This window comes from Podarcis filfolensis, assembly GCF_964270895.1.
Source record: "Podarcis filfolensis genome assembly, chromosome: 10".
NCBI lineage: Eukaryota > Metazoa > Chordata > Lepidosauria > Squamata > Lacertidae > Podarcis > Podarcis filfolensis.
Genome location: NC_139612.1, coordinates 757,895 through 902,073, shown reverse-complemented (window position 1 = coordinate 902,073; position 144,179 = coordinate 757,895). Strand labels below are relative to the sequence as shown.

The following is a 144,179-nucleotide window of genomic DNA, read 5'->3' as shown; positions in this document are numbered from 1 at the left end:
TATATCTTCAGACAGAGTAAAAAAGAGAGGAGTGGTGATCTATGCAAAAGAAAAGTTGCAACCGAAACAAATTTTTAAAGATGATCAAGGAAGATATTTGGCAATTGAAATTCAATCTCAAGGAGAGAAGTACTTGATAGTGGGAATCTATGCACCAAATGAAGGGAAAGCTGAATTTTTTAAGAAGTTGCATGAAATTTTGATGGACCATATGGATTACAACTTAATTTTGATGGGAGATATGAATGGAGTAGTTTCAACAAATATGGACAAAGCACAAAGACAGGTAATAACAAAAGATGGAAGACTACCAAAGACTTTTTTTGAAATGACTGACAATATGGACTTGATTGACATTTGGAGAACAAAACACCCATTAGAAAGAGAGGGAACCTTCTTTTCTGAAGCCAAAATGACATGGACAAGGATAGACCAAATTTGGGTGACTAGCAGTATGGCGCCGAACATAAAAAAAGTAGAAATCTGCCCAAAAACTTTCTCCGACCACAATGCAGTAAAGATGGTGATGAGGCAAACAACAACTGGTTCCTTCAGATGGAGAATGAATGACACCTTATTCAGAGATGAGGAGATCTGCAAGAAGGCCCAAAAAACTTTGAAAGACTACTTTGAAATCAACTTAAGGTCTAAAGTAGAAAAAAGAATAGTATGGGACGCAAGCAAAGCCGTGATGAGAGGGTTTTTGATTCAGCAAAATACATTAAAGAAAAGAAAGCAAAATGAGAGGAAGGAGAGAATTTTGGAAAAGATAAAAGAAGGGGAAAAACAATTAAGATCGAAGCCAAAATCCCAAGAGATTTTAAGAGAAATTAAATTTCATCAAATACAATATATGGAACTGATGAATCAAGAATTAGAGTGGAAAATTAAACAAATGAGACAAAAGACCTTTGAATCTGCTGATAAATGTGGTAAGTTATTGGCTTGGCAAATAAAGAAGAGACAAAAACTCAACACGGTAACAAATATAGAGGTGGAAGGAAAGAATATAAGCAACCCAGTGGAAATCAGGAACTGTTTTCAGAACTACTTTAGACAACTCTACACACAAGGGCCGCAGAATGAAATGGATATACAACAATTCCTCGAGAAAAATGGGCTGAAAAAGGTTTCGCAGGAAAGTAAAACAATTTTAAATCAGGAGATATCAGCACAAGAAATAGAAGATGCCATTCAAGGCATGACGCTGGGCAAATCCCCCGGGCCGGATGGACTGACTTCTAAATATTATAAAGTCTTGAAGGAAGGACTGATACAGCCTTTGAAGGAAGTCTGTAATGAGATTATGGAGGGGAGAAGGGCACCTGATACGTGGAGTGAGGCCTATATCACACTTATACCAAAGACAGAGACTGAAAAGACTCAACTTAAAAACTACCGACCCATCTCGTTATTGAATGTGGATTATAAAATCTTTGCTGATATTTTAGCAAAGAGACTGAAAAGAGTTTTGATGGAGGAGATTCATGGGGACCAAGCGGGCTTTCTCCCGAAAAGGCATTTGTCGGACAATGTAAGGAATATAATTGACATTTTGGAAAAGTTGGAAGTGAATATAAACACCAAGGCGGTTTTGATTTTTGTGGATGCCGAGAAAGCCTTTGATAATATTTCTTGGAGTTTTATGTTGAAGAACCTCCGGGGGATGGGGGTAGGCCAAGGGTTCGAGAATGGTATAGGTGCAATATACTCTGAACAGAAAGCGAAACTAATTGTAAATAATGTGGTTACAGAAGAGTTCAAGATTGAAAAAGGGACACGTCAGGGGTGCCCTATCTCCCCACTACTTTTTATATCGGTCCTGGAGGTTTTGCTTAATATGATTAGGAGGGACCAGTTGGTTAAAGGGATTCAGGTCGGAGCTAAACAATATAAATTGAGAGCATTTGCAGATGATTTAGTACTTACATTGCAAGAGCCAGAAGCTAGCACGAAAAGAGTTTTGGAAATAATTCAAGAGTTTGGTCAAATGGCAGGATTTAAATTGAATAAGTCAAAGACAAAGGTTTTGGAGAAAAATTTGACACAGATAGAAAAAGAAAGGTTTCAGAACGAGACAGGGTTGACTGTGGTTAAAAAAGTGAAATATTTGGGTATAAATATGACAGCTAAAAATGTGAATTTGTTTAAAGATAATTATGAAAAAACTTGGAGAGAAGTGAAAAAAGATTTGGAGATTTGGTCCAATTTAAAGCTTTCCTTGTTAGGCCGAATTGCAGTTATAAAAATGAATGTATTGCCAAGAATGTTGTTTTTGTTCCAAGCATTGCAAATAATGGATAAAATGGATTGTTTCAAGAAGTGGCAAAAAGACATATCTAAATTTGTCTGGTAGGGCAAAAAGCCCAGAATTAAATTTAAGATATTAACGGATTCAAAGGAAAGAGGGGGGTTTGCCCTGCCAGACTTTAAATTGTATTATGAAGCGGCAGCTTTCTGCTGGCTGAAAGAATGGCTGCTTCTTGAAAACACAGACATTTTGGATTTGGAAGGTTTTAACAATATTTTTGGGTGGCATGCATATTTGTGGTATGACAAGGTTAAAGCACATAAAAGTTTTAAAAATCATATTGTCAGAAAAGCACTATTAAATGTCTGGGTTAGATATAAAGACTTGCTGGAAAATAAAACTCCAAGGTGGCTGTCGCCAATGGAAGCTAAGGCAGTTAAAAAGTTAAATATGGAGTCCAAGTGGCCAAGATACTGGGAAATTTTGGAAAAGGAAGGGGACAAACTGAGATTGCAGAGTTTTGAGAAATTAAAAGGGAAGGTGAGAGACTGGTTGCACTATCATCAAATAAATGAAGCGTTTAAACTGGACAGTAAAATTGGCTTCCAGGTGGAAAAATCAAAATTGGAGACAGAACTGTTAGAATCCAGTACTAAGAATTTGTCAAAAATGTACAATTTGCTGCTGAAATGGAATACACAAGATGAAACGGTTAAATCGGCCATGATTAAATGGGCTCAGGACATTGGTCATAATATTTTGTTTGCTGATTGGGAAAAGTTGTGGACCACCGGGATGAAATTTACGGCATGTAATGCCTTAAGAGAAAATATTATGAAAATGATATACAGGTGGTACATAACCCCAGTCAAGCTTGCAAAGATTTACCATTTGCCTGACAATAAATGTTGGAAATGTAAAGAAACTGAAGGTACATTTTTTCATCTTTGGTGGACTTGCCCGAAGATTAAGGCATTCTGGGAAATGATCTATAATGAACTTAAAAAGGTATTTAAATATACTTTCTCCAAGAAACCAGAGGCCTTTCTCTTGGGTATTGTCGGCCAAGGGGTGTTAAAGACGGATATAACTTTCTTTATGTATGCTACAACAGCAGCTAGAATACTCATTGCGAAGTACTGGAAGACGCAAGAGTTACCCACACTGGAAGAATGGCAGATGAAGGTGATAGACTACATGGGCTTGGCAGAAATGACGAGCAGAATCCGAAACCAGGGAAGAGAAGCAGCGCAAGAAGAATGGAAAAAATTCAAGGACTATTTAAAGAAATATTACAAAGTTAATGAAAGTTAGAATGATGTTGGACTGGAAAGTAAATGGTTACTATTAGCAATGGTTAAGACAAGGAGAACAAGGAAGATTAGTTTAAATCTAAATTAAAATAAGAGAAGATTTGCTGAGTAATTGATAAGAATTTGGAATACAGAAAAGGGAGGCATGAGGAAGTCGGGGAAGAAAGGTACAAGAAATTAGGATATGAAATGGTACATGTTTTTTTTGTTTTGTTTTTGTCTTTGTATGTTTATGTATGTTATGTTTACATGGAAAAAATTCTTGAATAAAAATATTTTAAAAAAAAAAAACAGAAGCAGAAGACATCAAGAAGAGGTGGCAAGAATACACAGAGGAATTATACCAGAAAGATATGGATGTCTCGTATACCCCAGGTAGTGTGGTGGTTGACCTTGAGCCAGACATCCTGGAGAGTGAGGTCAAATGGGCCTTAGAAAGCACTGCAAATAACAAGGCCAGAGGAAGTGATGGTATTCCAGCTGAACTATTTAAAATTTTAAAAGATGATGCTGTTAAGGTGCTGCACTCGATATGCCAGCAAGTTTGGAAAACTCAGCAGTGGCCAGAGGATTGGAGAAGATCAGTGTACATCCCAATCCCAAAGAAGGGCAGTGCCAAAGAATGCTCCAACTACCGCACAATTGCACTCATTTCACACGCTAGCAAGGTTATGCTTAAAATTCTACAAGGCAGGCTCAGGCAGGATATGGACCGAGAACTCCCAGAAATGCAAGCTGGATTTAGAGGAGGCAGAGGAACCAGAGACCAAATTGGAAACATGTGCTGGATTATGGAGAAAGCTAGAGAGTTCCAGAAAGATATATACTTTTGCTTCATTGCCTATGCAAAAGCCTTTGACTGTGTCAACCGCAGCAAACTATGGCAAGTTCTTAAAGAAATGGGAGTGCCTGATCACCTCATCTGTCTCCTGAGAAATCTGTATGTGGTACAAGAAGCTACAGTTAGAACTGGATATGGAACAGCTGATTGGTTCAAAATTGGGAAAGGAGTACGGCAAGGCTGTATATTGTCTCCCTGCTTATTTAACTTATATGCAGAATTCATCATGCGAAAGGCTGGGCTGGATGAATCCCAAGCCGGAATTAAGATTGCCGGAAGAAATATCAACAACCTCCAGATATGCGGATGACACAACCTTGATGGCAGAAAGTGAGGAGGAATTAAAGAACCTTTTAACGAGGGTGAAAGAGGAAAGTGCAAAATATGGTCTGAAGCTCAACATCAAAAAAACGAAGATCATGGCCACTGGGCCCATCACCTCCTGGCAAATAGAAGGGGAAGAAATGGAGGCAGTGAGAGATTTTACTTTATTGGGCTCCATGATCACTGCAGATGGTGACAGCAGTCACGAAATTAAAAGACGCCTGCTCCTTGGGAGAAATGGCAAACCTAGACAGCATCTTAAAAAGCAGAGACATCACCTTGCCAACAAAGGTCCGTATAGTTAAAGCCATGGTTTTCCCAGTAGTGATGTATGGAAGTGAGAGCTGGACCATAAAGAAGGCTGATCGCCGAAGAATTGATGCTTTTGAATTATGGTGCTGGAGGAGACTCTTGAGAGTCCCATGGACTGCAAGAAGATCAAACGCATCCATTCTTAAGGAAATTAGCCCTGAGTGCTCACTGGAAGGACAGATCGTGAAGCTGAGGCTCCAATACTTTGGCCACCTCATGAGAAGAGAAGACTCCCTGGAAAAGACCCTGATGTTGGAAAAGATGGAGGGCACAAGGAGAAGGGGACGACAGAGGACGAGATGGTTGGACAGTGTTCTCGAAGCTACAAACATGACTCTGACCAAGCTGCGGGAGGCAGTGGAAGACAGGAGTGCCTGGCGTGCTCTGGTCCATGGGGTCACGAAGAGTCGGACATGACTAAACAACTAAACAACTACAACAGGAAGTAGAAATGGCTGTGATCAATCAATAGATTTTTATTGTTTATAGCCAATGGCCATCACAATACAAGCACAAATCACACAACTAGAGAATGCACCAAACCAACATTAAAAAAACATTCCTTCTGGTCAGCATCCCTGGGGTTTGGCACTTGCACTATCCTTAAAGGTTGCCCTTAGTGCAAATAGTGCCACCCTCTAGCTCAGGCTTCCTCAAACTTGGCCCTCCAGATATTTTTGGCCTACAACTCCCATGATCCCTAGCTAGCAGGACCAGTGGTCAGGGATGATAGGAATTGTAGTCTCAAAACATATGGAGGGCCGAGTTTGAGGAAGCCTGCTCTAGCTGATCTAGCTGAGGAAGCCTGCTCTAGCTGATTTATCAACATCTGCCAACAGCCATTTAATTTTAAAGACAACTAGCTGACCTTCTAAGTTGGTCTGAAAAGGGGAGATAAATTTGGCTCTGGGTGAATAATACAATGGGCAATATAGAATATAATATACAAGATCCTCAATAGACCCTGATCCACATATACAGAGGCACTCTTGCAGGTCTGCTAGGATTCTTAGACATCAAATTTTGAGTCCTTTAACCAGACTGATGCATCTTTGTTCTATAACGGGTCTTGCCCTGCCCACACATTAGTACAACTCCAAGGCTTCAGCCAATCTTAATCTGTCCTGGTCATTGCATTTTTTAGATCCTCACATGCCAGTAAAAAAGATAAAACCCGCTCCCACTTTCCAATGCTCTGCACTGGAAATAAACATGCCTAATGAAAAGCATATCAGTCAAAGAAAATGTAAAAGCCGTGAGTTTCACTGGGCATTCTGGCAGTCACATTCTGTCTCTCACACACTATTGAGAAATAGAACAGATCCTTCTCCTCTTCTACAGCAAAGAAGAAAATGCCAAGCTCACTGTGCAGCAGCAGGAGACAGGTCATGTGGACAGGCAGACACGTGAGCACATGTTATGATCATTGCTGCGTACTTGCTTGCTTCAGATCCAGAACAAGAAATAAAAATGATTCAAGTCTGAGAACAGATTCAATAGGGAAAATTTGCACCATTTAAACTACTCTGATTCTCAAATATTTAGGCTGCAATCCTAACCCCTCATACCTGGAACTGTCTTCTGAGTGGAGGAAGAAGAAAGGAAAAAGTAACCCCTCACCCTTGGCACTTTCTCCTTTTCAAAAGGGCAAAGCAGCATATCACAAGGAAGCAAACAACCACCAGCACCCCTCTTTCTCTCTCCCACCTTCAAAAGCCGCTGCTCAAGAAAGCAGAAGGACACAGTGAGGCAAAAACCTACCCACTTGCCTTTTGCACCCCCCACTTCTTCAAAGAGGCAAAGCAACAGATCACAGCATGGCCCTTAAGAGAAATCACCTACCTACATGTATTTTCTCCCCCCTCCACTTCTCAGTGAGCAGGAGATCTGCTCCCCAACACCACCAAGACATAAACAGAAGGAAACAAAGAGGTGAGGTGGGAAGGGACCCACAAGATCATTGCTTTTCTTGCTCCTCCTTCACACAACACACAAGCGAATGGGTGGGGACTAGGTTAAGGCAAGGAGGAGGCCATCTCTGCTGCAGTTTTTCTGCTCCCCTCTGTTCAATAGCCCTTCTGCGCAACAAAATACAGTCCTGTTGCTACACACCACCTAAAAACCAACAAAAGACAGAGGCGCAGGGTTGGGCTGCCTACGGGGCAAAGTAAGGCAACTGCCTGAGCCGGAAGGATCCACAAAGACAGCAGACCTTACCTCCCAGGAACACACTGTCCATCGTCGCAGTGGCAGCAGCATACTGCTTAGAGCCAGATATGCTGCCTCCTCAGCACCCCTGCCATGCCATCTCCACAACGGCCTCTCAGCTGGTCTCCACTTACCCCTAGGGAAGAATTGGTGGAGAGATCTCCTGGGGTCTGCACCAACCCAGCATGATCCCCCTACCATGAAGGCCTTTGATTTCCAGTTCAGCGTTGGGTAAGACTGATTTTATTCCCTCTCTTGTTCCTGATGTAGATATTTGCTCCTCCCTTGTTCCTGATGTTGATTCCCCCCATTCTTCCCTGATGTGGGATGCACCATTTTGGGTTCGCCTCAGGCTGGATAGGCCTACCTTCCATAAAGACTCTTGGAGTTCCATCCAAAGAGAAAGGAAGACGATTATTCCACAGCCAATTAGAGAAGGAGAGTAGTGGCCCTTCAGACTTCTGGAAGTGCCCTGCAGAGTGATATGCAGCCAGTGCCCCATGCTTCAGAAAACTTTTATCTCCAGTTAGGTGCACATTTTGATTCATAAATTGCCTTCTGGAAGGGCTAGATATCTGCTTTTCTAGAACAACGACGCTCAGACTGGGGCCCTTTGAAAAGCATGGGCCCTGGTGCAGTTAGTCCAACCAAACTGTGTGTCATGGTCCAGCTCATGGGTGATCAAAGTCCCGGCAGGGGATGTCAGGACCAGTGGCGTAGCGTGGGGGGTGCAGGGGAGCCGGCCGCACTGGGCGCAACATCTGGGGGGGCGCTCGCACTTGCAGCTCTCTGCCCCTACCTGGCTCACTCATTCTAGGGGGCGCAAATTACTTGCCTTGCCCCGGGTGCTGACAACCCACGCTACGCCACTGGTCAGGACCAGGGGCAAGATGGCAGGGTGGGAGCAGGAACAGGGGTCCAGAAGCCAGGAGTCCGAGGGTCAGAGAGCTGGGAGTCAAGAAGCCAAGGGTCTGAGGGTCAGGAAGCAAGAAGCCAAATTCAGCAAGGCAGGAAGCATGTTGCTGTGGTAAAGAGCCAAAGGGAAATGCTGACCTTATATCCCTTCCCAGCTCTTGCCAGCAGGTGCTGTCAGTTACCAATCGACCTCACCTGTGTGGTCGCACCTTGCCTCACCAGAACACACTTAGGAGGGCCCCAGTCCTGCAGAGACCTATTGGTCACAGGGTCTGGCTCCTGCATGCACACCTGACACTGTGGATAATCCACCCATGCTAAACAGCCTGGGCTTCAAAGAATGCCAAAATTTTACTGGTAATCAGAAGTGTCAGGAACTACACTGTAATTTGATAATCTTGTGCAGAAAGGTGGCTTTGAAGATAAAAGGCATTACTCCTTTGCATATTTTTGCATAAAGCATTGTGAAGAATTTGGAGAATTCTAGACATAGATCTAGGCATGGAGTGTTCTTTAGATGAATAGCATGCATGGAAGGGATTTGTGCTACTGGATTCAATTAGTTTTCTTCTTCTGTTAAATATTTGGTGTATCTCTAGAGCTGGGTGAATATGAACACTGGATGAACTCTGAGGGGAAACTGGTCTAATCAACACAACAGATGAGAACCAAAACAATGTGTATTTCAAAGGGGAAGGAGGACTCTTAGAGAAAGATCTTGGGAAGCTGGCACAGTAGGAAGATTTATTAAAATAAGTATATGAAACTGCCAGATTTCTGATTCATAAAATCAGTAATTTGTAGAGTTGGAAGGGACCCCTAGAGTCATCTAATCCAACCTCCTGCAATGCAGGAATCTCAATATGTAGTTCCCCATCCAATCTGAAACCATACCAAACCCTGCTTAGCTTGCAAATGTGCAGGCAGCTTTTGTGGCTCTTTCTTTCTAATCCTGGAATTTGCTGCTTGCTTCTAACTATCCATCAGAAATTTTCCTATAAAAACACTACTAGCTTTGTGGAAGTTGTAATAATAATAATAATAATAATAATAATAATAATAATAATAATAATGTGGAAGCTGTAGTAGCAGTAGTAGGAGTAGTAGTAGTAGTAATGATGATGATGATGATATTAATAATTGTTGTGACATGGGGTTTGTGATTTCAGCTCTCTTGACATAATATGCTGGAGACAGTTCTGTAGTAACACTTCTTTATTAAAGCAAACAAGACTGAGAACTGAGGAGGGGAGAGCTACATTTATAGGGACAGGGAACTAGCTAGAAAGGATACATTTTGGAGGGAACAATATCAGGCAATCACAGTCCTGCCTTTTGGAGGAAACCAATAAGACAGAGGATCCAAATACAGCAGGTTAAATGAACCAATAGTAGCTGTACCCTCTGGAACCAAAAGGCAGTTACTTTACCCTAATGCAAATACAGACAACAATAATATAAAATCCTTGGAAGTTGTAATAATAATAATAATAATAATAATAATAATAATAATAATGTGGAAGCTGTAGTAGCAGTAGTAGGAGTAGTAGTAGTAATGATGATGATAATAATAATAATAATAATAATAATAATAATAATAATAATAATTTATTTCTATCCCAACCATCTGGCTGGGTCTCCCCAGCCACTCTAGGCAGCTTTCAACAGAATATTAAAACCAGAATAAAACTTCAAACATTAAAAACTTCCCTAAACATGGCTGCCTTCAGATGTATTATAAAAATCAGATAGTTGTTTATTTCCTTGACATCTGATGGGAGGGCATTCCACAGGGTGGGTGCCACTACCAAGTAGGCTCTCTGCCTGGTTCCTTGTAACATCACTTTTGGCAGTGAGGGAACCACCAGAAGACTCTCAATGCTGAACCTCAGTGTCCAGGCTGAACGATGGGGGTGGAGATGCTCCTTCAGGTATACAGGGCCAAGGCCATTTAGGGCTTTAAAGGTCAGCACCAACACTTTGAATTCTGCTCAGAAATGTACTGGAAGCCATTGTAGGTCCTTCAGGACCAGTGTTATGTGGTCTCGGTGGCTGCTACCAAGCACCAGTTTAGCTGCCACATTCTGGATTAGATGTGGTTTCCGGGTCATCTTCAAAGGTAGCCCCAGGTAGAGTGCATTTCAGTAGTCCAAGTGGGAGATAACCAGGGCGTGCACCATTCTGGCGAGACAGTCCGCGGGCAGGTAGGGTCTCAGCCTGCGTACCAGACAGAGCTGGAAGACAGCTGCCCTAGACACAGAATTGACCTGCACCTCCATGGACAGCTGTGAGTCCAAAATGACTCCCAGGCTGCTCACCTGGTCCTTCAGGGGCATAGTTACCCCATTCAGGATCAGGGAGTCCTCCACACCTGCCCACCCCCTGTCCCTCCAAATCAGTACTTCTGTCTTGTCAGGATTCAGCCTCAATCTGTTAGCCGTCATCCATTCTCCAAACACTCACACAGGACCTTCACTGCCTTTACTGGTTCTGATTTAAAAGAGAGGGAGAGCTGGGTATCAGCCACATACTGATGAACACCCAGCCCAAACCCCCAATGATCTCTCCCAGCAGTTTCATATAGATATTAAAAAGCATGGGGGAGAGGACAGAACCTGAGGCACCCCACAAGTGAGAGCCCAGGGATTTGAACACTCACCCCCAAATACCACTTTCTGGACACGGCCCAGGAGGAAGGAGCAGAACTGTATAACAGTGTCCCCAGCTCCCAGCTCCTCTAGACAGTCCAGAAGGATGTCATGATCGATGGTATCAGAAGCTGCCGAGAGATCCAGCAGAACTAGAAAACAGCTTTCGCCCTTGTCCCTAGCCCACCGGAGATCATCGACCAGTGTGACCAAGGCAGTTTCAGTCCCATGGTGAGGCCTGAATCCTGATTGGAAGGGATCCAAATGTTCTGCTTATTCCAGGCGTGCCTGGAGTTGTACAGCAACCACCCGCTCAATCACCTTGCCCAAGAATGGAAGATTTGAGACTGGGCATATTCGGCCGGGTCCAGAGATGTTTTTTTAAGAAGCGGTTTAACGACTGCCTTTTTCAGCGGGGCTGGGGAGACTCTCTCACAGAGGGAAGCATTCACCACATCACAGAGCCCATCGCCCAGCCCTTCCCGGCTCGCTCTTATTAGCCAGGATGGGCAAGGATCAAGGAGACAGGTGGTTGGTTTCACTTGTCCAAGCAGCCTGTCCACATCCTTGAAGGTAACAGATTGGAATTGATCCCACGCAACAAGACTAGACAGGACTCTGGCACTCTCCCGCCCTGGTCCTGGTCCTGCTCCCACAGTGGAGTCTACCTCTTTCCGAATCTGAGTGACTTTATCTGCAGAAAACTTTGCAAAATCATTGCAGGAGATCTTGGGGGCCTTATCAGGCCCCGATGGCGCAGGTGGTTCCGTTTAATTATGAACTACCTGAAAAGAGTCTCCTGCTGCTGTTTTCTGCAGATGCAATAGAGGTGGTGAAGAAGGTCCTCTTCGCCATCGCTATTGCCACTTGGTAGGCTCAACGTTGAGCTCAGACCTATGTCCAGTCAGATTCAGAGTGAGTTTTCCCCCACCAGCGTTCTAGCCTATTGCCACTTGGTAGGCTCAACGTTGAGCTCAGACCTATGTCCAGTCAGATTCAGAGTGAGTTTTCCCCCACCAGCGTTCTAGCCGTCCCAGCAATTGTTTCATCGCCCTCAGCTCCGGGGGAAACCACGGGACTGTCCGGGCTCCATGCAAGCGGAGAGGGAGCCAGACAGTCGATACCCCTGGTTAACTCTGCATTCCAGCAGGCCATCAGGGAACCAGCTGAAAGGCCATCAACATGGGATAAAGCATCCCCTACCACTCTCTGGAAACAATTTGGATCCATTAAGTGGCGGGGGGGGGGGATCATCTGAATTGGTCCCACCTCCTTGCAGAGAGGGAGGGTCCCAGAGAAGTCCAGTTGCACCAGGAGGTGATCTGACCATGGCACTTCTTTTGATTCACTTCTACTTAGTGAATCCCCTTAGATCACCCACGTCCATAGAGGTGAACACCAGGTCTAAGGCATGTCCACAATTATGAGTTGGGCCAAACTTATTCGGGGACAGCCCCATGGAGGCCATGCTTTCCACTGTTGCAGGAATTTATGTATAGGGTGGGGGGGTTGCCCCTCCAGCAGATATCATGCACATGCACCTCACTACCAAAATCAGCACAATCGCTTTTGTGACTTTTGTGACTTGTCCCCACAAAAGAATTTATACAATTAAGATGGTCGCCCTACCAAAAATGCTATTCCTTTTTCAATCTATTCTGGTTCTCAATGGCCTTAATTATTTTAAGGAATGGCACAGGTACTTGGCTAAATACATATGGCAGGGCAAAAAACCCAGAATTAAATTTACTAACAGAAACTAAAGAGGAGGGTTTGGAATGCAGATTTTAGGATATATTACGAAGCTGCCTGCCTTGTCTGGCTCAAGGAATGGATGATTTTAAAGAATACCAAATTATTGGACATCAAGGGCTCGGATAATATAGTGGGTTGGCATGGTTATTTGGGTTACAATAAATTAAAAATTCACAGGGGATTCTTAAATCATATCATTAGAAAAGCATTATATGAAGTATGGGAAAAGAATAAAAAATTATTAGAACGAGAAACCCCATGATGGTTGTCACCAATGGAAGCAGAGGCAGTAAAAAGAAAAAATATGGATTCTAGCTGGCTGACGTACAAAGATCTTTTAGAGAGGAAGTAAATAATAGATTACAAATGAAGAAATATGAAATAATAAAACATACAGGAATAGGCTGGTTACAGTATCATCAATTAAACGCAGTTTTTGAGGAAGATAAGAAAATAAATGGATTCAACAAGAAATCATCTGAATTAGATAAAGAATTATGAATAATGAAAAAAATCTGTCCGGATGTCAGGGATCTGTTGGCTGAGAAAGGGGGAGAAATCGGAATGTACAGGGAGCCGCCTCCTCTGATGAGCAGCTGCACTTCGTCAGAAGGAGAAGGGGAGGGGCTGTCAGGAAACAGGGAAACAGAGAGAAAGGAACAGCCTCCGACGCTCCGGTTTTCACATAAGGAGAAGAGGAAAAGGGGGGGGGGTGTCTCAGGAAGTTTCTATGCTGGAAGGGGAAAAGGCACGAGTCACTTCCGGCAACTGATATCGACTGAGGAAGAGCTCCGTACTGTACATAGTTTTTGGACTTAATAAATCTTGTAAAAGCTGGCTGGAATCCCGGGTTGTTATCTTGGCTAGCACCCACATAGCATCCTGACACCAAAATGTATAAATTATTATTAAATTGGCATTTAAGAGACGAAGAGGTCAAAGTTGTTATGGTCAAGTGGGCACAAGATTTCAGTTATACAACTGAATTAGAAAAATGGGGAAATTTATGGAAAAGAGACATAAGGTTTATAGCATGTTATACAATAAAAGGATTTTTTTAAAAAAATGATGTACAGATGGTACCTTATACCTTCAAAATTAGCCAAAATGTATCAAAATAACAGTGAAAAATGTTGGAGGTACAAACATAAAAAAGGGAATCCCTTCCATATGTGGTAAAGTAAAGGGACCCCTGACCATTAGGTCCAGTCACAGCCGACTCTGGGGTTGCGGCGCTCATCTCGCTTTACTGGCTAAAGGAGCCAACGTTTGTCTGCAGACAGCTTCCGGGTCATGTGGCCAGCATGACTAAGCCGCTTCTGGCGAACCAGAGCAGCGCACGGAAACGCCTTTACCTTCCCGCTGGAGTGGTACCTATTTATCTACTTGCACGTTGACGAGCTTTCAAACTGCTAGGTTGGCAGGAGCAGGGACTGAGCAACAGGAGCTCACCCTGTCGCGGGGATTTGAACTGCCGACCTTCTGATTGGCAAGTCCTAGGCTCTGTGGTTTAACCCACAGCGCCACCCGCGTCCCTGCCTCCATATGTGGTGGACGTGCCCTAAAATAAATAAAAAATGGGGATACTATATATGAAGAATTAAAGAAAATGTTAAGATTCACTTTCCCCAAAAAGCTAGAAATATGTTTATTGGTTCTATTAACAACAGACATCCCCAAAGATAATAAAGGAATATTTTTGTATGCATTAATGGCGGCCAGGATAGTAAACATTGGAAAAGTAACATAACACCAACAAAAGAAGAATGGGTCCTGAAGTTATCAGAATACCTCAAATTGGCCAAACTTACAGGTTTAATAAGATATTATTCCAATGAGAAAATAAGAAGAGAGTGGGAAGTCTTCATAAATTATATGAAGAGAAACGATTCCCAGGTTCATATTTGGCTTAGCTTAGAATAAAAATCTTACAGGTAATTAGAATATTTTTCTAAAAATGTAATCATTACAAGCAGTGATAGGAGAAATAAAGAACCACATGGGAAGTCATCTTTTTTCTTTTTTTCTTTTCCTTTCTTTTCTTTTTTAGGAGAGTATAATGCTTATATTTTTGATTGCAGTTTACGTTTGTATCTTTGTATCTCTGGCTTTTTTCTGTTTTGGTATTATTTGCTTGTTTTATTTAGTGTTTGTTTGTATGACACATAACTATAAATAAAGTAAAAAAAAGAAAAGGCCAGCCCAAACTTCTCCCTGTTTAATACCGTTATAGATTCAAGAGGGGGACCCCCCAACCCTAAAAATGAATAAATGCTAGGATTTTGATTAATTGGGATATGGATTAAAGCACAAGCTTCAGAGCTGTGGCAGACAGGGCATTCCTGGGTTGGTCTATGCAAACCAGCCTGGCTGGCTTCATGAAAAACACACCTGTTAACATTAGAATATTATTTTTTTAAGATCAGATAGAAATGGGTATTGCCCCCACTTCAACACAAGCTTTCCATTGTGAAAACGTGAACAAAGAGCTTTGGTGGCACACACTGGGCCAGGAGGCGGAGCAAGCAGCACTCCCATCACAGTACAGCTGGACCTTGGTTTTCGAACCACCTAGTCTTGAAGCCACGCTTTGGTTATCGAATGCTTTGGAAGTCGAATGGACTTCCAGAAGGGATTCCGTTTGACTTCCAAAGTACGACTGTAGATCACAAAGAACAAAGTATGTATTTTAGGGTGAAGTGAAAGAACAGGGAGAATAGGGGAGTAAGTTCTTTAGTTACCTTCATGGAGTGAAGAAGTTAAAATGCAGAATGAGGATTTGTTTGGACATGGTTCCTCTGTGTCCAAGAGGACTTGAGAGTTATGTGTGCAATTTAAATTCATGCAACATCTGAGGGATAGATGTGGACAGAGGCCCCTAGAGGATAGCAGCACTAATTCCAGTGGGAGATGTGGTGGACATAGGGAGGACATGCACAGATGGTGAAGGAAGAGAAAGGAGTAATTGCGGGGGGAGAGAGAGACAAAGCACAACAATTCACCAACATCCCATCAAGTATTGCTCACTACTGTGGGCAGGAAACAGTGATATTAGAGGCAAAAAATTATAAAAAAATAAAACCCATGTGAGCGCTAGTGCCTCAGAATGGACATTTGTACCCCACTTTTAAACATGTGCCAAAGGGGCTAACAAAAAATAGTAAAAAGTATATAAATTTTAAAATGGAACAATTTAAAACAGGCCAGCAGAAGAGCATAAAACACCAACAAGAACAGCTAAAATCAAGCAAATGCTTGACTGGGGAGGGGGGGTTTCCTCTGTTGCCACCTCAGAGAAAGGCCTCCCAAAGCAGAACTTAATGCATGGCAACTTCAAAATCCCCGTTGCATTTAGTGGGCTGATTGTATCAGACAGCTGACGCCTGTGGATTCTAGGATTTCCTGGATGAGGTTGTACGAAATTTCTCACAGTAAGGCCATGTCAGGGAACTGCCATCAGTGCCGGAGGGAGAGAGCAAAAGCCAGAGGGATTCCAGAGAGCGTCCAGGGATTGGGAGCAGAAGCCCATCTTCTGGGGAAAAGAATCAGCATAGCACCAGTGGAGAAGGGGGGGCAGATGGGGGAAGCGGCGAGGCGGTCCCATGACTCCTTGCCTGGGACCAGCGGGGAGAGTAGGGGTCCTCCGTTGCCCATGCCCTCCCTGCTCAGAAGGCTTTCGCGCAGAGAGGGTAGGCGGAGACTAGGCGTCAAAGAGCTGGAAGAAGTTTAAGAAACGCCCACTCACTGATTCTGCCAGCGACTGAGTCAGCCATGGATGAGTAGCGTCCGGACAGATAAAGTTTACTTAGGCAGCCCAGCCAGGTGTTTGCACCCGGCCAAGGAGATAGTTGCTTGCTTGCACACGAGCAACCCCTTAGAAACCTTTACAGCAATCTGTGAGTCCCTGATGTTGCTTGTGCGCAGCCCGGGGAAGGCAGCACGATGAGCCAGACAGGACCAGCCGGAGAGACAGAGCAAGAAGCCATGGTGCGAGGTCTGGTCGAGAGGAATCGAGACCTAGAGGCACGTGTCGCTACCCTGTCAGCACGGCTGGAGGAGAGACGGGCTCAGGATGCGCAGGTCAGAGCCACCCCGATAGGGAGGAAGGTCCCCGGGCTGGTAAATAAGTTTGGAGGAAAGCCCCAAGACTACAATGCTTTCCGAACGGAAATTCAATACGCTTTGGAATTACAGAAAAATGACTTTGCTGATGACAGGGAGAGGGTGGCGTACATTATTGGACATCTGCAGGATGGGGCGTGGGAATGGATCAGACCCTTGATGGCGACGGGGAATGATGCATTAAAAGACCTTAAATTTTTTTATCAGGCAATGGACGCGATGTTCTCCAGTGAGGTGGAGCAAAGTGTGACACGGAGGGAGCTGCTGGGGTGCAAGCAGGGGAGCCTGTCCGTCAGAAGCTACTGGTCGCGTTTTGTGATGTTAGTGCACAAGCTCGGTTGGGACTTAGATTCTGAACCCGTACAAACGCTGTTTGAGGCAGGTTTGAATCCAGAAGTGAAAGATGAGTTGTCCCACGCGCCCCGCCCGCGGTCGATGGATCAGCTTACAAAGACTGTGCTTGCGATTGGTGTACGCCAGGAAGCGCAGGCTCAAGAGAAGTGGGAGATAAGGGGGGAGCGTTTCCATGGCAACCGCATTCTTGAGATGCCGAGGGAGCCTTCCCAGGCCGCAGAACCGATGGAAATCGATGGAGCGCACGCGCGAAGTTTAGAACGCCAGTGACGTCCGGAAAAAGGAGTGGAAAACTACCAAGAAGTGTTTCCTTTGTCAGGGGCCAGGACATTTTGCGAAGGTCTGTCCCCAACGAAAGGCCTGGCAAGGCATGATGGGGACAGCAGACCACGATGAGGAGGGGGAGAAGGGGCCGGTGCAGGGAAACGAAAAAGCCTGGCTGCCGACCAGCAGGGGCAGCAGCCAGGCCAGCGACCAGTAGAAGTGCCCCGGCCTGACCCTCCCAAGGCAGCTATAGCCATTGAAGTGGTGCTAGAACTCCCAAATGGGCACCCAGTCAAGGTGAATGGTCTGCTGGATTCTGGGTCCTCATGTAACTTATTCAGTAGAGACTTCGCCCTGGAGCACCAGCTCCACCTGTTGCCCCTAGATTTCCCCTTGCAGGTGACCACCATTGATGGCAGGGAACTACTGGGGGGGGGGGAGTGACACACCAGACACCGCCAATGCGGATGAGTGTTTCCAGGCACACGGAAACCATTGCCTTTCACGTGGCCACGCTGGTGGGACCCCCGATAATACTGGGAATGAGCTGGCTGGCACTACATGACCCAGTGGTGTCATGGCATCAGCGGTCGCTCACCTTTGGGTCAGCTTACTGCTTAGAACACTGTCTTGGAGGGAAGGAACCAAGAATGACTGTGGCCAGGGTGGCTGGAGTGGCCCTGGAGGAAAAAGGGCGGGTGCCACCACAATATGCAGATTTGAAGGAGGTCTTCAGCAGGAGAGAGGCAGACAGACTGCCCCCCCCACAGGCCATTTGACTGCCAAATCAACCTGCTTCCAGGGGCCCAGTTACCGGTGGGTAAGCTGTATGCCATGTCCGACCGGGAGATGCAGGAGTTGAGGCAGTTTATTGACAAGAACTTGAAGAGAGGTTTCATAAGGGAATCGAAGGTGGTGGGGGGCAGTCCAGTGTTCTTTGTGGACAAAAAAGAGACTAATCAGCCCAGATTAGTCGTGGATTACAGGGCCGTAAACCTGGTGTCAGAACCCGTGACCTTCCCAATGCCCAGGATTGACGATATTTTGACACGTGTGAGGCAGGGGAAGATTTTTACCAAGCTGGACCTCAGGGGGGCATACAATCTGATTAGAATAAGGGAGGGGGACGAATGGAAAACGACCATGTTCACCCACCTGGGGGCTTTTGAGTATTTAGTTATGCCATTTGGATTACAATCGGGGTCCGCCTGCTTTCAATCCTTCATGCACCATGTGTTGGGGCCCCTGCTGTACAAGAATTGCGTGGCCTTTTTGGATGACGTCTTAATCTATTCGGAGAATGAAACGCAACACGTCAGAGATGTCAGGGAGGTGCTACAGAGATTGAAGAAGCATCAGTTGTGGGTCAAGCTGGAAAAATGCCAATTTCACGCCAGGGGGGTCGAGTTCCTGGGGTACAGGTTGTCAGACAAAGGACTGGCCATGGACCCAGGCAAGGTGAAGGCAGTGCTGGAATGGAAGGCCCCCAAAAACAGAAAGGATGTGCAGAGGTTCCTAGGCTTCAGCAACTTCTACAGGAAGTTCATAAAGAACTTCGCTCACTTGACAGCGCCCATAACGGATTGTCTTAGTAGCAAAAAGAAGTTTGCATGGACAGAGGATGCGCAGCAATCCTTTGAGAAACTGAAGAAGGCATTCGCCTTGGAAGAGCAGCTCCTGCACATGGATCCGAAGAAGCCCATGAGACTGGAGACGGACGCATCCGACCACACGATTGGAGCGGTACTTTTGCAACCCGGGTCCAAGGAGAACTGGAGACCGTGTGCCTTTTTCTCTAGGAAGCTGAGCAAGTCGGAGCAAAACTACACGGTGTATGACCGAGAACTGCTGGTGATCTACGCAGCATTTCGGCAATGGAGACATCTTTTGATAGGGGCACGGCACTAGATCCAGGTCCGAACTGACCACAAGAACTTGGAATACTGGCGGACCGCGCGAGTACTCAACCAGAGACAGATCAGATGGTCCCAGGAGTTCGCCAAGTTTTTCTTCGAGATACAATACATGCCGGGAGGGGAAAATGTGAGGGCAGATGCACTCTCCAGGTAACCGGAATACATGGAAGGGGAGGGGCCACCGGAGACCAGGCATGTGTTCCCCGAGGACCGGTGGGTGTGGGGGGGAGCGTTGGTAGGGAAACGAGAGCTAGCAGGGCTCACCAGAGACGATGAGTTTGCTCAGACTAAAATCAGGGAGCTCAGAGGCGGAAAGGAAGACAATGGGGGGGTTGAGGAAAAGGAAGGGCTACTGTACTACAAGGGGGCGCTGTATGTACCAGGAGAGACTTTGAGGGGGAAGATACTTAGACAGCTCCATGACTACCCAACAGCTGGGCACTTTGGACAGCACAAGACCATGGTACTTGTCACCAGGCAGTTCTGGTGGCCAAAGGTGAGGGAAGACGTACGAGAATATGTACGAGGGTGCGACTGATGCCAGAGGGCAAAGGGGGAAAGGACTGCCCCGCAGGGTTACTGGAAGCCTTACCTACCCCGGAAAGGCCCTGGGAGGTGGTGTCCATTGCCCAAGTCAAGGGGAAAGACAGCGGTCATGGTAGTGGTCGATCTACTGACTAAAACGTGCCATTTCGTAGCTTGCTCGCATGCAGTGTCGGCAGAGGAGACAGCCAGGCTGTTTGTGGACCACATTTTTAGACTGTGTGGCACCCCATTGAGGGTAATCTCAGATCGCAGAAAACAATTTACCTCCCGGTTCTGGCGGAGACTCATGAGCTTGCTGCAGGTCGAGGTGAGCTTCTCGACTGCAAGGCACCCAGAAACCAACGGACAGGCCGAAAGAGCGAACGGTATACTCCAGCAGTACCCCACGCTGCTATGTCAGCGAGAGGCAGAACGATTGGGTAGAGAAATTAGCTTTGGCTGAATTTGCGTACAATAACGCTGAACACGTGTCCACGGGAATGAGCCCTTTTATGGCCAATTACGGGTGTCACCCCAGGGCCTTCCCGGGGCGGGGGGAGGAAGGATGGAGTGTACCTGCGGCTGAGCAATTTGCTGAGGAAATGGAGGCCTTACACCAGCAACTCAGGCTGAACTTGGAGCAGGCCAAGGAAGTTTACAAGAGGCAGGCAGACAGGCACCGTCGGGAGGGGGAGGCCATACGGGTGGGAGACCGGGTGTGGTTGTCATCCCAAGGGTTGCCCCTAAAGGGAGGGTGCAAGAAGTTGCAGCCTAGGCGGCTGGGGCCTTTTGAGGTAATACAGCAGGTTAACCCAGTGGCATTTAAACTCAAGTTGCCCGACAGCATGAAGATACATCCGGTTTTCCATAGGTCCCTACTTTCACCTTAAAGGGAGGGGAGGGAATTCCCGGGACAGGAGGGAGGGGTTACCACCCACCCGTGGGTAGAGGAGAGGGAACAATGTAACGAAGCTATGGAAATACTCGATTCAAGGTGGCGAGGTCAGCAGGTAGAGTACTTGGTAGCCTGGGAGGGAGAACCCAGGTCTGAAAACACTTGGGTCCCTGCTGAATCAATCACTGACGGGTATCTGGTGGAAGAGTTTCATGGTTTGTTCCCGGGTAAGCCCAAACCATTAGCTAGATTCTGGGAGGAAGAATTTGGACCCACAGACGATGAAGGGGACTTTGTGGGTTTTCCTGCCTCCGAAGACGAGGGAGTGGAGGTGTCCGAGGGAGAAGAATCAGACTGGGAGGTTCAACCAGCTGGAAGAGATCCGAGGGGATGGGAGGCTGGTTTTGAATCATCAGAAGAGGATGACAGTTCTTTCAGGGGATTCCCCGCATTGTCGGTCGAGGAGAGAGAGGAGGATGTATCGGAGGATCGCGCCGGGGGTGAGGGGGGTCCTGAGGAGGGGGTGGATGTCAGGGAACTGCCATCAGTGCCGGAGGGAGAGAGCAAAATCCAGAGGGATTCCAGAGAGCGCCCAGGGATCGGGAGCAGCAGCCCATCTTCTGGGGAAGAGAATCAGCGTAGCACCAGTGGAGAAGGGGGGCAGATGGGGGAAGCGGCGAGGCGGTCCCATGACTCCTTGCCTGGGACCAGCGGGGAGAGTAGGGGTCCTCCGTTGCCCACGCCCTCCTTGCGCAGAAGGCTTTTTGCGCAGAGAGAGTAGGAGGAGACTAGGCGTCAAAGAGCTTCTTTGCTGGAAGACGTTTAAGAAACGCCCACTGACAGATTCTGCCAGCGATTGAGTCAGCCACGGGTGAGTGGCGTCCGGACAGATAAAGTTTACTTAGGCAGCCCAGCCAGGTGTTTGCACCCAGCCAGGGAGATAGTTGCCTGCTTGCGCACGAGCAACCCCTTAGAAACCTTTACAGGCCATTTTCATTTAATTCTTGCAAAAAGAAACAAGTGCTTGTCACAGCAGACCTGACTAGTGAGAGCAGATCAGGCTGTTTTATGGATCTATTGTGTGTTATCAGCTTGAGGTTGTCTTCCTTCATAATGGGAATGGCCAACTTTTGTATTTGGGGCACCACTCCTCCATTCTCTGTACAGTGAACAAGGTGCATGGGCAATAGTGCATTTTCCATCACAAATCAACCCTTTTGAGAGTGGCAGCACCTGGTCTGTTGAGAGTGGGGACACAACACGTCTGGAAATCATTTTCCTTTGCTTAGAAGAATAAGATGACAAAATTTAAAATACATGAAACCTTGATTCAGATTCAATATGGGCATTCAGAGCCATCCAGAATTATTGTGGACTATGGTATCATGTAGCTAGTTCTGGCTTTAAAGGATCATGTAACAGAAACTAGATGTTGCCCATGTGCCTTTGCTAGGCTGATGATTACACAGGGCTGGATCTTCTCCTTGGTAAAGGAAAAGGACCCCTGGACGGTTAAGTCCAGTCAAACTTGACTATGGCGTGTGGTGCTCATCTTGCTTCAGGCTGAGGGAGCTGGCATTTGTTCACAGACAGCTTTCCGGGTCATGCAGCCAGCATGACTAAACCGCTTCTGGTACAACAGGACACCGTGACAGAAGCCAGAGCGCACGGAAACGCCATTTACCCCTTACCTTCTCGGTGGTGGCTTTACGTGTATAGGAGACTCTGATTTTTTTAGCATCAGCATGTAATTTCAGGAAGCTTGCCAATACTTTTCTGTTCACTAGGCTATTGGCTGATATTGAAGTATAGTTTTAGGTGTTGATTGATTGTAAGCTTTGAGTGGGAAAGTAGGGAGGAAGGTTCAGAGGGTTTTTTTATATTAAAGATGTATTGTAGAGGCAGGATTGTTTAGCTATAGACTCAATTTTTGGCACCGAAAAGCTGTAAAAATGTTCTTATTTCCAGCCCAGTGCCTTGAAATGGAGCCTTTGACTTGAAAACAGGCAATGTATAGCCTTGAAAGCATTACAAATTACAGGAAAATCCTGTCAGATTATCTTTCTTTCTTTCATCAACATAAAAAGTCATAAAATCTCTAGGTAGAGTATTTTACATGAGGGCAGGGAGGAGATTTCTTGGGAGAGCAGTTTAGTTTGCATGAGTCTGCTAAGGAGTTTAATTTTTCATACCCTTCATTAAAAAGGACCACAGGGAGTAGCAAGTATGAGGCAGCAGAGCTTTAAATATGTTGCAGATGTGCTCACAGTGCGGTTTGGGGAGCAGAGTCAGAAATCATTTGGCTGCAGAGCTGTCTGCCTCTTGCATTAGTTTCCTGTTAAAATCTCTTCCTAAAAAGCTAGGTCTTCTAAGTTACATGTAGGAAAGGTTCACACAGGGTGCGTTTTTTGTATGATGTACTTTGAAGGAAGCATGATTGCAGGAGCAGAAATTGTGTTTTATTAGCTAATTGAAAATCCACAGTCTCCAAATAATTTTAAGAGTGAGTCACCATCTCATCAAAGGTATTCAACCTTCTCAGACCCTGGAAGCACCTTTCCTTCTGAACCTGTAATTTTAATTTTCCAATATTGCTACTACTAATCCTGCCGATCCTCCATCGGACATCAGCACTCTGTGCATGGTTGTGCCCCCATCCCAGTTTGATCCTCAACAGTTCCTGTGGTAGAAAAGCAAGCAAGCAAGCACCTGCCAGTGTGGTGTAGAGAGCCAGTGGAGTGGTAGACTCGTAATCTGGTGAACCGGGTACGCGTCTCCACTCCTCCACATGCAGCTGCTGGGTGACCTTGGGCTAGTCACACTTCTCTGAAGTCTCTCAGCCCCACTCACCCCACAGAGTGTTTGTTGTAGGGGAGGAAGGGAAAGGAGAATGTTAGCCGCTTTGAGACTCCTTCAGGTAGTGATAAAGCGGGATATCAAATCCAAACTTTTCTTCTTCTGCCTCCTTCACCAAGTATCAAATAATATGGCATCTGAAAGTGGTACCTCACTCCACTTTTTGTTTTTTGGGAAGGAGCAGCATTGTGTGAGAATTAAGTGACTGTCCAAAGGCCTCCAGGTGAAGCATCCATGGCACACATTACATTTGGTATGTGTACATAATGTACACTTTTTCCTCCAGTACAGGACTTGCATCCAGAGCCCGGTATGAGCTAAACAGGGACTCAGTCTCTCTCTTTCTGAGTAACATCCTCTTGCATAAACTATGTTGTTAGTACCAATGTACTCCAGATTCTAAAATACCCTCAGCAGGAATTCTGCCCTCCCATTGGCATGAAAATCCACTGGGAGGTTATCCTTAACGGCATCCCATATGAACTGCTTGCGTAGGAGATTTGATGTTTTGTTGCCCTTAATTGCAGATGTTGTCACCTGCAAACAAAACTTCTCTCTTTGACTCCAGAGCTAATCTAGAAGGAACATGCAGTTGTGGTTATATTAAGCTATGTTTCTAGAAATCTCTAAGCAGGGCTTCTGCCCTGAATAAAAAACAACCCTAGATCAGTTCTAGAGCACAGCCCTCAGCCAAATTTAGGGGTGGTTACACACAACTGTTTTACCATACCTGATGTGTTGTAACATTCTCCTTGCAGTGAAAGAGCTCACCCTAAAATAATGTGGCCATCTTATTGGTTCCCAATAAGCTGTTTTTAAAAAAGAAGAAGACATCTTTCCTCTAGCCCCTTTAGCTTATTCATGGATTTCTGAGACTAGCAAACATTGTAAGATTAACCATAAAACAACACTAATGCATTTTTTAAAAAATCCAAAATGATAGTGTCTTTGCAAACCTTATTATACTATAAGTATTCATGGACTTTCATAGATGTGTTAAAATCTTAGATGGCAGCTATATAAAAGGAGAAAACTGTAAGGTAGGCAGACAATGGCATTGAGAGGCAGTGCTTACAATCAGTGATAATTAGAGCTCAAGTGTATGCTAAATAGACACACTTTGTACTCTAGCAGCCTAGTGATAATTGACTGTATAGCATTGAGATTATTGTATTTATACCTATAGTGCACAGGGAACTGCTCTCAAGAAGCAGTACTAGATAACAGATAGTATGATTAAAGAAAAACCCCTTGTCTCAATTTAACCCAGAAGTGATGACATTGAACTTCTTGTTGAATTCAGCTCTTTCACATTACTCTCCTGTAGTTCCTTTGATCTGGGAAAAGCATCTTAAGGACAAGTTAAAGAGTGCCTTTGAAGATTGAAATATTCTCTAATGGTTTATGGCTCTTGCCGTTTTTGATGTCAGATTTGTGTCCATTTATTATTTTGTGAAGTGCATAGACTGGCCTGTCTGTCCTATGTAGAACGTAGCAGGATAGTGTTGGAAGATAATGGTATAAATCACATGCCATTGGAGGATGAAGAGGTGGACAAACTCCTGAGGTTGTGGAGGGCATTGCTTAGTCCTTTTTTTGTTTTGTTTTGTTTTATTAAATTTGCTTAATAACATAACATTATTTTATATATTCTATAAAACAAAGAATACAAAACAAAATTCACTCATACTACAATGTATACTACATAACATTAATATATATGGTTTCTGAAAAAGGCTTACCGTACATAACAAAATCAATTCAAAATACCATCCGGTTTACCTTATTTATTTATTTATAATTCCCCCCTCCCCCTCCCCTCCCCCTCCCCTGCTTGGTCCTGTTATAATGCTACGAGAGTACAAAGTTGGGATTGGTTCCCCATATCTAAATCTATGTTACATGACTTGTTGTATTTGTTTAGACAGCTACTCACGAGCAACAAACTGCCTCCCAAGCAGTTGTGTGCACTGAAATTTTTCGAAGAGGAACAATCAAAACACTAGAGAAATAATGACACTTGGACAAGTTAAAGACCAGAATGCAAGGACTGGCCCTTCTGCTCCTCCAATGCTGCTTTTTTCTTCCCCAAGGGAACTCGGCCTGGTTTTATTTGCTGGGGGGTGGTGGTGATGGGGCAAGGGAAGACCAGTGGGTGCTGAGAACAATCACTATCAGGAAGAACCACTGGATGAACTGCCTCACAGCCATTTCCTCCCCTTCCCCATATTCCTTGCAAGCCCCACCCCCTCCCTTCATCAGTTACCCCCCCTTCCCATCCCTCCCAGGAACATTCTCCCTCTTCCCCTCACCCTTTAAACACATCCTCCCCACCTCCACCCTGCTCTCCCTGTAAGGAGAACATCGCCTCCTCCCACTTCCCCTCATGCAACTGCCACCCAGGGGTGCCCTAGTAACCCTGCCCCCCCCCCACTCACTGGGTGACACCTCCCCCCACTTACTGACAGCAACAGCATTTCTGTGCAGCACTGGTCTCCTCACTACTCTGTTGCCTCACAGCTCAGTGGCACGTGTGCAGATGCATCCTCTAAGGAGGGAAGCATTTCTTCAACTGAGTCCCTCGTCATACTTGCTAATTAAAGTACAGACACACGGTATGGTCTTTCTGTTCACCTCACACTTCACTTGCATGCTTTTAATTGCCACAGAAAAAACCTGTGTGGTGTTATCTTCAGAACATAAGGAGACACATTAAACATCGGCCCAGTATACTTGAAGGAGCGTCTCCACCCCCATCGTTCTGCCCGGATGCTGAGGTCCAGCGCCGAGGGCCTTCTGGCGGTTCCCTCATTGCGAGAAGCAAAGCTACAGGGAACCAGGCAGAGGGCCTTCTCGGTAGTGGCGCCTGCCCTGTGGAACGCCCTCCCATCGGATGTCAAAGCGATAAATAACTACCTGACATTCAGAAGACATCTTAAGGCAGCCCTGTTCAGGGAAGTTTTTAATCTGTGATATTTTAGTGTATTTTTGGTTTTCTATGGAAGCCGCCCAGAGTGGCTAGGGAAACCCAGCCAGATGGGCGGGGTACAAATAATAAATTATTATTATTATTATTATTATTATTATTATATTATCAAGCACCGAATGCCCGCAATTCACGTGTAGTTACTTTGCCCGATGGACCAGCTATTGTTTTGCTGCTCCTCAGCTCCAGTTGCTCCCAGTGGGGACTCATCAGCCATAAGCGGAAGCCAACACAGGGCTGCACAAAATGCACTTGCAATGGGTTTAGCAGGAAACGAACCAAGAGAACAGTCCTCAAGCAGATTGTCACCAGAGAGATAAAGATCATGATATAAAAAGTGAACGAGTTGGAGTAAAAGGCAACAACACCTAAAGAACTCTATGTTGCTGACAATCTGGAGATATCCAGCACCAAATCTACATCTGGACCTTTGCCTAATGTTCCAAAAACTTATCAGATTGATCAACCTTCTCTACTGTACTCCTGGCGAGACAGGATGGACAGATCTTCTGAATTTGAAGCTGGCTCTTTGTTGACCAGTGATCCACATTTTATAGCAAATACCTCATTAATACTCCCACAGCCACAGATAGAACCAACAATCCTCCAATCAACCCAGGATGGAGAGGGGGATTGACAGTTAACGAAACACCATGGGACTGTCCTCCCCGCTTGGGTGCAGTTGGTTGGGTTTTATCTTCTAGGGATACTTACCCTATCAAACCTCCACCTCTTCCCCATACCATTTTGACCCAGGAGTCCTGGCCCAAGGATGACTTGTTATTGAGGGGGTGTTACCCCTCTATTGGGGAGACTAGTATGGGGTCTGGGATTTCCACTATTAAAGGGCTAGGGAGGAATGGCGGTGGGGCTAGATATCTCTATCGGTGAAGGGTTTCGAGATGCAGTGATCCTCGAACCCCTTCCATTCTATGCCCCATCCCAAGGGATGAGGGTAGGGAGAGCAAGGATTACCCACCTCCGCCATTGGTGCTGTGCAATGCCAGGTCCATAGGCAACAAAACCACCACCATGCATGACTTTTTTGTCTCGCAGGGGATTGACCTGGCTTGCGTGACGGAGACCTGGGTACGGGAAGGCGAAGTAGTCTCCCTACATGAGATAACACCTCCGGGTTTCTGTCCTCCATCAATCGCGGACTGTGGGTCGGGGGGGGGGAGTAGTGTTGTTAATTTGGGGGATTGCTCTTTCAGAGCTCTGCCATCACTGGCGATCTCCGGCATTGAATGTGTTGGTCTCGTGTGGGGCACCAAGGAGAGATTGACTGTCTGGCTGGTGTACCGACCACCCAGCACACCGGCAGCCACCCTGTCAGACCTGCTGGAGGTGGTGGCGGGCTGGGCCTTGGAGTTCCCAAACCTACTGGTTTTAGGAGACTTAAATGTCCATGCCGATGCCGCTCCCTCCTCACAGGCTCTGGACCTAGTGACTTCCATGGCAACACTAGGGCTCTCCCAATTTGTTTTGGGCCCCACTCATCAAGCAGGCCACACGCTGGATCTGATCTTTGGGGCTGGCATAGATGTGATCATGCTCCCCCCTGTGGAAGTGCCATGGTCTGATCACTACGCTCTGAAAGCCAAGATTGACTTCCCACTCCTCCCCTGCTCGGGTGACGAACCTATTTGGGCTCGTCCGCGAAAACTGATGGATCCTGATAGATTCCGACAAACCTTGCGGGACCCTGTTCCTCCTGGCGACTCATTAGATGACCTTGTTGAGGACTGGAATAACTGGCTCTTGGCAGCCATTGATGAGATCACGCCTAAGCGCCCTCTGCGACCCCGTCGAAACTGGGGCCCTTGGTTTACTGAGGAGCTCCGGAAAATGAAGTGGGATCTCAGACAGCTAGAGCGAGTATGGCGACGGACTCGTGACGGAGCCTCAAGAACATCTTATAGGACGCTTATGAAAGCCTATGAGATGGCTATGAAAGCTGCTAAGAAATCTTACTTTGCAGCTTCCATTGCATCAGCTAGCTCTCGCCCGGCACAACTTTTTAGAATAATTAGGTCAATAACGTCCTTAGGAGGACAACCAAATTTAAGCACAAATTCGACCCACAGCTGTGAGGCATTCGCGAGTTTTTTTGCGGAGAAAGTCCTGTTGCTCCGCCGTGACCTCCCTGCCAATTTAGATACAGTGACTGAACTGGAGGTCCCTTGACTGACTTCAGGTCCAGTGTTGAACCATTTCGATCGGATACTCCCTGCTGATGTGGATAGATTCCTCCAAGTTGGTAGGCCCACCACCTGCCTCCTTGATCCGTGCCCATGTTGGCTGATTAGGGAGTGTCCAGATGTTGCGCGGACCCCCCTGGTTGAAATTATCAATTTGTCCCTTGACACAGGGACATTCCCAGGGGCACTGAAGGAAGCAGTGGTGTGTCCACTCTTAAAGAAAACTTCATTAGATCCCTTAGACCTATACAATTACCGCCCAGTTTCAAATCTTCCATATCTGGGTAAGGTAATTGAGAGAGTGGTTGCTGAACAGCTTGTTAGGTTTCTGGAGGAAACATCGGCTTTAGATCCATTTCAGTCCGGTTTCCGTCCTGGTTTTGGGACCGAGATGGCTCTGGTTGCCCTAACAGATGATCTCCATAAACAACTGGATCGAGGCGGGTCAGGACCGGTGATCCTTTTAGATTTGTCAGCAGCCTTTGACATGGTCGATCATGATCTTCTGGACTACCGCCTTGCAGACGTGGGGATACAGGGCATAGCCCATAACTGGCTGTGCTCTTTTATCTCTGGTCGGGGACAGAGGGTGGCACTAGGGAAGGAAATGTCGTCACGCCATTCCTTGGTGTGTGGAGTGCCGCAGGGCGCAATTCTCTCCCCGATGCTTTTTAACATCTTTATGCGCCCCCTTGCCCAGATTATCCGCAGCTTTGGGCTGGGCTGTCACCAATATGATGACACTCAGCTCTATCTGCTGATGGATGGCCACACCAACTCGGCTCCGAACACACTGACCAGATGCTTGGAAGCTGTGGGTGGATGGTTTCGTGGGAGCCAATTGAAACTAAATCCTTCGAAGACAGAGGTCCTATGGCTGGGTCGGGATGGCATGGGGATGAGGGACCAACTCCCTTCTCTTGCGGGGGCCCAATTAGTGCCACTGCCTTCCATTAAGAGTTTGGGTGTAACCCTTGATGCCTCTCTTTCCATGGAGGCGCAAGGTACAGCAACAGCCAAGGCGACATTTTTCCACCTTCGCCGCATCAAGCAGTTGGTCCCTTACCTATCCCGCCCCAACCTGGCCACAGTGATCCATGCAACGGTCATCTCCAGGCTTGACTACTGTAATTCGCTCTACGCGGGACTGCCCTTGAAGCTATCCCAGAAACTCCAGCGGGTGCAGAATGCTGCAGCAAGGCTCCTCACGGGGTCTCTGCCATGGGAGCATATTCACCCAGTGCTTTTCGAGCTACACTGGCTCCCGGTGGAGTACAGGGTCAGATTTAAGGTGCTGCTTTTGACCTTTAAAGCCCTTCAAGGCCTAGGACCCTCGTACCTACAGGACCGCCTCTCCCGGTATGCCCCACGGAGAGCCTCAAGGTCCATAAATAGCAACACCCTAGTGGTCCAGGGCCCTAAGGAAGTTAGATTAGCTTCAATTAGAGCCAGGGCCTTTTCAACTCTGGCTCCGGCCTGGTGGAACACTCTGCCTCATGAGACCAGGACCCTGCGGGATCTGATTTCTTTCCGCAGGGCCTGTAGGACAGAGTTGTTCCGCCTGGCCTTTTTGGAGCCAATTTGATTCCCTCCCTCTTTTTCTTTTTTCTTTTCCTTCTCCTCCTGCGATGAGGCTACATTTTAATATTTTAATGTTTCGATATTTTAATGTTGTATTTTAATTTTGTTTTTAAGTTGTAATCATTCAACTTGTTTTTATTATTGCTTGTAAGCCGCTCTGAGCCTTGGCTGGGGAGGGCGGGGTATAAATAAAAATTATTATTATTATTATTATTATTATTAATAATAATAATAATAATGGGGTAGGGTGGAGAGAGAAATAATGGAAATGAGATGCAGATAAAATCTATCCATCTTAGACTCACTTTTTCCTCTAAATTTGTTTTGTAATTATCTTTGCGCTTCTGTGCTTTTGATCCTTAAGGTGCAGGTTTTTATGGTTTGCTGAGGAAAGGGGTATACCCTCCATAAAACAAATAAAATTCTCTTGCATGCAATATACAGGTGTCAGGTAGTAGTAGAAGTATATTGAGTCTTTCTCATACATCAAATTTTTCCAGGCAACAAACAACTCAATTATCCTAAAATAGTCATCCAGTATGTTTCACTGCAGGAAAGCATAGCAAGCTTCAGTCAAAAGGATCAGAAAATTCATTCTTTGTTTCATATGTGAACCTTACCCTCTTGGATTTGCTAATAGCAGACTATAAATGTCAGGGAAGAAATCTCAGGGGGAAATACATTAAAATACCACAGGATAAATATTTAGAGTACAGAAATCAAGCCATTCTATCAGAGCTCAAGTGCAACGCTTTGGAAAAATGACTAATTCATGTGGGGTTTTTTATTTGCACAGCAAAATGTCAAATATCTATGGGGCTCATGCAGATCAGGCCACAGTATCAGTTTATGTGAATGACCAATGGTGAAATAATTCTTAGCTGAGATGAAAGTCATGCTCCCATGATGTTAATGGACACTCACTTGCTGATTCACAATGTTTGCACATACACAAATGACTGGATTTAAATTTCCTATCTAAATGCATCATTTGCATTCAACGCTATGTTGGCATGTAGGACTTTTCATTTCAGCTGCAGTTCTACTCCCAGACTGGTAATAGTGGAGACTGTAGTCACCACGGCATCCTCAGCCCTGCCATTTGTGGGCCAGGAGGGGGAAAAGTGCTTGTTTGCTGCACCAGATCCCAGACTGGCACAGTGAAGAGGCTCAATGTGCGCCCACTGCCATCCCGTGCCAGCAGTAGGACTGGCTCAGAATCCAGCAGATCCTGTGCTGGCTTCCCCCTGCCTCTGAAATGCCCCCCTGTGATACTGCTAGCAGTAGCTTCTTTTTGTTGCTGGGGTGGGCACATCAAGGCACTCTTTGCTGGTAGAACTCCCCCACCAGAAGAGGCTGGCAGCATGGGTGTAACCAGGATTTACATTGGGGGGCAGGCTTCATGTTAGAGGGCCCTGAACCTCAGTTAGTTGAGTATTTTTATTGATTTACCTGTTTGGAGGGCGGCAGCTGCCCCCTGCCCCGCCTCCCCTTGGCTAGACCCATGCTAGTAAGGGAGGTGGATCAAAGAGGTTGGCAGGCAGCAGACAAAATGGCAGGTAAATGCTAACAGAGATCAGACATGCAGGCAGGGAGAAAATGCACACTATCTGGAGCAAGGCCAGAAAGTGACACAGAGAAGTCTGGAGTCTGCCTCCTGCCTCACGCTTGACCTGGAAGCATTTACAGACGCATCAGGTCAGGTGGCATTAAAGGGCTGTCTGCAAGGTGAAGTTACGCAACCTTGAGGAGTATCAACCCAGAGACCTGGAGTTTCTCGTTTGGATCTTAGGAATTCAATATGTACTGAATATTCAGACAGGGTCAGAACCATGCCTACTCACTCCACCCCAGATTTCTCTGCATTCAGTGTTAATGTGAAAGGGACAATTGCAGTAGGGCCAGCAGACAGAGATTTACTCTGCCCTCTGCACACTCACTGAACACAGTAGGGTGGAGAATGTGCATGTAGACTTAGTTTGGCTATCCATTCTGAGCGGGAGCTGTGGGGGAAAATGAGGACATGACCCATATCTGTGATATGCTGAGATGGAGTAAGTTCCCAATTTTCTGTAAGACCAGCAAGTTCAGAACAACTCAAGCCAATAAGCAATGTAAGATGGGTGACATAGACTTGCTGTCATCTAAAGGTCTACAGAGTTCCAAATGCCCTGTAAGTTTCCATGCACAAGTTTCCTGTTTCCCACTCCCTAATAACAAAGAAAGCAATGCCCCCCTGTGAACACAGTCATATGGGAATCCTAAATACAGACAGAAGCAGGCTGTATAGATTTTCCTGCCTACAGAAGCATAATTTATTATTTATTAACAACCTTTAAGTGGCAACCTCTGAAATAATGGGCAGAGCAATCCAACACTCCATACATTGTACTGGAGGTTTGGATTGAGCAGACAAGTAACTCTGCCAGCCATGGGCGTAGCCAAGGGGAGCATGGGGGCAGCTCCCCCCCCCCCCGATCAAGTAAGACAATAGAAATAACTGACAAATCAGGTCGGTTCTGCGCCCCCAACACCCCCCCCCATGTATTACATGGTCGAAAAACAAGTCTCTTTTTGTATTTGAGCATTCCCTTGGTGCATCTAGGCCTTCATTTCACTCCTCCATATTCAGCGCTGTCTCCCCCACCCTTGCAATAACTAACCATCTTGCTATTCTGTGGAATAGCATTTGGTGCTTCAAGCCACAGAACCCTTTTAACTCAATGACAATAATTTTGGCACTGTAAATAAGTATTAGTTTGTTTAAACCCCAATTGGGTGCAATAAGCTCTGTGGAATAAAGATCACCAAATATCACATACCTGTGGCATCCTTGCAAATACTTGAGCTTGCATGTAACATATGACTGGTGACCTGTGTAGGCTTGGTAACATGATAGTTGGCGCTGTTTCTGTACTGACTGTCCTATTTTAATTTGACCTGGTGCTGGATATAGCCCTGGTTCTCGCAGACTCAGACCTTGGTTGCTGTGTACTCAGTGGTCTATGGTGAGGGGTTAGGCATGGCAACTTCTTAAAAAAAAATCCACTACTGTACACATCCCCTCCCATTTCCCTAAATGTCCCTTTAAAGAACTCTTCTACTAAAACCTCAAAGTTATTTTTAGATTTGGGAGATTAAAATGCAATTCACAAGTTCCCTGGAAGGAGCTGAGGAACAGGATTCCCCCCCCCCCAAATTAAGATGTATGTGTGCCATCTGGATTGCAGCCCAGATCTTTTAAAACTTGTATATGAAAGCAAAAGCAATTGAAGGTTTGTGGCATCCTAAGAACTAATTAATTTATTATGGCAAGGGTGAACTAGAGACCATTTCAGGAAGTGACCACTGGTAACTGCTTGAGGTTCTAGCTCAATAATCAGTTTTTTGGGAGCTGGAGTTGGAATCATTCCAGATTTAGATTTGGGTATGGCCGCTCTCACACCTCCACTGGCCCTAACATCCTTAGTCAACATTAAGTGTACATCTCTCTTTCTGCCTCTGTCTCTATCCTCCAACATTCTAATTGCAGATCATGACCCACCAGTTGAAGACCTGTGGATTAAGACAGAGGGCATGAATAAAATTTTCAGATGGGTTGTGGTGATAGTCTCCCTTCATGTAACCACTGTTCTGCTTTGTAGTACATGTTGAGTTTTTCATGAAATACAAGTTAAATCTGCCCACATTCAAGAGCTAAAAAGTATAAGCTTATATCCAGATTGAATGTCACTGCACATTTTGAACTTGAATGACAGAACAATTCTCCCACACTTACAAATTTACCCTCAGAGCAGTACAGGAAATAATTAAAAAGTTAATGTTTGCAAAGTGGAAATAAATAATAATAATAATAATAGTTTATAAGTGAATAATGCCTGTTTCTAATCTAGCAGATTTTCTCCTGCTTCAGTAGTAGCTTTCCTATTTAGCAGTACCTAACATGTTGAACCCATGTTAGGTATTTTTTAAAGTAAAAAGGAATATAACTCGTGGGACACATATTTCCACTGTGACTTCAAACGTGAAAGGCTCACACCTGGTTTACCTTTGTAGTTAATGGTACCCACCATGGGCGTTGCCAAATTTTTGTTGGGGGGGGGGGAAGAACCGACGTGATTGGTCAGTTAGTTAATTATGCTTATCGTTTTACTTAATCGGGGGCGGACACGCCCCCCCTTCCTGGACTTCTCCATCCTCGGACTCATTTTGGAAGGTGGAAGAATCATGACCCTGACGCAAACCCCATGTGTGCTGCATGTGCAGTTGACCCGGCCTCACAAAATTTCCGCAGGGTAAGTAAGCAAGGCTTCCCCTGAGACCCGCGTCTGACGGGCTGCCCTGCGGGGAGGAGGCGCGCAGCGAGGCCAGCGCGGGCCGAGGCGCCCCAAGTTCTGCCGGCGGCGCTGCCGCGCTGCTCCTTCTCCCGGGGAGCTGCAGGGGGCGCGCTCTGCGGCACGCATCCGCGGCACGTGCGAAGCCGCGCCGAAGCGGGCCGAGCCGAGGCGTCGTGCGGACGGGCCCTCCCCGGGCCGCTGCTTGCAGGGCTCCCACAATGCCGTGCTCGCCTCCCAGTTCCGTTACGCAGCATCTCTGGCGGAGCAGCAGCCGCCGCGCGCCCAGAGCGAGCGGGCGGGCGGCGCAGCAGCAGCGCCCGTGAGCCGCGGAGAGGAGGCGCCGAGGGGCGCGGGAGGAGGAGCTCCGCCCCGGCCGGGGGAGGGGAGAGGGGCGGCTCGGCGGCGCCCGGGGCTGCCGGAGGAAGGAGACGCGAATTTCGGCGCCCGCCGCGGGAAGCCACGGGGACTGCCTGCGGTGCGCGCCCGGGGCGGAGGCGCTTGGCGCGGAGAGGAGGAGGCGGCGGCGGCGGCGGCTGCTGCAGTGCTCCCGAGGTGGATCCCCGGCCGGGCTGGAGTCTGCTGCAGAAAGGCTGTAAGTCGGAACTTGCGAGTTGGGCCCCTGTCCCGGCGCGCCCTCCCCCCCTCCAGGCTGGGCTCCTTCCGCGGCCCCCCCCCTCCCTTCCTTCCCCGCAGCGTCTCCTCTCCCCGAGCCCGACGCCTTGCCCTCTTCCGTTCTGCGTCCTCTCTCCCGCCCCTCCTTCTCCTGCCTCTCGCCTTCCCTCCCAGGGAAAGGAACAGGGGCCGCCCGCTCTCGTCCGAGTTGAGGGGGCGCCTCCCCGGGCCGCGCGCCTGGACTTGGACTCGGGCTGCGTCGACGCGGCAGGCTGCTCTTTCGGTCCTGGTGCGTCGAGAGGTCGCTGCTCTGTAGCGTAAAGAAAAATCCCCCTCAAGTATAAGTGCACTACCGCCTTGCCCCTCTCCGCTGCGAAGTGGAGAGCTTGTGCAGTGAGGAAAGACGAGCCCTGTGGGCACCTACCTGGAAGACCTGCAGAACGGGGTAGAAATACTCGGAGTAAAAGCACGCCTGGGATCCAGCCGAGGGGAATAAATCAACTTTGCCGCTGCAGGAGTGGCTCAGGGGTTTTTTTTAATAGGAAGGTTTGAATCAGTCTAGTTTAGTCTCACAGTAGAAAGGGTTGAACGGATGGGTTTTGGTTTGTTGGTCCATGCAGCAGCAGCAAGCTCCTTTCTAAAGATCTGTGGTGACTGTTCCTATGAGTCACTGATAATGGTACACAGTTGCCTTATGTGTGTTTCAAAACTCCTAATCCTGGGCTCTGCAGTTAAGCGTTTCCATGTCATTTTGATAACGTCAGCAGAGCTTTTGCTAAATTGCAAGTTACTATTGCTTATGGGTTTGAGTAATGTTTATAAATGAAAATGCAATATTGGGAAGGGAACTTTCGGAAGATTTAACACTTGTCACATCCTGCATTGGATGGCAGAAGAGATAACATGCCTGTGCAAAAATGGGAGGGTTGAGGGCAGGAATGTTGAAGGAAAATAAATGCATCCCTGACCAAACCATGCTGTCTGCCTAAGCTGCAGAGTTACAAAGTCTGACTTGTGGTTTTACCCAGTTTTGGCAGCATCACTGCTAGTTAGAATTGAATGCTCACTGGACTGTGAAGAGACAGTAAATAAATCTCTGTCCATTGATTTGGGCACCAGAGTTTTCAGATGATTGTAATAGAATGCTTTTGCTCTTGTTCTATCAAGGGTTGAAGCTTTCTAATCTGGCCAATTTATGCAGAAAATGTGAATGTTTGTGGACTTGAATTGGGCTAGCAGTGGAATAGCTTGCTCTCTTCCAGTATATAATCTGCAAAAATCTGGTTTTGTTTTGGGTAGTGCTGCTGTCTGTTTCGCAGATTAATCTGAGGTTGCCATTTCTGCCATTTACACACACATTTGTAGGGCAAATTGATGTTTTCTGGAGTTCATTTAAATAAGATTGTGAAACTGAAAGTTTTTCTGGCCCATTTCCAGACTGAGGTAATATTTGTGCCCAATAATATCCACATGAGGTATTGATTGGGGATGCACACTCCCATTTGTAGACTAGCCTACAAATGTTCATTTCGTTTATGCCACAGTAGCGTACATCTGACACCTTGTTTATCCACACTCTTGAGTGGACATGACAGCCATCAAGTGGGAGAGGGAGGATGGTGCTTACAGTATTCTTTTAATGTTTTAAGAGATTCTCAAATTCTGGATATTAAAAGGAAGGTCTCCAAAATGCATTAACATTTACATAGTTAGTTTGCCATGGTAAATGTGGCATCCCAGAACCTTTCATATAACAGGATTGTACAGGCAGTCCTGCAAAAAATGTCATCTTGCGAATGGAGTGTTCATAAGCATGCTGCTGGGGAGGTGTTGCTAAAAAATAATGAATTAGGTTGCAATCCCAATCCCATTTGCCTGGCAGCAAGTCCTTTTGAATTCAGTGGGATCTATTTCTGTGTAGAAATGGTTAGGATTGTGCTGTTAGGTCTGTTCTTCCTAGAATTTTGATATAATAGACATGTTTAACTGTGACTGCAGTTGCTGAAGTGGCAACATAATATATGGTCTTAAGAGTATATATGTATATATATACTGGTATTTATAAATATTAAATTTTCAAATGACTTATAATGGATACTGCTGAGGCTGAGCCCCATTTATGTTTGTAATGTACATTAACAATTGCCACTTCCCTCGCAGCAGCACGAGACGCCAAGCTGCCGCTGAGGGCATGGGAGCAGAAATGCCTCCCCGCCTGACTCCAAAGTTGCTGCCTTCCAGCGCTTAAGTGCTGTTTTGCCTCGCCTCCCCCCCACCAATGAGCTCGCTGCTGGATTGCTGGCTGCTGCCCTCCGTGCGCCGCTTTGCCTCTCCTCCCCACCCCAAACATGTAACTTCAAATCTAGCACAATACATTACATAACACATATAGTTTACCACACCAACACCCAGTATTTGTAAATATTAATTATTCAAATGACTTGTGGTTTTGGCTGCTATTGCAGGGGCTGAACCCCATTTATGTTTGTGGTGTCCAATTAAGAATTACTATTAAAAATGTGATATTAACCATGTGTCACTAGTGTGAATTATGAATTACTTCCTGCGTTTCAGAAAAATAAATAGAAAGTGCCGCTGAACTGGGGGTGGGGGTGCGAAATGGTGACTAGCCATTATGTTTTTGTGCCCATAACCTACATTCCAAGAGCCATGTGACAAATGACTTTTCTGTCCAGTTTCTAACACTGGTTAGATGGCCTTAGGAAGCCCCCTGTTCTTTTAGCCTCGGCAATCCTACCCCCCCCCCCCCCGATTGCAATATAAGGGTGCATCATGCAGATCTTCCTTATTATATGGCCTGGTAAAGACTGCTGATATAAGGACTCTGAACACTTATGCACTAAAAATGTTTGTCTGTAAACCTTGAGAACCATAGTGTGGAATGGATTGGTGCATTAAACAAGGTACTTAGTAATTCTAATCTTAACATACAGTTTTCAAAATTAGTTTTCTTGTTTACTCCAATAAGGTACTCAAAAACAGGATTGTTTTCAACAAAAGAAACTGTAATGCTTTCTATAATCCGGGATTACTGAATAAAGCATCATGCTGTGCAATATTGTTGTATTCAGAGTTGTATGATAGCACGTGTTCTTCAGCTGTTGTTGATTTTTCAGTAGTATAGACTTCAAAGGAAGACTGTGAAAGGGGAACTGTGGCAACAGAAAAAGAGGTTTTAGTTTCATTGATCTGTGCCATCCAGCTGTTGAAGTACTTTGCTTGAACAGCATCTGATAGTTCAAGCATCCAGATAAATCTAAAAAGCCATATTTGGAGATGGATCATTGGTTTGAGGACCACTTAAGCTCATTTTACTTTCTAGTGAGAGCTGTTGTAAAGTAAATGAGAGGAATTATATTTTGCTAAGAGTTTATTCTGCATCCTGGAATGTTATAATTCATCTAACTCAGGGGTCTGCAAACTAAGGTCTGCGGGCTGGATCAGGCCCAATTGCCCTCTGGATCCAGCCCGCGGACGGTTCTGGAGTCACTGCTTGGATTGGTGTGATCACCATTTTTTAAAAATGGCGCCATTTCCCCCCGCAATTCCCCCCTCTCTCCCTCACACACACTGCGGCAGCCCCTCCTCCTCCCCTCTTCCTGGCTTCTCCCCGCCCTGCGGAGGAAGGGGGCTGGGCTTTAATAGGAAAGGGAAAGCTGGCACGGAAAGGAGAGCCGCCGCCGTCGGCTTCCAACCGCAGGCAGAGCGGCGGAGAAGGTAGGGAGGGGGAGGGGGAGGACTGGGGGAGAGAGAGAAGCCCCCTCCGCCACGTGCGCGTGCAGCCCGGCCCACCAAAAGGCCTGGGGCATGGTGAGCCGGCCCCCTCCCAAAAAAGTTTGCTGGTCCCTGATCTAACTCAAATCTGCATGCAGCAGCTTCTTCTTCTTCTTCTTTTAAAAAAAGGAAAGTGTGTTTTGGATCCAAGGGCCATATCCTTATCAGGGTCAGCATCATGGGCCAAATTTGACAGGTGGGTATCAAATTCCTGGCAAAGGAGAAAAAGACAGCCCCCCTCCCAGAGGAAAGAAAAGGAGAAAAAGCTTTTCTAAGTCACCCCCTTTCTCCATAATATCCCCTGATATCAGGAATTTGAGGGGGGAACTTAATGGGGAGTTAGGGAAACTTGAAAAAGGGTTTAAGATAGCCTTTTGCAAAAGCCTCTTTGCAAGCTGTTTCAAAGGGTGCTTTCCCCCATGCTCAGCTGATGAGCAGGAATTAAATCCTGCTGCCTTGGCCACACAATCTTGTTGCCTCCTGGGAACAGGATCAAGCAGCCAGTGCCAAATTAGTGGTGTCAACTGATAGGCAAGTGAAGATGGTTTGGGGGAAACTGCCTTGCAGGCCAAATTGGGGCTCCTGCCTGGCCATGATTGGCCTGCAAGCCAGAGGTTCCTCACCCCAGATTTAGCCTGTATGCTGCACTTAGTCTCTTGAGGAATAGTTCAGTAATACTTTGTGTAATATTGCAACTCTCCACCTGTGTCATGGTTGGCTTTTGTTTTGAACATAACCTGCATAACCTGCTATTCAGTGGAAGTATTTTCTTTTTGCTAAAAATATTGCCTGGCTTTTTATGAACTTGCAGCTTTCTTTAGGTACTGTAGGATTGCCACATTGGGCTTGACATTAATTCCAAGGGGTGTGAACAAATGATGAGAAGTGACATGCCTGCTTCACATGTTACACTAAGCCAGGGTTTGTTTTACAGCTCGTGGTTAGTCTGGAGAGAACTAAACCACAAGCCTAGGTTTTGGCAACATGCTAAGCAAAGCCATGGTTTAGCTCAACATGATGCAGAAGAACATGATGGGGGCGAAGTGAAGCAGTTGCAATCTCCTCCCTGAGAGTGCATGCATTTGCTTGAAGCCATGGTCTGACTTAGTTCTAAATAGGCTACTACAGTAGGAGGATTGTCAGTTGAAGACTGTTAGAATCTACCTTCAGATCTTCATGTTCAGCATGCAAAGATGGAAGAGGAGCCAGTGTGCAGAGGAGTATTGGACTTGGGGTTTGAGTGTTTGCTGCTGCCTCTTTCTCTATTCAGAGTCCAAACACCTAATCCAATAAGGCAAATTAAAGATATGCACTTAATTTGAGTTTGCTCTGAGCACAGTTGAAACTGCTGACATTGGCCTATAAAACCCCAACTGGCATGGGGCCTTCACCCATTTGGATCCACCTGTTTGCTGAGGTTTTCAGGATGTCTCAACCATTGGAGGAGGGTTGCCGTATTTACTCAAGTCTAATGTGCACCTCAAGTTTCAGAACCTTGAAACAAAACAAAAAAAGTATTTGCTGCTTAGTGTAATGCTCATTGGCAAAAAGTGCACTCTTTACCAAAATGAGTTAAAGGTGAGAGGTAAATTTGTACATGCCCGTTTTTGAAGCGGATACTCCGCCAGCTCATCAGCTGGTTAACCTTTAGACTTGCTGTGACCTTATTCTTGTGTTAGCATTTTCAAATAGTCGGTTGCATGGTGGGGTGAGTGGGGTTGCACACATACCACTCAAGCATGTGCTTAGGGAAGGGAGCTTTGCTGCTGAGTCTGTGAGGGATAAGTATATATATTGGTTGGTCCATTCAGATGTATGAATATTGTCCTACGTATTCAGCAGCATGAAAATGCTACATCTAAAGTTAGCTACACATTGTATCACATTTATCAAAGATGATGAAGAAAACTATTACGGAAAATAAATCCACATTGTAGGAAGGATGGAATACAAGTGTGGTTGTGTTAAAAATATGCATGGCAAGATTTAGAAATGTGCAGGTCTAGATCAGGAGGGGGAACCTCTGGCCCGTGTGTCAAACATGAGTTCAAATTTGGCTCTAAGATTCTGCTTATGAACTTCAAACTTAAGGGCTGTCACTAGACTTGAGAAACCCTGAGAATGTATTTTTAATATTATACACCACCCCAACACATTCTGCGTTTGAAAAGGAAATATGAAATTGCACATAGAACCGTGTGTGTTACTTTATCTATGCTGAAAGAAAAGTGTTACATTTGATTCATGGAAAACTTGAGTAGCAAATACCTTTTATTTAACCTTTCATTTAATAATCCCTGTGCCATTCTCCCAGGCTTTTCAGTTTTCTGTTGTTGTTTAGTCATGTCTGACTTCGTGACCCCATGGACCAGAGCACGCCATGCACTCCTTTCTTCCAATGCCTCCCGCAGTTTGGTCAAACGCATGCTGGTAGCTTCGAGAACACTATCCAACCATCTCGTCCTCTGTCGTCTCCTTCTCCTTGCGCCCTCCATCTTTCCCAACATCAGGATCTTTTCCAGGGAGTCTTCTCTTCTCATGAGGTGGCCAAAGTCTTGGAGCCTCAGCTTCAAGATCTGTCCTTCCAGTGAGCACTCAGGGCTGATTTCCTTAAGAATGGAGAGGTTGGATCTTCTTGCAGTCCATGGGACTCTCAAGAGTCTCCTCCAGCACCAGAATTCAAAAGCATCAATTCTTCAGCGATCAGCCTTCTTTTTGGTCCAGCTCTCACTTCCATACATCACTACTGGGAAAACCATAGCTTTAACTATACGGACCTTTGTTGGCAAGGTGATGTCTCTTAATCAATAAAGTGATTAATTGAAAGTACCATTCCACAGTGTTCTGTGTATTCTTGGTTGGCAAAAGCCGTATTCAATGGATTGTGCATATTGAATAAAATCAAACCATGTTACAGAAAAGGTGGTGCTCCTCTTTCCTATACAGTGTTCACATTTTAAGGTGGTTTGTCACATGTATCAAGCCCCATGCTTTTTGAGATCCAAACTTCCAAAATATCCTAGTTGAAAGATCTCCAGCGTCTTGAAGTTACTTTGTTTTTAATGAACAAATGTCTGTGGTTGTTCAGCCTCGTTGAATGAATAGGACTAGTATAAAACAGAAGCAAAATTTTAAAAGTTGAGGTGTGCTTTACTGAGAAGTGCTTACGTTTAGAAGGGAAGATGTTCTTGATAAGAGTCTGGTCTTCACAGCATCCCTACAGTCCTTGTTATAATTTGAAGTGAATTAAAGTAGTTGAACAGTCAATTTTTTTTATCATTTTAATGATCATTTTGATCATCATTAATTTGAACTATTTTGGAGGAAGTTATTTTAATATTAGGCCCTGTATACATTGCCATTTGCACTCCCACTGTTAGTTTTTGAAGCTGCAGCCACAATGCATGTCAGTGGTGTCGTTTCTTGCGAAGTACAACTGTTTGATGCACTTTTCCTCCAACCAGCTTCAGTTCAACTAGAAAACTTAAGCTAAATATGTACATTTGAGACAGCCCCCTCCTAGAACTCCTCAATGGCTATGTGGGGCGGGGTGTGAGAAGAAAAACAGGTACCATATTTTTCGCCCTATAGGACGCACTTTTTCCCCTCCAAAAATGAAGGGGAAATCTGTGTGCGTCCTATGGGGCGAATACAGGCTTTCGCTGAAGCTTGGAGAGCGAGAGAGGTCGGTGCGCACCGACCCCTCTCGCTCTCCAGGCTTCAGGAAGCTATCAGCAAGCCTGGGGAGCCCGCGGGAGTTCCCACAGGGCTCCCTAGGCTGCGGATGGCAACCTGCCGCCCGGTGCGCAGGGCGCCCTGAAGCAGAGCGCCCCGCGCGCCGGGCAGACATCCGCAGCGTGGGGAGCCCTGCAGGAGTTCCCGCAGGGCTTCCTATGCTCCGGATAGCAGCCTGCCGCCCTGAAGCAGAGCGCCCCATGCGCCGGGCAGACATCCACAGCGTGGGGAGCCCTACGGGAGTTCCCGCAGGGCTTCCTATGCTCCGGATAGCAGCCTGCTGCCTGGCACGCGGGGCGCCCTGAAGCAGAGCGCGCCGGGCAGACATCGGCCAGCCCCACAAGCTCGGGGGACAGCGGGGAGGTGCAGCACCGCCATCCCGCTGTTCCTCGACCTGGTTTGGAGGCTGGCGCTGGGGAGAAGCGCGCTTCTCCCCAGCGCCAGCCCCACAAGCTCGGGGGACAGCGGGGAGGCGCAGCGCCGCCATACCGCTGTTCCCCGACCTGGTTTTGGTGGGGAAATAAAGGGAATTTTTTTTCCCTTTATTTCCCCCCCAAAAAACTAGGTGCATCCTATGGGGCGGAGCGTCCCGTGGGACGAAAAATACGGTAACATGCACTGGTTGAAGACAACCTTGCCCCCTCTCTGGTGTGCACAGCAAGGCACAAATAAATCTTGAAATGCAAAGTGGGGAGAGAACAACCTAGTTGCGTTTTAAGCTGCTAATGGGTACATAGCCTAAGGAGGAGTTACATGATTAGTAGTATTAGTATTAGTAGTAGCAGCAGTATTCAAAGGCATGATATATGGAAACAGGAAAACATTTGGTTACTCAGAATTTTTTTGTATCTGCAGATCGGAGGTGTTCCCTTGAACAAGGGGTGTGAGGGATATAAGTGAGCTGCTTTTCAAGCAGGTGTTTCTGTAGTCACAGCATTAGGAATGTTAAAAGCATATTATGGCTATGCAGTGGGCAGGAGAGCTGAAAATGATGCCAATATATTTCACATCTGACAACCCAAGTGCCCCATTGGTTTCAGATAGTATATGGGTAGACCGAGTCTAAAAAGCCTGGGACACACATTTTCATGGCCCTCTAGCGGCTATGGTGACTCATTTAATACAAGTAATGTATCTAGCATTAACTCTGGAAGTGTAAACAATTTAATCAACGATTTTGGGACTTTCTGTCCCTATAATCTCTAAAAGGAAAGCTTCATATAGGGTTAGTGTCATCACTTTAAACATCTTTTTAATCTTATCATATATCATTTCCCCAAATGCCCTTGCTTTCCTACAATTGCACCACATTTGAAAAAGGTTTCATCTGCTTGTTGGCATTTCCAACAATTATTAGAAATTTCCTTATACATTTTAGCCAGTTTACTAGGTGTAGTAATGATCAAAAATTTTAAAATGCAAAGAAAGAGAAAGTATACAGAATGAAAAAAAAAAAAATGACGAGAAAAAGAGGCTTTCCTCAGAAGCAGTGCCAAGTGAAAGTTGCTATTGATACTGTCCTGCACAGGTAGTAAGGCTGGAACCATACTCCTAGGTCTTTATTGTGAAGTTTGTGAGCAGGATTTTGACAAATTTTTACTGCTTAGCTCAATAACATTTTGAACCTGACACTGCAGGCACAAAACTCATACTCATGACGGCACAGATGCCCACTCAAAGAACCACAGTTATAGGTTCCTTGTCAGTCTTGTTAAATTCAGCGGTGAATGTAGGTATTTTACTAGATCTCCATAATGGTTCCTTCCCAGTTTAAACACTGGCAGTATAACAGCACTCAAAATCACGGATAACATAGATGATTCTGCAACACTATACAACAGTTACAAACAAATTTACAAAATTGTGCCTGTTGAGTAAGATTTTATTTTTTTTACCCATTGGTCATCGCTTAGTTCATTTATTCATGTGTATAAATGGAATTCTTCTAATTAGCAGTGGGTGTTGTATCCATTAAACTGAATTAATGAGATTGCTCTCTATACTATTACATTTTTAGGCTACTTCCGCATCCCGACCTCACCACTGCGGTGGGCACGCATGCATGCATGAAAGGCAACGGGCTGAAGGGACTAAGTGCACGCCTGCGTTCTTTTCAACGGAAACGCTGCGCTGGGTTTACCTTACCGCGTGGGGACTGACTGAGCAGGTGGTGAGGCTTCTGACTGGCTGCAGGAACTTCCTGCAGCCAGTCGGAAACCACAGAAGCCTTGCCGCCCGTTCAGTCAGTCCCTGCGCGCTGACGTAAACCTGGCTCTGTGTTTCGACTGGAGGGCCAGATTTAAGAGCCTGGCAGGCTAGATGCAGCCCACTGGCCGTAGTTTGAGGTCCCCTGGTTTTGGAAGTTAAATGGATTTCCAGAACGGATTCCATTTGACTGTATTTACAACCTGAGCTTAATGCAGAGGGGTTCAAAGCATTACACTCAAAGCTGGTTCCGTCTCATGGCTGCAACGTTGGATGCAAAACTGCCAGCCCCATGATGGTCTGATTCCCCCTTTCTCCAGCTTGTAAACTGCTTGCGAAACACAACTATTTCTCCTTCAGCTTACACCACTGCCCACTTCAGATCTGCCCCTCCCTCCTGCAAATCTGCCTTTTGTCTCCTGTTGACTATCTCTTCAGCTCAGGGAGGCGCTTCATCCCTCTCATCTGGCAGAAAGTCTTTGCCTTGTTGAAGGCTTCCTTGATGGGCTCCTGTTGCTCGGTCCCTGCTCCTGCCAACCTAGCAGTTAGAAAGTACGCCAGTGCAAGTAGATAAATAGGTACCGCTGCGGTGGGAAGGTAAACAGCGTTTCCGTGCACTCTGGTTTCTGTCATTGGGGTTCCAGCGAAGGCAGCAGAACAGCCCTGGCCTACAGTGAGCAGGCACAGACAGAGGGAGGTGGGCAAGGGGCAACCCCAGTGCAGCCCAGCCTGGTGCTCTTCTTCATGGGCATCAGGAATAGAGGTGTAGCTAGGGGAGCAGGGGGCACTGGGTGCCACACCATGGTGGGTGGCACTTACCGCGGGGCCTGCAGTGCACCCGAGACACACATCTCTCCGAGGAGTGATACAGTGGCTCAGGTGCCTGCAGGCTCTGCGCTGCCTAAAATGGCAGCATGGGGCTGGCGTCTGCCCACTGCCTCCCCCTCAGGCTGCCACCCTACACGGCATGGCCCCGCTGGGCTCCAGTAGGGGAGCGCTCCAGCAGCACCAGCGGCTTGCCCACACCAGATGCCAGCAACTCTCACTACCCTGTTGCTTACAACCAGTCCAGGGTGGGGATGGGGTAGCCCTGGTTCTCAGCTTCCTCATCCTCAGTGTCTATGTTCTCTGCAGAATTCAGGAAGGAGGAAAATATGGCAAAACAGGACTAGTTGGTTGCACCTGCAGCTGAATCTGCTTTCACCTATTGCCTTCTGTCCCAATGGGCGCTAGTCTTGGCTGCTCTTGTGAGTCTAGACTCAATTCTGGGTGACAGTGTTGATCTGCATTTTATTATTCTTGTAGGATGACTGCTCTTTTTTCTTTTTAAAGACTGCTTAAAGACAGCAACGAGTCACTAATGAATTATTTTGCTTTTATAACAAAACTAGTGTATGGTGCAGTGTGTCCTAGCTTCAAATGTACCATAAACTTCAATATACATACCCACCCCACTCCTCCTGGGTGTGTTCACTTAATATCCAGCCTGAAGAGCAAATAGCTTTACTCAACTTGCTCAGAATTTTGATTATTTAGCTGGTTGTATGATAAAGGCTACTATTTATGTTTGATTCCCGCCCCCCCCCCCACAAGATAGACTGTTGTGTGTATGAACAAGCATCTTGTCTATGACTGAATAGTCTTGGGTGTTGGTTTACTTCAGTCTGTGATGTTCTCAAATCTATGTGTTATGCGAATGTGCACATACACATTTCCTAAGACACTTTAAAAATTCTGTAACCTTCATTTAAGCTGAAAAGGCCTAGATAATATGCACACATCAGATACCTGAAAAGAGGGGGAAATGTAAACAGCTGCTTGTTATGTCTCTGCTAAGATGTTATCTTTTGTGGATGTGGACAGATTAGGAAACCTAATCTTTTTATTTCTCTTCTTTAGAGCACCAGGTATAATTTGAGACTTACTACTGTCTGGTTTTTGTGTGGATATTGTTGGACGTTGCAGCTGGAGCCTTCACCGCTTCAGCTTCAACTAGCAAAGAAAGTTCTCTAAACATATAGGCAAATCAGCAATCATTTGAATGGGAAAATGGCAAAGAATTACAGTGGTGCCCCGCAAGACGAATGCCTCGCAAAACGAAAAACGCGCAAGACGAAAGGGTTTTTCGGTTTTTGCGTTGCTTCGCTAAACGATTTTCCCTATGGGCTTGCTTCGCAAGACGAAAACGTCTTGCGAGTTTGTTCACTTTTTTCTTAAAGCTGCTTGAAGAGGCGCAGTTGCGACGGACCGTGCTTCGCAAGACGAAAAGCATCGCAAGAAGAAAAGACTCGCGGAACGAATTAATTTCGTCTTGCGAGGCACCACTGTATACATTTCTGCCTAATTTCCATATATCTTGTGGAATGTAATTATGCTATTATTAGTCTAATCATTGCATTCCTATCAAACCTTTCTCGCACAGGCTGGCGGACTTGGTTCTCTCCCTTCTCATCTAATCCCACCACAACCGCATTAATTGGCCCAAGGTCCCCTGTGGAGCTTCATGGCCAAGTGGGAATTTGACCCTTGGTCCCCAGGTCCTTGTCTGACACTCTTAACAACTACACTGCACTGTAACCAACTTAGTATTTCTTTATTTGAAATATTTCTGTGTACACAGAACACACAATGAGCAAGTTTTATAAATAATAGAAAGGTGCTTTGCTCCAATTTCTGACCATGTCTGGAAAGCAGTCTCACAGTTAGCCCCCCCCCCCCGGGCCTCTTAGATAGCTGGAGGTCTGTGGTTCCTGGCTTTCTGCAGTAGTGGTGACAGAATAGGGGGGCGGGGGGGGGGTTGATGGTATATGTCTGCTTCCCAGGCCTTTGGAAATTACTTAGATACTAGATGTTGAATCTCACTTAGCACAGTATTGATCATGCTTAAACAGTATATTATTGAATACTTTTAATATAATAGGATGAAACAATGCGAGGATGACCAGTTCCAGGTGCTGTGCCTGTTACCCTTTTCTTTTCAGGCAAATATATCTCAATTTGGCTCACAATTTTTTTAAATAAAAGGCAGGCCTTGCCCTCAGACTTACAAACTAAAAAGAGTATGACACAGAAGTGAAAAGGTCCGGGAGGGAGATCCGGTTTGACAAGGCTAAAATAAAGTGGTGACTTGTTACAGGCATTTGTATCCAGCTGGTGATTTTTCTGGGATAAAAGTGCCACAGTGACCCTGCAGCCCACATGCCTCTGACTGGTGGGGAGAGGTCACACTCTGCTTCCTTCACTTCTTTAGTACCAAGACAGCTGGCAATGGGAGCCAGATGTTCTTTCCAGTAGGGAAGGGGAAGCAAAGTTCCTTCAGATGCTCCTTCTTTAGTCCCGGGAGTTAGCTGTTGTAACTATGCGTTTTATGCAAGTAGGCTGCCTGGATTGGGGGAGGGGGGAGGGCTGAAATATGCAAGCCCTACCTGTGTGAACTCTACAGGTGGGTGCCCACAGTTTCCATTATTGTGCCATTTCCAAAAAGTGCAGCAGTAATGTATGCATGGTGTGTTAATGTATAGTATAGTATACTATAATGTATAGTATACTATAATGTATAGTATAGTATACTATAATGTATAGTATAGTATAGTTAATGTATAGTATCTGTATAATCTGTGTACTTAGGAGTTGGCAGAAGGGATTGCACAGAGGCAGCTCACCTGTGTAAACCAACCCTGATTTTCCTAATGAGAAAATCCTTTAAAGCATTGAGGCAAATGCACAAGAATAAAGAAATTCTCAATGCTGAGATTTGAGCTGTTTTTTTAAAAAAAAACTTAAATGTGTGCCTATAATGAATTTTGCACTCTATATACTAAGCTGTTCGCTCCCCAATCTGTCATTGCCACCTCTTCCTGTTGGGGTACAAAGTGCTTCTCTGCTGGGGGAGGGGGGGGCTTCTGTCTAGAGCAGGGGTCGGCAAGGCTGACCTTGCCTGGGGGATTCACTGCTGGGGGGGGGCTGTGGGCCGGATTGCGGGCACGCATGAGTGATTTTCGGCGTCTGCGCATGCGATTCCCCACATTGTGCTGGTTTATTTATTTATTTTTAAAAAAGATATTTATTGGAGTTTTACAAAAACATAAATTTAAAAGATCATATAAAAAGAAAGGAATACAATAAAAGAAACATAGAAAAATACATAAAATAAGAAAAGGAAGAATAAAAACAAATCCATTTTTGTAACCCTAACTCATTATCTTATTTCCTTGGCCTCCTCACACCTCCCCTTTTTGTATCCCCATTTAAATAATCAAATCAGCAAATCCTTACCCTCTTTCGTTTATCTTAACTCTATATCTTAACATATTATAACTCTATATTTTCCTCCATTTTCAGTTCAATTTTGCATACTCTTGTTAACTTTGTTGCTAATGCCACTTATTTTCAATCCAACATCATTTTTAACATTCATTAACTTTACAGTGTTTCTGAAGATAGTCTTTAAATTTCTTCCAGTCTTCTTCCACCAACTCTTCTCCCAGGTCTCGGATTCTGCCAGTCATTTCCGCTAATTCCATATAGTCCATCACCTTCATCTGCCACTCTTCCAGGGTGGGTAAATCTTGTGTCTTCCAATACATTGCAATGAGTATTCTTGCTGCTGTTGTTGCATACATAAAGAAATTTCTATCCCTCTTTGGCACCAATTGGCTGACTATGCCCAGGAGAAAGGCCTCTGGTTTCTTCTGGAAGGTATATTTAAATACCTTTTTCATTTCATTATAGATCATCTCCCAGAAAGCCTTAATCTTTGGGCACGTCCACCAAAGGTGAAAGAATGTACCTTCATTTTCTTTACATTTCCAGCATTTGTTATCGGGCAAATGATATATTTTTGCAAGCTTGACTTATCATTTTCATAATATTCTCTCTTAAGGCATTACATGCCATAAATTTCATACCGGTGGTCCACAACTGTTCCCAGTCCGCAGACATAATGTTATGACCAATATCTTGTGCCCATTTAATCATAGCGGATTTAACCGTTTCATCCTGCGTATTCCATTTCAACAGCAAGTTATACATTCTTGAAAGTATCTTAGTTTTGGGATCTAACAATTCTGTTTCCAATTTTGATTTTTCCACCTGGAAGCCAATTTTTTTGTCCAAATTATAGGCCTCTCTTATTTGATAATAATGAAGCCAGTCTCGCACTTTATCTTTTAATTTCTCAAAACTCTGCAATTTCAGTTTATCTCCTTCTTGTTCCAAAATTTTCCAATCTTTTGGCCATTTGGCCTCCATATTGAGCTTTTTCTGAGCCTTCGCTTCCATTGGTGACAACCACCTTGGGGTTTTATTTTCCAATAAGTCTTTATATCTTATCCAGACATTGAACAATGCTTTCCTGACAATATGGTTTTTAAATGCTTTATGTGCTTTAACCTTGTCGTACCACAAATATGCATGCCACCCAAAAACATTATTAAAACCTTCTAAGTCCAAAATGTCTGTGTTCTCAAGAAGCAGCCAATCTTTCAACCAGCAGAATGCTGCTGATTCATAGTAAAGTTTAAGGTCTGGCAGGGCAAATCCACCTCTTTCCTTTGCGTCAGTTAGTATTTTAAATTTTATTCTGGGCTTCTTGCCCTGCCAGACAAATCTAGAAATATCTTTCTGCCACTTCTTGAAACAATCTACCTTGTCCAAAATTTGCAATGACTGAAACAGAAATAACATTTTTGGCAATATATTCATCTTTATAGCTGCAATTCGACCCATCAAGGAAAGCTTCAAATTTGACCATATTTCTAAGTCTTTTTTCACTTCTGTCCAGCATTTCTCATAGTTATCTTTAAATAAGTTTAAGTTATTAACGCCCAAGTATTTTACTTTCTTAGCTAATGTCAAACCAGTCTCCTTCTGAAACCTCTCTTTCTCAATCGGTGTTAAGTTTTTCTCAAGAACTTTAGTTTTTGACTTGTTCAGTTTAAATCCTGCCACATGACCAAATTCTTGAATCAGTTCTAATACTCTTTTCGTACTAGATTCTGGCTCCTGTAACTTCAAAACTAAGTCATCTGCAAAAGCCTTCAGTTTGTATTGTTTGGCTCCGACCTGAATACCTTTAATCAGACGGTCCCTTCTAATCATATTTAACAAAACCTCCAGCACATTGCGCTGGTTTAGGGCAGCGTGCGGGGACTCAGCTGGTGGCTCGGTTTGGGGGCAGCTCGTGGGCTGGTAAAATGACCCCCGTGGGCCGCTTGTGGCCCATGGGCCTTAGGTTGCCGACCCCTGGTCTAGAGAGCCAGCAATAGGAAGAGGCGGAAGAATTAGCAAGGGGATGAGCAATGGAGTTTTTTGTGTGTAATGGAAGGATCGTGGTTCACCCACATATTTACCTTGACCAATTACTCCACTTTTCAGGTGTCAGTGCATTTAATTTTCTTCATGCAGTGCTATTTTCAAAAAACATTTTTTAAAAAGTAGTTGTTCAGGAGCCATTCATGTGAATGTCAGTCTAGTTAAAGCCATAAGACAGACTCTAAGGCCGTTGATTTCCGAAGAAGAGAGTGGCTTTAAAAATGGCAGCTTTTAATGTTAGAATTTCAGGTTCCCTTCTTATGGAAATTCCATAGAAGATACTCTGGTTTTACAATAAATAATTGTACAAGAGAATTTTGTCACTAAGTTTGTAACCCTCTGCACGCCTGAGTCTCATTGATCGTAGTGGGACTTAGTTTTGAGCATTGTAGGATTCCATTGTAATTATTTGTGTGAGTTCTCACAATTGTGTCTAAGAGTTGTTTGTTTTTTTGACTTGCATTAAATTTTATTTAAGAAATGTGTATGCTGCCTTTCAGGGAAATCCTCCCAAGGTGCCTTACAGATGTAATTAAAACAACATAAAACCACTTTAAAAATATCACATAAAAATGCCTTTTACTGGAGTTCATTTTGAAAAATGACATCTAGGCAGATTTAGGGAAATATGTGTATTGGTTCTGTCATTCAAGCATGTTTGTGAGCTGAATTCGATTAAGCAACTATTCCTGGCTAATCTTCATTATAAGAAGTAATTATCCACTACTCTAAAACAATTTTTCATGTGATCCTTAGTGACACTTCTTTAGACTGATATTTACTGGTACTTCTTTTGTTTGTGTAGTGCTTTAGTTGACTTCAAAATGACTTTAGGGTAAAGTGGCATCTGAGAGGAAAAGTTTTTGCAGGGGTTTCCATCCCTCTATATTTGTATAGAATAATTAAGAGATTGTCTGCACTGAGGAAAAACAGATTCACTTTTATCTTGAAACCGCTAGGTTGAGGAGCATTAGTGGACTAAAGCATAGGATTTTGTTTCTCTGAGTTGCCAAATCCACGTAAGCTGTAGGTAAATGTTCAGCATGTACTGCAACTTCATAAATTGCAGCTTACCCCTGTACCAGCTTTTGAAAAAGTTTTAGGAATGCTGGACTGCCTGGGGAAAATGTGTTTTAAAAAGGGGTTTAGTTCATGTGAATCATAAATTTCTGGATTTCCAGATTCTTGTTTAAAGTTCAATTACATTCCCCCTAGTCCCTGTTGTTGTCATGTGAATCTGAGAGTTGAATCAAATAACAATCTTTGCACACGTGTCACAAATTGTGAACAAATAGTCAAATGATCATGAAATGTAAAAAGAAAAAGAAAAAAGAAACCCCGTCATTCCTCTGTTTCTGTGCTAGCTGAAGTTAACACTTTTGTGTCTCTGATGAAATGTCTGTACACGACATTTTTATTTCATAATGTCAGCCCACAGTACCTTAAGACTTCATTATAAAACTTGTACTACCAGCAAGTTTGAAAGTTGAAAGATTACTGGGCTGCCTGGATAACCCGTGTCCAGTCATTTCTTGCTGCTTCCTTTTTCTTTCAAGCCAACAATTGCTTATAGTGCTTTTTGTGATGGAGAAGGGTCTAATGGAGCAGTTGGAGATGCATTGGAGTCAAATACTTGATATGAGTTTATGAGAACTTTTTTTTAGCACTGATGCAGTCCTTGTCGAACCATGGTTTGGAGTGGTGTTGATGGTGTCTCCGCTCTATACTGTTGTTGTTATTATTGTGATGCTAGTACAGGGAGGAGAAAAAGTATTTGATCCCCTGCTAAATTTGCCCATTTGCCGTCTGATGAAGAAATGACCAGTCCATAATTTTAATGGTAGGTTTATTGTAGCTGTGAGAGACAGAACAACAACAGGAAAAACCCCAGAAACCCAGAAGACAAAAGTCAGAGATTGATGTACATTATAATGAGTGAAATAAGTATTTGATCTCCTATCAACCAGGGAGATGTCAGGCTACCTGGTATCTTCACTGTATGTAATGAGCTGAGATTAGAAGCACCCGCTGTAAGGGAGAAGTTTTACCCGTAATCCCAGCTCCTTACAGTTACCTGTACAGAAGACACCTGTTGACAGAAGCAATCAATCCAGCAGATTCCAAACTAGCCACCATGACCAAGACCAAAGAGCTGTCCAAGGATGTTAGGGACAAGATTGTAGACCTGCACAAGGCTGGACTGGGCTACAAGACTATTGCCAAGCAGGTTGGTGAGAAGATGACAACAGTTGGTGCAATAATTCGCAAATGGAAGAAACACAAAATTGTGGGAATGTTTATATAATTTAGCAGAGTTTAAACGATCCCCTGTTTGAGTTTATGCAGCTGTCAACCTCCCTTGGTCTGGGGCTCCATGCAAGATCTCTTCTCATGGAGTTGCAATGACCAGGAGAACGGTGATGAAGCAGCCCAGAACTACATGGGGGGAACTTGTCATTGATCTCCGGGCAGCTGGGACCATAGTCACCATGAAAACAGTTGGTAACACACTATGTCATGAAGGACTGAGATCTTGCAGAGCCCGCAAGGTCCCCTTGCTCAAGACAGCACATGTTCAGGCCCGTCTGCAGTTTGCCAGTGCACACCTGAATGACCTAGAGGAGAACTGGGTGAAAGTGTTGTGGTCAGATGAGACCAAAATCAAGCTCTTTGGCATCAACTCAACTCGCCGTGTTGGGAGGAGGAGGAATGCTGCCTACGATCCCAAGAATACCATCCCCACTGTCAAACATGGAGGTGGACATATTATGCTTTGTGGGTGTTTTTCTGCTAAGGGGACAGGACACCTTCACTGCATCGAAGGGACGATGGATGGGACCATGTATCGTCAAATCTTGGGTGAGCGCCTCCTTCCCTCAGCCAGGGCATTGAAAATGGGTCGAGGATGGGTATTCCAGCATGACAATGACCCAAAACACATGGCCAAGGCAACAAAGGAGTGGCTGAAGAAGAAGCACATTAAGGTCCTGGAGTGGCCTAGCCAGTCTCCAGACCTTAATCCCATCGAAAATCTGCATATAATATGACAAACATAAGGCAAGCATAATCCCCAGAGGCCCTTTTGTTGGCCTACAGTGAGGGGGGAAAGTATTTGATCCCCTGCTAAATTTGCCTGTTTGCCCTCTAACGAAGAAATGACTAGTCCATAATTTTAATGGTAGGTTTATTGTAGCTGTGAGAGACAGAATAACAATAGGAAAACCCCCAGAAACCCAGAAGACAAAAGTCAGAGATTGATGTGCATTATAATGAGTGAAATAAGTACTAGATCCCTTTGCAAAAGATGACTTAGTACTTGGTGGCAAAACCCTTGTTGGCAAATTACAGAGGTCAGACGTTTCTTGTAGGTGGCCACCAGGCTTGCACACATCTCAGGAGGCATTTTGTCCCACTCCTCTTTGCAGATCCTCTCCAAGTCAGTAAGGTTTTCCTGCACAGATATAGGGGGTGAAATATTGTGCAAGGTGGCCATAATATGTGAACTGTAGAGAGAAAATGGGGGGGGGGGAGAATCGGTCCAAAATTGTGAAGTTGACTTGTTTAAGTTATAATGATTTATTGTGCCCCTTTTCAAAGTAAGTCTGGTTTCATTGCTTATAGTTAAATTATTGTGTCTGACAGACAACTACCAGTAAATTTGCATAGTGACCTAATGGCATGTTTCTCTGAAACAGATTACATGATTAAAAGTATTTATTAAGACAGACTATATAATTACTGTTGCTATAAATACTTACTGATCTTTGATTGCTCCTTCCTCTTCAAACTGAGAATCAATATGTTTTCAAGCTCTTATGTATTTTGAAGTTTTTATTGCATTTGTTGTACCTTATGCTATCTTTCCCTCATGTGTATTTTTTGTAATCTAAAATGTGTCTCTCCCTTTACAGTGGCAGTTGCATTAAAACAGTTGTACAGGTTGTATTATTTTTTGAAATCTTCTTAAAACTGAAGCTAGATTAACAACTTTAAATCTTTCCCACAGCTGTTCCATTGGGATTTTTATAGGACAAGAAAAAGCCCCATCTTAAACGTCTGTGCCATCTTGAGTCTTACAGATTTTTGTTTATATGGATGTGTTTCTTTTGCTAGGTAGTTTACATCTCCATGAACTGACTTTTTTAAAAGTAAGCAACGGGCAGGAAAACCATTATTTTCTCCTCATTGTGCTTATCAGATAAAATAAAGCTGCTGTTAAAAGCCTTACATTTCTTTTCTCTGCTCATGTTTTATATGAAAAGAAAATACTTTGTATGGGGAGGGTTTTTATTCATCTTAGTCTGGCTTTCTCATGTTGTTGAACAGATGGTTAATTCATAAAGGTATTAAAGCACTGTAACAAAATCTGATCATCTGAAGATGGGGCAATAAGAACAGTCTGCTGCATTGGTGAATCTTGCTCAGTTTGTTGTTCCCTCGCATTGTCACCAATCTTAGAGTAATATATAACTTGCATGCAGTTCAGCATTCTTCCTGTTTTTTCATGGTGATTACTGCATTTGTTTCCTTGATATCATGACTTGTTCTAAGTTTCAACTTTGGCAAGTAATTGTAAAACTGTTTTTGTGATGTATCTGTTCCTACTCAGCAGTTGAAACTGTGTTGATACCTCAGTCTTCCAGGGCACAAAATGAACTTACTGTATTTTTCGCTCCATAACACACACTTTTTTCTTCCTAAAAAGTAAGGGAAAATGTCTGTGGAGCGAGTGCGTGGTCCCTGGAGCCGAATTGTCCAGGGACAAAAAGCAGATCATGCTTTTTTTTTTTTTTTTTTTTTGAAAGAGGGAAGTGGGTGTTGAAACAAAGCCACTGATTGTTTGCCAATCGGGAGTGTGATAAGGGATGCTAGAGATAAAGGAGGCTGCCTGGGAGGGGGGAGGGAAAGACAGCAATGAGAAGAAAAATTAGAAGAAAAGGAGGAGCAAAAAACTGCTCTAGTTAAGGAAAAGACACTAAGGCAAACAAGAGGGAAGGGAGTGTTGAAAGGAAGCAGCTGATCGGTAAGGGATTGGGAGGGAGATAAGGGAGGCTAGCGATAAAGGAGGCTGCCTGGGAGGGGGGAGGTAAAAGCCCATGGATCCTCAGGATTTTTACATTGGGTCACCCCAAATTCACCATCAGATCACATAGCATGTCCATGGCTACAGCCTGCACCAAAAAAATCACACACCCACTGTTGCCTGGGGCAAAAACGTGGTTGCAAAGCACAGATCCACATGGATCCTCAGGATTTTTGCATTGGGTCACCCCAAATTCACCAGATCACATAGCATGTTCATGGCTACAGCCTGCACCAAAAAAACCATACATCCACTGTTTCATGGGGCTGCAATGGCGCAAAAACATGGTTACAAAGCACGGATCCACACGGATTCTCAGGATTTTTGCATTCGGCTACCCCAAACTCACCATCAAATCACATGTCTGTGGCCACAGCATGAACCACGAAAATCATACATCCACTGTTTCGTTCAGAATATTTATTTTCTTGTTTTCCTCGTCTAAAAACTAGGTGCGGCTTATGGTCAGGTGTGTCTTATGGAGCGAAAAATACGGTACTTTTCCTTGGGGTCAAAAACTTTGACCAGAGGCAAGCCGGAGTTGTATCAAACCAAATGACAAGCATTTTAAATGGAGTGGCCAGTAACATATACAAGTGCATGTCCCTAACTGCTGAAACAAAAATAGCTTGCCTCAAGTCAGGAATGCATAGGTTGACATGGTGGGGAAAGGGGCAGAATAAATATCCCCTAGAGCAGTGGTTTCCCAACCATTTTGGTATGGTGATCCACAAGCCCAAATTTAACTGGTATGGTGACAAATTGATTTATTGTCACATTAATTTTGGACCATAGGTCTTCAATCCTGCCATCCTCAGAGAGCAGTTCTTGAGTATGAAAATGTAAGATTTGAGCCTTTCTGACATTTAGTTACAAGTGTTAACGCAGCATTATAGTATGCCAACAAAACAATATGTTGTAAGAAGATCATGCCAGTTAAGGATCACAAGCAATAATTATTTGGGATTTACTTATAAAGGCCCTGACCTACTTGCACAGGCTTCACAACCCACATGTCCATAATCCACAGGTTGGAAAACACTGCTTTAGAGTTAGAGCCCAGGTAGATGGGGGGAGGCACCTAAAAGCTAGTGTCCCAAACCCCATTCATTTTGAAATTTGAGTTGGCTAGCAGTGGCACCAGTCTTAGCATGTATGTAATCCTAGAAATGGAAGGTATGTGTGGATAAACTCTTGAGCTGTGCTTTTCAAAATGAGAAGAGTAGCCCTGATGGAAGTGCAGATAGTAAGGAGGCGTGATTTCAGGTGAGTGCACAGCTCTGTCTCTTGAACAAATGAGTGGTGCTGGGGTTAGTGAGGCAATCATGTCAGGTTTTTCTTGCCTGATCCTAATATTGCAGCAGTGCAGGGCGGGGGGACCAAAGGTGTACAAAGCACCGCAGAAGGAGCATGATGTGTTCCCCACCAAAGATACTACCCGCTCCCTAACACCTCATATACCCCTTTGATAAAATAGACATTTTAAAGCATTAGCTTTGTAGGCAGATGATGCAAAGGTAGCTAGTATTTTTGTAGCCTCTAAATGTGCAGTTCTGTTGTTCATCATAATGAGAAACCTAACAACACTATGCTGAGTTAGAGAAGCAGTTTTTGCTTTAAATTGTCCGTATAGATAGGCAGTTGGTGGGATTGTGTATTCATTACTTCTGACCATGCTCTTCAGGGATGTTTTTCTGCAATTTTTGTGTAGTGTAATCCTATAAACATGGAGAATCAAGTGTCATTTAATTCAGTGGTACTCCCATGTAAGTGTGCAGAGAATTGACACCTAGGGTGAATGGTATTTCCTTCAGCAACAATATACAAAGCTACAGGGAACCAGGCAGAGGGCCTTCTCGGTAGTGGCGCCTGCCCTGTGGAACGCCCTCCCATCGGATGTCAAAGCGATAAATAACTACCTGACATTCAGAAGACATCTTAAGGCAGCCCTGTTCAGGGAAGTTTTTAATCTGTGATATTTTAGTGTATTTTTGGTTTTCTATGGAAGCCGCCCAGAGTGGCTGGGGAAACCCAGCCAGATGGGCGGGGTACAAATAATAAATTATTATTATTATTATTATTATTATTATTATTATTATTATTATTATCTCATGTATATTGAGTGGTATAAGGAGTCCGAAATAAGAATTTCTGACTGCTAATTTTTAGAATGAGAGAGAAGATCAGATTGGCCACAGTGTTTTAGAAATTATGATCTGCTGCATGCGGTACATCAGTAAAACAAACCAAGCAGGGCCCTCAGACATAGCCTCAGTTATTGTATGCTCTTTAGTGTTAGTAACAAAACCTGCTACCATTCCTGTGAGTGAATACTATTTGTTGTATTTTTACAAAGAATGATGACTTGTATTTGAGTAGCCATTTTAAAGCTGGCAACTCAGTGCAGAGGGCCCTAATAATGAGCTTTATGTTTCTCCCTGCCTACACATGGGCAGCTGAGTAAAAGGAAGAACTGGATAGATATATGAAAAGCATCAGGCTTGCATGTTGAGCACGCTGCTTTATGGAAGTGAGTCTTAGGCAACTTACAACTGCCAGGAGTGATGCTTCCAACGTGTACTGTGTCAGGAAGATTTGGGGCATCACAAGGCAGGACAGAGTCTCAGAGAAAGATGTGCTCTCCCAAGTCCACATTCCCACCATGTTGGCACTCCAGTCATGTCCGCAGAATGGAAGATGGCAGGATCCCCAAGAACATGATCTACAAGAAACTGGCTTCAGGCACCAGGCCCATCGGCAGATCAGTTCTGCGTTACAAAGAGACATGAAGGCTGCGTTGCAGGTGAGACATGAAGGCTGGCTACATTAACCCTGTTATATGGGAATCCCTTGCAGATGAGCACAGTGCCTGGAGACAGACAGGTGGTGCATCTATAACAGTGACCAGAGGAGGAATGGCCGCTGAGAGGAGCACAGAGAAGAAACGCCATGGTGCACCTGCAGCAGCACAACCGGACACCTTCATCTGCCACACCTGCAACAAAACATGTCTCTCCCATATTGACCTCTACAGCCATAGCAGGTGCTACAACCTTCCAGCAGTTTGACTTCACCCCCAAAGGCGCATTCCTCCACTGTTTCCCAAGACAGGAGGATTCCAACAACAGCCTGAGATAGCTGGGTTCCAAGAACAACAACTGGTTCTATGAACCGCCCTGGGATATATTGATGAAAGGTGTTATATTAAACAACAAGTGCCATCCAAGCTGCACTCCCACATCCATTCACCCTAACAGCCACTCCTTTTGCACAGACAGCAAAATAGCCTCTTCGCTATTCCTGATCAGGATCTTCTGCAAGTGGCTGTTGCATCTGCAGAAGCCTGGATTGTGCCCTTTGAGTTAATATCCATAGGGAAGGAGAGGATAGTATGAGGCCCTTTATGAGTTTTCCTAAAATTCGTATGGAAACATAAGGATTTGTGTTCATGATGGAGGTCTATACACTATGGGTGGCTGTTGCTCCATGCAGCTGAAAGCACCACCTTTTCATCCTTTTCGAAATAATGTCAACATATTAATGCACGTACACCTATCATATTGAGATGTATTCAGTGCTAATCCTGCTCAGAGTAGACCTTTAATGTTACATTACTAACTTAGGTTTATTAATTTCTGTAGGTCTGCTCTGAGTAGAACTTAGTTGGATACAATTGGCTGTTACTTGAAAAAGTTTTGGGAAGTTCCCTGGGAGGAAAGAAAAATCAACATGCTGATTATTATTCACTATTTCTGTTTCTGTTAGCAACCTTGGGTCAGTAGAAATAGAATTTAAGATGTGATGTGTTTATAAGAATGAGTTCTAGACTATTTCAGCCTATTTCAGTCTATCTGACTTTCTAGACAAAATGTTCTACATGGCTGGTATCTTGGGTAACTGTTTTGAATGTCCTTATTAGTTAGGGTGAAAAGGATAAGGAGGAGGAAGCAGAATATCTGCTGGCATTTAAAATGGAAAGATACCCTGTTTGGTTAAGAAAATGAGTATGTAGAATCGGTAAGGCTCTCTGTAGTTCAAGGTATTCTTGCAGGTGTGCCACTTCAAAATGTCATTGGCTTACAGGACAGCGTCAGGCTCAGAACCAATGTAACATCTACTCAATGTTTTGATAAAGAGACACTTTGGTGTGAGAAAAAGGGAAATGATGACAATGGCGATAGGGACCTTGAGTCCTTGTGATCTAGCAGTCAATCTTCATGGTTGTTGTTTCTTCCCTAGCAGAAATGTGCTGGATCCATGAAGGTTTTTCCCTCACCCAAGTCTTTTTGGATCCGCAAAAGGTGACCAACTAGCAGACAAATATGGTTTGGCTTTCTCATTTCTTGCTCTGCAGAGGCACAGAAAGTACACCTTTTCCTGGATCTGTGTTGAGTTTTACAGGGGAGGGGTTGGGAACAGTAAATAGTGACAAGCTTTTTCCCTTCAGTCCAGAACATTGTGGCTGCAGTTTGGCACAAGATGCTGCCTGGCACCATTTTGGAAAAGACCCTTACATTGCTGATGAATTATTGCTCATATAATGGAGAGTAATAAGAGACTTTTGCCAATGGCTGCCAGAATTAAATTGACGGGTGCTACTGGTAACCATATTTGTTGCTCAGTGGTTGGATCTATTTGCATGGCTTATTTATTTAAATTTTTATTGAATGATTTTATGTTACAAAAAACAATACAGCCATACTACCACTAAATATAATTAAGAAATAAAAATTACATATAATATTTAGTTTGTTGTTTGTTATTTACCGTCTTATTTCCTCCCAAACATTGCATACAACAACACACATATGTGCAGACACCCACACACCCACACCCGCACACAAAATGATAATAATGAAAGTAAATATTTTTTCCCCTTTTATCTTCCAAAAAGTTTTCTTCAACTTTGACTTCCTGTCAAGTCCCTTTGCATATATTTTATCTTACATTTGAATGTACACAAAACAATAAACCTTTCTATATATTTTTTCTAATACATTCTGAAAACATAATAAATCCTTAATTGTTATCCACCTCCTTTTAGTTCCTTTATCACTCGAATGCTAGTAAGGAGTCAAAACTATTATTTTATTTTTGAACATATCTTCTATAACCATCCCATTTTTCAGCAAATTTTTGCTTTGAGTTACCTCTGAGTTTACTAGTCAATTGAGCCGTCTCCACCAATTCCTGTAATTTGATTTGCCAATCTGTTATTTTTGGAGCCTCATGATCTTTCCATCCCTTGGCCATAAGTATACGAGCCGCTGCGGTTGCATACAAGAATAACTCTCTTAGATTTTTTGGGGTCTCTTTATCTATAATACTTAATAGAAATGCCTCCAGTTTTTTAGTAAAAGTTATCTCCATCATCTTTTTTAATTCATCGTATATTCCCCCCCCCAAATCTTAATCTTTTCACATGTCCACCACATGTGGATCATGTCACCGTTATTTCCTCCACATCTCCAACAAGCATTCACCAAATTTTTATACATTCTTGATAATCTGGAAGGAGTGAGGTACCACCTATGAGCCATTTTCATCATATTCTCTCTTATATTATAGCTGGCTGTAAATTTCAAATTTACCTTCCATAAGTTTTCCCAATCTTTTAGCATAATTGGACGGCCCACATCTTGGGCCCACTTTTATCACTGAAGCCTTAACCTCCTCATCCATTACTTCGTAGTCTAAAAGAAGTCTATACATTTTTGCGATTATTTTAGTTTTACTATTCAGTAATTCTCTTTCAAATCTTGAAGGCTCCTTTTCAAAACCTATCTGCTTATCCTGTCTGAACATTTCATTCACCTGGAAGTAATCTAGCCAACTAGAAAAGTGATCTTTTATTTTCTCATAACTTATCAATATTAGTTGACCTTCCTCCTCCCTTAATATTGTGTTATACGTTATCCAGTTCTCTTTGATGTTGTTGTTTTTTTAACAGCGATTGCTTCTAATGGGGAGTTTCATCTTGGGGTTTTCTGTTTCCAAATATCTTTTGTATTTTTCCCACACCTTATATATAGCATTTCTTATTATAAGTGCCTGGCGTGCTCTGGTCCATGGGGTCACGAAGAGTTGGACACGACTGAACGACTAAACAACAACAAATTATATGATTTGAAAAACTCTGGTGTGCCTTTATTTTCCCATAATTAAGATAGCCATGCCATCCAAAATGGGTGTCATGACCTAGATCTAAAATATCCCAATTTTTTAACAAACACCAATCTTTCAACCAGAGAAGACGTGAGGCTTCGTAATATAGCTTCAAATCCGGTAACCCGAAGCCACCTCTTTCTACAGTATCTATTAATATCTTATGCTTTACTCTTGGTCTTTTTGTTGGTTTCTGCTTTCCTTCACTGTGCAGCGAAAGGGCTTGTCACGAGACAGGTGTTTACATTCCACAGTCTGTACTGTTGGAGTTTCTCACGGGAAAGGGAGACTGGATGTGACGTACACTGGTTTCCTGTTTTTCACTGTTCTTTGCAGTTTCACTTTGGTGATTCTCTCCGAGCTGTCGAGGAGAGAGGATGCATTTCTCTGCTCCGGCAGAGGCAAGATGTCTTTCTGTAATATAATCGCTTTGAACTTTAAATAAAGCAATATAGAGTATGCAGCACGTACTCCTCATCCTTCTGCTGTGCACGGGACTCTGCTTTAAACTAACACGTGGTTATGGGCTCCAGAAGTCGAATCGGAGTGCCGGCAAGGGATCGGAATGCAGAGGGACAGATCGGATCAGAATCTGCTCTGCGTGTCAAGATGATTGATGAGGTATGTGCTACTGCTCCGGGCAGCCTGCCAGCTTCTAGTTAATGGCCTTATGGCTGGACTTTTAACTTTAAAGCCGTTTTGCTGGGAATAGGCAAAAGGCTCCCAGGCACAAGTTACTATGCTGGGGAAATCGAAAGTAACTTTTAAGTGCGCTTTTGGAATAAGGCAGCTGCAGCAGTGACGCAGCAAGATTTAAAGCAGCATATATGACGCTGAAGGCTAATGCCAGAGTCATGATGGCCCTTCAGGATGCTTGTGGGATTCCAAAGCTCAATAAGAAGAATTACGCGGACTGGGTTCTGTATGCAGAGGCAATTCTGCGGAAAGAGGGTTTGTTTGAGGTGATTACAGACAACCCCCCAGCTCCAGTTACAGATGTATGGGCAGCTAAGGATTCCAAAGCAAGGGGAACTCTTACATTGATAGTATCCCCGGAAGAGCTCTGTCTGTTGCGTGATAAGACCTCAGCCAGAGAAATTTGGGACGCTTTGAGAGAGGCTCACTTAAGGACAGAAGCTGGATCCACTATGTTTTACTTCAACAAGCTGCATAATATGGCTCTTGCTGAAGGTGGAGATGTGCGTTTACATCTGATGGAGATGCAAAATCTGAGACATGAGCTGCAACAGAGAGGACTCAACTTTCCAGAGGCTGTGTATTCTTTCATGATACTACAATCTTTGGGTTCAGGTTGGGAGTCTGTTGCAACCCAGATTGCTGTGCAACCAACAGCTCAGCTAACAGTGGATTATGTTACTGCCGTGATTTTAAATGAAGCAGATCGCCGGGGTGCTAGCTGCATGGGCAAGGGGGAGTCTTCACAGACGTCGTCCCATAGTGCAGTGGAACCACCAGATGGCGCCAAAGCTTTGAAGGCAGTGAAATGCTACTCGTGTGGACGTCTAGGCCATATGAAGAGGGAATGCAGATATCCCAGGGCCAAGACAGAGCAGCGCAGCGAAAGCTCATCGCGCGGAAAAGGCCGAGGCAAAGGCAAAGGTCCGGTGTCAAGGACAACGCAGCACAAGGCTATGGTTTCACGCTTCACTCCAAAGGTTGCAGAGGTCCAGAAGACGTCTAGATCTTTCTTCGTTGTTGATTCAGCGGCGACCCACCACATGTGCAACGATAAGAGACTGTTTGTGTCTTTTACACCGCAGGAAGGTGCGATTCACCAGGCGGATGACCACACAATTCCCAGTAAAGGCTACGGAACTGTTGTTCTTCACAGTTTGGACTTATCGATACAGAATGTGCTTTACGTGCCAGATGCCAAACATAATCTGCTCAGCGTTGGACAGCTGAATGAGCGGAACATTGACGTTTCCTTCAAGAACAGGAAGTGCATCATCACAAAGAAAAATGATTATGTATTGCATGCTGAATATATTGATCGTTTGTTTGTTTTGTATTATGATGATGTTGTGCAGGATGACACTTGTTGCATTGCAGGTTCTAACAAAAGTTTGCATGCAGAATGTATTCATGATTTTCATAGAAAATTTGGTCATTTGCATTTTGAGGCAGTATCTAAAATGCCTGCCTTGGTTGAAGGTATGACTATTAAACCCTGCAGGTACCACATGAAGTGCAAAGCATGCGCAGCAAACAAGGTAAAAATGGCTGCGAAAGGTAAGGTGTCTAGTAGGCAAGCTACGGAACCATACCAGATTGTTCATGCAGATTTGGTTGGACCACTAGCGCCCTCTTTGGGTGGCAATAGGTACTTCATGGTTCTCATTGATGCATTTTCCAGATATATTTTTGTGTACAATCTCAAGCAGAAATCAGAGGCTTTTCCTAGGTTCAAGGAATTCTGTGCTTGGTTGGAAAATGTGCATGGTAAGAAGATAAAGACTCTTTTCAGTGATCGCGGGGGAGAATTCACTTCTCAGCAGTTTGAAGCTTTTCTGACTGAGAAAGGAATTCAACACGATTTGTCTAGTCCTCGCTCGCCATGGCAGAATGGACTTGCGGAAAGGGCAAATCAGACATTGCTTCAAGGGTTAAAAACCTTGCTGCATGATGCCAATCTTCCAGAGAGTTATTGGGCCGAATCTCTCTCGTGTTTTGTTTACAGTTACAATCGCAGGTTATCTTCAGCGATTGGTTGTACCCCCTATGAGAAGATGTTTGGCAAGAAGCCATACATTAAACACATGAAAATTTTTGGTTCTGACATGTGGGTTCATTCACCACAAAATTCCAAGTTAGACAAGCGTGGATTGCATGGTATCTTTCTAGGTTATCAGAAAGGGTCTTACAGAATAATGATGACTGACTCTAAGGCAATTAAGCTCACGAGAAGTGTTGAGTACAATGCAAAGTGGGGGGAGAATGTGGGAATTTTCCAATGTTATCCTGATGACGGTGATGAGACTGAGGAAAGTCAAAAGCAGCCACAACAACCCACACCCACTGATGAAGGTTCTGAGTCTGAATCTGAAACTGAATCGGGTGATTCAGAGGATTTCAAGAGTGCGAAAGCCTCTATGCGACCCTCTGAAAGCTCTGATCAAGAATTGGAGGAACCATTGTTCACAATAGGTCGTTTTTCTCCTAAGAAGGAAGAGGAGAGTGTTGAAGACTTAAGGCTAATTCGTAGGTCACAGAGAGCCACAAAAGGCAGACCTCCAAAGAGATTTGCTGATGAATTTGCTACGATAGCAGTAACAGCTGTTAAAAGCTCCAAGAAGGTATTTGAACCTTCTAGTTTCCAAGAAATCCAGGGTTTGGATTCAAAGGAAGCTGAGCCATGGTTAAATGCCATGAAGGCTGAACTTGATTCCTTAGAAAGGAACAAAACATGGGAGCTAGTTCCAGTAGTTCCAGGAATGAAACTGCTTGGAAGCAAATGGGTCTTCAAAGCGAAGACAGATCAAAATGGCAAGATAGTCAGACACAAAGCCAGATTGGTAGCCAGAGGTTTTGCACAGGTACCAGGTGAAGACTATCACGAGACCTACTCACCCACAGTGAGGTATGAAAGCATAAGGCTTATGCTCAAGCTAGCTGCAGAGGAAAATCTACACATTAGTCACCATGATATTAATACAGCTTTCCTGTATGGATCTCTAGATGAATCACTTTATATGCTTCCACCTGATGGCGTACAGGTAAAACAGGGATTTGTTTGTGCTCTGAAGAAATCCCTTTATGGTCTCAAACAAAGTGCACGGTGTTGGCACACAAAACTCACTGAAGTATTGTTTTCTCTAGGTTTTCAGCAAGGGAAAGCTGATCCATGTGTATTTGTCAAAGAGGAGGGGCAGAAGAAACTGTACTGTTTGTTTTATGTTGATGATTTATTATTCTTTTGGAAAGATGTCGCAATGTACAATAACGCCCTAGCTCAACTGAAAGAGCACTTTGACATGAAAGATCTTGGTGAGGTAAACAACTACCTATCTCTGGAAATAGAGAGAGATCAAGATGGTAACATTCTAGTACACCAGTCACGGAAAATTGCTGATGTGTTAAGCAAACTAAATCTGATGGATGCTAACCCTGTAGACACACCGATGACAACAGGTTATCAGATAGATGACACTGAAGAAGCATTTTCTGACACTACATTGTACAGAAGTGTGCTAGGCAAGCTAAACTTCATTGCCAGATGTTCAAGACCAGACATTGCTGTTAGCTGTAATTTGCTAAGCAGACAAGTCAACAATCCTAGTATCAAGGATTGGAAAGCTCTGAAACGCATAGCGCGGTATTTGAAAGGCACTATGCATTACAGACTGAGATTTAACAATCGAAAGTCTGGTGGTCTTGAGATATTTGCAGATGCAAGTTTTGGAAGTGACACTACAGACAAGAAAAGTACGTCTGGAGTTTGCTACATGTACAATCAGGGTCTGTTTGATTGGTCATGCAAGAAGCAAACAACAGTTAGCTTAAGTTCTTGTGAAGCCGAACTGAATGCACTGTCTTATTCACTTAAGGATTGTGAATGGTTAATACAATTGTGCAAAGATATGAAAATTCCTGTCAAATGTCCAATCCGGGTTTACCAGGACAACAAAGCATGTTTAGCTTTGCTGAAGTCTGAAGGTTGTAAGCAAAGCACAAAGCACTTGCAATTAAAGTTGCAGCATGCTAGGGAATGTATTCAGAAGGGACTCGTAACGGTGTCCTATATGCCAGGTAATGAAATTCCTGCTGATGTATTGTCCAAGATTGTATCCAGGGATCAACACTGTACCTATGTGCAGAAGTTGGGTTTGTACTGATATTGTACGAACACGCTGCCCAGTGATGTTCACAGAAAGGGGGAGGATGTTGGTTTCTGCTTTCCTTCACTGTGCAGCGAAAGGGCTTGTCACGAGACAGGTGTTTACATTCCACAGTCTGTACTGTTGGAGTTTCTCACGGGAAAGGGAGACTGGATGTGACGTACACTGGTTTCCTGTTTTTCACTGTTCTTTGCAGTTTCACTTTGGTGATTCTCTCCGAGCTGTCGAGGAGAGAGGATGCATTTCTCTGCTCCGGCAGAGGCAAGATGTCTTTCTGTAATATAATCGCTTTGAACTTTAAATAAAGCAATATAGAGTATGCAGCACGTACTCCTCATCCTTCTGCTGTGCACGGGACTCTGCTTTAAACTAACACTTTTACCCTTCCACAAAAAGTTAGAAATTTCTTTTTGCCACGTGTCAATACTGCTGGTCTTTCCTATAATTGGAATCGTTTGGAATAAAAAGAGTAGCTTCGGTAAGACTATCATTTTAATTACCGAAATACAGCCCAGGAATGATAAATTTAAGCTTGTCCATGTCTCCAACTGTCTTTTGATATCTTTCCAACAATTAATATAATTATCTTCATACAAGTTAATATTCTTTGGTGTTATCCATAATCCTAAATACTTGATTTTTGGGTAGATTTTAATTTGTATTATTTTTTCTAATTCTGCTTTTTCATCTGGCGACAAATTTTTAACTAATAGTTTTGTCTTGTTTAAATTCAGTTTGAGCCCCGCAACTTTACCGTAGCCATATATTATTTCCAGCGCCTTTGTTAAACTCTGTTTTGGTTGCTCCGTAGTTATGATTAGATCGTCAGCAAATGCCCTCATTTTGTAACTTCTATTTCCCAGCATAATCCCTTTTATTTCTTTTTCCTCCCTAATTCGTTTACATAAAACTTCCAATGTTAATATAAAAATTAAGGGGGATAGTGGGCAACCTTGTCTGACCCCTTTACTGATTTCACACTCCTGTGATAAATTTCCATTTATTATGATTTTTGTTTTTTGTTTTGAATATATTGCTTCAATCCCTTTTATATACTGTATACCAAAATCCATATGGTCTAATAGACCTTTCATAAATTTCCAGGAGACCCTTTCGAAAGCTTTTTCAGCATCTATGTCCATTAAGACTGCCTTCTTTTCTATTCTTAAGTCTAAATACTCTAATAAGTTTATAATGTTTCTGGTGTTGCTATAAATGTGCCTCCCGGGCAAAAAGCCAGCTTGGTCATTGTGTATAATCATCTGGAAGACTTTTTTTGATCTTTCGGCTAAAATATTTGCATATAATTTATAATCGTTATTTAGGAGTGCGATAGGCCTATAGTTGTTAATAAGCAGATTGTCCGTTCACTGTTTTGGAATTAATGCAGTAAGGCTGTCTTTCCATGAGTCCGGCATGGTTCCATCTTTTAAGATGTTGTTCATGATACTTCTTAATGGGTCAGTCAGTATGTCCTCAAATTTTTTATAATATATTGCCGGTAGGCCATCAGGCCCTGGTGGCTTTCCTATCTTTGCTTCCTTAATTGCTCTTTGAATTTCGTACAATGTAATAGGGGCATTCAACAGTTCTTTTTGTTCTTTAGTAAGTTTGGAAGACCGTTCTGTTCTAAATATTCTTTAACTTCTTCTGTTGTTTCATTTCCTTCCTTATAGAGTTCTCTAAAGAATTCGACAAATCGTTTCTCTATTTCTTTAGGGTTATTTATTATTTTGCCTTCGCACTTAACTCTATTTATAAGCCTTTCTGCCTCTCTCTTCTTTAATTGCCATGCTAATAACCTTCCTGGTTTATTAGCATGTTCAAAGGTTTTTTGTTTCAATAATCTTAGTTTCCATTCCATTTCTGCATTTATTAACATTAAATATTGAGATTGTAGGATCTTAATATTTCTTTTTAATTCTACACTATTTGGTTTTTTGTATAATTCCAGCTCGCTTTTTCTAATCTCCTCTAGGATTTCTTGTTGTTTTTTTTCCTTTTGTTTTCTTTGAATTACGTTTTCTTGAATAAAGAAACCTCTTAAGACAGCTTTACTAGCATCCCAGACTATCTTTAAATCGGTGCCCTTATATAAATTCAATTCAAAAAATTCCTTTAAGGTTTTTTTTGCTTTTTCTATTATTATTTCATCTCTCAATAAAGTTTCATTTAATCTCCATCTTATAGATTTCCTCTTTCCCCAAGTCATCGGTACTTGTACTGCATTATGATCAGCTATTGTCTTTGGTTGAATTTCAGATTTACATATTTTGACTGTCAAATCGTTTGTTAGCCAGATGGCATCAATTCTTCCTACCGAGTCATTAGGGTAGGAGAAAAAAGTGTATTCTTTCACTGTCGGATATTGTATTCTCCATGCGTCCTCTAAACTTAACAAATCTACTAACTGAAAAAAGGTTTTGGAGAGTTTTATTTGCTGTTTTTTAGTAGTCTTTTTGGATCTGTCTAAATCAGGATTTACCACGCCATTTTGGTCACCTAAAAATATAATTTTCTCTCCAATAAACTCCCCCAACTCTCTTTCCAACTTTTGATAAAATTCACTTTTTTTTTCATTCGGCGCGTAAAAGCCGATAACTTTAATTCTCTGCCCCTGGACTATTATTTCTATCACAACGACCCTTCCTTGTGAATCTTTATAGATCAATTTCGGCTCCAAATGCTTTTTTGCGTATATTACAACTCCGTTCTTCTTAGAGTTATCTGAAGAAACAAAATCAAGTCCCAGTTTCTTATTGGATAAAATTCTTGTGTGTTGTTTTGTGATGAGTTTCTTGCAAACATATCAAATCCAATTTCTGTTTGCTGAGTATAAATTCCATCTTATTTCTTTTCTTTTTATCATTTAAACCATTAACATTCCAGGTAACAATCCTTAATTCCATTATTTACTACACAGTGATTCAACTTCTTAACAACAACAACAAAATAATAAAAAATAAAAAAATTCAGAAAAGTCCCTTGTCCTTAATGCTTAAGATTCGTCCTCCTCTGATTGTTTTTTAAGATCGTCCGCCCCTCCTCCAGCTGTCTTTTACCTCCTAACTCCTCTCTATATGTTCTCTAAAATTTGTCAGCATCCTCCCAAGTAAGAAATCTTCTCCTTTTCCCTTTGTAAAAAAAGGAAATTCCCATCTGTGCACAATTGATTTTTTATTTAGTGCTTCCACCAACGGTTTATATTTTTCCCTTTTTCTTAAAAGCCTTGATGGAACAATTTTATGAATGATTATGTCTGTTTCCTGAATTTTAAGTTTTGACTTACTGCTCATTTGTAGTATTTTATCTCTAATATCCATATTCACAAAAGTTACCAGACAGTCCCCAGGTCAATTATTAGCTCTTGCAATTCTTGATCTGATTCTAAAGGTTCTCTCAATTTTGTTTCTCATTTCCTGCTCTTCTATTCCAATCCATTTGGCTAATTCTGATGATATTTTTTGCTCTATCACTTCATTTGGTTCTTCTGGAATAGATCTAAATCTCAATGTTTTTTCTCTTCTGTGCATTTCAATCATAGAGATTGCATCTAGGACTGCCTCATGGGTTTCTTTCATATCTGCCAGCTCTTTCTTAGTTTTTTCTGTTTCCCCTTTTTTTCTCTGTTCTCCTTCTGCACTTTTCTTAGCCCTTCCTCCAAACTTATTGTTTTCCCTTTTAATTCTTGTACAGTCTTTGTTATTTCCAGATTTTTAACCACCAGATCATTGATTTTAACCATCATTTCTAACACCATTTTTGCATTTCCCTCTATTTTTTACCCCATCTTATCCAACTTTTGATCTGTTGATCTTATACTGTCGTTCATCTCTTTCTTCATCTCTGAAATGTCTTTTTTCAGTCCCAGGAGAAGATCTCTCATTTCCGAATTCATTTCTATGTCTTGATTTGAGTTTCTCCTGTTAGGATTTGCAGTTAACACCGCTGCCACTGGATTCATAAATTTCTTATTCACGTTTGACATAACCAATTGTTTTATAATCTGTTAGTACCTGTAACTACTTCTTTTGATGACAAATTGTGTTTTATAATACTTCTATATTACACCTCTAATGCACAATGTCTCATCAACGATAATAACAACATAATAATAATATTTAACAGGGAAAAGGAGAAAGAGAAAAATAAAAATAAATTTTTACTCAGTTACCAGTTTTGCCCACTAGTTGTTAGAAATCCCCTTGTCCATTTCCCTACACATGTAACCAGCCTTTATATAACTCTTCTGTTACTTGCAGAGTTATTTCCTCTTGGCACCAATAGAGGGGAGCCCAGTAAACCCCCCCCCCCGCCCTGTCGGGAGGGGCTTTTTTACTTAACACAGTTCTTTAAAATCTTCTCTTGGCTTCCCCAGGCTCTTCTCACCACAAAAAATTTTTTTCCCCGCACCCCCTTCAAAAGTCAAGAATAGTATGAAATAAATCAGCAAAACTGGTGTGACTTCCGCAGATTTTAACACAAAGGAGTCAGGCCTCCATACTACACAAAAAAACGGAGCTTGAATGTCTATTGTCTCTCTCATTCGTCTAAGAAAGAGCTGGCTCCATAAGAATCAAGTCCAGAAGTCCAAAGCACCTTTAGCTCTTTCCTCCACCTAGAATCCTTAGTTGCCCTGTGGTGTGCAGCACTAGGATTTGGGATGATCTATAGAACCTCAGATGCGTTCATCTCTTTCCGTCATAACGACCATCAATTCAAATAACTGTCTGGAATTTTTTAACAAAAGGGAGAAAGGCTTTGTGCTGAGTAAAAGCTGGAGCCTGTATATCAAATGTCTCTCACCCATAAGATCTCTCAGCAGAACATTTTTAATCACTCCATTAATTTAGCACTGGGGTTTGGGTAGGTCTTTAAGTCTTCAGACCCATTCATTCCTTTCCTCCATATCGTCCATAATTGCCTCAGACTTTCTCAAATATATTAAAGGGATAGGTCACCTTTTAGTCTCCCCCCCCTTATTTCTTTCTTGATTTGATATTTCAGCAGTCCATGCAAGCTGTTGTAAAACAATATAATTGTAATTCTCTTCTCCACCTTGTTTTTTCCTGGATTGTATTTCAAAATGCTATGGGTTTGACCTCCTCTTTCTCTTGCGTTAATTAAGCGTCTGGTTAATCTCAGCTATCTTTCCATTCACTTCGGTTGAACTCCCAGTCCTTTGTACAGCTTTCCAGCTCAAAGAAGCCTCTAGCTGCCATATGATTTATGCTTAATTACCTGTGTTTTGATAGCTTTTTCCGGGGAACCAACAGTGCTTGCAGATACCAGACACCTCTTTTCTTTGGAGCATCTGCCGCAGGGTCACTCCCGAAGTCAGGCTTTCTCTCCGTGGGGAGGGAACGCTGTTGTGGGCATCTGTGGTCTCCTTCAACTCCGAAGACCCCTCCAACGCCTCAGTGTGTCCTTTTAGATGCAAGAAGCCCTCCTGGATCTTTTGGGGGTTGTGAAGCCTAGGAACCCCCTCCTTCACCCCTTTGGTGAGTGCTCACCCCTCGGAACTCCCGAGATGAGCGTCCGACAGCAATCAGCGGCAAAGCGGAAGTCATATTTATTTTAAAAGTAGCATATTTATTTTAAAAGTGGCATATTTATTTTAAAAGTAGATTTCACTTTCACTTTCAAAGCCCATTTCAATGGAAATAAGTTTTTGAAACCTTTTTGCCCTGGGGCTTGAGCTGCCAGAGCTATCAAGGTCTACGATGTATGGGGGTGGAGGGAACTGTCATTTTTATAGAATGCAGTATTTAGCATGTATTGCTTGTACTCTCGGATCATAGGTCAAGTCACAAATGGCTACACCACAACTTGAAGCCTCATCTCCCAGCCTAAATAGTTAAGTCCCTAAGCTCTGAGACACGGAAAAGCCTGGAGGCTGAGAAAGCTATCCCAGGTGTTATCGGCAGCAGCTGGCTTGTGCATTTGCCATGGCTCCTAGCCTGGAATAGGACAGCTGGATTTGTACCTTTAGCTGCAGATTTTACAGGTTGCAACTTTCCCCTTGCAGTTGACAGAAGTATTTGGAGGCTGTTGGAAAGTAACTATCACACTTTCCTAAGTAAATGTTTTTAGGATTAAGGTTGTTGAACACAACTGCATTCTGATGTGCAGTTAATAGCGGAAATAGACTTACTCATGCTTATTTAAAGAGCAAAGAAAAGAGGCCATAATAAAGTATCTTCTGCAGGGAGACTGCACAGGGAGTGACCATAGGATGACTATTGCCATGCAAATGTGATTGTTAACATGGCAAGGAAATATGTAGCAGGGCTTCTTGTTGTGACCTTAACTTTGATGCAGTGTTTGAAACTCCCATTGTTCTAGGCACATTTAGCAACGGGAATTTCATTAGTGCAAGCAGTTTCCAAGCTCTGGTTGCAGTACTGCACCTAAGATTTCAGATTATAACTGCAGAGTGGAAGGAAAGAAGGACATTTTTTATGCCTCGCCACTTCCAGCTACTCTCTGAAGACTGGAGAAGAGACTCTCTTGAGAATACTGGGCCGGGGGGTGGGGGGCAGGGGAAGGACCAGACCATGTAAAAAAGTGAACATAATATTTTAGCTGCAGTTCATTCATTTTCAGCTTTGTATTCTTGTTATTAAAAAAGTGTGCCTAGGCATTCTGTTGTTGCACCCATAACCTAGCTTTAAGGTGCCATTTAGCTCCTAGCTTTCATATCTCAGTTTCTAGCACTGCTAGATTAAATGATTAATGATTAAACCTTTCTGTGCATGAGAGGCATTAATTGTAGAAACTTAGCAGAACTTTGGTTTATGGGTGAATGAGTCTGTGTTGCGAGGCAGCTATTATAATCTCTCTTTAAAGGCTCATGGTTGTCATATGACAGGTTGCAACAGTTCAGGAGGAGGAGGAATTCATGTTCTTTCCTGTTTGCTAAAGTAATTAATGCTATAACACACAGATTGTGCATGTGGATAAATATACATTTTACTGCACATACTCTGAGCTCTCCTGGTGCTTGAGATGTACTTGAGATGTACAGGCTCTAAGGCCATTGTGGGAGTTTGTGCAAGATATATCAAATTTGGACAAAGTTGAGAGTGCCACAGTAGGAAGCAGACAGATTTGATCTGTCTGACACAATCTGCTGGGAAATTCTCCTACACAAACCCCATGGAAACTGTACCAGTCATTGGGGGGTAGGGGAGAAAAGAGAGATTATGCATAGAAAGCACTGATACTCTTAAAGCTTTGATATTTCTTGAAGGCACTTGTTTTTTTTTTTTGGTAGAATCAAGCAAGTGGTCTTAGGCATGTGTTTAAAAGATTTTGGATTAGAATACTGCCCATCAGCCATGACTTACTTAAAAAATCCTATTTCCATTTATCTTTCACTTGTGTACTTAAAACTATGGACTTGCATTGTGATCCTATGTTGAAAAACAATGTTTTAAAGTTCGCTCTGTAGTGTGTTGAGCTTTTTAAAAATAAATAGATAACTCTTCTTTCACAGTGCATCTCTATATCCATGAGCATAGGCAGTTGAAATCTGAAATATGTTTTCTTAAGTTGTTAGGGCAACCTTGATGACAGAAAGTGAGGAGGAATTAAAGAACCTTTTATTGAGGGTGAAAGAGGAGAGCGCAAAATATGGTCTGAAGCTCAACATCAAAAAAACGAAGATCATGGCCACTGGTCCCATCACCTTGTGGCAAATAGAAGGGGAAGAGATGGAGGCAGTGAGAAATTTTACTTTCTTGGGCTCCATGATCACTGCAGATGGTGACAGCAGCCACGTAATTAAAAGACGCCTGCTTTTTGGGAAAAAAGCAATGACAAACCTAGACAGCAGAGGTTTAAAAAGCAGAGACATCACCTTGCCAAGATTATGGAGTAGAATAAAGTGGAATGTTTCCTTTCATGTTAGTGGCTCTCCTCTGTGACAGTAGTGAAGTTTTTCTTGGGAGGGGGATGGGCTGCAATTCTACATGCTTTTAATATTACAGTGGAACCTCGGTTTTTGAACATGCATTGGAAGTCTAACAGCTTCTGCTGAGTTTTTTTTTTAATTTTCTCCATTGAATTTGCAGACTGCTCTTTGCGCCTCGGTTTTCGAACATTACGGAAGTTGAATGGTCTTCCGGAATGGATTATGTTTGAAAACCAAGGTACCACTGTATTTGCTATGGATAGTGGTGTGCTCAACCAAAGTTTTTCCTCTGCTCATGTAAGAGTAATGTATGTCGACATTATTTCCAAAGTAGCAGAACCTTGTTGACTATGAGGGCCACTTCATTTCTTTTATGGGTTTCTTGCCCACAGTAGTAGATACGATGGTCACCCGAACTGAATTCGCCCATTCCCATCCATTTTAGTTCACTGATGCCCAGGATGTCAATGTTTATTCTTGCCATCTCATTTTTGACCACATCCAACTTACCCAGGTTCATGGTTCTTACATTCTAGGTTCCTATGCAATATTTTTCTTTACAGCATTGGACTTTCCTTTCGCTTCCATGCATATCCGCAACTAAGTGTCCTTTCGGCTTTGGCCCAGCCGCTTCATCAGCTCTGAATCTACTTGTACTTGTCCTCCGCTCTTCCTCAGTAGCATGTTGGACGCCTTCCGACCTGAGGGGCTCATCTTCCAGCATCATAACTTTTATATGCCTGTTGTCTTTGTCTATGGAGTTTTCTTGGCAGGGATACTGGAGTGGCTTGCCAGTTCCTGCTCCAGGTGGATCACGTTTGGTCAAAACTCTCCACTATGACCTGTTCATCTTTGGTGCCCTGCTCGGCATAGTTCATAGCTTCTCTGAGTTAATTCAAGCCCCTTCGCCATGGCAAGGCAGTGATCCATAAAAGGAACAACTGGCAAGTTTGGCCTTGGAGATCAAAACGAAGCAGGGCAAAGGCTAATAGAGTTCTGTCAAGAGAACAAGCTGGTCATCACAAACACGCTTTTCCAACAACACAAGAGACGACTCTACACGTGGACATCACCAGATGGGCAGCATCGAAATCATATTGATTATATTCTCTGCAGCCAAAGATGGAGAAGCTCTATACAGTCAGCAAAAACAAGACCTGGAGCTGACTGTGGCTCAGACCATCAGCTTCTTATAGCAAAATTCAAGCAAAATTCAAGCTTAAACTGAAGAAAGTAGGAAAAACCACTGGGCCGGTAAGATACAATCTAAGTCAAATCCCTTATGAATACACAGTGGAAGTGAGGGACAGGTTTAAGGATTTAGATTTGGTGGACAGAGTGCCTGAAGAACTATGGATGGAGGCTCGCAACATCATACAGGAGGCAGCAACGAAAACCATCCCAATGAAAAGGAAATGTAAGAAAGCAAAGAAAGAAAATAGCGGGGGAAAGAAGGCAAGCAAAATGCGAGGGAGATAGTGAAAGATACAGGAAATTGAATGCAGATTTCCAAAAAATAGCAAGGAGAGACAAGAAGGCCTTCTTAAACGAGCAATGCAAAGAAATAGAGGAAAACAACAGAATGGGAAGAACCAGAGATCTGTTCAAGAAAAATGAAGATATGAAAGGAACATTTCGTACAAAGATTACCATAATAAAGGACAAAAGTGGTAAGGACCTAACAGAAGCAGAAGACATCAAGAAGAGGTGGCAAGAATACACAGAGGAGCTATACCAGAAAGAAATGGATGGCTCGCATACCCCAGGTAGTGTGGTTACTGACCTTGAGCCAGACATCCTGGAGAGTGAAGTCAAATGGGCCTTAGAAAGCACTGCAAATAACAAGGCCAGTGGAAGTGATGGTATTCCAGCTGAACTATTTAAAATTTTAAAAGATGATGCTGTTAAGGTGCTACACTCAATATGCCAGCAAGTTTGGAAAACTCAGCAGTGGCCAGAGGATTGGAGAAGATCAGTCTACATCCCAATCCCAAAGAAGGGCAGTGCCAAAGAATGCTCCAACTACCGCACAATTGCACTCATTTCACACGCTAGCAAGGTTATGCTTAAAATTCTACAAGGAAGGCTCAAGCAGTATGTGGACTGAGAACTCCCAGAAGTGCAAGCTGGATTTAGAAGAGGCAGAGGAACCAGAGACCAAATGGCAAACATGCGCTGGATTATGGAGAAAGCTAGAGAGTTCCAGAAAGACATCTACTTCTGCTTCATTGACTATGCAAAAGCCTTTGACTGTGTCAACCACAGCAAACTATGGCAAGTTCTTAAATGGGAGTGCCTGATCTGTCTCCTGAGACATCTCTATGTGGGACAAGAAGCTACAGTTAGAACTGGATATGGAACAACTGACTGGTTCAAAATTGGGAAAGGAGTACGGCAAGGCTGTATATTGTCTCCCTGCTTATTTAACTTATATGCAGAATTCATCATGCGAAAGGCTGGGCTGGATGACTCCCAAGCCGGAATTAAGATCGCCGGAAGAAATATCAACAACCTCAGATATGCAGATGACACAACCTTGATGGCAGAAAGTGAGGAGGAATTAAAGAACCTTTTATTGAGGGTGAAAGAGGAGAGCGCAAAATATGGTCTGAAGCTCAACATCAAAAAAACGAAGATCATGGCCACTGGTCCCATCACCTCCTGGCAAATAGAAGGGGAAGAAATGGAGGCAGTGAGAGATTTTACTTTCTTGGGCTCCATAATCACTGCAGATGGTAACAGCAGCTACGAAATTAAAAGACACCTGCTTTTTGGGAGAAAAGCAGTGACAAACCTAGGCAGCATCTTAAAAAGCAGAGACATCACCTTGCCAACAAAGGTCCGTATAGTAAAAGCTATGGTTTTCCCAGTAGTGATGTATGGAAGTGAAAGCTGGACCATAAAGAAGGCTGATCACCGAAGAATTGAGGCTTTTGAATTCTGGTGCTGGAGGAGACTCTTGAGAGTCCCATGGACTGCCAGAAAATCAAACCTCTCCATTCTTAAGGAAATCAGCCCTGAGTGCTCACTGGAAGGACAGATCATGAAGCTGAGGCCTCAAGACTTTGGCCACCTCATGAGAAGAGAAGACTCCCTGGAAAAGACCCTGATGTTGGGAAAGATGGAGGGCACAAGGAGAAGGGGACGACAGACGACGAGATGGTTGGATAGTGTTTTCGAAGCTACCAGCATGAGTTTGACCAAACTGCGGGAGGCAGTGGAAGACAGGAGTGCCTGGCGTGCTCTGGTCCATTGGGTCACGAAGAGTCGGACACGACTAAACAACAGCAGAACATGCATGATATTGTTTAGACACTTGTAAATGGTAATTCCTATTAAATAATCAGTTTACTAAATCCCCTTGTAAATTGGATTTTTCAATTAATTCATAGTTTCTGGTGAACCTGGGAGTGGACATACTTTCACAGCCCATGCTGATTTATACCACTTAATACTGTATATAAACACCCATGCATGCACATACTACAACCATCACCTCTAGGTTTTCTGGGAGAAATTTAATTTATGAGACACAATTTTTTTCAAATGTCAACTAGAATGTTGTACTTGAATGAAGACAATACTAAAAACATTGTTTTTAAAGCAGAAGTTGTGACATGTGGGGTTAGCAAATGTGAAAATCCAGTAGCGTTGATTTGCTGGTTTTTCCTAACCACTTCATAATAAGTATTAAGATAACCATAGCGAGAGTGGGGTGTGTGTGTGTGTTTGCAGTAAACTTGTTCTCTAGTAGTAGGTATGATCTAGGCTAGCTTTCTGGCTGTTGGAACTCTCCTCAGCTTCAGCCAGCAGACCCAACGGGAGCTCACCCCTTCGCAGGGATTCGAACCGCCATCCTTCTGGTCAGCAAGCCCAAGAGGCTCAGTGGTTTAGACCACAGCACCACCCGCGTCCCCAGTAGACCACCTAGCAGACCATAATACATGGCTGTGTTGATGGGCTACGAGTTGTGCAGGCCTACTTGGGAGTAACCAGGTAGCTTTCTTTGCCCAACTTTTTACATGTGGCTTTAAAAAACAGCCTTGCTGTTTCAAGCTTGTCTAAGAAGAGAATCTCAATTCAGGATAACAACTTTGGGTATTTCTGATAACAACCAGCTCTATACTGCACTTACTACACAGTTCGAATTTCTGGTCCTATTAGGCTCTGTGATGACTATCTTTTAACAAAGAGATGAATAATCTTCAGTTTAAGCAAAGCAAGGTGCTTATGTGGGCTTGTTAACACTCATAGGCTTGCAGATGGACTGAAGCAGGGTAAAGAGAAGGCTGGTGGAAAGAAGTGGCCTTTTGCGCTCTCTCTCTCTCTCTCTCTCTCTCTCTTAATCCCCACCTCCAGGGTTTGGGGGGAAAGCACTTCCTGCTGCCAGTTCAGAGAGAGAGCAAATTACTGTTCTGTGGGGGCCCTGGCTGCTCTAGTCTGGATTTTGGACAATGTCATCTCTCAGTTTATTCAGAGGCCCATGATGAATATATGAAACCCTTCCTTTTCATGTAAATGTAGCCAGACTCCAGGGTGACTGAGCAATCTGAATCCCTTTGTTAGCAATGTCTGATTGAAACTGGGACAGGGCATCTGTCCCCACTTTGATCTGGGGAAAAGCCAGTGTAGTCGCCCTCCTTCCCCCACCCTTCTTCATCTTCAAGTTGTTGTCTAGGATGGTATAGTGTTTAACCTCTGCCTTGTGGGTCAGCAGAGGATCACGAATCTGGCCCACACAACATTTGAAAACTCGCCAATTGTCCAAGGCCAAAAGGCTGTGTCAGTGTTTACCTCAACGTGGTGTGGGGCAGCAAGCATCTCCAATGCAGCTTTTCAGTGGCACGGGGACTGATTGGTCAGTCCCTGTGCCGCACTGAGGTAAACTCCGATGCAGCCTTTCATTCATAAAGCCACCACCGACATGCAGCCTCCCATGGCTCCCACAGCAGCGGGGGGCTGAGCAGAGAGCAACATGGGAGGCAGCAGCAAGGGGGCCGGTGGCTTTGGCAAGCTCGTGGGGCTGGCGCTGAGGATGCAGCTGAAGTTGGGCTTGCTCTTGCGCACGGTGCTGCTGTCCTGAGATTACTAATTCATCTTTAGCCTGGCCTTTGCAGTGAAGACAGGCTCTGGCAAATTGAGAGGACGAGACCAAGAGTAGGTCCAGTGGTCAAGAAGGCAGTTTCTGCACGTAACGTAGAGGGCAGATGGGGCTTGTCCACCTGGGAAGGTAGCCCATCCCTAGAAGGAAAGCTCTGATCCTAAACCTCTGCTGCCTTGCGAGATATCTTCAGGAGAAGAAAAAGCTGAGGAGTAAACCCTACGCAGCTCCGGAGTGGAATCTCAGACAGTTGGATGCAACCTTGTAGGCCTCCTTCTGGCAGCTCCTGCAACAGAGCTGGTGCCAAACATATGACTACATCAGCAAGGCCAAGAGGGGGATGGGGTTTTGACATCCGGACAGCCCAGGACCTCAAGACACACTGCCCTGGTGAGGTCACTGCGGCACTGCTAATGCAGCGGTTTAATTTCACTCCCGGAAGCACACTCCATTGTCTCTTGAGACAGCCAGACAACAACAACGCTTCTATTTCCACCACTGCTTCTGTCTAGTCTTCATTGTGAACCACAACCCCAAGAAGTACAGTACATGTCTACATATGTCCAACAAATGTCAGCTTTCAAAACTAGTATTGTGTGCAGCAGAAAATCCACAAACTGTTTTTTGCCATCTAGTATTCTGCAGCTTGAACTGCAGATGGTTGTCAATTTTATCCGGAATTCCCAGAAATATTCATATATCTTCATAGAAGTTCTGCCCGACTAGTCAGTCTCTTAGCAGCTACCAGATAATTTTTTTGTCCATAAGAGGTATGATTTAAGCAGTGCTAGAACACAATACAGATTGAAATAATGTTTTGTTATGTAGAAGGGCTTTTCCTGAAAGAGATTAGCAGGTGGACTTGTTTTTAGAGAAATTTAGTAATCCAGAAAATGGTTTTGAGGGATTGTCTTATCTAACGAGCCCTGTATTGGGCAAGTGAGACAGCATAATATGCTTCCTCTTTTTACTTTTACTTTTTATATGTTATAGTATTCTATACTAAAGTATATTTCAGAAAAGGGACGCAGGTGGCGCTGTGGGTTAAACCACAGAGCCTAGGACTCTGTGGGGCTTAATAAAGTTTTCATTACTGTCGAGGTATTCTAACTTTATTTAGGTAAAGGATTGTAGCTGAAATATGACCACTTCCCATGAGTAAAATAGCAACAGCCAGTAAACACTTCTATGTCTGTTGCAGTTCATAGTTAGTTAATGCAGTGTGAGGTTATGTAACTGTTTGGAGGTGGACAAAGTGTTTAAAAAAATGGAGAATATGCATGTATTACTATTTTTGGCTAATGTAGTTTTACTTAACAGTAGTAAAGTGAATTAACAGTACAGAGTGAATTACGTTTACTTTGCACCTTCTCCACTGGAAGATCTACTTTACTCCACTTTTTGTAGTTTGATGCTATTGTATGTATTTTGTTGATTACTTGTGGGGGGAAATGTTTCTGCAAAGTGTGTGTGTGTGTTTGTGTGTGTGTGTGTGTGTAAAGAGAGAGAGCGTGCATTAGGTTTGTTGCATTTAATTTTATTTAATTTATATCCCATCCCTTCCTCCCAAAGAAGCCCAGGACTTTAAAACTTGATAAACAGTTTTGAAAATGAATCTTCAGTTGCATACTAATTCCTTAACATTTTCCCTTAGATAATATCCCTAACATAAAAATACTTTCTGAATGAGGTTGGATTGGAAATGAAGTGAAAAAAGGGGGTTCATTCATGTCATTAATTTGAAATAGGTTCTTACTCTGCTAAAGCTAGTCTGGCATTGCTTTCATAAACCTAACCAAGATGGGGAAAGATTTTGAAGAATTTTCCTCAAATTTAGAGGAAATAAACTATATTAATAAAACGTGATTTAGATGTTTTGGTATGCACCGAAACCTTCAATAAGGTCTGTGAAAGGTGGGTTTTTGCACATTAATTATTCTTAACGGGGAAAAATATACACTGTTTTTCAAATGAGCTACAGGCTTGCTCTATTGTATATATTCTTTATGTTTATTTTCAGTCTGGGGCCAGGCCAGCTCAAACGTGTACTTGTGATGGTGGGAAGTCTTTGACACAGAAAATGCAACCCCTAGAAAAAGTATTTGATAATTGTGTCAAAAGTATGCTTCTTCCCCCCAATAGAAACTTGCTAGTTACCCTCTTGCTTCATGTACACCACAGCCTGAGGTTCTGTGTCCAGACAATTTAGATTCTGAATTATGCAGCCATACAGATAATGCTGATTGGCACAATTTTCTGCAATATTTTGTTATTTCTATCCCTATGAATATAGGAGTGATTTAGGAGCGGGGGGGGGGGCTTCCTGTGATATTTTTACTGGCCTTGGCAAATATTCTAGCATTAGTCACATGTAGGTTTGCCATTTATTTGAAATTTCCCAAACATATACGGAATAATGCACCCTCAAGAGCAGAAATTGGTTATGTCTGGGAAAATGCATGCATATGGCAGCCCATGTCGACAGTGTTGTCCAACAACTTTTCTGTCTGGATTTTCACATTTTGAAATATGGCAACCCTTGTCCCATCTTGTGGTTAAGTCACCCACCCCTGTGGGGAGGGCAGGAAATGTCCCAAGTGCCCTTAAGCAGCAGTGCCCAGGTGAGTCTCCTCAGCCACCCCCGGTTCTGGTGTAGGGAAAAAGAGCAGGTCTCTTTCCTGGTTTGACCCAACGCCCAGCCTTCCTCCCAGCTTCAGAGCTAGAGATGGAGCAGGAATGGCAGCTCAGCTTACTGATGCAACATCTGCCTATTTCTTTGTTGTTGTTGTTGTTGTTTAGTCATTTAGTCATGTCCGACTCTTCGTGACCCCCTGGACCAGAGCACGCCATGCACTTCTGTCTTCCACTGCCTCCCGCAGTTTGGTCAAACTCATGCTGGTAGCTTCGAGAACACTGTCCCACTATCTCGAGGTACCACTGTACTTGTTTAGTTATTTTGCATATTTCTTGTATGACTGGTGTCCAGAAGAGTTGGATTTTGGGACATTCTCACCACATGTGGAGGTATGTGCCTGTGGAGGTGCATCCTCTCCAGCATTTTGGTGACGCTCCTGGGCATATCAGCACTAGTTTCCGTGGTGTTAGGTACCACCTGTAAGTGAGTTTCAGAGTGAGTTCTTTTCTTTTAGCTGAGATGGATTCAAAGGGAGGTTAAGACCACATTCTAGTCTGTTGGGTGGGGTTTTTTAATAGCCTATGTCGTCCTCCCATTGTTTTTTTATTACCGTATTTTTCGCCCTATAGGACGCACTTTTTCCCCTCCAAAAGTGAAGGGGAAATCTGTGTGCGTCCTATGGGGCAAATACAGGCTTTCGCTGAAGCTTGGAGAGCGAGAGGGGTCGGTGCGCACCGACCCCTCTCGCTCTCCAGGCTTCAGGAAGCTATCAGCAAGCCTGGGGAGCCCGTGGGAGTTCCCGCAGGGCTCCCTAGGCTGCGGATGGCAGCCTGCCGCCCGGCGCGCAGGGCGCCCTGAAGCAGAGTGCCCCACGCGCCGGGCAGACATCGGCCAGCCCCACAAGCTCGGGGGACAGCGGGGAGGCGCAGCACCGCCATCTCGCTGTTCCCCGACCTGGTTTTGGGGAGGAAATAAAGGGGGGGAAATTTCCTTTATTTCCCCCCCAAAAAAACTAGGTGCGTCCTATGGGACGGAGCGTCCTAGTGGATTGTTTAAGAAGGAATGTAACTGGCAGTGTGTTAGCCAGGGCATTTGGGTGTCCCCTTGTTTGTCTTGTATTTCTTGTGTCAATGTGGGTTTGCTATTTTTGTAGAAGTCTGCTAGGTGGGATAAGCCTTTGGCTTGTCAGGTTTTTACCTGGAAGTTTTGTGCTGTGTGGTGGCATAGTGGGTGGTGAGCCAGGGGGTTTAGTGGGGATGGGGTTGGGGACAGTTTGCCTGCTTCTTCCTTCCATTTTTAAGCATGGTCTGTGTTAACCTGTTTACAGTGGTACCTCGGGTTAAGAACTTAATTCATTCTGGACGTCTGTTCTTAACCTGAAATTGTTCTTAACCTGAAGCACCACTTTAGCTAATGGGGCCTCCTGCTGCTGCCGCGTTGCCGGAGCACAATTTCTGTTCTCATCCTGAAGCAAAGTTCTTAACCCGAGGTACTATTTCTGGGTTAGTGGAGTCTGTAACCTGAAGCGTCTGTAACCCGAGGTACCACTGTAGTGTTGTGGGGATTTTCCTTAGTTTGTTTGGGAGGAATGGGTGTGCCGTGATGGGGGTATTTTCGATTATGTCTCTCTCCAGGTGTACCCATTGTTTTGTCTCATCTTCTAGAATGTATGGGATTATGTGGCGCACTTGGTTCGCAATGTAGCATAGTTCTGTGTTGCGGATTCTGAGGAGGGGAGGTGTAGGTATTTGGGTTTATTCTTGTTTTTTTGTGTGAGAAGATAAACGAGTATAATTTTTTCTGCCCTTTGCAGAGTTGGGCTGGGGGTACCCAGATTGGGAGGGTTTGGAATAGGTAGGTTAATTTTGGGAGGGTGATCATTTTGATCATGGCTATTTTGTCTGAGAGTGTGAAGTTGGTGTTGTTCCATCTCCTCAAGTCTTTGTTAATTTGTCGCCACAAGGGGTTGTAATTGTGAAGGTATAGTTTTTTGAGGTTTGTGGTTATTTGTACCCATAGCTATCTGAACTTGGTATGGATAAATCCAGTTGTTGACTTATTTGGCCTTATGTATCTGCTGCTGCTGTTTTTTCCTATGGCGACATTGGGCTACATTCTTCCCCCAATGCTGTTCCAGTGTGCTTTGGGGTGGAGCAGAAGTCTCAAGGGTAACTCCCTCCTCAGCTCAGCTCATCCCGTTTCCTGCTTGGCAGGGGGTTGGACTCGATGGCCCTTGTGGTCTCTTCCAACTCTATGATTCTATGATTCTATGATTCTTTCATCCTATAATACTCAGGAAATTCCAGATAAACATCATTTCTCCCCTTTCCTTTGGTTGACTAGATCAACAAGTTTCAAAGATTCACCATTTTCTTCCTCGGTCTGGGAAGGGAAAGGTCTGGGAAGGGGGGGGGGCTTGTCTCCAACAACTTCTATCAAAATAGCAAAACAAAACAAAATACCATTCTTATATTTGGAGAGGGTTGCCGAATCATAAACCTAGGGACTTGCATAATATAAAATATAGCAGAGCACCCCCCTCTCTTCCGCCCAGCACTACCAGCACAGAATAAAATCTTCTCGCAATTTCAAACCTCACTTCCATGCTGCTGGATAGTCCTTCTCCAGCAGGAACCTTTTCTCAATGCCAGTTAAGACTGAATTGTTAGGAGAACCTCTGCTTTTGATGGCGGTCCAGGGGGGGGTTGCATCATGGCAAAGGTGCTTGGGACTTAGCAGCTCTGTGTGCCCCTGTGCTGATCCTCCCAGGAGGAGCCCTTGAGGCGACTGCGGGTCAGCCTGCTCTCCTGGACCCTGGGAGGTTTAAAGGAATGATTTAACCCCTTTCATTCCCTTCCCCATCGCCCCTCTCCAGTGTTGAGAGAGCCGCCGTCGCTCAGGACGGGAACCAGAAGATAGGATTTCTTTTTTTAGTGGCAGAGGAAGCTGCCACTACAGTAAGCCAACATTGTCTACACTGGCTGGTAGCAGCTCTCCCAGCCCCAAAGGTTTTCCCAGTACCACCAGGAGATGCCAGGATTGAACCTGGGACCTCTTGCATGCAAACCATGTGCTCTGCTAATGAGTTATGGCCAACCTATAATTTAAATTCTCCCACATCAGAAAGGCTTCATCACTGAACTTAGAGAACCTAGTATGTCAAGATAGAGATCCAGGCTGGCCAACTCCCCAGTATGCTAGTTTGCCGTATGAATGGAGAATTTTTCTCTCATAAGAATGAGGAGCATTCAAACCTACTTCATACCTACTTACAAGCTATACCTATACCTATAAAAGCTATTACCTATAATTCAGAAAAATCTGTGTGTGGTTCTGTTTAACTAGGTATGTGGAAGCAACAGCTAGTGAGATGCATGGAAGGTGGGAATTAAGATAAATAGAGAAAGAGAGATGAGTGTGTATGTTTATAGAGATTTCCTCTCTAGTGAAATTGACAGCGGGTTAATTTTAGGCAAAAGGTAGTACTGAACTGCTTCTGGCAGCACCTGCCTTCATTTTTTAAAAATATATATATGATATAATAAATTATCAGTCTGCAAGAATTTAACTCCATAACTTTATAAAACATGTTTTTAAAACAGCTGAATTAGAAGGCAATAAATGTTTCCAGTTCAGCTATAGTTCAGCTAGTTCAAGATTTCAAGTGTTTTTTGCCTTTGTATGTGTGCTTTGCTTTTCAAGAAGTTTATTGCACTAAAGTTCAGAAATTTGCCTAGCATGCAACTTAAGCAACAGAAATATGGTTAACAATTCTCATAGGTAGGCTGATTCTTCCAGCGTTCAATTGTTATGATGCTATTTTGGGGGGTGGGGGTTCAGGAATTTTGTGCACCACTGTCTTATAAATTTGTAGTTCTTTGTAACAGCAGTGCAGCGGGATATGCTGCTCTTTTCCTGTAAGCTTGTTGGCTTGGATTCTTTTAAATAGATTCATTACTTTAAAACCCCATTTCATTCTTTGAGGAGAAAGGAAGCACATAATCTGTCTGTCCCCAAAAGGCTAGAATGAGTCATTTGAATTCTGTAGCGGAATATTGGAGTTGTTGCTGTTTTCTGTAAATGACTGACTACATTGTGTTACAAGGACAGAAAGTACTTGAGTCCAAATTGCATCTTTCAACTTCTGCTTGGCAGCAAATGAATCTCAGAGTGTGTATTTTAATTAGTAGGCTGTTTAAAATCTTCTGAATTATGGAAGGAAAGGAGCAGAGAATCCAGAAACCAAGATACGTTGCTTTTTCTTGCTTTTGGTTGCTTCTGTGGTGTGCAAAGAATACAGAAGGATCTGCTCACTCTAAAGATGTGACTTAGAGAGAAATAACATGATTATAAGTTAAATAATACTTGCGATACATTTCTCTGCTGTCATTGCTTAAGGTACTGAGATTCTTTGGGGGAAAGTTTTTCTAAAGTGTCTGCTCATCTATGGTTGGTGGCTTAGAACTATTTATTTGAAGCTGAATGAAGTTGGGATGCTAGGCATTCTTCCATCTGAACTTCCATTGTGTAGTTTAGCATTGTTTTCCAGTGGAGAAGAAGCAAAACTTTTTTTTTTTAAAAAAAGGATAATTTTAAAGAATAATATTCTCATAAAAACAAGTTGGAGGAAGATCTGCAAGCTTAAAAGACCATATATGAAAAGTTGACAAAGGACAGGTGTAATATCACTTTTTGTTCTTCTTTCAGAGATGGGGTGCCTGCTTCCCTTCTTATAACTTTTTTAGTAGCTTTCAACAATTTTAAGACCAGTGGGGGAGTTTTCAGAGGTGTATTTTTTTTAAAAAAAACAAGCATGGACTAAGGTAGATTTTTCTCTGCACTAATACTATCTTTTTGTAACTCCTTTACTAGTTGACAACTTTTTGTACTTTTCATTCTACCTTGAATTCTGAACATTTAATCTGCGTTTGATGAATTAAATTGACTAAAACCCTCTTCATTCAGTTAGCTAGTATGTTGGCAAATAATTTATAATCACTGTTTAATAGAGAAATTGGCCTATAATTTTTAACTAAAAGTGGGTCAGCATTCTGCTTTGGAATCAGTGTCATATAGGCCTCTTTCCAGGATTCTAGTACTTTCCCCGTCCCTAATATCTCATCCATTACCTCTTTAAGTGGTTGTACCAGAAAGTCTTGCAATTTTTTATACTTTGCTGATAATGCATTTGGCCCTGCTGTTTTACCTATTTTAGCTTGTTTAATTGCCTCTTGCACCTCCTTTGTCGAAATGGGTGCATTTAGAAAAGCCATTTTCTCTTTTGGAATTTTTGGTAGTTTATTTTGTTTTAAATATTCTTCAATTTTCTCTTTGTTTTCAGGATCCGCTTAGTACAGTTCTGTATAGTATTCTACAATTTGCCTTTGTGTATCTTTCAGATTATCTGTTACTTTCCCCTCTACATTTAATTTATTTATTAAATTTATGCCCTGTTTTCTCCTTAAGTGCCATGCCAGCAATTTGTCTGGTCTGGTTTGTTAGCATATTCAAAAATTTTCTGTTTCATCCTTTTTATTTTCCATTCTATTTCCTGATTTAACATCATTGAGTATTGTGTTGGTGTCGGGGAACTGCCATTGGTGCAGGAGGGAGAGAGGAAAAGCCGGATGGATTACAGAGAGTCCCCAAAGGTAGTGGAGAGGAGCTGCAGGGTTCGGAGGAGGCGAGGTGTTGCCAGGACACCTTGCCTGGACAAAGCGGGGAGGGGAGAGGTCCACCGTTACCCATGCCCTACTTGCGCAGTAAGGTTTCGCGCAGAGAGGGGGAGGCGCAGACTGGGCGTCAAGAAATTACTTTGCTGGGGAAAGTTTAAGCCCCGCCCACTCACGGATTCTGCCAGTGAATGAGCGAGCCACGGAATAGTGGCGCTCTGCATGGTGAAGGGTTTTTGGCACCAATAACGAGGCTTTACAGCCGACCAGGGAGGCATGTGCCTGATTGCTCTCGAGCAACCCCTTGGAAACATAACAGTTTGTAACATCTTTATTGTTTGTTTTATTGCTTCATTCCCCGGGTTATTAACCAACTCTTTCTTTTTTAATCAATTCATCCAATACTTCTTTCTTTCTTTCTTTCCTTCCTTCTCTAATGTTATTCTGATAAGCATTTTGTTGGATGAAAAAAACCTCTCATTACTGCTTTACTGGCATCCTAGACCACTTTTTTTTTTACCTGTTTCTTGATTTAAATTTAATTCAAAATAATCTCACAGGGTTTTTCTGTTTTTTGTAAGATTTTCTGATTATCTACAAGTTCCTCATTTAATCTCCATCTAAACAGGGTATTCCTTTTCTCCTTTTAGTTCTAATATTATTGAACTGTGATCCAAAAGTGTTCTTGGTTGTATCTCTACCTTTTTGGCCTGTATAGATAATTCTCTCGAGAGCCACGCCTAGTTGATTCTTCCACTGGACTGATGTGGTTCTGAGAAGAATGTGTATTCCCTATGCAGTGGGTATTTAAATCTCCAAATATCTGTTGAGTCAAAATTCTCGACCAGTTTTTAAAAAGTTGCGGGTAGCCTCCCTTGTTTTGTTTCTGTTTTTCTTATTGTTCTGTTCATTTCTAGGGAAACTACCCCATTTGTGTCTCCCATTAAAATTATCTTCTTGTCAGTATATTCCAACATTTTTAAAAATTCTAATTTTTTCTCATTCAGTGCATAAATTCTAATTAAATGATTTTTTCACCTTGTGATGTTATTTGTACTGCGGTCATTCTGCCCTTCTCATCTTAAATAATTGTTTCGGTTCCAGTTTAGGTTATATATATAATACTACTCCTCTCTTCTTAGATTTATCTGATATTACAAATTCCAATCCAAGTCTTTTAGTTATAAAGACTCTTGCAACATGTATCTCCTGTAAGTATATTATATCTAAATTCTGTTTTTGTATCATGCGTTCTATCTTATATCTTTTTACCTTTTTGTTAAGGCCATTTACATTCCAGGTTAATATTCTTAAATTCATCATTCTAATTTATTTTAAAATTTTATTATTTCTAATTAGTTAATTATGAGTCTTATTGCTTTTCTACTTCTTTCTTGTCTTTCAGCTATATCCTCAGTTGTTCCCTCCCCTTCATTCTTCCTTGAATTCTGAACATTTATCTGCATTTTTAAAACTTGAGTGACTGTTCAAGTTGCTGTTTCTTTAAAATATTTTATGGATAAGCCCTCTGCAGACTTCCAGAGTTGGTTCTGCTGTCAGCAGATTGTTCACATGCTGGTGCATAAACGATTAAAGTTCAAAGATTTTAAGTACTGAGGTGGATTGGCTGGAGAGTGATGGTCCTGAACCACTCACTTTTATTTAAATTATTGTGTTTGAGGGACTCATGGTTGTCTCAGTACAGAGGTACCTCAGGTTACAGACACTTCAGGTTACAGACTCCGCTAACCCAGAAATAGTACCTTGGGTTAAGAACTTTGGTTCAGGATGAGAACAGAAATCGTGCTCCGGCAACGCGGCAGCAGCAGGAGGCCCCATTAGCTAAAGTGGTGCTTCAGGTTAAGAACAGTTTCAGGTTAAGAGCAGACCTCCAGAACGAATTAAGTCCTTAACCCGAGGTACCACTGTATAGGTGGGCGCATACAGGAAGCTTAATGAACACTCCTTGGAGTCTGTTGCTGTTCCTAAAGCCTTGTTTTCAATGGGAAGATACTGTTTTAAAAATGTGACTTTAGAGTTAAGAGCAGCATTTGAAATTACCGTATTTTTCGCTCGATAACACGCACCTGACCATAACACGCACATAGTTTTTAGAGGAGGAAAACAAGAAAAAAAATTCTGAATGAAACAGTGGATGTATCATTTTTTTGCTTCATGCTGCAGCCACAGACATGTGATTTGACGGTGAGTTTGGGGTAGCCCAATGCAAAGATCCTGAGGATCCATGTGGATCCATGCTTTGTAACCACGTTTTTGCACCATTGCAGCCCTGTTTTTGCATCAGATCATTGCTATGTGATCTGATGGTGAATTTGGGGTAGCCCAATGCAAAGATCCTGAGGATCCATGTGGATCCATGCTTTGTAACCATGTTTTTGCACCATTGCAGCCCTGTTTTTGCATCAGATCATTGCTATGTGATCTGATGGTGAATTTGGGGTGACTCAATGCAAAGATGCTGAGGATCCATGTGGATCCGTGATTGGAACCACGTTTTAAGTGGGGAGGGAAGGAAAAACATAGAAGGGACAAGGAGCACCGAGAGGGGTGTGCGGAGAAGCAGCCGGCTAAGAATGCAGGAGAGGGGTTTTACCGGAGGGAGGAAAGGAAGGCAAAAGTTCCCCCACCCACCCAAGCCAGCCAGCTAGCTCTTTCTCTCTCCCCCCCCCACCTGCATGTTGCCTGCGAGTCCCTAGACGCACGGAGAGGAATTAGAAGGAAGGACGCTCTGCTTTCCCCTCTGCTTGCCTGGAGGGGAGGGGTTTTCTCTGCTCTTTGTTCCATTTGAGCAAACACAGTAAGGAAACAGAAAAGGGTGGGCAGTAAGACCCTGAGGCATAATGCAGGAAAGCAGCAGCTTCCTCTTTTCAAGGCTTCCCTTCTCTGGACGATTTGATATTTGCCTGATTTTTGCCTTCACTCGCACCTGTCAGTTCCAGGGACCACACATTCGCTCAATAACACGCACAGACATTTCCCCTTACTTTTTAGGAGAAAAAATCTACGTGTTATAGAGGGGAAAATACGGTACCCATTCATCAGGTGCATTCCACACCTGGGAACTGCTCAAACACGACCAAAACAAGATTTCCGGTCGCTTGCTTTGTGCCTGAGCCAGTCTGTGAGAAGTGGAGGAACTTCTTTCTTTTCCCAACCTCCCTCAGCGCCAGCTGAGCCCTGCCTTGCTTGCTTTGGAAAGACTGCTTGGGTGTTGGACAAGAAGCAAAGGGGGAGGGTGTGAAACTCCGAGCGGATGCGCCTCCCACCCAACAAAGCTGCATGGTCTTGGGGAGCTGCCTGGTGGGAGCTAGGGCTGTGCGATAAATCACCATATCAATACTGGTATTGAAATAACAAAGTGATAAGTGTTTCAACAAGGCAACATGCAGTGAGCAAAAGGTGGAGACTTGACAGCTTCCCAGGGGGTAGCTCAGCTGCACTGATACTTTACAGATAATTTTCAGGCAGGTGTCTCCAGCTTTGTTTGCTCTCTTCCTCCTCCCTCATAACCAATAAGAAATGATAAGCCCTCACACAAACCAGCAAACTCTTTCAGCTTCACCAGTATATTTCCACTTAGAGCTCAGCTAATTATGCAGAGCCTGCTGACAATCCAGGAGGAACTCCCAGGACTAAACAAAGTCTTCATTGAACCTGCCAGAGGAACAGGCTTTGTTGCAAGAAATTGGTAGCATGAGCAGCAACTGCATGTCTGCTGTGCTTGTTGTGTTTGTGAGAGAGAGCAGTATAGCAGCAGTGCCTGCCTGTTTGGTTTTGCATTTCTCTCTGATCTTAAGGGCTCCAAAAAGGGCGGGGAGAGGCAAGCAGTTTAACCCTCGCCTTGACTGGCAGGCATTTGCATCTTATTTTCCCATTTCTCCCCGGGGGTGGGGGGAAATAAATCATATATCCATAAGTATAAAGTCTCAATCAAATGAAAATGAAAAGGCTGCCAAATAAGAACACTCAAAAAATCTTCACAAAACCCAGTACAGAAGCTAATGGACAGGGAGCCCCAGGCAAGAAAGAAGGTAGGGTAGGAGGGGGGAATTGAGGCATGAAGGGCAAAAAGGAGGAATTAAACCTCATGGGGAATTTCACAAGGCTTAAAATGAGTATAATTTTATGGAATTCAAAATGTAATATAATAAAATACAATATATAAGAAACAAAAGAAGCAATTTGGGTACATTTGGGGGGAAAGAGTTGTTTCCAGTCCTCATCTGGATGCTGTCTTTTACTCGGAAGTAAATCCCAACAGTTCAGTGGGGCTTCCACTTCTCTTCAGCAGTGGTGAGTCCTGCTGCCCCTTCACATTCTCCCAACAGTTGCTTAAATGTATGCCACTTTTCCCCACTCCAACCTACCTTGACCAACTTCACAGTCCTTATTTTTCATCTGCTTTGGTGAAAATCCTGCTACTCCTTTTTGTTCCTTCAGCACAGTCTGCAACCCCAAGGGACTCCTGTTCTCTGCTCTGTTCTTTACTTTCTTCCATTTCAGTAGTGGTGGCTGGAAGTTTGAGTGAAGGATACAGTAGTTGTGTCTCTAGTATGGACGTAGCCAGTGTGGTATTCTCCAGATGTTGTACTCCAGCAACCGCCAATCCCTGCTAGGGTGGCCAGGGGCCAAAGAATCATAGAACTGGAAGGGACCCAAAGGGTAATCTAGTCCAAACCCCTGCAATGCAGGAATCACAGCTAAAGATCCCTGGGGCCACAGATGACCGTCCAACGTGTTTGGAAATCTCCAATGAAAGAGTGTCTTATCACCTTCTGAGGTAGTCCATTCCACTGTCAAACCACTCTTAATGTCCCAAAGTTCTTCCCAATGGTTAGGAGAAATCTCCTTTCTTGTCATTTATTCCATTGGTTTGGGTCCTCCCCTCCAGAGCAGCAGAAAAAAAGCTTCCTCCATCATCCATATGACAGCTTCTTTAAATTTTTTAAGATGGCTAACATACCCAACTCACTCAGTCGTTCCTCATGAGGCTTGGTTTCTGGACCCTTAATCATCTTGGTTGTCCTCCTCTACACACATTCCAGTTTGTCAATATCCTTCTTAAATTGTGATGCCCGAAACTGGACATAGTACTCAAGATGGAGTTTGACCAAAGCAGAATAGAACAATATTATCACTTCCTGGAGCTGAACACTACACTTCTGTTGATGCAACCTAGAATTTCATTAGCTTTTTGTTTTGCTGCTGCATCACCCTGTTGACTCATGTTAAGCTTGTGCTCTACCAAGATTCTTTTCACATGTCCTGCTGTCAAGCCAAGTGTCATCCATCCTTTATTGTGCATCTGATGATTCCTGCCTTACATTTGTTCTTATTAAAATTCATTCACTTTGGTTGTCTTTGCTATAATACATAGAGAAACAGTAGGTGCACCTGGCCAGGCCTCCAGGTCCTACAGCTGATTGGGGTCTACTGTAGTCCCCATAGCAGGCAGGATAGGAGTCCAGAGGGATGGCCTAGTCATTGGCACTATTTTTTTTCCTATGGCATCACTTGATTGCCAATATGATATTCCTGTATTGCCTGGCATTCCCTGCATTTCTTAGTACAGAAAGTATTGATCTGATGTGTAGAGATCTTTCCTATTCTGATTAGTTCAAGAGGGTTCTATAAGGTTTCTTCTCTTTGTGAAATGTTTCTTTCTCTGTACAATAAACAGGAAGAAAGTTTTTGATTTTTGGGTTATTTCTCTGGGAAGCTGAGTACAGCTGGTTTAAACTGGTTCAGTTATGTTTCTGTCAAGGTCGTACTGACTATAATAGTAAGGCCAGGGGGAGCCTGGATTTCACTCACTTTTTGTTTTCTATCTCTCTTTGTTCTAGTGTTCTGTATGCTATACAGTAGTGTTATGGTTTAGACTTAGTATAGGTTTTGTAAGTTTTATTGTAAGCGCTGCAACTGGGTTATTAGGACTATGCCAATCCTAAATGTACTGGATTTGTGACCATTATGCTCATTTGCCTTCAGCACCAGTAAAGCTCTGGTCAATTTTTTGGAAACTCTGCTATGTGTTTTAAGTTTTTTCCTCCTTCCGCGCTGGTGCGACATTCCCGTCTCCAGCAAGTGCATTACACAAAGCATTAAGATCCAGAGGTGAAGATTGTGTCTCTCTAAAATGTGCCATTTCCAACAGCTGTTGCCACATATGTCTTCACCAATTTCTTACAGGTCACTTGGTCTGCATGGGTCAGAAATCTTCCCATTGGAGATGCTCTGGGTAACCTTGACATTTCAGATGTTGTACTTGGGCAAACCAGGCATAGGTTTTCATAGAACAGGGAAATATCATGAGGCTTTCGGTTACATTCTTGTTAAAGCCAATGAAAGCTGTTGTAGCTTGCAATATGTAGGCTACTGGGTCTTTTGTTGTTTTAATTGTAAACTTAATGGACTGTTGAGAGTAAAAATGGTGCTTTCTTATTGGGCACGGCTGGCCATTAAGTGGTGGAACAAGAACACTGTAGACACAGCGCGGTGTCTTATGGCAACATAGTCAGGCTTTCAAGCACATAAAAATGTAAATAATTTGACCTTTCTAAACTAATGTCAAAGATTTAAAATAGCAGTCATCTACATGTTGGGCCCTGATGAGTTGGACCTCAGCTCCACCAGATAGACATTTTATTGCCGGGAAAAGTTAAATTAGAGGTCATTATTACTGAGAGCCATCCAGTGCTGAAGAAGCATAGCTCCACACTGTGCTGTTGCTGTGACCTTGTGAACAAAATTTATTCCAATATTTGTGTGTTGCTTGTGTGTGAAACAGCTAAAACTAGAATATTTCAATTTTTTAAAATGTGTATTGCTTTCCCTGAAAATGCTTTTTATTTATGTTTTTGTATAAATATAACTATAGCAGATATTTATACTGTATCCACATTAAACTCAGGCTTCCAACTATTATACATTTTGTATACAACAGTTGACAAAGAGTCAATTACCGGAAAGTGTAGAGTCATGGAGGAGGAAGAGAAGAACAAAAGGGGAGAAGAATTTATGTGGTAAAACAGTCTGAAAAGCATTGCAGGTCCCCTCCCCCTAGATTTTACTACCTTTGCTTTTAAAAAGGAAATGACTGGCATGGCTAGTGAAGATTCATTATCAGCTGCCTCTAACACTGAAAAACCTGCAGCTGACCTTGTTTCTCCCTGAGTTTCGGTTCTTTAGTTTCTCCCTGGCCTGTATAATTCAGCGCATTGTTCAAGGACAGGGGCTAATCTTTTAATACACAGCGGCTGTTACCTGTTACAATCCCATTAGGTTTAGGTGAACTGTAAATCATGAGTAAATGCTTACGTTATAAAAGCTGCATTGAATCTAAATAATTCTTCTCTACACCTAGTGCTATACCAGTCTTAAAACATGGTAGCTGCCCTATTCTTGAGGAGGAGTTCAGTAATGGTCCATGGGGTAAGTTTCTTTCATAGGTTTTGGGTTGCATTTGAATCACTCTTCCTCCAAAAATTAGGTAGTGTATTGCAGCAAGTAGGGCTGGGCGATAATTTGGTTTTCAACATCATGACAGCTAAACATTGTGATATAGCAAGATATCACAGTGTCTGAAACATGGAACTATGTAGGGTTTGCGTGAAGATTGGGCGATGGAGCAGCCGTGGAGATCTGTGGGTGGGGGAGATGGGGTGAGTGGGTGAAGGAGCAGGGGCAGCCAGTGTGAAAATGGGAGCAGCCTGTCAAGCCAGGAAAGTGGGGCAGGCAGAGGAAAAGGAGGTGCTGGGCAGTTCTGTGCCTGACAACTGGCTGAACTGCGACGAAGCAGCCAGAGTGGGGAGAGGAAACACAGCAGTTATGGCAAAGCGCTGAGCCTGGAACTGTTCTGCCATCGGCTGACACGAACCACAAGGAAGGCACAGCAGGGATTGGGACACTAGACTGCCATCAACGGGAGAAGGGAGGGGAAAGGGAGCCGAGAGGGCAGCCATCCAGAGGGAACCAGCTCCAATAGAACCCAGTTGGTTTGGCTCCTCCTGCTCTCCTCCCCTTCCTGCCCCTTGGAAGGCAGCAGCCAGCAATCACCATATACAGGGACGGGACCACTCAAATTGCCCACAATTATACTGCCCCCTGGAATTTTGAACACGGTTTGCAATATGTTGCCAGGTCAAATTGAATGAAATGCTTACCACAATGCAGACTTCATACTTGTACTGAACGATGTAGCAATACATCGCACAGGCCTAGTAGCAAACCTGTTTCATGTAGGTGAAGCTGAGATAGAGCAACTTGCCCAAGGCCCCACCCAATGCGCTTCCTAGCCAAAGAGTTTTAAACTGGAGTCTTCCATGTTTCTGTTAAAGCCTAATATCCCAGGTGCTGCACCATGCTAGAAAATTAAAAACTTAGGGGCAGGTTTCATGTAGGGTTGTGTAAAACAGTAGCATATTCAGATGATATTTTCAGGGAGCTAAGGCACCAATTGGTGAGAACTATTATCCTATGCAAAGATCTTAATTTGCCTTCATCTGTAGTTCTCAAATTAGTCACTAATGTTTCTCAGCTCCAGCTTTCCCGAAGGACACCCAGTCACAGCAAAGAGGTCACAACATTTCTAGATATCCTGACAGAGTGGAGTTGTGCCTCTGCCCCCAGCTGAGCCAGCCTTCCACTGGCGCCCATTGACATTTGCTGGGTGAAATGGGGACTGCCACTCTGAGTGATGCATCACACAGTCTGGCACTCCCCTCCCACCCAGCAAATGTGGGGGTGGCCCAACAGCAGGAGACCTCACAGCAGCTTGTTCCATTTATTTATGGAATAAATTTTTTAGTTATTTTTTAGTTTTTATTTATACTTTTCAAGTTCATACATTTCATTAGATTTACAATAAGTTTAACACTTCAAAGTTTGACTTACTTCCCCCTCTTTCTGCGGTTCCTTAAATTTATTTTTTATTATCTTCTGCATATCCAAATTCATTTTTGCTCATTTAATTACTTTAAATATATACTCTTATGAAACTGCAGGTTATTGCAATAATCCTGCCAATGTTTTTATCAGTTTGCAAATTATCTGTAAATATTCAATAAACTATTTCCATTCTTTTATAAAAGGTTGTTATCTTGATTTCTTATTATTCTGGTAAGTTTTGCCATTTCTGCATATTCAATAAGTTTTTGTAGCCATTTTTCCTTTGCTGGGACTTCTGCTTCTTTTCACTTTGGTGCAAACTCTGGTTTCTCTTCATATCGTATACAGTCGTAGTTTGGTTCTCAAACAGAATCCGTTCCAGAAGTCTGTTTGACTTCTGAAAACGTTTGAAAACCAAGGTGTGGCTTTTGATTGGCTGCAGGAGCTTCCTGCACTCAATCAGAAGCCGCGTTGGACGTTTGGCTTCCAAAAGGAAGTTTGCAAACCGGAACATTTACTTCTGGGTTTGTTAGACAATGGTATAAAATATGAAGTCTTAAAATGTCAGATATAATGTTTTAAGCAAGTACCTAAAATATAATATAGCGGGGAGGGTACTCCACAGTGAGGCCAGTTAGAAGCTCAGGATATTGGGTGTCCAGAATTCTGTCCAAAAAAAATGAGGACTGAGCTAGAAGATGGCTTGGTGAAACGGCATTCCCTGATAGCCTGTAAAAAGAATGTTGGCATAGTAATGCTGAATCGCCAACTTCTTCAATGTGCTGAAAAATGGGAAAACCCAGTACCTTTAAAAAAAAAAAAATTAGCCCCAAGGGTACTCTGGGTTAAATAATGTAGCTTGGGGACTTTTGATAGGCTTTGCTGACTCTACTTGCTTTCTGCTATATAATTGCAGTTTTACCCAATGATTGTTGTGTTGTGGTGGTTTTAAGGTTCAGGGCTCTCTTTGGATGCTGAGCTTAAAGCAATTGTGTTGATTGAAAAATAACACAAAGGATTTTTGAGTGATTATGCTAGCACTCTTGAATCTTACTTTGCTACTTTAGATTCCCCATTTATGTTAGGAGTAGGAGAATGCTTGTTTATTGTCACTGGAGGAATCTAGAGATGTTTTGTTCAATTCCTTTTGGACATGTTCCTGAATTTCAGGAAACAACACTAATTATATCCACTTAACTTCTCAGAAAATCAGGACAGTAGAATATCCTGGAAACTAGCCCACAATCATTACTGAATTTGTAAATGGACATACTGTTTCTTGGACCCTTTCTCTGTGGGATCATTTTGGGTATACATTGCCCTTCAACTTACAATTTATCTATCCCAATGTGTATATACGATTTTTCTTCAGTGGAAGTGAAAGAAAATGGTCTTGTAGCCAAAATACCGCTCAATGATACTACGTTCGCACATAATTTTCTTCTTTTTTTTTTAACATAATTTTTATTAACAGGCCAATCAAATCACATTATTTCCAAATCACATTAGTTCCAAATTATACAGCCAAATTTTCAAATTTTGTTGGGGGTCCAAGCATCACTTATATTGCTGCTTTAATTAAACAGTTCTATCCAGTTCTGTCCAGATAGTCTCTTTATTGCTTTCTTCATCTTCTTGTTGTTATCATATATTCCTTTCTTTGCAATCTCTGATAATCTTCACAAGCGGGTTGGAAACAAACAAACATCCTCTGTGTGGGTTTTACACTCTCCAAAAATCATATCTCTTAGGGACAGCCGCCATTCCACACTTCCGTAAAGAATTTATCCTCGGTCTGTCCTTTAATTTTCCCAGGCTTGCCAAGTATATCAGGAGGGCTCTGCCAGGTTTACATCACATTCCAATCATAATTCACATTCCGATGATCCTGGTCCTCCCCCCCCCGTCTTTCTTAGACAAGCCTGTCGTAGCAAGACGCCATTTAAAACTGCGTCATAAAAATTTCCTCCATTCTCCGTTGTTTACCAATCATCTCTTTGATCTATAATTCACTCCACACAGTTCTTGAATTCCTGCTTGTGATTAATAAAATGCAACGATCTTCTTTCTGGGGTGGAGGGTTATTAATACTCACATAAGGCAAAGAAAAGAAAAGTTTTTTCCTCCACCCCCCTTCCGTTTCACTCCAAACATACCAGTCTCTTAATGGTAGTTCATCACTTGATTTATTTGTCCCATCCGTCACAGAGATCCATTAATCAGCAGTCTTATCTCCCGAACTTCGCCTGAAGTATGTGCTTTAGCTTCTTTCCAATTATATGTTTCCAATTATATTTTCGAGCTAAAGCGAACCTGGGCGCTGATTGGAGACAGCGTCAGGAAGAGCCGACTTCACCGAGGGCTTGTGCCAAGTGACCGGGCACCCCCTTCTTTCGAATCCGGGGGTGCGTTATGGACACCGCTGGCAAGGCAGTCCCCCCATCTCCTTGGGGGGGCGGGAAGGCTGCATACTTCCCATAGCAGCCTCTTAATTACCTCGTGTGGGTCGGAGAGATGTTATTGTCGGCCATCTTCCAATGCGCCACCTGGTGGCCCCCCCACATAATTTTCACTTTTATGTGTTTAGCTAGCCCATCACCACTGTTATCAAAAGCTTGACACTTAGGCTGCAGAGTCTTCACATTTTGTGAGTGAAAGAAGCCCTGTATGTGCACAGATGCTGCATGCATTTGATATTTAATGTGCTGCAATTCCACTTTCCACTAATCTGTTTCTTAGGTCCCTATAGGCCAACTTTTGGGGACTTGCCTCTATGACTCAATTGACTGATAACTAAAGCACTAAAACACTTGCATTGCCATAGACTCCATATACCTCAACAAATCATCAGCATAGCTGGATCACCTTTCTGGGGGAAACCTGGATGAAATATTATTGTTAGTCCATACTATGTCTGTTTTATCAGTGCCAGTGGCTTGCAATTTTGGGGGGCCCAATTTAAAGTGCTGGCTTAAACCTTTTAAAAGCTTGTGACCAGACTATCAAAAGACAATCCTGTCTCACAAGCAGCTACTCAAGCCTTAAAAGCCTCTTTGAAGGCCCTGCTCTGGGTGCCCTTGCCAGATGGTCACTCTCAAGTACCAGGAGAAGGATTTTTCAGTAGTGGCATTCAAGAAGGCTCACTTGCTGCTGTCTTTGTGGACCTTCCAGCTCCAGGTAAAGAACGTTCTGTTCACCCAGGCCTTTTAAGTAACTTGAGTAAATGTGGGCCTATGTGTCTTTTAAAAATCTTTTTTAGATTTCTTGGGTGTGTGTTTGTGTTTATCTAGTCCCCCCCTTTAATTGTTGTTTATGTTACTTCGTGTGTTTCTATTATTTTCAGTCAGTCAGAGAACGTTGACGTTGTTTATGAGGCAGTGTGCATAGAAAAAAGGTAGGTTTTGCTGTGGGTTAAACCACAGAACCCTAGAGCTTGCCGATCAGAAGGTGCACTCTGTGGTAGAGAGAAGCATCATGTTTGAAACTGTCTCAGCATTATGGCAGCCTTCTGTTGAGTCACCAATACTTCCTGCAGTCGCTGCATTTGGATGGGAGAACACCTATTAACCAGGTTCTGTCCTATCTAAGTTGTTGGAAAGCTGACAAGATCACAGTCCAGGAAATTGGATATTAAGTTACCTCAGGGGCTAAAGAAAGAATGGGGAATTAGGATTATGGGATTAATGACACATTTTTTGCACTCAGTTTTGGCACCAGCAGTTGGTTTTTACCCTTCACTGTCAGTAAGCAGAGAGAATGTAGTAGCAAGGTGGTGTAACAATTTTCATGTGTGATCTTTCTTACTATCAAAACTTTGCTTGTCTGTGTTAAAACAATACTTTGAAAGCTCTTTGTGCAGTTTTCAGCCATCAGATCAGTTATTCTTTGTATTTCTTTTTGGACCTGTTACTATCTGTCCAGCTTGACTTGGAGCTGAGCTGCAAACTAAGTACAATCAGGTAGTAGAGTGATTCTTGATCTGTACTACTTTAGAAAATGTTTGTGTTTCTGTATTTGAAGGTTCCTTAATGTAAAAAACCTCCATGAACTTCAGGTCTGCCTGGCATATTTAAAAAAGCCAGCTCAAGTGCTTGTATAAAAACCATAAGGACGTGGGTAGCACTGTAGTCTAAGCCACTGAGCCTCTTGGGCTTGCCAATTATAAGGTCAGCGGTTTGAATCCCCGCGACGGGGTGAGCTCCCATTGCTCTGTTCCAGCTCCTGACAACCTAGCAGTTTGAAAGCATACCAGTGCAAGTAGATAAATAGGTACTACTGCGGAGGGAAGGTAAACGGCGTTTCCATGCGCTCTGGCTTCTGTCATGGTGTTCTCTTGCGCAGTTTACTCCTGCTGGCCACATGACCTGGAAAGCTGTCTGTGGACAAACGCCGGCTCCCTCGGCCTGAAAAGTGAGATGAGCATCTCACCTCGTAGTTGAATTTGACTAGACTTAACCGCCTTTACCTTTACCTTTACCTTACGCCTTTACCTTTACCTTTTTTACCTATCAAAACCATTCAAATTCCACATGTACATTGTTTTCCTTTTAAATCTCCTAATATAGAAGAAAAATGGATGATGTTATCTGGGAAGTGAACTCTTGCTATGTTATTCAGGAATGTGAGTTTGTGATCTCTCTTTACTCTCTTCCTGATTTCAAAAAGTTTATTGTGGAAAAAATGTGGTGCTTGTTCCTGCGCAATCTGTGCTGTAGCTTTTATAATGACCTTGCATTTGTTCAGTCCAGTGAGACAATGCATAGTTTATAGATTTAAAGTGATTATGTTTAAAGCTTCTGTTTCAAACTGTGTTTTCCAGACTAATAGCCTTGTTAACACCTACATTTATGGTTGATTATTGCATTCTTTTGCAATACTCTTTTTCCACTTTTTTATAGAATAGTAGATCTTTGGGATTGTGACTGCTCAAATGCAGCTGAGGGTTTGGACTGGTGTGAAAAATGGAATCAATGAGGATTCTCCCATAATAGGGTAGGAATATGAAAGAGTCTACAGGAATCTAGAAACCCATACAGAATCATTCAGATGCTTCTCCCATGGCTTCAAAGAACATTCTGTACAGTGAGAATAACTTTTCTCACCAGTACTAAGTTTTGCAAACTTTTTTGTCTTCCCCTCACAATAAGTATCATCTGTGAGAGCTGCATAATGAAGTCTACACAACATAGAAAAGAAATCTCTAAATGGTACTTTTATTTTACTAATGAGTTTTCAACCATATAGAGAAATGCTAAATAACATTAAAGTCACAGTAAAATATCCACTTCAACAAATGGTCTTTTTCAAATTCGTACAAATGAATAGCTTCTACATCGGGGGGGTGGGGGGGAGTTCCTTATCAAATTGCCGCTTGAATGATGAAGTGCACTTGTTTTTCTAGGACATTGTGTTACATTAAGTTGGATAAAATAGGAAGTGTCTATGGGATTCTTCAATTCCAAGAATATCTTTATTGAAAATGCAAGTACAAATTAAAGGAGGACAATGATTTGATATTCCAAATTTGGAACTATATTACCAAGCTTAATTAATATCAAATGCTAAATACAGTGGTACCTCGGTTTACGAACTTAATCCATTACGGAAGTCTGTTCTTAAACTGAGGCGCGCTTTCCCTAAAGAGGTCTCCCGCCACCGGTGCCCTTCCACCTTTCGGCTTCCATCCTTAGACCAACGTAAAGTTCACAAACCAGGACACTGCTTCCGGTTTTGTGGAGTTCGTAAACCAAATCGTTCATAAACAGGTCTGTTCTTAAACTGAGGTACCACTGTATTTGAAATCTAAAACCAGTGTAAATTTTCTGACCTGGGCAATTTTACACTATGCATATGCAGCTCCTTCGGTTGGGTGGACAGCAATAGGATCAAAATATGTTAGAACTTGGGGTTCTCTTGAAACAATTATATCAGTTAGAAAGATATGGAATATAATGTCTCGTAAAAAAAATTGGATCAATTTTCCCATGCTAGACTGACTCTGTGGGTTGATGCAACCAGATCCTATTACATTATCATGTTAAAAGGGATATTGTAGAGTTGGAAATAGTTCTGAAAGGGAATGGAGCAACTCCCCTAGGAAGGAGGACTGCAGTGTTTGGGACTTGTTAGTTTAGAGAAAAGGCAAGTAAGAGGTGGCATGGTATAAGTTTATAAAATGAAGTCCGTCCGTCCCCCTTCACTCATAACACTCATGGACATCCAGTGAAGCTGAATGGATTCAGGACAGATAAAGTTATTTCTTCACACAGCACATCCTTAAACGATGGCATTGGCTCCCACCAGAGGCTGTGATGCCCACCAACCAAGATGGCTTTAAAAGAGGGTAGGACAAATTCATGGAGGAGGAGAAGGCTATCAAACCTGATGACTTTGTTCTGCCTCCACAGTTGGAGGCAGCGATGCCTCTGTCCTTCAGCTCTCTATATTGGACAAACAGGCCAAACCTTACGCCAAAGAATAAACGGACATAAATCGGACATCAAGAATCACAAGACAGAGAAACCAGTAGGAGAACACTTCAATCTCCCAGGACATTCTATACAAGATCTCAAAGTAGCTGTATTACTACAAAGGAATTTCAGAAATAGACTGGAAAGAGAAGCTGCTGAATTGCAACTCATTACCAAACTTAAAACCATGGAGAGACCTCGTCTGAACAAAGACATTGGATTCTTATCTCATTATACATGACAAAGCCATTTTTCACCTTCTCACCCCTTGCTTTTTCCTGTAAGACCTATTGCAGTCGTTAAGAGTCGTCAACAGGCTCATCACAGCTATCTGCCAATCACCCATTCCCACCACCCTTCTGAGTAATACCCCTCCCCACCTTCTCACTATATAGAAGGATCTGGCAACTTCTGTTTCAGTGTATCTGAAGAAGTGTGCATGCACACGAAAACTCATACCAAGAACTAACTTAGTTGGTCTTTAAGGTGCTACTGGAAGGAAAAAAATTTTTTTTGTTTTGACTATGGCAGACCAACACGGCTACCTATCTGTATCTGAATACCAGTTGCTGGAAACCACAGGAGGGGAGAGGGCTCTTGTTTTTCTGCAGGCAACCCATTAGCCACTGTGGGAACTGGATGCTGGTCTAGATGGGCCATTAAATCACATGTGGTAAAAAGCCTGTCCCCGCCCTTTTCCCCACTGTTGGGAAGAGGCGGAAGCATTTCATTTAGCCCTTTGTTTACTAGTTCCACAGTGTTTTATGTCTTTATTACAAGTGATATATGGGGAGCCTTCCAAGTAGGGAGTAGAAGCCATCCCAGAAGAAAGTATTTTAAACTGGTTTGTAACTGACAATCAAATTCAGATAAGGAGGAATGAATTCAGCACCTATATGCTTGGAGAAGCTGTTTCTAACTACCAGGAGAATTTAAGTATTTGTGATGTTTACTTTTTTCAGTCTTTGTTTGGTTTTCATTATGTTGGTTTCGTCATTCCATTAAAGGATTTGTACAGATTGTAAGAACTGCGTCCCCCACTTGGCCTTATCTGCTTATATATCATTAAGCCTAGTTTGATTAATTTTCTCTCATTAGGTAAGAGGAAGGTTATGCTTGACAGATTTCAGAGAATGGGAAAACAGTATGCTGTAAATTATTCAAAACTGGCAGGCTTTGTTTATGTTTCCACACAATGATTTCACCATCAGGTCTTGGAAGTTTTCACATCTGGTGACAGGCTAGTTTGTGTCAAAAGAGCAAATTGTGCTTTTGGAATCTTTACCTTTTAACACCATGATACTTTTATGGTTAATGACAGGCTTTGTGGGAACTATGGTAAGGGTGAAAGTAATTTCCTTTTGCATTTTAAGGCATTGTTCTCAGACTCTTTTGACTTGGGCTCCCCTTCTAAACTTGTTGCCTTTTCCAGGACTCTCGCATGCCCAATCCTAGTGCCCAGTGACGGACTTCCGGGTTGGCGCCATCGCCGAATGGCGGACTCCCTCCGAGCTCCGGAGGGAGCCGGCTCGGCAGGGGCTGGGTTTTACCGCACCGGCGATGCGGGGACCCTTAGAAACCACGGCCACGGGGGCCGTGGACTTGGAGACTCGGCTAGCACCGCTAGCGCCCTCCCGACTCGTGAAGGAGCCTTTTTAAAGGCTACGGATCGGGTGCCGGGGAGAAGCGTGGTGCTTTGAGTCCTCTGCCATCCCTGCCGAGCGAAGCCGCATGCCATCCGGCGGAGAGCGCTGACTTCTTCCATTGAGAATTTGGACTTTTAACAACAACCCGTGAGTAAATTGGAAATCGGGTTTAAAAGAAGAAAAATTTTTTGGATTTGAGACGAGCGGGGGGGGATCTAAAAAGGAAGTCAGTCCCCCTCCCTATTGTAGACATTTTAAAACAAGGATTGGGAAGCCAAGGCCCAAAAAGAACGGTATCTTTGCTAAAATCAAGAATTCCATGATGGGAAAGTACAAGAATTGTGCTGGAGGAAGAATTGAAGGAGAAGGAAAATGCACCCCCCTCCCTGGGAACCGGGGCGATTGAGGAGTGAGCCTGGTGAAAAGAGCCGGTGATTTTGACAGCTGTCAAAGTAGCTGTCAAAGTCGGAATTTTAAAGAGGATTTTATTACAAGGACCTTGCTGGTCAAATTTGTTACAACTTGATATAATTTGTTAAGACTTGAATACAAAATGGCGAAAATACGGAGAACAATCGGATTTTTGGAAACAAAGTTACAACAACCCCCCTAGAGGAGCTTCGGGACATTACAAAGATGGGCGTAAGCCGGGAAAAATACAACACTTCGGAATTTCACAGAACTGGTTATCTCCTGGGAAAGCTGCAAAACTGAAACTGAATCTCGTCTACAGGGTGTTTAGACTAAAAGGAGACAACAGAATACTTTACTGAAGAAGGAAGGGACTGAACGCAAGTTTTTGTTCCTGAATAACAACAACCCATGTAGAGTTACTAAACTTCTGAATAAGAAAGTTTTAGCAGCGGAACAAGAGGAAGCTGGACTATAACCTTGAAAGAACAATGGGGGGAATTTTATAATTTGACATTTTTAAAGATTTAGGAATTAATTTTTAAAAAGTAATCCTAAAAATGGGAAATAATTCTGCAAGGAGTTGGGGGAAAAATGGGATTGATGGACTTAAGACTTCCAGGCTGGAAACATAGATTGGAGGATAAGGGAAATTAAACCGGGGAAGGGGAGGGAGAATTAGAATCCAAAGGCTTGCAACTATTTTCTGAATTGGTTTTCTTTTTTCTAATATATTTCTTATTTTTTTATACTTTTATTCTGTGTGCTTTTACTTTAATGGGAAAAAAGGGGGACATTGTGGAAAGAAAAGGGGGCGGGCTATGGGGAGAGATCTTTTGCTTTTTTTTATCAAGGGTGTTGCATAAGGTTTGTATAAATTTAAATTTGAACAATGGGGTATATAAATTGTGCTTTAAATCAGAAACAGAACTTGTGGAAACAACAATATGAAAGGGGAATACGGTAGGGGTGGGGGAAGGGGGGAGTCCCAGAAAGTGGATGTTTGAAAATAAGGTTCTGAATGTATCTTCATAATTTCTTTTCTTCTCTTTCTGTATTTTGGAAACTTCAATAAATATTATTTAAAAAAAAAAAAAAAATCCTAGTGCCCAGTGACAACACCGGTCCTGAAAGACCTACATTGGCTCCCAGTACATTTCCGAGCACAATTCAAAGTGTTGGTGCTGACCCTGAAAGTCCTCAACGGCCTCGGCCCAGTATCCCTGAAGGAGCGTCTCCACCCCCATTCTTCCGCCCGGACACTGAGGTCCAGCTCTGAGGGCCTTCTGGCGGTTCCCTCACTGTTAGAAGCCAAGTTACAGGGAACCAGGCAGAGGGCCTTCTCGGTAGTGGCGTCTGCCCTGTTGAACGCCCTCCCATCAGATGACAAGGAATAAACAACTACCCGACTTTTAGAAGACACCTGAAGGCAACCCTGTTTAGGGAAGTTTTTAATGTTTCATGTTTTATCTTGTTTTTAATATTCTACTGGGAGCTGCCCAGAGTGGCGGGGGAAACCCAGCCAGAGGGGCGGGGTATAAATATTATTATTATTGTTGTTGTTGTTGTCCTTTGCATACATTCTGCTACTGTTCAAAACTATATGTGGATTGGGTGGAAGGATATTTTGGCTAGGATTCAACTACCCTTCAGTAGAACCTCTGCACAATGACTTTTGGTTGTGCAGCAGGGCTTGCCCTCTTCTCCTTCCCTGTGCCCTCCCACAAACGCCTCTGCGAGGGTCAGGAGCAACCCACCCACCCCATAGAACAACTGCCTTAGTGTGAATTCAGTTCCTCTAATTAAGATTATTTTAACAGAACTACATCTATTTTTTCTCCTCTCCCTCTATGATGCAGCAGCTTGCACTGTTTCCTTCCACAGAGGAGAGGAAGCTATTACTAGTTCTCTTATCAGCAGTAGATCACTGCCAGAGTTTATTCCACTCTTTGAGAAGTTGAACTTAAGCTAAAGAGAGGGAAGCAAAGCTTGGAAGACAAAGCTATTAAAAAGTGGAAATTGACAGAAGGCTGGAACCCTGGCAAATTAAATAAAGGTAGTTGGCAAAATGAAGTTAGCATGCAAAATTAGCTATTGAAAGGCAATTTGAGCTTCAGCATATTTTTGTGGAGAAAATGCAGAACTTAAGTACACAGACTGGACTGACTGGATTTCTCTACCAAGATGGGCATATATCTGGATTGACATCATTAGGAGTGTGGCAAATACATATTGGTATTGTCTGAAATCTGATAACAGCAAAAAAATGAAGTTTTATATAGTCTATACTTACAAATGGGTGCACAGTTCAAATTGCTGTTGATGTTCAAAAGGAAATTTTAAGTTGCTTTCCAGTTATGGTGCATAGATGACTGAGGGGGGAGGATGAAAGCTGCCACACAGACCTTTCTTCCTCTCCTCCCTCCCAACAAAGCCAGAACCAGCACCCTAAACCAGCCCTGGGCAGGGGACGGAGGGAGGGGAAAGGCAGGCAGGAGCAGGAAGGGCATAGCAATGGGAAGGGGCTCTTGGCAGGAAGGTGCTGGTGCTGGTGGTCGAGCGGTGGAAGGCCTGGCTTGCTAGCAAAAGCACTTCACACCCTTGTTCACTTCAAGGGTGGGGAGCTTTCTTTCTTATGTTAGTGGTAAAGCTCAATTCCATTAATAAAAAACAAAATTTAGAACAGAGATAGACGGGTTGCTGCCATTAATTAGGGGGCAGGTTTTTCTCTTGAATGCAGTTTGTTGCCTTGGACAAGTCAGCCTTGCAGGATTGTTGGAGGATAAGACTATGTTCGACCGCCCCTCTTGGAGGCAGTGTGTCAATTTCTAGGAATTGCAGCTCTGGAGAGTGCTGTTGTGCTCAGGTACTCCTGTGAGCATCTGGTTGGGCACCTTGACACTAGGGCTGCATCTACACAGCTATAAAAAAAGACTCTGAAGAAAAACATTTTAAAGCTCACAATGGAAAATTTCATATGTTCTGGTTTCAGCTCTACAGTGCCATCTGGTGTCACAGTGCTATAACACATTTATAACAGTGCTTTGTTTTGTTTTGTTTTGTTTTGTTTTGATTAATGTAGCCAAGTCCTTGGATGTTAGATCAGATAGGGCTTTGGCCTGATCCACAAAATGTTGTTAGAAACTCAGATATATAATCTAATCGCCAAATGGCACCTTAAATCTAGGCTGCGGTCACCACAATGGAATGTCTAGGCACCGTCCCCCAATGGCATCATCATCATCATCATTCTTCATTCTGTTTCTATATCACTTTATATTTTAAAGAACAAATCTCAAAGTGTTTTACACTAAAACATCAGTCAAACAATTCAGAATAAAACCGATTCAAGATTCAAGGAAAATATTTCAGATCCTTCTCTAAGCGACATTTTGCTTTCTCCAGTCGCCAGCCTGGCACCCAGAGATCTCCACTTGGTCACAATTGGACCTGCCCCAGTCACAAAACACACCTGGCTAATTTCGAACACTGGCAGGAAGGTGTGTTTGTCTTAGCACCCCTGAATCCCAGTGGTTATAAGTACATGGGGAGAGAGAGGCATAAGATTGCAGTGGGGAATATAGTACTATAATTACTTTGTGGAACCACAATTTTAATTCAATTTCTAGTTAATTACATAATAGCAATGCCTTAGCAGCAATGAGGACAGCACAGCTATATTCCAAGAGTGCTTGCTGATTGGTTTTTGGCAAGCATGATTTCAGCTTTCTGTAGTTTTGCCAAAGGTCTGGCACTAGTACTTTGAAATCTGACAGTGGTGGAAATGGCAATTGTTGACTTTAAAAACAGCAACCCCCCCCCCAAATTGGGTGGTGGACTGCAGTTTTGTGGGGGGTGGACTTTAACTAAAAACATGGCTGCTAGTACCTCTCATTCTGTGTCGCTGTTCCCTGTGTATGCTTCATCATTTTTTAAAAAATAATGAACCAGGGGTGCCAATTGTACCATTATGGGGAAAGGACTTGAAAGGGCATGGTTATTTTTTGTATTGGGTCTGGGGAGGTGTTCCTGAAAGGTTATTCTTCTGTATGTTGATTGTAGTAGCTGTACTTTGCATATCAAACTTATTAAAATGGGAAAATTCAGCAGAGCAATGAATCCTGCCCAAAGTGCACAGCATAACATTTCTCTGTTTTCAGTACAAACCTGAGTTCAAAATGAGTGGGGAACAGAGTGTTTATGTATGGTACTAGGAATGTAAAAGTTTGATAAAACAGTGTTGCTTTATCTGTATTCCAGGTCTGGGCCTGGTGTCCTATAGTGCAAAAACACCATGTGGTATATCCTGTCGTTTGCTGACAACTAGCAATCTAATACTAGATTTCTCAATCCCGAACAAACAGTATCGTAATTTTCTGTCGGCTGCACAATACCAGCAGTACTCTCTCAAAACATACTTTCAAAGATTAACATTAGAAAGGAAACTTGCAGAACAAAGAGCAGGATTGTAGCCAAGCTAGAGTGCTAACTTTTTGCCTTTCTCTTGGTAAAGTAGCACATTGGTATACTTTAGTACAGTTAATAATGCTGATGTGAAAAGCTTTGCTTGGCATCACTCATGCAAAAAAATAATAATTGTACGTAATATTCTATATTTTTCCTCATTTACACAACAAGATGTTTTAAGTCCTGTGGTGTCCTCTATTTCTGAGCCAAATAGTTCTTGACACCAAACAACAACGCTTCAGGCAAACTGAGAGTTTGCCAAGAATGAGAGTTTCAAAAGTGTTCTAAAGGAGAGGAGCGGTTGAGCACATACTTCACCCATAGGAAGCCACAGGTTTCCCTCATTGGCATCTATACATGAAAAGGATGTTCTGGAGAGCCGTAGCCGGTGCAAGCAGAAATGCGGAGTAAGATGCACCACTGACATGACTCTGCACAGACCTGATTTTAAAATGACAATATGCAAGAAGAACTTACCTGTGTGAACTGCCATGTCGCCAGTTTCAGCCAGCTGTGCATGCTTGACCTTCTGGTGTCAGCCTTGGCCATTGATTTCTAGCATGATCAAGCTGTATGCTCATGTTGTTACTTAATGGCAGCTGATGTAGAACACTACATAGCTAAATTTTTCTTGCATTGATAGCATTTAACTGAAAAATATGTACCAAGAGTGAACTCTTGGTTAGGATCATGTGGGCACCCTCCCTTTTCATGTTCAGTTTAATTAAACATTTTAAACTATAGCCTGGAAAGTATAACGTACGGATTAGGGTAAACATAAACTTATGATGCTTGAGAGAAAAAAAATTAGCCCCCCTTCCAGTTTAGTAGTTGAGGATTAATAGTGTTACTAAAGTTAGGATAAATCTATTTTTAAAAAATGATTATCTAAATGATACACATGCCTCTTATTTGAAAGAAGAGTATCACATGTATGCAATTTCCTCTTTATTGTGTAAAAATGATTGCAGCTCTTGAGATAAATTTCCTTCTGTATAAAAATAAGGTACCTATACTAAAGCTAATCTGTAACATGTATGCATGATTGCCATTTTAAAACCTTATTACTGTGAGTACTTCATCAGGTGTAGTTTTAAAAGCTTGGCAATAAATCACAATAAAAGAGTTTCCAAGGTATGTGCAGCAAATGTTATACCACATCTGAGCATAACTGTCAATCAGATTCTTGTATTCTACAACTCATAATAAAATGAAAATTAATTATGTTTGTCTCTTCCCCTTCCCCTTCAGTGGAAGTGCATAGGCTTCATTGTTTGCCCTGCAGCATATATATTTTTAGACTGAGAATAATAACTAAATTTGGATGTGGGTTGTTTTTTTTTAGAACTTCTTTAAATCCCTCAGCATTTCCATATGCCAGGCTTTAAAGTGGTTGAACTGGTTTTTAACACAAGAGTATCCTAGCTTTCAAGTTCCTCAGAGCTGTTTATCAGGCAGCATGTGTTCTGAGCTTTGCACTGTAAAGTTTGAAGGAAAATATTGGTGAAGGGGGCTGCTGTAGCCTAGACAAGATGAGGAAGCACTTTTTGAGGATCATCTTCCTGATTAAACACCTTCTTATGGCAGAATTTTGCTGCACCTTCTTTAAATAAAGTGAAATTCTGAGTTGAGGATTTCTGGTCTGTAAACCACACTTGTTTCATTGTTGCACACTGCATATTTTCTCACTAAGGCCACATGTGCAAAGCTTGTAAACCACTGTGTTAAATTGGTTTTACATTTTGAAGTCATCTCCCTAATACTTTTAAAAATGTGCATTGATTTTATTACTTTTTCCTGTATTGATTAACCTGAAATAACATGGCTTATGTTAGGGTCTACTTCTTTACTTCTTTATCCACTGCTCCCAAAGGTTTTGGATATATTTTGTGTAGAAATATATTTTGTTAAGGGGAATTGGGCTTAGGTGGGTTATCCTTTGTTTAAAATCTTTGGTTTCTGAAATGACTATACTGTCTTTTTTGTGCAAAACAAAACATTGTTTTCAAGCTTGCTGGCTTGTTTGGGGGTTAGTTAGTTTTGGCAGGCGGTAACTTTTTTCCTTTTAGCATTTGAACTCAAAACTGTAATATAGCTAAGACTTTTGGCAGGTTTCCTGAATGAGAAAGCAAAGATAAATTTTGGCTTCAGAGAAAGAAGAGTTAAATTGCTTGTTGCTAAAGCAAAGCAGATCCATTCATTAGTGTTTCAGATGAAAAACAGTCCAAAATGTCTTCAATCAAGTTGCTGCCTAACATTGTAAGCATTTTTACACACTAAGAATAAAATAACATTGCCTGACATTTCTACATAATTTGTAAACCCAGCTAAGAAAACATCATTGTTTTCATAAAGTTCTTGGCTAGAAATGATTTTTATATCTAGATGCAGAGAATAGATGTTAGTTATAAGGTGAACAATTTTTGATGCAAATAATCTTGTGTTTTGGAAAGCCTGGTTTTTGTGTGTGCCAGCGTTCACTCTTCTGCAAAATATTACATATATTGGGGATGTACAAAAAGTATTTAGATCAGTTTGTGGCTTTTCTATAGAAGAAAAGCAGGTTGTCCTCATGAGGCTGCCCCATGCCGTTTTGTAAAAAGGAAGGTATGATGTCAACAGTGTGAGGGCCAAGTGATGAGGAAAGAGATTAGTCAGCTGAACGTACCTCCGCAGATGATGCCTAAAGGGTACACTCTGTCCCTGGCCACATTCACCACAGATATGCTCTGACTCAGTGAACAGGCGATTTGCACCAGTACTATTCTATCTCGCTTTAAGGGCCTGGTCTGTCCAGCGGGGTGGGGGTGGGGGTGAGGGGAGGAGAGGATGTGTCAGGCACCATTGGGCAAGATGGGAGGAACAGCTGCCAATCCTTGAATGCTTTCTTGTATTCTTCTAGTGGCCGGTCCCTTAGTCATAAATTACTAATAACAGAGCTATCTCTCCTGAACCATAACAGACAGATGACTCTCCAGACTGCATTTCAAAACTTGGCTTGGTCTCTTGTTCCACTGACCCAGCCATGTTTGCTAACCATATTCTTGACCTTTAATCTTCCAGTGAAGCAAGTCTACCAGTCTAGACGTCACAGCAAACTGTAGATGGCTTGCAAACCATGGTTTGCAGACTGCTATCAAATCCATGATGTGTCAATTCAGATGTTACCCCCCAAGTCATTTAGCTAGTGAATACTTGGTTGCTATTCCCTTTAAAGCATTGCTGCACATTCTCCAAACTGCTTATGTTTTCATTTGATCTTCTCTTTTAGTATCACAAGATTAACCCTCTCTTAAAAGGGAATTTGCTTCCATTAACTGCAACTGACACAGAATTCTGTAGCGCACGTTGCTCCAGTTCTGGCTCACCTGGATTGGTGTTTCCTTTCAGACCCAATTCAAGATTATGGCAGTTACCTTTAAAGGGTTATCTTAGAACTGTTCCAGTATGTTTTCTTGCCCATTCTTCCTTGTTCTGCACTCTTCTTTTGCAGTTTGGAAGTGTCAGTGCTTCTGAATACCAGCTGCTGGAAAAGACAGGAGAGGAGAGGGCTCTTATGCTTGAATCCTGATTGAAGGTTTTCCACAAGCATCTGGTGGGCCCTTTGAGAACAGGATGCTGGATTAGATGGGCTATTGGCCTGATCCAGCAGGCTCTTCTTATGTTCTTGAGGCAGGGTGTTTGTTTGTTTGTTTTTGAGTATTCACCTTGTGGAATTTCCTCCCTAGACAATTCCACTAGGCCTCCTTCCTAACCCTGCTGCTAAGATAAAACCTCTCACTCACCTCCTTTTTACTATTTTAATTGATCTTATTGTTGTTTAATGCTTAAAATAATCAAAATGTTTTCCCCTGAATTCTGACGACAAACCCCTTGACTGAAGGGTTACAATCTTAAGGAAATACACAAAGGGGGAAATAGGATGGGGCTGGCAGTAGCAGTTTATAATAACAAGCTTTAAAATTGAAGCTAGATATGTGAGGTGGTTGATATAGATGTCAATCCCTTTCTATTTGTCAGAAGAATGGTCTGTGTTACTCAGTAAACCAAGGTATGGCTTAGTGAGACTGCATGTGCTTCTGGAGGGGAGCTTTGCAGCCAGTTTGCTCCTCGGGTGTCCTTTGACTCATGAGGATAAAGGGTACACATGAGTTGTATTTTGGACAATACGCTAAGCCAAACCTCAGTGAGGTATGGCACTCAAAAGTACTATGGAGCAGCAAAGCGCTGTGAGCTCCTCTCTGGAATCCTACACGTTTGTGTAGTCTCACTAGGACAGTTTGGCTCACTGCATCATGCACAGCAGCTGGATTTTTTTACCTTGTTCTGAGTATATGAAATGCATCTAATGTTGCTTATAACTTTGCAGTGAGACTCACTGAAGATTCAAGGTTTTTTCCCTTTATGGTTTTTCCTATAAACCTTCAATTTTTGAGAGGGAGTATAAAGCTGGGGCCAATTTTCTAGGTATCTTCTCATCAGACTGAAAGTTGTATGCTGAACATATCAACTTTGGCCTTCTTCACTATGTCAAATGTTTGCAAACTTGATTTAGTAACCAAAAATTTTCTTGTTAAATTTGCATACTGCACTTCATCCATAGATCTCAGAGTAGTTTACAACATAATAATTAGAATATAAAAGCTTGAAATACATAATAAAAAATGAGCAAAACCAAACCAATAATCCCTCCCTCCCACAACATTGGATGTCAATTGGCCAAAGGCCTGGTTAAAGAGGAACGTTTTCACCTGGCACCTAAAGGTGTATAGTGAAGGTGCCAGTTGAACCTCCTTAGGAGGAGCATTGCACAAACAGGGAGCCACTGCAGAAAAGACTCGCTCTTATGTTGCCACCCTCTAGACCTCTCATAGGGGAGGCACATGGAGAAGGGCAACAGAGGTTTTCAGGGAGGGAAGTGTGATGAACAGGGTGACATTTCAGCTCAAACATTGGGATAATAGAAATGATTTAACAATGCTCACAGCATCCTATTGGCCAGCACCCCAGCCTATCAGGAGCCAAATTTAGCACTCACTATTTTCACTGCAAAGAGGCTATGGAAAACTCTGCGCACAGTATTTTTTAAATTGTGGCAGCCTTTCAAATGATAGCTTAACCTGCAAGGCCAGGAAGAAATCCAAAAAGGGCAGGGTAGGAAAACTGAAGCAAGCAAAGCAGAACAGCCAAAAAACCCCTCCAAAACAGCAAAAATCCAACAAGGTAAGAATTGCCAGAGCAAGGCAAGCACCTTGAAGAGTTGGACCAGATCAACAAGTGTTAGCGGCTGTGGCAAGCTGGACTGCGACATGTCTGATGATCCGTGTGATACAGAAAGCTTGGAAGAACCTGAGCCATCCTGCCATGCGAGGAAGCCGAAAACATCTCGTTCTTGCCGGGCTGGGCTGGTATTCCCAGTAAGCCGCATTGAAAGATTCCTCCGGAAGGGAGACTACGCAGAGCGCATTGGATCAGGATCGTCTGTGTACATGGCTGCAGTGCTTCAGTACCTGACCTATGACATTATGGATATAGCTGGGAACATTGCTAAAAATGACCACAAGCGCCGAATTGCCCCCCGGCACTTGCAGAGAGCCATCAGTGATGATGCTGAGCTCCACTCTCTGCTTGGAGGGATCACCTTCCCCCAGGGGAACACCCTGCCCAAGACTAAGTCCACCGCATCAACCAGGAGAGGGAAGGGCAAGAAATCTGGCAAGGCCGTCAGAGCTCAAAATGTTGTTACTGCATAAGCAAGGGTAATGCTGTTTTTCTGGACTTGAGATTGAGTCTTTAGTAAACAACATGGTCTAATAAAAGCTGATCTGACCATTCCTTTTGCTGTGTGAATGTTTTTCTTTCCATGTGAGTCAGCCAGGCAATTATCATTGAGCTGGCTATTATTTTGATAGGACTTCATGTTTTGTACAACAAAAGCGTGTTACTTAGACCAAAAATGTAGGGTACACCCTAGTGTGAAACAAGAATCCAGCATCTGGTTGCTTTTTGATTCTGACATCTATGGCTTCATTGTGAGGTTGACACTTTTTCATTGCTTTTTATAGTTCCATTTCAGAACTGTAAATAAAAAAAGTATGAAAGCCTGTTCAGACATCAGAGCCAAAATTCTTCCTAAATACAATTGGAACCTCCCCACAATCACACCACATAGGAAGAAAGTAGTATCTGATCAGTACCCTGTTTGTGTGAATCTGGTGGTTTCCTGAAACTACAATAGAAAACATTAATTCTTCCCAATACTCTTGAAAAAATAGAGTTGGATCATGAATGTCAAGCAGATACTTCACTTAAAATCAGATGGTGTTAAGAACATGTGTTACTCTCACCTATTTCCATAATGAGGTGACAGGGAAGATGCTCAGGATTCCTCTCTAGTAATGTCTGGGCCATGATAATGTATGTTGAAACCAAAGTCCCACTTGCCTTGAGTGCTGCTGCCTGTACATGAGTCCAGTTATGGCCAGAACATTCTTCCCTTTGTGCCAGAGTTCTACAGAATGTGGTTGATCAGTTAGGCTTTTCTGATTGCATCTTCGCTTCAGAGGGAACATTTAACCCTAAACTTCACATTTTTCCTGGATTAAGCTGGTAGGCACTGGGCATTCTGTGCTAAGACTTTAAGCCTAAGAGTGGCATTTTAAAAAATTGAATTAAATGAGCCATCTGCTCCATTAGTTTGCCATCTGGGGTTTCCTTTTCCTTTTCTTCTGAATTGTAATGATTTGGGGTGTCCTGAGGTACCGACCAGTGTGATGAGCCAAACAGCTTTTGAAATGCTCCAGGATGGGTTGAAAGGAATAGATGTTCTGAAAGAAGGTAAGATTGTGAGGATCCTTTTTGGATGCTTTGGCATCTAGAGACCTACCTGTCTCTTCGTTAATACTCCTCAGGATGGGAAAGTGCTGGACCTTGAACTGGTGCCAAACAAAGTGCTGTAGCCAGTAGGTATGGATGGATCAATGTATTTCTGTTCTGAGTCAATTTCACCTGTGCTGAATAATAAGTTCATTTTGTTCCATTAAACACACACACACACACACACGGCATTTCAATTGTATGCATATGTATTTGCCCCCCCCCCCTTGCACATTTTTCATGTGGTCCAATCCATCTTCAATCCATATGAGATTTATATTTGTGCAATTTTAAAAACTGAAACAGCACCACAGAATGTGTAATCCAATTTATAGCTGTGTTCCAAACCGCATATATGTCTAGGGCCAGCAAATTGGATCACTTCACTTCAGATTGTGAAATGAACGGATTTGCTCACCTCTACCAGCCAGCTATTCATGAGAGAGGAAATCAGTGGATTGCCTACCATTGCTGCTAGAAAGAAAATAAAATAAGACGTTGTTTAGCTCTCTAGGCTACCGATGAAGATGAGGAATGTTGTGACGTGGGGTTTGTGATTTCAGCTCTCTTGACATAATATGCTGGAGACAGTTCTGTAGTAACGCTTCTTTATTACAGCAAACAAGACTGAGAACTGAGGAGGGGAGAGCTACATTTATAGGGACAGGGAACTAGCTAGAAAGGATACATTTTGGAGGGAACAATATCAGGCAATCACAGTCCTGCCTTTTGGAGGAAACCAATAAGACAGAGGATCCAAATACAGCAGCTTAAATGAACCAATAGTAGCTGTACCCTCTGGAACCAAAAGGCAGTTACTTTACCCTAATGCAAATACAGACAACAATAATACAGATATAAAATCCTTTGACTCAATACACAACAAGGAAAGCATAGGAGTGATGTCCATCCAACATTGGTTATATGCAGGAAACAGATTGTAATGGTTCTAGGGGTTGCTCGTGTGTAAGCAGGTGTCTATCTCCCCGGCTGGGTGCAAACACCTAGGTGGGTTACCTTTTCTGTCCGGACAGCCACTCACCCGTGGCTGACTCAATCGCTGGCAGAATCTGTCAGTGGGCGTTTCTTAAACGTCTTCCAGCAAAGAAGCTCTTTGACGCCTAGTCTCCTCCTACTCTCTCTGCGCAAAAAGCCTTCTGCGCAAGGAGGGCGTGGGCAACTGAGGACCCCTACTCTCCCCGCTGGTCCCAGGCAAGGAGTCATGAGACCGCCTCACCGCTTCCCCCATCTGCCCCCCTTCTCCACTGGTGCTACGCTGATTCTCTTCCGCAGAAGATGGGCTGCTTCTCCCGATCCCTGGACGCTCTCTGGAATCCCTCTGGCTTTTGCTCTCTCTCCCTCCGGCACTGATGGCAGTTCCCTGACACAGATCATAAGAGAAAAAGAAGAAATAAGGAAGACGTAGGCTTGGTTTGTAAAATCCAGTTCAGATACAAGTGGTATTTGTTGGACTTAAGCTGGAAAGTTTCACCCCTCAACGATGGCATGCTATTAGGGGTGGGGGCATGGAATGTGCACAAAATGGAGAAAGAGAAAATCAGGAGACTCAATAATGTGACTGTACTAAAAAGACAAGGGTTATTTTGGATAAAATATTACTTCCTTGGAGGTTGTTCTGGTTTTTTACTTAAGATTACTTAAAGCAGATTGGTTGCCTCATCATACTCTTTGAGCTTTAGCTGATGTTTTATTTTTATAATTCACTGCGGGAAAAGGGGAGGATTGTAGTTTTTCATTGCACAAATGGCTATACTGAGTGTTTGCTTATCTGTGGGGTTAGCAGTTCTGGATTAAATGCTTGTGGGCTGATCAACACAATGTATCCACCCATGTGCAATATGTGGGACTCCTGTTAGTTATTGGAGGTGCAATTGTTTGAAGAAGGGCCTCCATAAGAGTTTTGTGTACTCATGTGCTGGCAGTGTTCGGTAATTACCATAAGTCTTCAGTTTAATCTGTTATATGCTGCCCAAATTATTGGTTTCTTCTATTTTAGAATTATGGGGTCACTTCATTTCACCCCTTGACATTGAGCAGGTCTTCAGTGCAACAGAGGCATGTTTGCTTTTCTGCCCACTGCAAGGGTAAAGGGGCCCATAAAGGACTTTAGTATTGAACACTCTGTATCTTTCATGCAGTGGACAGGGTCAAGTGAACTATGGTTCTTCACACAAGCCTTAGCATATGAAAGCTTGTGTAAGCAATGTGATAATAATAGTGAAAGGGACACGGGTGGCGCTGTGGTCTAAGCCTCTTGGGCTTGCCAGTTGGAAGGTCAACAGTTCAAATCCCTGCGGTGAGTGCCCGTTGCTCAGTCCCTGTTCCTGCTAACTTAGCAATTCAAAAGCACGTCAAAGTGCAAGTAGATAAATAGGCTGTGGCGGGAAGGTAAACAGCGTTTCCATGCGCTGCTCTGGTTCGCCAGAAGCGGCTTTGTCATGCTGGCCACAAGACCTGGAAGCTGTCTGCAGACAAACGTCGGCTCTCTCAGCCAATAAAGCGAGATGAGCACCGCAACCCCAGAGTCGTCCGCGACTGGACCTAACGGTCAGGGGTATTTTTACCTTTAATAATAGTGAATTGTGAAAATTCATTGCTGGCCACTTGTTAATGTTGATTTATTCACTGCTGCTATCAACAAGGGTGGGTAGTGTTCTGTGCACAACATTTCCTTAGTCTGCTTTTGGTAAATATAATCTGGTTTTGATTTTTTTATTGACATTTCATGTATTCACACAGCCACTAGAGAAATCTTTCTGTACCCATTTGAAGAAGAAAAGGATATAGGATGTTTTATTTCCACTTGATTTTGGTATTGTACCTATTGCTTGTACTTGCACATTCCTATGCACATTCCATTGGGCAATGGTGTTATTAGCCTATACATATACATTGCACAAGGCTAAATTCACCCAGGCCTCAATTCTGAGGCTTTGCAATCATAACTTAACAGGCAGTTCTTCACATACCCAATTGAATCCAACTAGAAATTTAAATGTTGGCATCAGCAGAACATAAAAGTAAATTACTGGAATGATATTTTTCTCTGCTTTCTGACAGGTCAGTTATAACAAACTTTATGAAAGCTGCTCTGCCAAAGCAGCCACATCCTAGTTGTTGTGGGTTCTTGTTCTTCTTAAAAAGCAAAGACATTTGGACAACCCAGACAAGAATTTCAAAAAGAATGGGGAAAGTGCAGAGATTACTTTACCAAACAGTGACCTAAAATATATACCTGGACTTGTTTCAATTAATTTATACAGAAGACTTTGCAGTTTTTTAAGTCATAACTAGGAAAAATTGTAATACAGTCATACCTCGGGTTACAAACACTTCAGGTTGTGTTTTTTCAGGTTACGGATGCGCCGAAACCCGGAAGTACCGGAATGGGTTACTTCTGGGTTTCAGTGGTTGCGCATGCACAGAAGTGCTAAATCGTGCTTTGTGCATGCGCAGAATCTACGAATTGCAACCTGCGCATGCGCAGACGCGCCGCTGCGGGTTGCGAATGCTGTGGGTTGCGAACGTGCCTCGCGCACAGATTACGTTCACAACCCGAGCGTCCACTGTAATCACATATAAAAGAAACAGTATACAAGAAGTAAATAAGGAGGCCATTTACAGGATAAAGGAAGTCTTTTATTTTTATGTTTGTTTTCTTTATGTAAGGGGATAGGAGTTTAAATTTTATAATTAAATTGTCGATGGTGGGTTTGTTTGTATGTATGAGTTGTTGTGGACTATGTTGTAAATAAATTATTTTTAAAAATATTTTAAAAATAAAGCAAATACATTTCTTTCCTTTTTAACTACTGTGTGGAAATCACTGTAGATTAATCTCTGGTGCTAATGCGTGTTTTAAGAAGTCTAGTTTATGGCTACAATCCAAAGACCTGCTTCATATATGACCAAGAGATTGGCAATTATGCCCAGGGAAATTGACTTCTTTTAAGCAATTTGTGCTTCTCCCATATCACAAAACGGCTGTAGACCAGGGTGGATAAAAATCAATGATCAGATTTTTAAAAAATTTAAATTGGATTTTTTAAAATATAAATTGGATTTCTAAAATAAAAAGTTTTTGAAGGGAAAATCTAGAGATAGTTTTCTATTTAAGTTACATTATAGTCCAAAGGCTATTCCTCAGGAAATAAGGATTTGTTTTAAGTTTTTCATGTGTGCTAAAACTCAGAAAGTTTTTTTAAAAATAAAAAATCGTTTAACAACATCAGTTAACAAACATGGATACGTATGCTATAATGTTATTGTTTTAGTTAAATAAATTGGTTAAATTGTTATAAAGGAAACAATTATTTTTCTCCTTCCAATAAAGTACAGTAGTTCACAGTAGAAAAGTTGCCCAAATATAAACAGTTAACTTATTAAACCTCCAATAATTTCATAATTATCTGTCAATGTATTTCTAATAGTATAACCAAATCAGTAATTTTGATATAACTGTAAAAACTACTCCGAAAATTTATTATTCCAAAAATGAAACATTCATCTGGTTGTAAATATTAAGATTATACCAGCAAGACTGAGTCTTTCTGTAAAAAAAAATATTTAAATCAAGTCTTACTGACTAGTGATTTAAAGCTTAATTTCAAAAGCAGTTTTTCACATGAATGACCTGGAAAGCTGCTTAAGAAGTGTGAATGCAAAATGTCCTTGAACCTGTAGGACTTCGGTTTCTCTTGGATCCCAACTTTTATTTATTTATTCATTCATTCATACATACATACATACCCCACCCATCTGGGCGGCTTCCAACAAAATATTAAACACACAATAAAACATCAAACATTAAAAACTTCCCTAAACAGGGCTGTCTTCAGATGTTTTCTAATAGTCAGGTAGTAGTTTATTTCCTTGACATCTGATGGGAGGGCGTTCCACAGGGTGGGTGCCACCACCGAGAAGGCCCTCTGCCTGGTTCCCTGTAACTTGGCTTCTTGCAGCGAGGGAACCGCCAGAAGGCCCTCGGCATATGTAAGACTCTTTAAAAGCCGTGTTTGTTTCCATGGACATCCCAGGCAAACCTCAAGAGCCAAAGTGAGAGCATTTGGGTCAAAATTAAGGGAGAGAAGAATAACAATGACCTGATTGTGGGAGTTTACTATAGATCCCCAAGCCAAACGGAGGACATAGATGATGCCTTCCTGAAACAGATGGCCAAGCATGCAAAAGGAAGGGAGATAGTAGTAACGGGGGACTTCAGTTACCCGGATATTTGTTGGATGTCAAACTCAGCCAAGAGCATAAGGTCAAACAGATTCCTCACTGGCCTTGCAGACAACTTCATTGTCCAGAAAGTGGGAGAAGCAACAAGAGGAACAGCCATTTTAGATGACCAGTGTTGATGACCTGGTTAGTGGGGTAGAAGTGGAAGGATCATTAGGCGCAAGTGATCATGCTCTTCTGAAGTTTACTATACAGCGGAAAGGAGCAGCCAAACTACAAGAAAGAAGATTCCACCTAAACATTAGGAAGAACTTGCGGACAGTGAGAGCTGTTCAACAGTGAAATTTGCTGCCAAGGAGTGTGGTGGAGTCTCCTTCTTTGGAGGTCTTTAAGCAGAGGCTTGACAACCATATGTCAGGAGTGCTCTGATGGTGTTTCCTGCTTGGCAGGGGGTTGGACTCGATGGCCCTTGTGGTCTCTTCCAACTCTATGATTCTAGGTACAAACAAAAAAGTCAAGATGCTAATGTAATAAATAAATAAATGGATAGGGGTACATTTCACCCAGTGATGTGCAGATGGATTGTTCTGGGTCACTTCTGTATTATAATATGTGTGTCCTATTTTATAAACATGGGAAAACCTAAGGTAGCATAGCTGCTTAACTGGTCCTGAATTTGCCTTTCTTGCAACCAGAAGACTGTTGTGGTAGACACTGTATGTCATTCATAGTGCTTGAAAGTTCTGCAAAATCAAGCTGAATTAGACTATCTCAGGAAGGATCCAAGACATGTTAAAGGTCTGTCCATACTCATATGAGGCCTAATAAATAACTGAACAAGTGCTGACAATGGTTATGTTGTACAAATAATGGAACTAATTTCTAGTCATATTTTTTGTTGCGATAACAAAATGAAATTTGGCCTTTTTAGAAGCAAATTGTAAATGGAGGTTAATTTCAAAAACTGTATAAATATAGAGAAATCTTGCTTTTTTAAATTATGCAATAGCATGTCTTACTTTAAGCCTTATATGTTGCTTCATCTTTAGTAATAGGAATGTGTACCTAATCAAATAATAAAATGAGTTAATTACCCTTTCTGTTGTTTTGAAGGGCGTTGGGAGGAGGATAGAAAGTGCTGCCTTCAAAAGATAAACTTCGTTGAATAATGGAAGTTTTACTACTTACATTTCTTTTCTTTTTTTTACCAGTTACATTTCATTTTAAATATAAATTGTTTAACCTAGGAGAGAAGTCCTTTTGTCTCTCTAGGCCATCATAAGCAGAGTTTTTATTTTATTTTCCAGATAATTCCCACCAGTATGTTGACACTATCTGGCATAGCTGTAAACGTGACTTGTCATCTCAATTGCATCCATGGCTGTTGGGTGACCTGGTAAATCATGGAGCTGAAAGTATGGGTGGATGGAGTCCAGAGGATCGTTTGTGGTGTCACAGAAATTACAACTTGCCAGGAAGTTGTTATAGCTCTTGCTCAGGCAATAGGTAAGTGAAATAATCTCCTTGTGTTCCATGTGCATAGATGAGTGGGGGTTGGGGGCACTTTTTCTGTTGCAGACAACTGTTCAGGTATGCTTGCACTTCAATGACTTCTGTATTTTCTTGCCACATGGCTATTGAGGAAAGCTTGAAAAGGTCCCTGCCCATTTGCTGCTTCTCCATGGAACCTGATTCTGTTGACTTTTTTTTTTTTTTTTTAAATAATATTTATTGAAGTTTCCAAAATACAGAAAGAGAAGAAAAGAAATTATGAAGATACATTCAGAACCTTATTTTCAAACATCCACTTTCTGGGACTCCCCCCTTCCCCCACCCCTACTGTATTCCCCTTTCATATTGTTGTTTCCACAAGTTCTATTTCTGATTTAAAGCACAATTTATATACCCCATTGTTCAAATTTAAATTTATACAAACCTTATACAACACCCTTGATAAAAAAAAAAAAGCAAAAGATCTCTCCCCATAGCCCACCCCCTTTTCTTTCCACAATGTCCCCCTTTTTTCCCATTAAAGTAAAAGCACACAGAATAAAAGTATAAAAAAAATAAAAAATATATTAGAAAAAAGAAAACCAATTCAGAAAATAGTTGCAAGCCTTTGGATTCTAATTCTCCCTCCCCTTCCCCGGTTTAATTTCCCTTATCCTCCAATCTATGTTTCCAGCCTGGAAATCTTAAGTCCATCAATCCCATTTTTCCCCCAACTCCTTGCAGAATTATTTCCCATTTCTAGGATTACTTTCTTTAAAAATTAATTCCTAAATCTTTAAAAATGTCAAATTATAAAATTCCCCCCATTGTTCTTTCAAGGTTATAGTCCAGCTTCCTCTTGTTCCGCTGCTAAAACTTTCTTATTCAGAAGTTTAGTAACTCTACATGGGTTGTTGTTATTCAGGAACAAAAACTTGCGTTCAGTCCCTTCCTTCTTCAGTAAGGTATTCTGTTGTCTCCTTTTAGTCTAAACACCCTGTAGACAAGATTCAGTTTCCGTTTTGCAGCTTTCCCAGGAGATAACCAGTTCTGTGAAATTCCGGAGTGTTGTATTTTTCCCAGCTTACGCCCATCTTTGTAATGTCCCGAAACTCCTCTAGGGGGGTTGTTGTAACTTTGTTTCCAAAAATCCGATTGTTCTCCGTATTTTCGCCATTTTGTATTCAAGTCTTAACAAATTATATCAAGTTGTAACAAATTTGACCAGCAAGGTCCTTGTAATAAAATCCTCTTTAATATTCCGACTTTGACAGCTACTTTGACAGCTGTCAAAATCACCGGCTCTTTTCACCAGGCTCACTCCTCAATCGCCCCGGTTCCCAGGGAGGGGGGTGCATTTTCCTTCTCCTTCAATTCTTCCTCCAGCACAATTCTTGTACTTTCCCATCATGGAATTCTTAATTTAGCAAAGATACCGTTCTTTTTGGGCCTTGGCTTCCCAATCCTTGTTTTAAAATGTCTACAATAGGGAGGGGGACTGACTTCCTTTTTAGATCCCCCCCCGCTCGTCTCAAATCCCAAAAATTTTTCTTCTTTTAAACCCGATTTCCAATTTACTCACGGGTTGTTGTTAAAAGTCCAAATTCTCAATGGAAGAAGTCAGCGCTCTCCGCCGGATGGCATGCGGCTTCGCTCGGCAGGGATGGCAGAGGACTCAAAGCACCACGCTTCTCCCCGGCACCCGATCCGTAGCCTTTAAAAAGGCTCCTTCACGAGTCGGGAGGGCGCTAGCGGTGCTAGCCGAGTCTCCAAGTCCACGGCCCCCGTGGCCGTGGTTTCTAAGGGTCCCCGCATCGCCGGTGCGGTAAAACCCAGCCCCTGCCGAGCCGGCTCCCTCCGGAGCTCGGAGGGAGTCCGCCATTCGGCGATGGCGCCAACCCGGAAGTCTCCTGATTCTGTTGACTTGACTTGATTGAACAAATGAACATTCTTGGAATGCTAAAACCCATTTGTTTGACTCTTCAGTAATGCAAGCAACTTGTTGCTTCAGTATATACTTGAAGCACCAAAACCAAACTTTGATTCAAGATGTTTCCCTTTATTATCATCCCTCTAATGGGGTACATGGAGGTGGAGCAGAGGCCACTGGAGTGTACATTGCAACGCTTTGAAGGGTATACGTTAATCTGCTGTAGGGGTGGGAAACCTTTGGTCCTCCAGATGTCAGACCCAGTCAGTGGCGTAGCGTGGGTTGTCAGCACCCGGGGCAAGGCAAGTAATTTGCACTCCCTAACCCGTGAATTTGCGCCCCCTAACCCTAACCCCCAGATGTTGCGCCCGGTGCGGCCGGCCCCCCCTGCACCCCCACGCTACGCCACTGGACCCAGCCAGCATCACCAACGGTCAGGGTGATGGGAGTTGCAGTGCAGCAGCATCTGGAGGGCCACAGGTTCCCCACTTGATACATTACCTTTCATAAAGCACCATGTTCTGTTCTCATTGGCCTCTACTGCCAAGAGAAAGGTTGGTTTCCTTATAAGAGGATTTCTTTTATGGGGCTTCTTACTGTAGATTTGCACTTGGATTGCAATGGATAAGAAGCTTCCTAGAATGTAAGATTCAGTCACCAATGAGTTCTGACCATTTTGAATGAATGAATGACTCTTTATTTGCATCAGCCATAGCAATAAAACAACAATACGATATACAAAGAATAGAAATAAAAAGTCAATTATGTAAAATACATTTTAGGGTTTTGAATCAAATTAGTCAAATAGTGGATCTTATTCTAATTGCCCCAGCTAAAAACCCTGCAACCTTTGCTGTCACCTGCTCATCTTGATCTGCCAAGAGAAAGGACACTGTGGCAGTGGCCACTTTATATACACTTTGCTTACAATTACTGGAAACTGAACAACCTCTTTCTTCTTTCACATGTACCAGTACTTTTCCTATCCTCTCCCTTGTGGTCGTGAAGAGGACTTTGATTTATTTTACTTTAAAAGAATCCTAGTTTTTTTATTTTGTTCAAACGAGGAACCCTGCTTTAGGTGAAACTCTAGATAGTTTAGCAAACCATATTCCTAGCCTACAATTTGAAGATGGCTTGTTAATGAAACTTATAAAGTTCATTTTAAATCAGAATCCTTGGTTCAAATAAACACTAAGCCAGGATTCTTTCACGTTCTCTTCCTGGCCATGTGGAAGGAAGAAAAGGGAAAAGGGAAGAGTGAGCCTGGTGCTTTTCTCTGGTTTATTCAGGTTCACCCACATAGTTCTAACCCATTTTAACCAGTTGTGAATGTGATCTATGTTCGCTATAATAGTTCAGATCTCCAAGAAGAAAAAGTAGATGTACCACTGCTGCTTGTTTAACAGCCCACACAATCTCTGTGATAAAACAAAAACTCAGAGTAAGTGGCTTTGCACTGCTTCAGTACTTAACAACTCTGTATTCTGTGTGCTGCAGATTATGATCCTTGAAGCTCTATTTACTATTAATATTCCCACACTGACAAATGAGACTTTCAATTCCTTTGCTATTGTAAACCTATTACCACTGCTACACTAATTGGCTGAAAGTAGCTGTTTAATTTTGCAATTTCTTTTTCTTTTATCAATCTTTTTAAGAAGAGATTTGGGTGGAGGGATTTAAATCTAGAATTTAATTTCATTAATATATCTTCCTCCAGAGAGAATGAGTGCTATCAGGTTATGCATCCTGAACAATTTAATTTTCATATCTATTCTGACATAAATTGGGTATGTATTTGTGTACCTTTTTTACCTATGGAAGTCTTTGCAGCATTCAAGCTGCTATATCCATAATGTGATTTAAAATATGTCAATATCTCTGTTTTAATGGGAAATTGTGCTTAAAATCCTGTTTCATGCTGTGCAGATTCAGACAAAATTCAAATAGCTATTCTGATAAGCTTTCTGAAATTTGCATATGCAATACTTCGACTGTTTTCACTTTGAAATCCTTAGGTAATGCTTTGTAATACTTACATGAGAATTATAGGAATTTTGCATAGTAAGGGGGAGAGTTGTGAACATTTTTAATGGTGTATCATGGTGTCAAGTCTCTTACATTCTTTCTACTTTCACCAAATAAATAGAAAATGAGGGAGGAAACATCTGATATCTGAGGCTACATTATTCAGCGTTAAGTGCTAAAACATCATTTACTGTGCATTCTTAGTTTTACATACAGATTTTATTCTGAACTGTATATCAGCTAAGAACTCGTGTCTGTGGTGTGGTAGTTAAATGAACAGTTTCCCCCTTTTCCTCCTTGACAAAACTTTTAGAAGGGATGGAGTAAATTTACTTTTGTGTATCCTTACCAAACTGCTATTTCAAGCCTTGTGACTGAGAGAGAACTGCAGCCTTTTAAGCAACAGCAGCGACTTGACAGACCAAAATGAAATGAAAAGAAGAAATGGAACAGAGTTGCAAATATGCTCAAAGTCAATTTGGTCATGGTAGACTTTCATAGGAAGAAGAATCCAGCAGACTTGTAAGTGCAAACCCTTAGGAGAAGAAAAACTTCCTCATCCTTCTGTTGGCAAAGATCCGCCTAGCACCCCTAGGTTGCCCAGAGTTGTCAACCTTTTCTTAGGGGGGGACCCCTTTTTAAAGAAAATGTTTACCTTTAGAAAGCTTGCGGGACGCAGGGACTCACAGCGCCAACCAACAGGGATGCCAGCGCCCCACACACAGGGGTGTACGAAGGTGGGTGTGGGTTCCATGCTGAGGGGGGACAAAATGTCACATGGCACAGTCACCACGCACGCTGTCCGCCTGCTGCCTCCCCCCTCCCCCCGCTGCATGGCGGCTAACTGTTTCGGCTGTGCGCACAGCGCCGGTAGCGCCCTGTAACATGGGCGCTGCGCAACACATCCTGTTGCGTGTGCAAGCTGAGTTCGTTTGCTGGCTTTTCCGCTTTCAGCACACACTCCCAGCATGGGGTGCCAGCGCAGAATGACAAGGAATGCAAGCGGCAGCGGAGGAAAGATCTCCAGATGGGATCCGTGCGCTCCTATTCTTCGGGTTTTGTTGCTTCTGTCAGCGCATGGCGGATCCTGCTAGCATTTATCAGCCACGAGAGGCAAGAGTCCGGGATGGCTGTCCTGACTGATCCAAGCACCTTGTCCGCATTCTCAAGCCTTACCAACTGAAATTCATCCAACAAAACAAGACTAGGCAGTGCTCTGCACACCCCATGAGATTCATACGCTGTAACAGCGGATGCGAGATCCCAATGGATGCAAGTGAATTTTTCCTCAAAATGTTTTGCAAACAAGTCACAGCAAGCTGCTGTTGGTTCTTCCACCTCCTTCAGGCCAGACTGTAACATGCCCCACACTACCCGGTAAAGCTCTGCTGGACGGCACAATCAGGATGCAATGGGGGCAGCAAAGTAGTCCTTCTTTGCAGTCTTCTCTGCCACTAGGTAGGCTCGATGATGAGTCCTCACCAGTGTTGATCTTCTCTTCATAAGCCAGATGGGTGGGGTATAAATAAATTATTATTATTATTATTATAGTGTCCAAAAACTCTGAGCTGCCACTGTTGCGTCTTTCACTCATACATCCAGTGTTTCAGCTAACTTAACTGCAGTTCACACATCTCTTTTTTTTTTAAATGAATATTTATTAAATTTTCCAATTTTATATAAAGACAAAAAGAAAAAGAAAAAGAAAAGAATTAAAAACAATTCAGTTTCAATAACAGTTTTCAGTCACATGTTTCTTTGACTTCCTCGTACCTCCCCTTCTTGTTCTCTAGTTCAATTTGTTAATTCAGCAAATCCTAATCTCTTAACATTCCTTTTAAAATATCACCTTATTTTCCACTCAACTTTTTTAAATTTAGTAACAAAAACAATTATAATCCCCATTATCTTTATCATAACAGCTGAAGACCATCAAAGTTCAAACCAACATCTTTTCAAAGTTCATTAATTTTATAATATTTCTGTAGATATTCCTTAAATTTCTTCCAATCTTCTTCTGCTGACTTTTCTCCCTGGTCGCGGATTCTGCCGGTCATTTCTGCTAGTCCCATACAGTCAATCAACTTCATCTGCCATTCTTCCAGAGTGGGTAAATCTTGAGTCTTCCAGTGCTTTGCTATAAGTATTCTTGCTGCCGTTGTAGCATACATAAATAAGATTCTGTCCTTCTTTGGCACCAAATGGCCGACTATACCCAAGAGAAAAGCCTCTGGTTTTTTCAGGAAAGTATACTTAAATATCTTTTTCATTTCATTATAAATCATTTCCCAAAAGGCCTTGATCTTTGGGCACTTCCACCATAGGTGAAAAAATGTAGCTTCCACTTCCTTACATTTCCAGCATTTATTATCGGGCAAGTGATATATTTTTGCGAGCTTGACTGGGGTTATGTACCACCTGTATATCATTTTCATAATATTCTCTCTTAAGGCATTACATGCCGTGAATTTCATACCTGTGGTCCATAACTGTTCCCAATCAGCAAACATAATGTTATGTCCAAGATCTTGTGCCCATTTAATCATAGCTGACTTAACCGTTTCATCCTGTGTATTCCATTTCAGCAGCAAGTTATACATTTTTGACATGATTTTAGTTTTAGGTTCTAGCACTTCTGTTTCTAATTTAGATTTTTCCACCTGGAAGCCAATTTTCCTGTCCAAATTGTATGCCTCCCTTATCTGAAAGTAATGTAACCAGTCTCGGACTTTGTTTTTTAATTTCTCAAAACTCTGCAATTTCAGTCTATCTCCTTCTTGCTCCAAAATTTCCCAATATTTTGGCCAACTGGCCTCCATATTGAGTTTTTTCTGAGCTTTCGCTTCCATTGGTGACAACCACCTTGGGGTTTTGTTTTCCAGTAAATCCTTATATCTAGTCCAAACATTAAACAAAGATCTCCTAACAATGTGATTCTTAAACGCTTTATGAGCTTTAACCTTGTCATACCACAAATATGCATGCCATCCAAACACATTGTTAAAACCTTCTAAATCCAAAATGTCTGTGTTTTCAAGAAGCAGCCAGTCTTTCAACCAGCAGAATGCTGCTGACTCATAATAGAGTCTGAGGTCTGGCAGGGCGAAGCCACCCCTTTCTTTTGCATCAGTCAAAATCTTATATTTTATCCTAGGCTTCTTGCCCTGCCAGACAAATTTAGAAATATCTTTCTGCCACTTCTTAAAACATTCCATCTTGTCCACAATTTGTAATGTTTGAAACAAAAACAACATTTTAGGCAATACATTCATCTTTATAGCTGCTATTCGACCCATCAAGGAAAGCTTCAAATTTGACCATGTTTCGAGATCTTTTTTCACTTCTGACCAGCATTTCTCATAATTATTTTTAAATAAGTTCCCATTTTTAGATGTCATATTAATCCCCAGATATTTCACCTTCCTCACCACAGACAGACCTGTTTCATTGCAGTTCACACATCTCAGCAGTCCCAACACAGTGGTTTCAAAAGCACATTGAGCCACTACAGAACTAGAAAAGAGGAAAGCTATCATGAAACCATGGTATTTTCAAAGCTTTTTCATGTATTGCTTACCATGAATATTAATAACCATGCATAGAGTTGGAGACTTAGCATGTTTATAACCATCAGAAGAAATGGCAGAGTTGTGCAAAATCACTACCTCCGGCTCCAAAGGGAGTGCAGTAGGACTTGGGACTGCGTGGGGAAGGAAATGACCTGAATCTATGGTGAATGTCACTTATAGACCAGCTCTAATTATTTAATTCTGCAAAGTAGAAACAAGTTTCTTACGAAAACTCAAAGCTCTCAAACTATAATCCCAGTCATGAACAGCTGCTTATTTGTTCTACACTTTACTTAAGTTCTTGGTTATTTTGCAAATGTAGGTGTTACCCCTTGTTTTTCTTCACTTTTTGGTTTTAGCACTGTAATAGTTTTTAACAACAAACCAACCTGAAATTGCAGACTACGCTAAGCAGTTGGCTTGATTTGAAACACAGCTTACAGTTAAATCTCTCTCTGGCTGGCACAAGAAGTCTTTAATAGCATTATTAAATAGTCTAAAAGCTCTGGACCTTAATTAACTGTGTTGGATCATAGTTTCCCCATCCCCCCACCCCCTGAACATCACCAACGCTGCTTTATTGTTTCCCTCCTTAATTTTTAAAGAGATGCTTAAATTGCCGGGGTAGGCTGCATTTACCACATGTGGGTTAAACCACAGAGCCTAGCACTTGCCGATGAGAAGGTCGGTGGTTCAAATCCCCGCGACGGGGTGAGCTCCCGTTGCTCGGTCCCTGCTCCTGCCAACCTAGCAGTTCGAAAGCACGTCAAAGTGCAAGTAGATAAATAGGTACTGCTCCGGCGGAAAGGTAAACGGTGTTTCCGTGCGCTGCTCTGGTTTGCCAGAAGCGGCTTAGTGCTGCTGGCCACATGACCCGTAAGCTGTACGCCGGCTCTCTCGGCCAGTAAAGCGAGATGAGCGCCGCAACCCCAGAGTTGGCCATGACTGGACCTAACAGTCAGGGGTCCCTTTACCTTACCAGGATAGGCTGCTTTTTACCACAAGTACATTGTTCATTGCAACCCACAAATAGATGTTTTAGCTTCCCAAAGTGTGTGCTGATTCCAGTCTACAACTTGGCTCTGCATGTGACTCAATAATTTCAGTTAGGTTTATTGTTAGATTCAGTTAGATTATTAATATTAACAAATAATATATAGGTTGCAATTGTTCTCTGGTAAGAACAAACAAACAATACATAATGATGCATGGCACCATACATCATAGTAACCCTTAACAGCCAATATTTTGCAATTCCAATAAATATTAAAACACAATTCAGTGTCAGCCTCATAAAGTGTTATTGTGAGCATATATATTCTAGACTTAACCTGAAGCACCACTTTAGCTAATGGGGCCTCCTGCTGCTGCTGTCCCGCCGGAGCACAATTTCTGTTCTCATCCTGAAGCAAAGTTCTTAACCCAAGGTATTATTTCTGGGTTAGTGGAGTCTGTAACCTGAAGAGTATGTAACCTGAGGTACCACTGTATAGAATAAATAGTATTGGCACTACTAATTCAGAGCAGACCTATCTTTGAGTGTTTACAGTCTTAGCTTGATATATTTCTAATTTTATCATAAATCTAAGAGCCAAGAAGGAAAACACTTCAGTACAAAGCAGTCTCACTCTCAAATCAAATCTCAATTATTATTTCTTTACATTGCTTTGTTTCATAAATAATAGTTTTCCATTCCAGCATATGTTTACATGATGCTCTATGTTCTTCTTTTCCCAGTTCAAACTGGTTAATATAATCACATAATATTTCATAACCTGAAACTAAATAACTCAATTGTTCCTGATTATCTGAGAGCCTTTTAAGTTGGATATTACTAGCAATGTTCCTAAGTTTCAGGGTATAAACATTAGGCAGAAAAGTCAGTGTTGGGTTCAGCCATCTTAATCTCTATGACTTGTATCAGGAAGGCTTTTCTTCTTCTCCATTGGGACAAGTCAGAGAAATCATTGGGTAAGACTTCTCCAGGAAAGGCCATTTCCAGCCTCTTAAAATTCTTATAACGCTTTTGAAATGTACTTATGCTTATTACAGCTATGGTGGTTGTTTTTTGCATGTGTTCTATATTTTCATGTCATTTCTTGTTATGTAAATATTTTTGATACTTGGAAGTAATCTTTTTTTATATATAAAATCCTCTCACGTAACTTGATTATCTTCAGTGTTAGTACAACACCTACCAAGACCAACAGGAAATAACAGTTCCACATTCTTTATGGGTAATCTTGCACATTCTAGTTAACACAGCAGCTTAGAGTTTGCTTAGCTATTGGAATGTGAGAATTTAACAGTAAAAAGCACACTGCAACATTGAGACCAAGATGAGTGCATATAATGCTGAACCATAAAAACAGGCCCTATAGGATCTAATAACAATAAAATATTGAATATATAATAGGGTATTTTCCTAATAGTAATCTTACGAGTAGTAACAGTAGTTACCACCACATTTGCTGGTATTCTACAGATGGTATTTGTATGTGATACAGATGTCCCTGTTTCCACAAATCAGTCCCCTGACAAAATCCATCTATTTAGTAGGAAGTTAAAAAGTGTCCCTGGATTCACTGAAAAAAATCTGGTAACCTTATCTTAGCCCTGCCGTGAAAAAAATGTATTTCATTGCACCTGCACCCGTGCACTTTTCCTTTAGTGCTTATATGTATTCCTCTTTCTATGTTTGTTTCATATACATTTCAGCTGCTATCCATGACAGTTGGTTACTATCAGGAGTTCAAACGTAAATGGGACGTGCCACTAGAAAGCAATGAAGAGAACTGCCCCACTACAAATAACCCACAGTATTTTTGGCTCCAAATTCATGCTCTGTTCATTATTAAGCTTGCATTTTCATGAAGAAGAACAAACAAGACTTCCAACCCTCTTCAAATTTTTATGAAGATTGTCATAGCTCAAGTGGGGAAAGTCAGTTTAAAAAGTACAGTGTTCCCTTGGTTCTCAAATGTAATCCGTTCTGGAAGTCTGTTCCAAAACCAAAGCGTTCCAAAACCAAGGCGTGCTTTCCCATAGAAAGTAATGCAAAACGGATTAATCTGTTCCAGACTTTTAAAAACAACCCCTAAAGCAGATTTTAACATGAATTTTACTATGTAATGATACCATTGACCCATAAAATGAAAGCAATAATCAATGTACTGTACTATTATTTTCTTACCTGTGTTGATGATAGTCATCGTTTGGATGGGGGGCTTTTATCCATTTCCGCAGTCACACAGTCAGTCAATCAATCAGTAGCTGAACTGGGTTCCCACACAGTCACAAAAACAAATTAACTGAAAGAGCCTCAAAAACAAAAAGAGCAAAATAAATAGCAAAAACAAAAGTGCCAAACTTAATCCATTCCGGGAGTCCGTTTGACTTCCGAAATGTTCGAAAACCATTGTGCAGCTTCTGATTGGTGCAGGTGCCCCAGAAACAATAGCTGACAGCCGCATCAGACATTCAGCTTCTGAAAAACGTTCAAAAACCAGAGCACTTACTTCCGGGTTTTGGGAGTTTGAGAACCAAGGTACCACTGTAATGGAACAATATGCTAAAAAGCTCACAATAGTATACTCTGGTTTCTCTTCAGATCGTATAAATCTTTCACCTTTTAAAAAGCTCACAATACTTGTGACCCAATAAGCTGGCTGCAGTGCAGTTAAAGATGGTGTTTTCCTTAGCTTCCATAAATAGGTGGTTATGTGGGTTCAGCCTACATTGATAATATGGTTTGACTCAGTCCTTTTTTCAGGGGGTACTCAATGGTATGCAGTACTGGCACCTCTTTTTTGTTAAAAAGTGTGGCACTTACTGTAAAAACTTCATGGCGAGAACCAGCCTATTTTTCTAGAAAAAAAACACTGGTTTACTGACTGCCCTATGACTCTCATTGTGCAATGGCACCCTCTACTGGACTGTTCTAGATATTTTACCCAAAGTTTGAGACATCATTGTATTTTCTTTTCTAGGCCGTACAGGAAGGTATACCTTGATAGAAAAATGGAGAGACACAGAGAGACATCTGGCACCTCATGAGAATCCTATCATTTCCTTGAACAAATGGGGGCAATATGCAAGTGATGTGCAGTTAGTATTGCGGCGTACTGGGCCATCTCTCAGCGAGAGGCCAACTTCAGACAGTGTTGCTCGGATACCAGAAAGAACTTTATACCGCCAGAGCTTACCTCCACTGGCTAAGTTAAGGCCTCAGAATGATAAGTTGATAAAAAGGAGGGAGCCAAAAAGGAAATCGTTGACTTTCACAGGAGGGGCAAAAGGATTAATGGACATTTTTGGCAAAGGCAAAGAGTCTGAGTTCAAACAGAAAGTTCTCAACTGCAAGGCAACGGTTGATGAGCTGAAGAAGCTGATTCATTTCCAGACAGAGAAGCTGCAGTCCATTGAGAAACAGCTGGATTCAAATGATGCTGAAGTCAAGTACTGGGAGCACAAGTTTAATTACAGCCTGGAAGATGAAATTGTCAAACTGGAGCAGAAGATTAAAAGGAATGAGGTAGAGATTGAAGAGGAGGAATTCTGGGAAAATGAACTCCAGATCGAGCAAGAAAATGAGAAGCAACTCAAGGAGCAGCTCCAGGAGATCAGGCACAGGATTTTGGACTGTGAAAGCAAACTGAAGGAATATGTGGCCCAGATCCATAGCATGGAAAGTGGCCTTGAGGCGGAAACGTTGCACCGGGAAGTGCAGGAGTTAAAAGTAAACGAAGAAGAAGTCAAAGAGAAGATTGAAAAAGTGAAGGGTGAAATCGATATTCAGGGACAGCAAAGTCTCAGGCTGGAAAACGGCATTAAAGCTGTTGAAAGGTCTCTGGGCCAAGCCACCAAGCGGTTACAGGTGAGTGGGTCCATCTCACATGGACCAGGTTTAATTCTTGATGTCGGCTAAATTATTCAATGTGACATGATTTCAACCATGTCATATACGGAATAGTAGACTGTGTCTAATGTTTGAGTAAAGGTGAATGGTTTATTACAAACTATGTAGGTCAGCTGTGGGGAACCTGTCCCTGCATATGTTATTGGAGGATGGTCAGAGTTGATGGTGGGCCAGCCACATTTGGAGGGCCTCGCACTCCTCATCCCATGGTTCCCTCTGAAGCAGGCATGATATATCAATCATTTTTTCTACATAACTTTGTACTTCCTTGCTTCAGTTCCTCTCCCTGTGTGGGGACAGAAGAATGCAAACGTGGCAAGAGTTTAAGCTCTGGTAATTGTAATGTAATGTAATGTAACCTTCAACACACTCAAGAGCTCTTGCATATAATTTTAAAATGGCATAGAAAAACAAATGGGGGGGCAAGCAAGCCATTGGTCCAAGATGTATGTGGGGAGGTCATAATAGTCTGTGCACATTCTTGAGGGAGAATTACTTAGTCGCTTGGGTTTTTACCTTTACCACCAAGCAAATAACTCTTGGGAGTCCTGGGAGTCCATAAAATTAAACCTAGTGATACTTCTGCTGCTGATGAAAAATAATTTAGAAATATTTGTATGGATTTGGCAGCCATATCTCATATCTTTCATAAATACTGCATTCTTACATGGAAACAGAATTGCTGAAAATGTCAAGATGCTACCCAAGGTTATATAGTTAGAACAAATAAATCCAACATTTCTTATATGACATGAAAGATCTCTTGTGTATGTTCTAGGCTTTGCTAAAATCCTGCGAATTCCATTTAATTCTGTTTTATGTTTCAAGATCCCATCATTCTAGAGACAAGATTTTTAAATGTTGGTGGAAAGAATTATAGTCTGGATCAAATACACGAGTAAGAATCCTGCAAATGTTCTAAGTGTGGGGGGTGACATTGTATCCCACACATGATGCAGCAGGGAACTCAATGCATGGAGTGCATATCATAGATGTGTACTGATTTCACACATTTCTTTCTCCCCCCCCCCCACCCCAATGGAGGAAATACTGTATCACATGTTACATCATATTTCTGGCCAGTAAATGTTTGACTTCTAGAGAGGATGGCATGGCATCATAAACCCTACTGGCTTACTCCCAGTTAAGGGACCTAATCCAGCCCCCCTCCCCTCAGTGTATGTTTCATGCCAAGGACCCCGCTTTTGATAGCAGCAAAGAGAGAGAAAATCAAAGTAGACCCTGAGCTGTGGTGGGCAGAAATGCAAACCACCCCCTCCCTGGTGATCAACTGTCAGGGAAATGCAAACGGCTAGAGAGCCGAGGGGGGAGACAAGCACTTATAGAGAGCCGAAAGAGCTAATTAGCAGTCTCTCATCTGACTCGGAGCCAGAGCCCGGAAATAGTCCTTTCGACGATGGGCCTGCTGGGGGAGGAGGAGCAAAAGAACGCCATTCGAGGCATCTGATTGAGACAGGCACGGACGTGCCTTTGAAGCTCTTGTAACCGTTTGAACTTTGTAAATAAATCTTCAAAGCAGAACATGGCTGTGCGCCTGGAGCTTTATCTCTGCTAGTTTTGGCAGCACCAACCCCTTACATCAACTGAGGAGATAGCTGTGTGGGTGGGGGGGGGGTGTTGTTCTAAATTAGCCAGGCACATTTTGCACCTGGCTACTGGCCACTACTGGGACGCGGGTGGCGCTGTGGGTTAAACTACAGAGCCTAGGACTTGCCGATCAGAAGGTTGGCGGTTCAAATCCCCGTGACAGGGTGAGCTCCCGTTGCTCGGTCCCTGCTCCTGCCAACCTAGCAGTTCGAAAGCATATCAAAGTGCAAGTAGATCAATAGGTACCGCTCCGGCGGGAAGGTAAATGGCACAATCTTAGTCTTCATAGTGCTATAGGTAGCATTACCACTGGAGAAGGAAACGTCTGCCCCTATTGCAATACAGATACTATAACCTTAAGAATCGTCAGCACATCAGCTTTGGAACCATTTTCACTATGTACATTTTCTCCATTTCTTCAGTTTTTCCACAATCTTTTCAGGTGATGGAATTTGACTGCTTTGATAGATTTGGGTTAAATCTGAGGCAATATGATGAACCAAATTCTACTTCACCTCTTGATGCATAATGTGCTCCCTTCTCTTAATGAGCTGCACATTCCCTTCAGTCCCTCTCTGTGTGTGCAAGCTAATGCTTCCATAACTCACAGACGTGGAATCTTAAAAATACCTTAATGTGGCTTCCAGGGCAAGGTAAGGGCAGAATGTCAGTGCATGAGTTGGCATTTACATTATACACATGAAGTTTCTGAAAGAATCATTTGATTATCACTAAAGAAGACTTGAGGGTCCTTGAGTGCTGGGCTGTGGTGAAGTATGTGCACATATGGTATAAAGTTCATCGTAATATAATTGTTTTGTGAGGAAATGGCAAATTCCAAATAAGGATCTCGAAAACAGATATTGCAAATCTTTAACACCACCCATGGTTTTTTTCTGTTTTAAAGTGAAACCATACCCTCCTGGTTTCTAAGTATGTGTGAATAAGCTTGTTTACATCTTTTTTTTAGGAAAGAGAACAAGAACTAGAGCAGCTGACAAAGGAGCTACGGCAAGTCAACCTCCAGCAGTTTATCCAGCAAACAGGGACAAAGGTCACTGTGCTACCAGCAGAACCTACTGAATTGGAGACTTCCCAAACAGAGCTTGAGAGGGGTATGTTGTAGGAATTGCGAAATAAGCCTATCTCATCCACTTTCCCTTCCTAAGCAAAAAGAAAAGAAATAAAAATACAAAATCACACACCACCTTCTCCCCTTCATGGGGGGGGGGGAGAAAAGAAGCACCTTCTTTTCTGCACACATGTGTGTACATTTGTGGGGCAACCCAGTCAGATGGGCAGAGTACAAATAATAAAATTATCATCATCGTGAATATGTCAGCATTGGAGGATTCTAGTCCATGGAAAGTTAGGCAAGATCACAATGGACTTGGGAGAGCAGCTGATGCAGATGTCTTTCATCTGTCCTTTGTGCTAACAGATACCTTCTTCTCTCACAGAAACAACTTTTCATACTGGATCCCTGAAGCGCCCTGGTTCATCTAGACAGCTTCCTAGCAATCTTCGGATCCTGCAGAATCCACTGTCCTCTGGTTTTAACCCAGAGGGCATTTATGTATAACAGTAGATATCCCTGCTGGAAAGGACCTAGACAGGTACTGTGGGCCATATGCACTTCCCTCTTGCATCTCTTCTCCCAGAGATGTGTGGGGAGAGAAAAACTTCCTTTCAGAAGCTGCCAAGCATTGTTGTGAGTGTTGTTTTTTTTACAAAACCAGATCTACAATAAACTTGGAATCCTGCCCCAAGCACTGATGACAATGAAGAACAAAAGGGACTGTGGAGGAGCACTTCAGCAATGGTGCAAAATAGTTATAGTGCAAATACCTATCTTTTTTAATTGCTATTTTGGAAGCATTTAGAGAAGTATTATTTCTTAGCAGCATAAATGGCTGGTTGTAGTGCAAGAAACAGGGGTTTAATTTATTCCATTTGATCAGTGGATGTGTGAATGTTGCCATGACATAGGAACACTTCTTGCCTAAGAGCAGGACTACATATTAAGCCCAACCCAGGACTGCTGCCTTAAACAGCACTCCATATTCATTACTCCCCATCTCCACTCATGCTTGTAGAATCACTTGTGTCATTCCCTGATGTCACCATGTTGTGAATTTACCCCCCTGTCTACACATCCATTCCCACATTCAGTTTAATGTCACAACCTGGAATAAGGAATCTTGCACGCTACAGGGGAGAGGGGAGAATGCAACACAGGGGGGCCCTTTTCAGTGGAAGCCCTGTGCCAGGCTTAATTTGTAATTCCATTCTCAAAGGGTGTTTGCAGCCTGAAAGGGTGTTTATGTGTTGATGAGGGAGAGAATTTGCACGTGCATGAGTTTAGAATGAAAACAGACTACAGTGATTCACAATGACAGAATGTTGTTAGGGGAGAAAGATGCAGAATCTTTAAAATAGCCTCTGATATTTTTTCTCTGTTGCAAATTATGTTATGTTGGAATCATTGCAGGATTTTTACAATGACTTATTCCATGGGACTTAATCCTCACTTCATAAGGAGGGGTTCAGTATGTGAAGATCTTCTAGGTAGATTTTTTTATTAAATTTATATTTGAAATATTTTGCCACAATAAATACACTTAAGTACAAAACACTATGAGACATCTTTAGTCATGCCAAAGGAATCTATCACTGGTTTGGTTTTTTTGTCTAGCATTTTTTCCACTATAGTATTTCCCCCCTACTTACAGCATTCTTGTATCGTCATAGGCCTTCCTCGTCCAAAAAGACACAATAACTCAGTATAATGCTGTCATGTGCTACTTTTGACTCACTGAGCCAGGCAGATGTTTGAAAACCCTCCTGTTTCTGCAGTACCAGATAGGCAGCAAAACCAAGAGATTTATCAAGCCACATGATGGTGTTTGCCACACACAGCTGGTCAAAACAAACAAACAAAAAATTTTCTTTCCAGTAGCACCTTAAAGACCAACTAAGTTAGTTCTTGGTATGAGCTTTCGTGTGCATGCACACTTCGTCAGATACGTCGTTGGTATCTGACGAAGTGTGCATGCACACGAAAGCTCATACCAAGAACTAACTTAGTTGGTCTTTAAGGTGCTACTGGAAAGAAATTTTTTTGTTTGTTTGTTTTGACTATGGCAGACCAACACGGCTACCTATCTGTAACACACAGCTGGTGTTCAGCTTCCAGCAAGGTGGGTGGGAAGAGAGAGATCAGCTATTGTGCAGGTCCAGTCTTGCTTAAATAACCAAACAGTATTCCTTTTTTAAGTTCTGTAAAAGTGCAAAAAAAACCCCAAACTTTTCTGGTCCTTTGTTACATTGCAAAAAAGACTCCAATGAAATTGTCCTCTTTTAAAATGGGAACTCATTCATTTATGAAACCAAGAACAATAGAGGTAGGTGTAGAGAAGAAAAGTGCATGTGCAAGCGAAATAGATGAATAAGTGCATAAAAATCCTTGTGCGTGGCAAGTTTTGTTTTGATAACTGGATCTATGATTATTTGACTCATGTATTGAAACAGAACTGTAAGATCATAATTATTTCTGGGTATTTCAAGAGATTACAAGGTACATACTAGAATCCAGACCTCACCTATTTTTCAGTTTGCGTGAACAACAACTTGTATCATCGGATTCATAAAGGGCTCTTTGACTTTCTTGGCAACATTCTAGGATTGCTCCTGCAGACAGTTTGGCACTCATTTACCCATAAGTTCAGGAATCGTTTTTAAGACTAGCCTTAAAGTTTCCAGAAATTGGAATCTCATTGAATTGGGACTTTAGCGTACAATTAAATGCTTAAATCTCATTCATTTCATTGGGATTTAAGGGGACTGTTTTATATGGATCATGCCCCTAGGTCAACACAGTCTGTTCAGACCCTTCATTGCAGGACAGGCTTCTTTCTTACTTCAAGGAATGTCCAGAAGTCAGTGCATCGTATGCAGACACCTATTTATTCACAAAGCAGAACATTTAAGGGATATATCTCTAAAGTCCTTTAAAAATAAAATAGTTTATAGAAACCAGTAGCTTGATTAATTTAATAAGCAAACCAAAATTTAAATCAAGCTTCCATTTCCATTTAAGAATGCTCCTCATTCATTGCTATATTCTAAAAATAAATAAAGATGCATTTCAAACTGAAACAAATATATGAAAATACACAGAAATGTGTTTGATTTTCATGGTTATCACTAGAAATGTTACTCTTCAAATAAACCTGTGAAAATATAAAATATCTTTCTTAAAATAAAAAAGTCCGTAGAAGAGACGATTTTTCCTTTCCCCCCTCTCAACAAATGAGACAATAGACTGCATTAATCTACTGTTGCACTAGTCAGAACAACTAAGCCCTGGGTGGTTTGGAGTCCTCAAATTGGCATTAACATGGAAGGAGAAAAATAGTCAAGCATGAGATACAAAATCAACAGAGTGGTGTGGTAGCCAATTTTTCTTGAGCATATATGCATTTCTTGTCAAGTCCTATACAAGAGCAAACTTAATTGTTTGAGTTTGTCAGCATTTGTGGCAGCATTGAGGGTGGAGAACTCCTTGGAAAAGGGAATGAGTGCCAGGTCCATAACCTGTGTGTGGGAAGCCCCACCTGGAAAGTGACCCCTGGCAAAGTTCCTTGGGGGCAACTGGTGTCCTCCCTTTGCCACTGTGTTGACAACTGAGGGACCTGGAGAAGTCTGTCCAGGAGCCTGTGTTTGGCCCAGGGGTGCAAATAGACTTGGTCCAGGCTCACCCCCCAACTTAAAAAACAAAGAAGCAGCACCCTTGCCTTGAAATTAACCACAAATATTTCCAAGGGTGTTAGGGACATAATTTAGCAGCTGATCTTATTGATCTCAGGGTCATTGTAAAGGGCCTCTGGGAAGATTCGCATTACCTCAGTCAGTATTATGTTTGTTAAAGCGTGCCCTCAAATAGACATTTTGCTTTGTGAATAAGAGCACACAGGTTTTCAGAGAAGAAATATTTATATTTCTAAAGAGATGGTGACACTTGGTATGAGGCACTCGTGTCTGAGAATATTTGCAAATATAAAGCTTGAGATTATGGGTGAAACTGTTAGCTGTATTTTGAGTTAGACCCATTGAAATGACTAAAGTCCATTGATTTCAGGGGGCCGGCTCAAAGTGTGACCATTGCCCTACATATGTATGAGACCTGAAGACAAATGTTCATCGTTCATGGGTCTGCTCATTCACATGAATCTTAAGAACAGCAGCTTTCAAAAGAACCTTTGTGTCTCTAATATGTAATATGAGGAGGTTTAGGTTGGTAACATGGTTTGTACCTTGTAGCTGCAATATTGTACGTTTATGGGGTGGTAGAATGAATAATACTTTCTCATCACCACCCCTGCCCCAACTCTCAAATTTACATGAATTCCAAATGTGCTTTGCCATATGTTAATTGGGCCTTAATTATCCATGTAAATAGAAAAAACTGTATTCAGATTTATTTTAGTTCTGTGCTGTATTTTTTATGTCAGAAAGTGTTACTTTTTTATATCCTAGCCTTTTTTTAAGACCATTGGTTTATTCTATTCATTACAATATTTTAATTTGTATGAAGGCTGTCAGTTATATGGAGATGACAAAACAAACCATTCTGTCAATTTATTTATTCAGTATTTTTGCTGCTTTACTTTTGGAAATAAAGTTTTCATTGCCAATACAGTAGCAAATTTAAAAACGACTCCATTTAATTGTGTATTTATACAGGTATCAAAATAAAACTAACATTTTTAATGTTAAAACCAGCATTAATGCTTCACAACAATAGAACTGTGCACGATTTTGCTTTGAACTTCGAAGTAAAGTTGATTCCTCTTCAGCAGATTCCTCACAGGCACACTTAAACTTGAGCAGGCTCTATACCACACAGCTGCAAAAAAGGTTACAGACAAATCCCATGACTGTGTGTTTTGTGTGGC

General features: G+C 42.7%; 2 protein-coding genes and 1 long non-coding RNA gene across 6 annotated transcripts; 2 read left to right on the top strand and 1 right to left on the bottom strand.

Annotated features, from left to right (window-relative positions):
• Positions 1–34,985: 34,985 nt before the first annotated feature.
• RASSF8 (Ras association domain family member 8) lies at positions 34,986–143,938 on the top strand. 3 transcript variants are annotated; one of them, XM_083575308.1, is made up of 7 exons: positions 35,164–35,196; positions 109,533–109,627; positions 123,983–124,181; positions 135,686–136,572; positions 139,193–139,337; positions 139,683–141,144; positions 141,401–143,938. In XM_083575308.1, exons 3-6 carry the CDS (start codon positions 124,079–124,081, stop codon positions 139,802–139,804), a joined length of 1,257 nt encoding a protein of 418 aa, XP_083431434.1. In that variant the 5' UTR covers positions 35,164–35,196; positions 109,533–109,627; positions 123,983–124,078; the 3' UTR covers positions 139,805–141,144; positions 141,401–143,938. The 3 variants fall into 3 exon arrangements, with proteins under 3 accessions (XP_083431433.1, XP_083431434.1, XP_083431435.1); XM_083575307.1 differs by lacking the exon at positions 109,533–109,627 and having other exon boundaries at positions 34,986–35,196; XM_083575309.1 differs by lacking the exons at positions 35,164–35,196; positions 109,533–109,627 and adding an exon at positions 110,889–111,001.
• LOC310744292 lies at positions 54,060–117,045 on the bottom strand. Of its 2 annotated transcripts, none has more exons than XR_014539501.1 (3): positions 116,942–117,045; positions 111,072–111,244; positions 54,060–54,714 (listed from the first exon to the last, which is right to left on the bottom strand). It is a non-coding gene; the product is annotated as an uncharacterized lncRNA (long non-coding RNA). The 2 variants fall into 2 exon arrangements; XR_014539502.1 differs by lacking the exon at positions 54,060–54,714 and adding an exon at positions 97,632–98,266.
• LOC310744236 (histone H2A-like) lies at positions 115,630–116,429 on the top strand. The gene has a single exon (XM_083575389.1). The coding sequence runs from the start codon at positions 115,904–115,906 to the stop codon at positions 116,345–116,347; it is 444 nt and encodes a 147-aa protein (XP_083431515.1). The 5' UTR covers positions 115,630–115,903; the 3' UTR covers positions 116,348–116,429.
• Positions 143,939–144,179: the final 241 nt, after the last annotated feature.

Coding starts and splice junctions, on each gene's coding strand:
- LOC310744236 (XM_083575389.1), top strand. CDS start 115,904: ATGTCTGATGATCCGTGTGATACAGAAAGCTTGGAAGAACCTGAGCCA.
- RASSF8 (XM_083575307.1), top strand. CDS start 124,079: ATGGAGCTGAAAGTATGGGTGGATGGAGTCCAGAGGATCGTTTGTGGT. Junction 124,182..135,685: donor AGCTCTTGCTCAGGCAATAG/GTAAGTGAAATA, acceptor TTTCTTTTCTAG/GCCGTACAGGAAGGTATACC. Junction 136,573..139,192: donor AAGCCACCAAGCGGTTACAG/GTGAGTGGGTCC, acceptor TCTTTTTTTTAG/GAAAGAGAACAAGAACTAGA.